This window comes from Mytilus galloprovincialis, chromosome 9 (assembly GCF_965363235.1).
Source record: "Mytilus galloprovincialis chromosome 9, xbMytGall1.hap1.1, whole genome shotgun sequence".
Classification (NCBI taxonomy): Eukaryota; Metazoa; Mollusca; class Bivalvia; order Mytilida; family Mytilidae; genus Mytilus; species Mytilus galloprovincialis.
The window spans coordinates 76,901,879-77,024,007 of NC_134846.1; the positions used below are offsets into that span (position 1 = coordinate 76,901,879).

Sequence of the window (122,129 nt, forward strand, 5' to 3'; positions counted from 1 at the left end):
TATTGTAAATATACATTCAATATTAATGTTTTGGAACGAGGTTTCTAATGTAAACATTTACAAGTTTCATTTTTTTTTTCTACTGACTTTAGTATAGTAACAATTTTATACACCGACAATGTTTTGAAACCTGAGCGTATTTTGTATTGTTCATTTCTCAGTTATGACAAATATAATATGTCTGTATTCATGGAAAATATATTTTACAGAACACATTATTGTTAAATAACTTAATAACGTTCTAATTCCTGATGACACATGGCTATTCTTTCTAGTGTCAATGTTCGATTTTCTAACGTACCATTAAGTATCATGTCGAATCGTATGAAAATCATTTGAAAAACAACTGGCCATCTATAAATGTAATAATCAACGAAATAAACTCCCAAATAACATAGTTTACAAATTCCAAAATCGTAAAGGTCAGAACCATTTACCGTAAATTACACTATTATATTGTTTAGCATATTTTCGCGCAATTTTCTTGTAAACGATGCGTAACTACGTGTCTGTTATAATTAGACATGGAACTACTGCATGTTGTACTATGCATTGTATACGGATGCATCTGATTACCAACTTGGCAGAGAGACACCCCCGGTAAAATTAAGTACACATTTTCCTGGATATTCATAATTATTGAGGCATTGATCAACATAGCGAAGCTCGAATGGAACTAGCTACTTCTGTTGAAGTATGATTTCTTAATTTAGGTAAGTAATTTAATTTGGTATTACAATCATTATTTCCTGAATATATACAAAAATAAGTAATTGATTGAACTTATTTAATTTGAAGTTATTATTTCATTTTTTTTTTCTTTATTTGCTTATAACTCAAATGTAAGAGATAAACCTAACATATACGTTATTTTTTTATTAGTAGACATTACCGATAAAATGCCTATACATCAATTGTGTTTCTTCGGACTATAGTAGCAACTAATATGTTTTCGATATTTTAATTGATCCTGTAGAATTAAAGGAAGTTATAACTTGAATTGTAATCTCTCGAAATACTCTAAAAAAAATAAAGAGATCACAAGTAAAAATTTGCTATTTTTTTAATTTTCGTTTTTATATTGAAATAATATTTTCAAATAAAAATTCCTAAACACACATAACATAGATTTTTTTTACAAATTATTTTATTATTAATATGTTGTGCAAAAGTTTCACACGCAATTTTAGGATAGGCATTTTTATTTGATAATTAACTGCATGTTTATGCCTTGGTTTATCTTAATTGGTTTTGATCATTGTATACAATGTAAATGATAAGAAAACGTTGCGCCAATAGAGACTGATAATTGACAGAAATAGTTTGCTTCCTAAGCTATTTGTCAGCACATAATGTTGCTTATGACTTGAAATAAGTATCAAACATAGTATTTATTCGATGATTGCGAACACTGTGTCTGTGCGGGGGAACTTAATACTTCACAAAACAGTTTCGACGATCCAACAGTATCACGTACATACAGCATCAAAAATGTATTTACATCATAAAAAAAGCATATAGCATTAAGGGGCGGAAGGATGCAGGAGTTAGGTTGAATTGCATAACGATACAGTAGACGACATAGTTAATTACAAGTGACACACATGATTAGATTTTCTGTCAGTTTATGTTGTGTTCACAACAGCTGACTATGCCGAACAGGTCATACCTGAATGAAAAAACAATGTCAGACAATCTATTTTGAAATCAGCTGATATATTGCTTAACCGTTTATATTTGATAGCATCATCATCATCATTCATCTTCCACCATTACAAATCTAATTACAACACTTTCGTTACGGACAATGCTATTAGTGTTTTCACATAAAAAAAAACCCGAACAAAATGATAATTAGCTAAAAAATATGTGCAGCGGTGAATAAAACTGCATTTCATCTCATTTGTTTAAAATAAAAACAAAAAGTAAAATACCCATTTATAAATAGTGACACGCAAGTACACTTAATTCTGGAAGAAGAAAAGCAACAATAATTCTTTCCATTTGATGTATACATTATACCCAGTTTTTAGCACATAGTTTGTTGTATTCTGTATTTATATATCACATCCCTTCTCTTATCTTATCATCCTTAAGAACGAATAAACAAAACATGTGACTCTTGCTGCTTTAAGTTGTTTTTGAATTGACTAAAAGTCGAACATAATTTATACCTGGAGAAATGTGAATCGTATATAGATAATGACGCTTTTGTCTTCTTAGAGCAAAGGAGACAAGATATATTTCACACTTTTATGGTTTTGGTTGCCTATGATTTGTGACATTTCTTCCTTAATTCCGTCTATATGGTATACTAAGATTTTGCTAGCTGCGTAGGGTAACCAGTACTTTGGAATTGCCTTGAATTAAATTGATATATACATTTTTAAATTATCATTTTGTAAAGTATGTAATTGCTTGCTTGATTTAATTGTCGAAATGTGTATCTGGTGCAGAAAAGTTGGTACCGTTTATTTCATTTCACCACACGAAAACAAATTGACCATAGAGGGTTTATGCGTTCCTTGTTGTGGTGCTCTTAGAGATTATAAATCATTGGCCAACTGTTTATTCGGGTATATATGCTTGTCTGATAAAGGAGATACCAGAAAAACGTATCAATCGTATGGAGTTTGGTACCACGCGCTTATATTTGATTTGATATCAATAACCATATTTTATTAACATGTAAGATTTGTTAAGTTAACAGTTTACATAAGATAAGAGTGTCAAAACCTTATTTTTTATTATTTTTGTTTAATGTATATATAATGATGGCTGGCGGTTAGTTTTGAATCTTTAAAAGATTTTTTTAGTTGAAAAAATATTAACCATAGCTATAGGTATGACTGCTGAAAAGTATACATAATCTTAGATAAGGTTAACCATGACTGTTACTAGTATCAAAAAACATCTTTGCTTATATTTATATAGAGAGATATAATAGCACTTGTTATCTATGTTAATTGCTGTTCCTTCAAAATTTGTTTTGTTTTAATTTCAAACGTTAATGAAATTCTTCATGTACAAATCAAAATTATAATGGATTTAATATACAAAACATTTATGCCTGCATGAAAAATGTAAAAAAAAAAGTATTGCAAATAACTATGTCAACACAATTTCCGGAGAATATGATACCTTCTACCAAGGATTTGTATAGTACTATACAAATCCTTGCTTCTACTAAGGTATTTGTGGTTTTTGTCCTATTGAAAATCGTAAAAGTATCGAATTAATGTTAACCTTTTTTCACTAAATGTGAAATTACCGGTGAACCAGACTGATTTTTCAATTTAATATTAACTTATTAACCTAGTTATATCATTCTCTTTACGCACATACAAGCTATGTATGAACTCTGTGGAAAAGTGCACTCGTCGAAATGAAATATTTTTACAGCATCAGATTTCGTTTTATAATCCCCTGCTCTGACACATAATTACGACTAGCAGTTAAATTATTTTTTGTTTGAAATACTGTACATTTCGCGATCGAAGCCATTTTAATGAATATCCATGTATTGTAATTTTAATTATTTTAATATTCACTGATTGAGTACATAAATCGTTTAAGGCAACCAATATCAATTTTGTTCAGATATCTTTTTTCTTGACTAACAAACATTTCATCATTTATCTATTAATTCAATAATATTTCACCATAGGATGTACGAAATTAAACACGCATGTTGATCATTTGTAATCTGGTTTGTATAATGTGCCTTGATGAGTTTATTATCCAAAATGATCGTACTAATTAGTGTAAACCATCTGCATTGAATAAATAAGAAAATGAAAACTCATAAACTCATAATAAGACATGCAGTATAACACATTACATATGCAGTATTCAATTTCAATGAACATCAGGATTAATACGATTTATACGTCTTTACCTTGTTTCGTTTTTAATTACAAAAGGATCTTTTCCTTTTTTCCATTTAATCATGGTACAAAAAGTTTATCATAATTTTTATTTTTATTATAAAAGGTTACAGATATATATCTACTGTGTATATCCTTTATCGTTGATTTTGTTTCATTATCTGTTGGGTTGCTGCCACATGACCTACTCCATGTTTCACATTTTAACCATCTCCTTGTTAAGATGTTAACACGCTTAGAATGAAATATTAAACTATTTAGTGGTGCTCAAAATGTTAAACAAACTTTTGGAGGCAAAGCGTCAACATCTTGTGGAATTACTAATACCTAATCAGTTTGTTTATGTATTATATTATATATATTTTCTGAGAATCGTTCACGCATAAATACAAATCTGTAAGAAATATTCTAAAATACGCTTGGTCAATTTTATGGAATTCATCAAATGTCCCAGCTGGGCATGCATACTTTTGGTAACCAAAAATCAACAATTAGGTCTTGCTGTAAAAACTTATAAATATTCTTTTGTTCACGCCTTAAAATTCTTGATGAAATGAGTGATAACTTCATTATTTATCTGTACAATTGTTTATGAACCATATGTATCACTTTTGTGTCTATCGGCTATGCAAGATCATGAAGATGGCCACCAACACCCAAACCCAATCGTCGATAATAAAATTGTTCTCGTTAACTTTAATAGAAGTCAAAATAATCCATTCAGACAGATATTATGGTTTTTTTTTCTATATTACGTTATTTTGTGGATCTTTTTTTCGTTGTTTATTTAATTTTGCCATGGCGTTGTCAGTTTATTGGTATCTCCGCCTCTCTTCTAGATTTTTCATTAGTAAACAGCTCATTACAATTTAGTTTATTTGAAACAAGATAATTTTTTAATAATTTTTACATAAAATTATTATAAGTTAAAGCAAATAACTTCACTTAAAATAGCATTCATTAAAATGTACATTGTAAACGACTTCCATACATTCTAATTAGGTCGAACTGTTTCACCTGTTGCAAATACCACTCCACTAATATATATATAAAGTGACTCTTTTATCTGAGGAGATGATATACCATGTTTAGTGCAATGTAATTATTGTATAGAACAACAGATCGAGGGAAACTTAATATAAGTATTAACCTTTACGGACGGTTTAGTGTAGGTATTGCAGAGATAATTTCAGGCTCTGTTGACGATCTGTGCGCCATCGAAACTTAAATAGAAACGGATGTTTATGAACAGATATACTTTTTTCTTGCTTAACTATAATTTTCAACCTCATACATTTAAAACCGCAACGTTTAAAGAAAACGGGAAACTACTTCGATAGCGTGTCTAATATATACAGCTTAATCCAAATAGAAATATCATACCTAACATGAAACTCGTATCCTTACGGTCTGAACTACTAGATATTATCCTATTGGTTTTCTGTCTCGTTGATACAGGCTTCACATTTCAATTTTTAATACTGAAATACTACTACACAGAGGCAAATGAAACTCTTTCCATTTTGTTTAATATTTCGGAGGTGCATATAAATAAGGTTATCTTTCCTTCCTTTTATAAAGCTCGAAAAAAACAGATTATTTATTTCACGACAATATACAATTATTATTTATATTAGTCCTTCAGGCTTAACTCATATTAACATTATTATGAGGGCATTGGTATACATATGAAATAACGCGAGGGAAGATTGATATTTTTTTATGTTAGAATAACGCAAAACTATACAAATGAAAATGGATCGGTTTGTTTATAGATCTTTATATACTTCAAACGATTTCCTATAACAAGAAACAAGATGTTACAGTAGTTTATATATTGACATTGCTTGCGTTTATCTGTTTGTCTCATCAAATCATACACTAGTTTTATTAATGCATGGATTTCTAAGGGGTTGGTCATTAGCGATATGAAATACTGTTTTAACCAATTATCTATTCAGTATGACCCAGCTTCTTAGAGAAAGTCAGAGTTAGTCGGATAATGTACTGGTACAATGTAAAGAATGATGTTTAAACTAACAGATCAGATAGCAATGTTAACTTATGATTGATAAATGAATTGACTTTTTCTTATCAAAGATTGTATAAAGGTATATCACTGAGATGGACAAACGGTATTTTTAGAAATGGAATTATCCTTCTTTTTTGTTTTCTTTATTTTTCTACTTATTTTTAGAACAATATGACAAAAGTGTTGTTCAAAGTAGCGTTCATAGACAAACTGTTTTCAACTAAGATGCTCATCTGAAAAGAAAAAACAAACAAATGTTGTATTATTCAATATTAACTACTGTTACAGGTTAATTGGGCAAGAAGCAATCTTTTATAAATTAATATTTCGGCAATATTCTGATTTTAAGGTACTGTATTTCTTTTATACATTCCATCTAACCCAAATGTATGAAAGTCTCGTATGTACAGTGCAGGAACTATTTTATTATAATATCCAACAACGAACACTACAAACCGTACCTAATTTGTTTACGTTTGCTGCTGTGGGTTCTTATTAACGTAAATATTTACAATCATGTTAAGATATGAATAAAAGAAGAACAAAAATAGTTCACATCAGTGAGCTACAACGCAACAACATAATAACACAACTATAAAGAACATGATGATTGTTTACAGCTTCACTTTCACGAATGAAAGGAAAACTAAAGGATAGATGTCAATGATGTATATAAGACATAAAAGAAACAATTTTACACATACTTATGTTTAGCGTACAGTAAAATACGAGATTAAACAGTTTAAAGTCTACAAGGATGTTCAGATAAATTAAGTATGTATAGCTGCTTTTCCTCATACGGCCGGATGTTCATGCAGGATGACATGAGTTGTGTGTGTATCGTCTCCAAAGAGAAACGACTAATTTCTTTCGTTTTATTTTTTTTTCTGATATATTTATTTTTTAGAAACAAATTTACTTTTGCCATCTCTTATCATAGAAATACATACAGTGTAACTTTATCTAGTAAAAAGCCTATCTGTTTTGTTTGTGTCAAACAGGATCCATATTGTAATCTTTAGGGTTTTTTTTTACAACATAGTTGTTTGCTGATATAGGTGAAAAGGTGTCCCATTGGCAATCATACTCCATCCCCTTACCTATACTTTCTAACTTATTGCTATATGTTTTTGTCGTCTGCAATATCTATATTATTGTCTTTGGACCTGCATCTTTTTTATTTTATCTGTTAATTGTTGTAAGACCGGCCTCATTAAGTTGCCATCTATGTTTTTTCAATGACTTTTTTTTTTTTTTTTTAACTAAGTAAGAAATTCGAATGGACAAAGAAGACGCGGATTCTCTGTTAACGTGTTAGATTTTGACCCTGAATATAGACTTATCTATATTCAATGTTCGTATGTTGTGTTGTCTTTTCGAATGTTTCTTCCATTGTTCAACGGTTTTTCTCCGACTTTTTTTATGTTTGACTGTCCTTATTTATATAATAAATGTGCGTCATTTTACCTTTCAATTCTTGTTCTATAGTGTGTTATGGTACCTAATTGATAAACGTATTTAACATCTACTTTTGTTCAGACTTTCAACTTGGGGTTTTCCAAATAGTTTTACCTAAATAAAATTGTTGTACAAATGTACTTCTTCCATGAAGTGGATTGTCCTAAATATGATATGAACGAACTATCTTCAACTTGATCTTAATCAACAAAAAATCTAACATCAAAACTGTGGACCCTTTGGGAATTCGCCTTTTATAACATTAAGTTATACATTCTAGTATCGATATTTCATGACATTTGATGTTACCCACAATTTACTCTACGTCTAAGGCTGTCTAAATAAATACTTCAAAAATCCAATCGAACATAGGAAATCTTATCGCCAAGGAAGGTCCCCTGGAAGAACACGCTTTGACAGTTCTCAAGTAATCGGTTTCATTTAATTTGCAAGACAGACAATACGATTTCATTTGTAAGTTCCACAGGAAATTAAACATGATTTCCCTTTTCGCATGACTTGTTTAAACCTCTAAACATAACCAAACAAATCCCTAACATGACAAGGCGAATTAGCAGTAAGGCTATAAAACACTTCTTGTTTTATATTGATATTTAAATCAAAGTCCTTCTAAACTTTTGTTTGGTAATAATAAGTTCAATAATGCAATCTATGCGGTTCTGCAGGACAAGTAGATTTTTTTAATTCTTGTTTTATCGTTTACATTGTTGAAAGGAAGTCTGCAAGATCTGTTATGTATATTTATTATTTTTCATTTTCATTGAGTATAATTTCTTAATCAGGATTCTTAGCATTATCCAATACATATAACTCATTTAGAGGGGTGAAATGGTAAACGGGTAATTGATGTTGTATTCTATTTTATCAGGTTATAAATTAAAACTTATTAAAAAAAAACTGCGATTTGCATATACATATTGTTGCAAAGAGCCTTATTTAAAACTTATTTTGACACAATATTTCATATACTACAGTTTGTGCGTTTTAGCAACTTAAACGTTGCTTAATTTCGTGAATAATGGTTGTTACAAAAAAGATATGCAAAATGCGTCATTTTTTATGTGACATTATTATATTCACTTGCAAATAACACCATAATGACATCGTATGTGACATTATGGACTAAAACGACATGATTATATGAAACTTACATTCACATTTTGTGAATCATAATGAAACGTTCTGTTTAACACATTTGGATGTGCAGTTTTGACCAAACGTAAATGTAAACGGTTCACGAATGTTCTTGCTAGACAATGTACACTATCAAAGTACAATAAAAGTAAACATCAGAATTATTACACAATCAAGAAAAAGGAAATGAAGTTTCAAGTAATGGTATGGAATATTCTCGTATTCAGTGAACCAATCTTTCTTAAAGCTATAAATGTCAATATACAAGTACTTATATTGGCCAGAACTATTTGGAAAACGTTGGTCGTAATTTATAACCATCCCAATGTTGAGATCTAAAGATCTAAAGTTGTAAAAACAAATAATATCACAAAAAAAAGTTGGTAATATAAAACAAGAAGATGTGGTATGATTGCCAATGAGAAAACTATCCACAAAAGACCAAAACCACTGAATTACAGGCTCCTGACTTGGGACAGGCACATACATAAATAATGTGGCGGGGTTAAACATGTAAGCGGGATCCTAACCCTCCCCCTAACCTGGGACAGTGGTATAACAGTACAACATAAGAACGAACTATAAAAATCAGTTGAAAAAGGCTTAACTCATCAGATGGACAAAAATAAGATTAGGCTTTTTTTACAAAACCAAAATCAATTCAAAATAATCAGAAGTTTAAGTTTGATACTTAAATAAATAAAAGAAGTAGTTGGGTAAACCAAGGAGGTTATTATATAACCTCCTTGGGTAAACGTTATTACGACAGTAACCCAGACCCCCTCCCCTTCCACTTGAAACACATTACATGTCTATATACAACCTTCAACATTAAACATTTTAAAGATGATAACAAATATATTCTTAATGTAGTAACCATAATCTCGTCCCCTTTTTCCGAAAGTGACCTACCGAATTAGAATTATTAACGGTTATGTACTAAAATGAGCAACACGACGGGTGCCACATGTGGAGCAGGTTCTGCTTACCCTTCCATTGCACATGAGAACCCTCCAAATTTTGGTGGGGTTCGTGTTGCTCAGTCTTATGTTTTCAATAGTGTGTTTTATGTAATATTGTTTGTCTGTTTGTCTTTTTCTGTTTTAGCCAAGGTGTTGTCAGTTTACTTCTGACTAATGAGTTTGAATGTTCCTCTGTCATCTTCCGCATTCTTTTGCCTAGATTTCAAAACAAGTTTTAAATAAAATTAACAGAGACTATTAATTATCTTTCATCATTACCAAATTACTAATGAGGACAAGAAAATATAGAGTTTCAACAACAGATAACCACTGACAATGTTTTTTTTTTTTATTGTGTGTAAAAATCTTGCTGTTCTTCAAGTTTTGATATTCGAAGAATTTTTATAGACCAATTTTGCAACTGATACTTAGTATCATGAATGAACCTCTTTGGTAGTTGTTGATTTTATTAAACCTTATATAATTAGCCATTAGTGTTACATAAAATAATTATGTTCGTTAGGTGATATTTTTAAGACTTTGATTGTCACAACACTTGTTTGTTTGTTTATTTCTGTATTTGTTTCTGGTTTTATTCCCGGATTTATATGGGAACTTTCTTCCAGGAGTGATATATTGGTTCGGCAATTTATTACTGATTTATATATATATATATTGATAAATGAATATTTCCCATGAGATGTGTAGTAAAATTCATTTCTCTATAACGATTCTTTTAAAATATATGGACTTCCTACAAAGCGTTTCCTCTAAAAATGTTGTTAGATCATTTAAAAAAAAAAACAACACATAATTTATAGTAGTTTTTGTCTTTGTTATAATAGCAATCACATAACAGAAATCAATGTAGAATTATAGAGAAATGCATAGTACTTTTGTTTCTTAATTCAAGTTGAAGAGTAAACGTCGCTTCCTAACAAATATTGTATTCAAAGGTATATTTGATGAAGCACAGCTCGAATAATTCAGTTAATCGGTTTCAATAAAATATCCTGCTATTAAGTGTTGATATACATTTTGTAGATTGTCATCATTTAAGAACAATAATATGCAACAATTACAAAATTGCTTTTAAAGTATATCCTCTATTTACTGAATACAGACTTTCTCAACAAGAGTCTCGAACAAAACTGAGCATGTTTGAACCATATCACAGAGAATCATCAAATAGCATGTTTAGGACTATTGTAAATTCCGCTTATAATATAATACTTTTGAACTACTTAATAATTATTGCATTTAAATTTGTTTTGTTTAAAAAACTATCCTTGTATCTGTTTTATTGAAGTAACATTATGATCTATTGTATTTTTGTAACAAGTACTAGTCTTCAAGTTAATTTTGACAGCTTAATAAGGAAATGAGTGTTTGGAGTATTCGTTAATAGATGGTTAACGGGGAGTTCAATAAGTTCCAGTACAGTGTTATTTAATTAGGATTAATCGTCCGTTTACTGCATCACCAGTTCTTGGTTGCTGTGTTAGTTAATATGCTGTCTATTTATATTACCTAAATGATTACCAGATAATCATTAAATAACAAATAGATATGAAGCTGAAGCTCGTACAAGCCGCTCAAATCATGCGTCAAAAAACAATATAACTATACTACATATCTCAATAGAAAAACCAATAGTAATTTAGTGTACAGGTCTTTAAGGGTCTAGCCCTTTCGTATAAATAAAAGTCTTACGATTTGTTCAACAATACTGATAAAAGAAAATCGTTTTGACAAATATTTCGGCACAGCAGATGACCTTTGTCAAGATGACATTCGTCAATGACAACTTTTTTTTTCAAAATTGTGAGACAGTCTTAATTTAAGTTTACCATTTTCACTAAGCTTGTTTATAAGCATGATTCATTTTAGTATTTTACATTGAAAAACAATAGTCATGTGTCAATATGTTTAATAAAAATAATCGTTTGAACGTTTTTCTTTAAAAAGTCAGAAATATTCTTAAAATTGTCGAGTTTGACAAAATTGCTAACATGGGCTGACTTTTCAGCCAATTATATAATCTTTCCAAAAATATTCCAAAACTATTCTTGATTAAGTAGTAGATCTTACTCATGCATGGCTCTGATTTCTTGTCCGTTTGATATAGTTTTGGCCCTTATGGTTTGTTTAAGGTCTTGGAATTTTAAAAATATTGGCCACGAGCATCACTGAAGTGGTCTCAATTATCGAAATAAGCATATGGCACAGGAAAATTAGCATACTGTTAATGTTATAATGAAGACATCTGTTTTACATTGAATTAGGTCTTTTGATAAGAATAAGTTAAAGAACCAATATATGGATTTGTTGCAATTATTTTATAAAGTTAAAATTTAAGGCCAAACTGAGGCAAATGAAACCGGATTCGTTTTCGAAATATGTATGGTTTGTTGTTTTCATATCACAAACAGCTTGATGGTAGATTGAACTTTGACTGTGCCAGTACATTAAATATTCTCTGACAAAGGTAATCTCGTAACTGCATTTATCTTATATTTAAAAGGTTTTTCTTGTTATTCAAATATGTATTTATTAGTTGACATTTGGGATAACATTCCATATAAATATCTTGATGCATATCTATCCTGAATTGTTAAATTTATAGAACTGAAAACTTGGGTGTTTTAATGAATATCTGGCAAATGACGTAAATTATCACTAATTGTCGACTTGTTACATTATTGCTTATTTCTATACCATTTAACTGTCTCCCAATATAAATAATAGTGTTACAAGGAATTCAAAAGCATACCTTTCTGCAAGTCCTTGGAATTTTAAGTGCTATTTTTGGCAAGAATTGTTCTAGTGAAACGAATTCAACATCGTCTTTTATTATCATAAAATAAAATAGTAAATGGAAACCTACAGCAAACATTGTATAATGGGAAAACCACATACGATGATTGATATTTTCTAAAAATAAAGATTTGAAAATACAACTTATTGTCGACAGTTAAATGAAATTTGACTTGCTTTTTATAATTGTGCGTACTTTTAGATGTGGAGTCTGTGGACTATGTCTGTTTTGATGTTTTGTTAAATATTGTTGTATTTGTACCGATTTTGATGAGTTAAATTAAACTTCTTATGGTTTATGACCCCCTTCCTTAAGTACGCACTTTTCAAACTGCAATAGTATTAAAACAACAAATACAATGCTGAAATAAAGGCAACAGTAGTATACCGATGTTTAAATAAAATTGAGAATGGAAATGGGGAATATGCCAAAGAGACAACAACCCGACCATAGAAAAAAAAACACAACAGCAGAAGGTCACCAACAGGTCTTCAATGTAGCGAGAAACTCCCGCACCCGGAGGCGTCCTTCAGCTGGCCCCTAAACAAATATATGCTAGTTCAGTGATAATGAACGCCATACTAATTTCCTAATTGTACACAAGAAACTAAAATTAAAAATAATACAAGACTAACAAAGGCCAGAGGCTCCTGACTTGGGACAGGCGCAAAAATGCGGCGGAGTTAAACATGTTTGTGAGATCTCAACCCTCCCCTATACCTCTAGCCAATGTAGAAAAGTAAACACATAACAATACGCACATTAAAATTCAGTTCAAGAGAAGTCCGAGTCTGATGTCAGAAGATGTAACCAAAGAAAATAAACAAAATGACAATAATACATAAATAACAACAGACTACTAGCAGTTAACTGACATGCCAGCTCCAGACTTCAATTAAACTGACTGAAAGATTATGATTTCATCATATGAACATCAGGCACAATCCTTGTCGTTAGGGGTTTAGTATCATACCATCATAACATATATGAGAAGATCATAACCCGTGTCATGCCAACAACTGGTTTTTGAATAAATGTGTTTAGTAAAACTCATAAATCGATAGAAAAAAAACAAAACAAAATCCGGGTCACAAACCAAAACCGAGGGAAACGCATTAAATATAAGAGAATGACGACACAGCATTAAAATGTAACACACACAGAAACGAAATAAGCATTAGACAAAATCCGATGAGAATAATAAATATAACATCAAAACAAAATACATGAATTTGGGATAGAAAAGTACCGTGACACGTCTTATAATAATATGAATTCACACTCAAATATAAGAGGAAACAAACGACACAAAAGAAACACAACATTAAAATGTAACAAACACAGAAACGAACTATAATATAACAATGACCATATTCCTGACTTGGTACAGGACATTTTTTAAAGAAAAAAATGGTGGGTTGAACCTGGTTTTGTGGCATGCCAAACCTCCTCTTTTATGGCCATGTTGAATATAACATTAAAATGACAACACAACATTACAGGACTACAATACAAAAAAATAGGAGAACACAATTGACAAAGAAACACACGAATTATAGTTAACAAAAGGCACCAGGTTCATAATAGAGATGGGCCAATTTGTACATATACCAAGAGGAAACTTCGTTCAAAGCACCATTATGTATTGTTTCATTTCGTTTAAGGTTCATGTGGACCCTATGACTAAAATGACTGCATTTTCAGCTCAAAATTTACTCTGAGTACAGACAAACCTGCGCATCTGGAAATTTTTTTATGTATGGCATGCCCCAAATAAATAAAATTCAGTGCATTGTATGTTTTAGAAAATTGAAAAGTTAACTGGATTTTGCAGTGCACTTTCTTTCGTTCCTGCAGAAAATAATAAAATAAACAAACAGTTGAGTTTCGTTTGGTATGATCCACTCAGGTACACAGTTTAAATCACCAATTATTGTCAGGTATCTATTGTCCATCTATTACCAATTATTACCTGTGGGGAAGTTCTCAAACCTCTTTCCCAACTTAGTTTATTTTGGCACCTTCTGGAGGAATAAAAAAAATGAACTGCAAAATCCTGTTAAGATTCTATTTTTCTAAATCATGAAACATATTTGAAATCTATTTATCTAAGGCATGTTAGGGACGACATCAAAAGTTGTCACATAGTTTTTTCACACCCCCCTTCTTAACTTAATTTGGGAAAAATTGATTTACCAATAGGGATATATATAAAAATCGATTTTAGATATACAAAACTTGCAGAATTTTACCCCCCCCCCCCAAACTATTTGATTTAAGTTTTTTTTATCCTACATCGATCTTTTGATGTCATCCCTTATGCATTTAAACTTTTCCAGATGTACATGTTTGTCTGTACTCTGAGTAAATTTTGAGGAGAAAATGCAGAGATTTTAGCCAAAGGGTCCACATGAACCTTAAATGTACATATTGTTCTAAGTTATTCTGTAGCAGCAATGTCCAAAATGATTTCTTAACTGAATATCTTCAAAAATGAACTGATTTTGTAATACATCAATTTTAAGACCAAATGTGACCCTTAAAGCATCCCCTCTTTTCTTCTAACGTGTTTTTTTTTTCTTCATTTGTTTAAATTCCAGAACATAAATATATAAGTATACACAGAATGGTGCATTTAAATAACCAAATCTAAGTTTTAAGTCTTATTCCTGGTTTGTTTATCAATAGGTCTAAAGATTCGATAATAGCATCACATAGCATCACACAAATGCAAATTGGCAAAATCGCATACTTAAATAGATGCAACTTTGTTGCTTACACGCGTTGTATAAAAATAGATACAATTGTTTAAAATTGAATGACATTTCTTAAATATCCTATTACTGAATTTTACGATCGCTTCCATGTAACCATGTTTAAGTTAATTGGGTATTTAATTAGACGCGTATATCATTTACCCCCCCCCCCCCCAAAAAAAAAAGCCGAACAGAAGAAAACATAAATAGTTTAATAGCTATTCTGAGACAGTTACAGACAATGATAATAAATAAAATATAGATGCATGTAGCAACAAGACATAAGTAAATTCTATGAACACCATTAAATTGTAAGTATATTTTATGCTCACCCTTACATTCTTAACTCAAATATTCATACACTTTTAAGTAACATTGCATTTGGTACTTGTAGTTGGAAATGCATGAAGATGACTCAAACAGCAATTTTGATTGATTAAAGTTAATCAAATTTGATCAACAAATAATTTATTAAGCAGAAATACATTTGTACATATCCAAACCTAAATAAAATAATAAATGGTAAAAACGTACATATCAAATACAAAGTACATCTTACTTTTTATTGATACCCGATGAACTCTAATAAAACATTTAATAAGGCACGGTATATTTGAAATAATGTGTCTTCAACAGAAATGTGTAGCTCGTGATAGCAGTTTGATTTTAATTAATAAATGGAAAATTGTAAAAAATATCTAAAAACATACAGAGAAAATTGGTTATACTACTTTACCTAATTCAATGTAAATATAAGCATATTTGTAAATGTCTCTGATCGTTTAAAACAGTTATGCTTTTAGACTCTTTTGTGAAATGTCTTGTATAGACATCGGTTATATCTAATTTAAGCAAATTCAGTTTAAAACGACTCACAAATAAATGGTAGGACCTGTCGTTTAATCTGACAACGCAAATGCCATTTTGAATGATGAATATAATGAAGTCTAGGGTTTGTCTGAATGTAGTCGTAGACAGCAGGGTTAGACATTTGTATAATGACTGGTTTAATGTATTATTTTTTTTAACTATATATACAAAACGTCAAACTGTCACGAAAGAAATGTAACAATAAAAAAGATATCTCAACCCTTCCTTCCTAATGGAATTGAAAATCATTCTCCGAATTTGAGTTTATACTTTGTTTATTGATTATGATGATGTGTCTATCAATCAAGACATGCATTATAGTTGTGCTATTATTCAATTATTTCGTTATTATTTTTTTATATTTGACAAATGTATTGATTTGAACTTGTCGTTGAAGATCTTTTATCCATTATGCAGATATTTATTGACATTAATTCACGATTTATTATCATGATATTACATGATAACACGTGCAAACAGAATGCCCAAAAACCAATGTATACTTAATATGCACTTATTTTAGTTACATTTAACACGATTACAACAGACTCCATAATGAGAGATGTACATGCATTAAAGCTCTGCATCATCATTTTATAGACAACGAATACTGGTACTGATGGTTTTAAAGAATCAATTTTAGGTCAAACACGTGATTAGAATTGTTGAATTTTATTTAGAAGAGTCACGAGAAGGATGAAAAAAAAAATAGATTTTAATTGAAATAAAGACGTTCTTGTAATGTATTTGAATATGCCTTTTCGAAAAAAAGAATTAAAAAAGAATTATACAGCTGCAACTAAAAACTAGACTGGTTTTATTAGATTAAATGTATTAAACTGCTAGTTATACTGCCATTTTAGATAAAATATAACGCGCGGAGAAAAATCTGACTATTAATAAAACTTTGAATATTATAGTAATTGCAACATTATTGTGAGACAGGCAAATCATTTTCAATTGATTTTATATAGTGTAGGCGGTTTTTCAAGGTTGAACAAATTGATCCCTTAAAGTTATGTTGTGTTTATGCCATGCTTTGTTATCAGAATGTTTCATGTCATCTTTCATTCATTAAATAAACCTAATGAAAAATACCAGGCTTATAACTTTGTTCACCTGACGCCCGTTTCGTCTATACTGAATCATCAGTGACGTTCGTAGAAAATACTTGGCTAAAGTGCTTTAAAAACGTAAAATTCGAAAAAAAAAATATATCAAGTAGGGCTAAGGGGTCTTGGTTTCAACATTCTATAAATAATAAAGTATGTCTTATGAAAAAAACGCAAGTTTATATATCCCAAAATCCGAAATGTTATGCAGCGATATTTATTGCTTTGCGTTGTTTTCAACGTGCTTCCAATTCATTACAGGAAAAAAAAACTTGAAAAAATTATAACATAATAACATAAATACCATACTCCCAGGTAAATTCAAAATAGCAAAAGCAAAAGCAAAACACATCAAGCGAACGGGAAAACAACTGTCAAATTCCTAACTCGGTAAAGGCATTTACTTATGTAGAACATGGTAGATTAAAGCTGTTTTATAGCTAGCTAAACCATAACTTTTATGACAGTCAAATTGCAACAATGACAAACCGGTCAGGCAACTATTCTTAATAATTTTCGCGCATCTGAAGCCCTTTTCTTGATTGAGTATTTGATTTCCCCAATTTTCAGAAGATCTAAATATATAGAAAATAAAACAACAAAAAATAAACAACATCAAAATGAATAAATCGAAATATATTAAAGTGAAAATTACGAATATATTGATTGGAAAGTGATATTCAAATTTGATTTTAGGGGAATTTAACCCAACATTTTAAAATATTAATGTAAAAATTTATATAGTTCAGCTTGACGCTTAAAACGAGCATTGAATTGTAGTGTACTACTTTGTAATTTGAATGATGAGATAGAAAAGTCGGAACAGTAAGTTACTCTTATTATTCCACTATTTTTCATCAAAATCTGACACTAAACATGCATATAAATTACAATTAACATTTTTTAAAGAGAACAAAAACTGAAAAGAAAATGTAGTGTTTTGTGGAAATTCTATTCGATATGAGTTTAAAACTCTGTTGTGTACAGTTTTGCTATAGTAAATTTAGTTTCACAACCATGTTACATAAGTTATTATAAATATCCTGAACAAATTGCAGGTTATATTGTTGATAATGCTCTTTATGATGATCTTAATGAATTATCAGTTAATAAAGTCTAAATATGATTTGACTGCTTGTTGATAGACTAACTATATAATAAAATGTTCATCGTTATGGGTCATGGATAATAGAGTGTTTTTTAACATATAAAGTTTTTTAAACTGTAAAATTATTATAATACCTGTATACTTTGTATTGAAAAAAGGGAAAGATACAAACATCCCGATGCATCGAAATGATTAATAACCTCATGTCTCAAAAGCCTTGCAAGTTTTGTTTTGTCATTTGGAGGATTGGGGTTTGATGACATATCTAAAATGCATTTTTTTTTATAGTTCATTTACAACTTTACTAGAGTTCAGTACGATTGTTAGATTTAAACATTGCAGAAACATATGCGTATTGATGAGGCATGAAAGTTGCTGTCTTGGTACCTTTCGGTTAGTTTTATCTGTTCCATTGAAGTATACTTGATAGTTTCTAGTATTTAAATGAAAACTTCTCACACAAGTTGCATAATTATTTAATAATAATGTAATAATAATAATATTTGAAAATTAATAGCGGAAGTTGTTCATTAGAAATTTTCAATTTTATCCCGGTATAAAATCGAGTTGGTACTATCAGGGGTGTACGCAACTTTACATCGGTGTTGAAGATTCATACATTCGTCGGTTGCTCCTCACGGTGTATGCATTTTCAACAACGGATTAAAATTCTGTAAACCCCTGATTTCACGAAAGGAAACTGATATTTGGACAGGTTTTGATAATGATAGTTTGCCTCAATGAAATGTAGAGATAAAATATATATATATTTGCAGACATTTGCTTTTCAATTGGTCGTCACATAAAATGAAACAGGTAAACACATGCTAAACAAAGCTGATTTATTTACTAAAGTAAAAATTCCAAATGTTTGAAGAGTAAGGTATATGACCATGGTTTTCCATTTGTTCGAGGCAGTTTGTACGGACTTCACCCATTTTGAATTGCATTGGGGCTCGAATTTTTTGTTAACTTTTTAACCATGTGCTCACCATAAATCGTTACCTTTGTTATTGCGGTTTCATAAATACCTTACTTAAAACCAATTAAAAGAGACGATGATCGTCGTTTAATAATTTGATCATCATGTAGAATGACAGTTTTGATCGAAAAAGCATTCTTCATTGATGAGTATCCATTACTCTATGTTTGGATTGTATTTCAATAGTTACAAAAGTTTTCAGTTTTTGATATTGAATGTGACGTATCATTCAATCATAATCAGCGTCAAGGATATGCGCAGATATAGAATTACAGATACAAGAAAAATGAGTAATTATTATATTTCACATGCTTGTGAATAATGAGCTTAAAAAAATTGTATTCTGAAATGAAAAGGACATTCTTCATAATTTCAGGCGAATCTAACTTACTGTATACGTAACAATGAAGTACCAGTATTGGCAGCTGTCATTTACACGATCTCCCTTTATTATCAGCTTTCTGACCATTGGTGATTTTATAATGACATTGTCGTTATGATTCCTTAAGAACAATAATGTCATTATCATATTTTTTTATTTATAGATAAAGATAGCTGTTGACGAGAGAGTTAATTGCAACCTTTTCGCATTCTATGCATCAATATGTTTATTCCAACAACGACTGTTTGGGGATTGATATGGACTTTTTGTTTACACTATACAGTACATGGACAACGGCCTAAAGTAACTATACCTATATTGGCGAAAAAACTAAGTAAATATGAAAGAACAATAACAACTGAAATTTCTACATTGACGAGAACCAGAACAACTTTTATGTTACTAAGACAATACGACATTAAAATAGTGTATTTGCCTTTGAATAATGAGTCACCATCTGATATTTTGCAACTGTTTAATAATACCCTTTTGCAAGGAGGTATCAATTCCGTAATATACCTTCAGATAGGCGGAGAAACCTCTGTATCGTCAACTGATTATGTTACAACTGTCTTGGAGGATTTAGGATTGCCAGTTTTATCATGGGACCCCAAATATTCGGGAGCGCTAGAGGTAATTATTTTTATTTATATTAGTAATAATTAATACACTATTGATTTGGGACTTTCCTTTTTGAATTTTCCTCGGAGTTCAGTATTTTTGTGATCCCCCTCCAAGATACTTTAAAGTTTACTTGTCCCTGCCTACTGCAATTGAGGATATATATATATATATTAGGTAATGTTCTGTGCACATCCTTCCACAAAAAATAGCTCATTATCATTAAATGTTATAATTTATGGCATATAACAGACATAAGTATATTGTATTCAGAAGATGTTTAAGCTAAAAGAAAGATTTTTTTTAATTGAAAATCCAATTGAAAAATTAGAAGCTTTGCTTACTGAACTTTTGTCAATTTTACCTTTTAAAAAATTAAAATTTAACAGTGGTTTGAGTATATCTAAAGGGAATTGTCACGAATATGTTTCAATTTCTTTAAAAAAAAAATCAGACTTGTGCTGAAAGGTCAAATAAAAGATACGTTAAGAACATTAACGTCATCAATCGTATTGATCAGAACCACATTTATACAATTAATGACGCGTCAGTGAAGCACGAGGCCAATTTTTTTGAAAATTTTTAAACCTATTTCAAACGTTAGTTCGAAAGAAGTATGCATTGTTTAAAGTTCCAACTTCATAAGTTGAAAGTTACATATCAAGGTTTCACAAAAATGAAAGGTTAATCTCTTACAACAAGCGCCAGGAACCACCACTTAGTGGCACATCTGATTCTACAGCAGCCAAAAAATAAGTGAAAAAGACTTAAATGTAATGTAAAAATTCAATTACAAAACTAAACAGTTTTCTTGGATATTATTAAGATTGTCAAACTATTTTTAATTTGTAGAATTTAATTAATGTAGTGTTGAACAATAATTGAGTATCTATGACAGTTTTGATTGATAATCATAAAGTTATCGAATCGAATCTACGATGTTATAGGTTAGATAAACAATGGTTGTTCAACGACAGAAACGTAATTAATTTGTTTTCGTCTGTAATTCATTTTGCAAAAAATAAAAATGCAATGCCTATATAAAGCCGAATATTCCTTTTAGCAGATTATTTGTACTCGATTGGATCTTACCATTAGATATAAAATAGTTTATGCAAACATTAAATGTACAAAAATATGTAAATGGGCATAGCACTGAAAATCGTAATATGTCACATAGTTGTAATATCCTCTATTGTATGGTAGAATAATAATTCAAAAGTTACTAGTCACCAATATTTTGCTGGTGTATGAATTGGAATGCTTACCATGTCGCAGACCATATTCTTGCATATTGAAGTTGATTTAACTCGCTCAATGTGTATATTTATTGGTAAACTACTTTTGCTCCGTAGATAATACTGCACAGATTTTTCTATTACTCAGAAATAAATTTTAACAAAAAACACCACAGAAAAAGATAGTATATAACGAAAAATATGTCATTCAATGAAATCATAAGCAGTGTTCTTAATCCCTATTATATTTGAATAAAATTATTACAGAAAATCAAAGATCAGAGAATTTTACAGTTTGCACCGACAGTGTATCACCAAGCAAAGGCTATGCTACAGTTGATGGAGTTTTTTAATTGGACGCACTTCACGGTTGTTTCCAGTACACATACAAATCACTTTGATTTTATAAGTGCCGTGAATGACTTGGTGACTGAGAAGAACGAACAGGCCAAAAAACACATACCCATTAAACCAGAGTACGTATATTGTTATGTGAATAGAAAGAGACGTGAAGTATAAGTCAATGAGAAGGTGCATTGTTATGGACACTTATAACATTATTATGATATTTTGATATTCAGCCAAACATCTTCAAATTTAATCATCTTTTGGTTAATACGAAAAGATGGTTTAGTTTTATATCCTTTGCAAATCAGGCCAAAAAAAAACCGCAATGATACTTACAAAAGCTGAGAAAACGAACAGTCATACTTTTAAATTATGTTTATTTGGAATATCAACTTAAAAACTTTTAAAAGGCATACTACAATTACATTAGTGTCCTCAGAAACAGCGAAATACTGCTTGGTCTGCCGAATAATTCAATAAAACTTCTTTGAAAATATCAAAAATAATTTTATCACGAAACAAAACCGAGTTACTTTATATCGTCTGCTCTAAGGGAGATTTTTCACGAATGTAGATATTATATGGATAGAACACGTGCAATTGATAACGTATTGTTTTCATTCTAGTGTAGAAAAGATGTAAGAGTACATGCAAACCTATTCTCCTTCGTCTTTCAAAAAGAGACGAAAAATACCAAAGGAACATTCAAACTCTACAGTCAAAAACAAACTGACAACATCATGGCTAAATAAGAAAAAAAAATACACAGACAAACCATAATACACAAAACACAACATAGAAAACTAAAGTTTGAGCAACACGAATCACACCAAAAGCTGGGTTGATCTCAGGTGCTCCGTAAGGGTAAGGAGATTGCTAGTCTAACATTGTATGATGTCTATATCCTTTACACCAGTATCCCAAACTCTAAACTTGTAATAATTAGTCAAACTTTATTTCATTAAAACAAAAGGCCAACGTAGATCCAAATACCTTGGTTTATAAAGGTATGAATCGTACTTTGCAAAATATATTTTGATTCTAACAAAAACAATCTCTGAAACTGACATTCTCAAGATGATTAATTTTTATTAACAACATATTTGTTACGTTAGGAGGCCGTGTTTTCAACAAACAATTGGTATTCCTACGGGAACTAGCTGTAGTACTAATTAGTCAACTTCCTATGAAGCAGCTAGCTGTAGTCGTCATAAGGAGAATCTAGGGTTTTTGTATCTACACGTTCCGCTATATAGACTAGGTCATCAAATTTACATCAACCATTGAACTTGAAATAATAGAAAGCACATATACAGTTAAGTATGCAGCATGGATAGAAATACATACTAAATAAACTCATCATAGATACCAGGACTAAATTTTGTATATACGCCAGACGCGAGTTTCGTCTACAAAAGACAACGAGATTCGATGTAAAACAAAACTTTACGACTAAAGAGATGACATTAGCTCCCGAATTTCTATTTGGAAACATTACGGACGCGCCTGCAAAAGTGAATATATCTCAATCGAATAAAAGGTTCCAACTGGTAAGAAGATATCTCTTTGAATGTTAAACAGGTGCTATCACGAGTAGGTTGACTGTCATTTTTGTGTTTTGCTATTGCGTTGTCTGCTATAACGAGTTTTGATTGGCCAATTTGTATCTTCAACTTCTGCAGTCAGGATGTTTTTCGACACCATTGTTCCACCAATTGTCTCTTTACCAATGTTTAATGAATAACTTATGGATATGATGTAACGATGAAAGGTAATTTTTTGAAAATCAAAAATATTTGGTAGGCTTGTGACTTTTTAAAGCTGTTAAGCATACAAGCAACAACAGTTTTGTCTATTTTCAGATTTAAACTTTTAGAGACTATTGTATGCGATATAGGAGAGGGAAAAGATTCAGATATATACCAGCCATTATTGAAAAGATGTTTGCAACAGAAAGTTCCAAGGGAAAACAGAATATTTTTAATGCACACAGAGTGAGTAAATTAAATGGTAAACACTTGCATGATTTTACCACCATAATTGATAGGCTCAACTCTTAATAACCATTAGATAAATATTTATTGTAATTATACGATATGACAAGAAAATTGTACAAACTGAGAAAAATACAATAGCAATAGATGAAAAATGTAAGACAAATCATTAACGAAAAGAAAATACATTCAAATTTTTATACAAAATGTTATAAAATGCAATGATATCATATATTTATCTGAAGAGTTGTAATGCATTTTTCATAATTTCCTTCCAAGCTCATTTTTTAGATGCTCCTATTTTAATTACTGGGTCATAGTAGCTGCAAACAATATTGCAGTTAAATAAAGAATTTATTTACCTTTTCATTTTTTTATATGTTTCACCAAGATAAATCTTAATTACGCTAACCCATCTTTAGTCATATTTCTTTTATGACATCCCCTGAAGTAGGATGATCAAATTCAGTATGTTTAACTGGGTAGATATTTATAGACACCATCACTAACAGTTATACTATAAGGTAAGCTAAAAAGCCATCTTCATTTTTCTGTCTACCTTTTAAAGTGTGCAAACGGACCCAACACAAGAACCGTCAACTGTGATAATTTTTATCTGTCAAAACATCTTTGCATCATTATTTTACATATTTTTATATTCAAATTAGGCTTTATTCTCAGATGAGTTTTTTTGTTGTTGTTGAAAATCATAAGACATTCAAATTCTTACATATAAATAACTCACAGTCTTTATATTAAATATTCAGTTAACTTTTTTTTATTTCTAATTTATCATATTTTATTGAAATCTGTACATTTGTTAGTTTAAAAACATCATGTACCAGTACCTTATACCGGCTTCGTTAACATTAGTAAATAACAGTTAACTTTTTAACTTTTTTAGTTTTTAACGTGGATATGCTTTGTACAAATACATAACTAAGATGGACTAAAATTCTAGGCTATTTTCTTCCAACATTTCTTACGGTTTTGTTATATTTCTAGAACTAAATATGCAAAAGCATTAATGGAAGCTGCAACCAGTATTGGTTTGACGACAAAAGACTACCAGTGGATTTTAACAACATCTGCGATGGGACTGGTGACATATTTGGCAGACAATGCTTATCCTTTAGGAGTACTTGGTAGGATATTTTTTTAACAAACAGTATGTACCCTATATGGTAGCGGAAATGTTGCGCACATAACACATCCAAAGGAACTAAAGTTTCGTTATCATTGGATATACGATTATAGATTTTCTTGAGATTAATAACATAACATTTGTAAAAGATTAATACCGTTAATGTTATTACTAACATTCGGCCAATACATATGGCTGGTGAACTGTTTGTCCCCTAAAGTATCACCAGCACAGAAACCAGTACATTTTCATAGTTCATAGTACTGGCATGAAAATACAAATATTGTGTTTATAGCATTATCTCTTAGAAACTTCTGGTTAATACTGTTACAATAAGACAATATTCAAGAAACCCTCGTGCAAATGTCTGATGCCTTTCCCGGTTTGGCGATACTTTTTGTCCTTTTGGTATATTGGCTCTTCATTTCTTTTAAAAGTTTTGGATTTTCAGATATTTTGGCTATGAGCATCATTTAAAAATGTGCATCTGGTGTAAATAATGGTACCGTTAATGTTATAACTAATAGTTTTGCTTTTCTTTTGAAGTAAAATTGTTTGTAGTAGTGTAATCCATCTGCATATTTATAATATCATTTACTACTTATTTAAGAGTTTGAGAATTTCTGCTTGATAAACGAAAACTGCGTAATATTTTATTGAAGTTTTTGGTCAAGAACCAATAACTGTCAGCAATTGGTTACCATTTAGCGACATGTTCAGCTAACTCGGTTAACTTCATATGAATATTTACCGTCAAACATGGGTTCGGTCAGTAAAAATGAGCTATCTTTTTAACACGTGTAACCTTTGAACTACTAGTATTTATAAAAGGGAGAAGAAAGATACCGAAGGGATATTCAAACTCATAAATAGAAAACTAACTGACAATACACAAAAAAGCAAAACTAAAATAAACAATAATACACAATATCATTCTCCAACTTCGTTAATCGTTATTTTGGTTTCAGAATTTTTTATTTTTTATTTTACTGCCACAGATGAGTCTTACGTAAAAAATAGTAACACAATAAATTGCAATCCCGGCATCTTGTATGAGTTTGATCAACAGCCACTCTTGATGCCACTGTTGATTTATACTTTGTTTGCAATGGTATTGCGAGACCAGTAGATAAATTCATCATAGATACCAGGATTAAACTTAGTATTTACACCAGACCCGTGTTTCGTCTTCAAAAGCCTCATCAGTGACGCTCGAATCCAAAAAAAAAAATAAAAAGGCCAAATAAAGTACGAAGTTTAAGAGCACTGAGGACCAAAATTCCTAAACGTTTTGCCAAATACAGCTAAGATTATCTATTCCTGAGGTAGAAAGAAGAGCAAAACCTTAATCTATAATGAGCAACACGCCAGGTGCACCATGTGGTGCTTACCTTTCCGGATCACCTGAGATCACCCCCAGGTTTAGGTTGGGTTCGTGTTGCTTAGTCTTTAGTTTTCTATGTTGTGTCTTGTGTACTATTTTTTGTCTGTTTGTCCTTTTCTTTTTTAGCCATGGCGTTGTCAGTTTATTTTCTATCTATGAGTTTAGCTGTCCCTTTGGTTATTTTCTGTTTTTAAGATTGTCACTTTGTGTATGTTGCATTGTCGCTTGTTTGTTGTTGCACTTCAGCAATTCTTTTATTTCGTTGATTCCCTCGTACAGTGGATGTGTTTCCCACAGTTTCATTTTGTGATCCGGATTTATTTTCTCTTAATCGATTTATGACTTTCTAAAAGCTGTATACTACTGTTGCCTTTAGATAATGTGTTATATACATACATATATATGTATGGCAGTACTATACAATTTGTCTCAATTTCAGGATTATCACATGAAGAGGAATATCCACCTCCTAGAGTAGTTAAAGTCATCAAAGATGCAATATATGATTCTGTAAGAGTGTGGACTATGGCAATGGCAAAGTTGTCTCGTCAAAATTCTTTGAACTTGTTTCCAGATTTAAATAATTCATCTAGTTGGCAGGATGGACAAGAAATTTATGAGTATTTATATTTCAAAAAATTGATTAGAAATTTTTAAAATATCTGAGAAACATAAAAAGTTATTCATCTAGAGCACAAAAAGTGCAATGGCGAATAATTATGTTTTTAACAACTATTTTGAATCCATGTAACTTTGAGTGCTAGCATATATGATACACAAGTGAGCACAAAGATGCTATCAAAACTAGAAAGTCTGTCTCATATCTCGATCTGTTGTTTCTAAATGGACTCTTAATTAGAATATATGACAATCGTGACGTAACGACTTTCTCAGCTATAGCATACTACTCTGACTTAACATATTGCGTTTTCATATCTCAATTAATTCGTTACGTGAGTGTATTGTCATAGTTTACATAAAAAGGTGTGTGTTGACATAAACAGCTCCAGTATTGTTATTAGTAAGAAACACTGAAACTGGCACTATAAGTTTTGCGGCCATCATCACAAATGAATTGATCGATAAGTATTCAAATGCAATTCGTTTGTAACGATAATTTTCATTGGACGTTGACAAATATTTTGAAGGGGTAAATTCAACGTTCTACCAGTACTTAACTAAGAAAGCCACCATTTAGAAACCCCATTTTTTTGTATGTAATGTCTCTCAAAATAAACATGAGAGTCACATTCTGAGCCTCAAATTTTTTTATGTTTATGTTTGACATCGTGAGTATACATATGACGTCACATTGTTTAAAAGCTGAGGACAATGCTACAGTTTCGCGGACTTTTTCATTTCTTTCATTTCAAGCCTGATATTTATTAAATGGTATTTATTTTAATATGCTGCATTAGACGCGTCACTAGGTAAACTGATTTTTACGACAGTAAAATCAAGTTTTACGAAAGTCAAGCTTAAAACACAATACATTTATGTCCTAAATTTATTATTGAGATATAAATGATAGATATTACTGCATTTCTTCATAATGACAGACTTTGTATTTGATCAACACGTCTAACAAATTCAGAAAGATACAAATATATATTGCTCTATTACTATTATTATTATTTCAGTGAAATGCTTAAAATAAGACTGAAGGATTTGCGTTCCTCTGTTGAGTTCACCGAAAATGGATTGAATCAATACACATCCTTAAATATACTCAACACACAGAAGAAAACGGAAAGAACGAGAGTAACAAAAAAATGGATAAAGGTAAGAAAACTGATAAATTCACTACTTTTAACTAGTTAAAATCACTACATGACCTTAAAATGTACAACAAAAATATATAGTAAACAGATCATCCCCTCTTCCAACTTTCTTTTTAATCGAAAAAAAACAAACCCAACGTGTATCTTCAACCACACATAAATAAATGAGAGTTATTTTCATTGTTTCTTTTATTTACTATCAAATATTATTAAAGGGATAGTCAGTCACTAAATTTTCTAGCATTTTGGCATTTCCACTAAAAAAAAATCAAAAACATTTGATTTGACATTTTAATGTTTTCAATTTGTGATTGATAATCATTAAACAACGTCCTTCGTTGATAATTTTAGGTCGGTGATTGGTTTCCGAAAAGAGTCGGATCAGAAATAAAGCCGTCAATAGAATTGAACAGTATCACATGGCCTGGAAATCAACCGTTTCCTCCACTCGGCCGACCAGCTCGCCGGTTTTTCAATATTGCAACTTTGAATGAAGCACCATATGTGATGTACAGACCAACAGATGCTCTTACGGGGAAATGTAATTATCCTGCTACAAAATGTAGAGTGGTTTACAACGCTACTGAACAGTGAGTTATAGGTGATTTCTATTCAGTATCATTTCGGATGATCCTATCTGACAGATATTTCAAATCAAATAACTGATCAGATAATTGTCATTATATAAGCCAGTTTGAACATTTAATATATGTGTCTTATTCAACAGTTGTTATTCCTGTAGAATTTGATCTGATTTTCGATATACTAATGTAAATATAACTTACTCAGATGATATCGGATATGTTCTACAATACCCTTCCGTTTTCACGAATGTGCTATACCGAATAAGACCATTTACCGGATTTGTAATAACATAAGCAACACAACGGGTGCCACATGTGGAGCAGGATCTGCTTTCCCTTCCGGGGCACCTGAGATCACCCCCAATTTTTGATATGGTTCGTGTTGCTTTGTCTTTAGTTTTCTATGTTGTGTCTTCTGTACTATTGTTTGTCTGTTTGTCATACCATACCGCATTGTCAGTTATAAATGTCTTCGAAATGATAAATGTAAAACAATTCAAACCAGACAACTTGCGGCCTAATTTATTTACAAAATAATGAACCAAAACCTTTAAACTTTGTTAACTTTTGCCTATCTCTCATGTACAAAACAACAAACATGCAAACATGCTCGACAGTGAAAAAAAAACTGAATCAAAGGGTCTCCTTCCTCAGTTTGCTACAAACATAATATGGTGAGTTAATTTATTCCAAATGGCTCAATTCACCACTATCCTGTAGTATAACATCAGAACACAGGCAAACACTGTTAAAATAAGTTGCAAAATGAAGGATTCGTCACACCGACACAAAGCACAAAACACAATTTTCAATATGACTAAAGACACAAAGAACATATCTAAGAGTACTCAATATTATTCATAGCTAGCTCATAGCCTATTGTAGCAAAGAACAAAATTATGTAATGCATAATAAAATAAAATCACCTGTTTTTTTATAGTACTGTCAAGTATGTGTGTTAACTGTTTTATCAAATAGTAAAGTTACTAAAACTAAAGTTACTAAAACTAAAATTGACAAAGTTTATCCCAGTCCAATTCTGAATGTTTTAAAATAGTACAATTAGTGTTAAGCTTCCAACGTTTCTTATTTTAAGGTTTCTGAACATATCAAGAAACACATGACTTATTTATGGAAATATTATTTCTTTTTCTTTAATATTTATCTACTTTTATGAATGTTCTTGAATGTTTTTTTTTAGTGGAAACGATACAACATACGAGAACGGGACAGTTGTAAACTGTTGCACAGGACTGAGCATAGATTTGTTACTGGTTCTGAGTGACAAAATGAAATTCGATTTTAACTTGTTTGAAGTTCCAGATAGGACGTTCGGAATTCAAGATATGGTATAATATATTAATACAATATTTGTATAAAGTTGAAAAAAAAACCAAACAAGACCCTTATCAAATGGCAAAATCAAATGCTAGAGCACATCAAAGGATGATTTGGTACAATAATTTTTCAGCTATAACTAGCTTAACTGCGCACTTGTATGACAGTCGCATCGAATTCAATTATTGACAACAATGTGTGAATATTTGTGTAAATGTTTTCAAGTAAGTAGTCAATTCAAAACATTAGAATTTAATAACCGCATCGTCCGTCTAGTACAAATTGGTATTCAATATCTTCTAGTAGACATTGCATATGAAGATTAATATTAGCGGGCATCCAAATGGTTTTAAGTTTTTAGCAGAATCCAAGATTTTATTTATACAGCAGTGAGTATGATTCTGAATTTTATTAGTTATTTTAATTTATTTTTATTATTTTTACTGATACAAAATGATAATACCGCACTTATGTTTAATTAGTGACGTTGTGATTGGTTGAACGCCGTCAAGATGTGACCCCTATGGATTAGCGGGGATAGGCAAAATTCATGTGTGTATCATGACTTCACGATTAATTATTAATAGTGACGTAGTCTATAAATATTATTGTATTTCATTGATTATTTTATTTACAAAACTTGGCAAGAAAATTCCCCTGTGGTATATACGGTTCACTACAGACCGTTCTATACTCACCCCTTATAAGTTTTACTAACCCTCTTTGCGTCCGTAGGGGGTAATCAACACACCTGTAACTTATGATATAATACCTCTTTCAATACTTTAATTTATTTTAAACAGGCACATCATTTTTCTGTTTGTTATCCATTGTTGGTCATTATTTACTGTCTACAATAATTGGGGTTGTTTTTTTTGTTAATTTCGCATTAAGCACATATTAAGCCGTTGATTTTCTCTTTGAATTATTTCAAATCTCATCTTCCATGGACCTTTAACAACTTACTAGTACGGGGGGTTGCTCTTTGCTATAGTGGACAGTTTTCTTATTGACAAGCATACCACATTACTTGTTTTTTTTTAATTCAACCCATGTGTTGTGCTTTAACCAAGTCAGCATATCTGCACAACTAGTATGTCTTTTAAGGAAGAGTGGGATGTTGGTGACTGCTGTGGTCTGATGTTTAGGCCAGTAATTGATGTTATCCTTTTCATGCATTATTCCTTGTTTTAGTAAAATATAATACTATGTCATGAACGAAGATAATTATTTCGACATATTTCAGGGCTTCAGTCCTTTCTATGCGAAACATTTATGAGTTTGACTGTTCCTCTGGTATCTTTCGTCCCTCTTTTATTAAAGTTTACGTACGTAATATTGTAGAAGCTTACGTTTTACCATCGCCTGTTGTTTTGGTAAGCTGACTTTGTTTACTATAGTCCAGGTGTCAATAGTTCATTATCTAATGACAAAAAAGTAACATTTGAAAATACCGAAGTTCAAGGTAAATCTAAAAAGGGGAAGTTCGTAAAATCTGACAAAATTGAACGAAAGAGGAAGGCTCCTTAATACTTTTATAAAGGTTTTCAGAAGTTTTATCTTTAAACCACCTTTTAAACTTACTCTCTGTGCACATTTGTTATACTGGTTCTCATTACTGACAAGAAGATCTCAATTGAAATGATTTGTGTTTTAATCTTAAAAAGTAAATACCAAACTTCAAGTAAAATTCAAAACGGTAAGTCAAAAATCAAATGGCAAAATCAAAATCTAAAACATATAAAAAAACAAAAAGCGTACCATACTTTTCTTGTTAAAACTGTTAATATTAGATAACAGTGCTAGCGCAGTAATGACATTCAAAATTCTAAAATGCTTTCACTTTCTGTTTCTTCAAGGTAACAGGAGAATGGAATGGTCTAATTGAACTATTGATGAACGGAGACGCAGATATGGTTGTCACTTCGATGCAAATTACACCAAGACGAAGTGAAGCCGCCATGTTTTCCATGCCTTTCCTGGAAACTGGAACCACAATTATTGTATCATTAACTAAAGGAGCGATATCTGCTACTGCTGTTTTAGGTACTTGTATTCATTTACATACATGATTATAAAATGAGAGTAAAATCCTCGCGATGATCACAAGTTTAACTTTCAAATACCAAAAGAAATTACAAGAGTAAAATAAAACACTTTTTGCAATAATATGAGGCCTATTATTATGGACTCGTATTATTCAACCTCTGTGATATAGGCATATTTATGCTCGTTATGTTATTGGTCATATTTTAGTCCATCATCAATTTCTGCATTGAACAACGATTTAGTGTTTTCATTGTAAGAAAATTGAAACCTTAAACGTCCCAGGTAACTTAGACAAGTATTTTGCTTTGAATAACAGTGGTAAATGCGCGAACAGATTTGTAAAATGAATTATAATAGTATTTCATAATTATATTGAGAAGTTTTTTATTATTAATTTCAGAGCCATACGATTATCCAGCTTGGTGTCTTATTTTAGTATTCAGTGTCCATTCTATTGGTGCTTCTATTTTCATATTTGAATGGTTAAGTCCAGCTGGTTTGGATCAAGGCAAAACACCAATGCGAGGTAACTACGAGGTAAATTTGAGGTTAAAGGTCAACTTTCAATAAATTCTTTAAATGACTTTTAACTGAAACCCTCATATAATGTCATGTATTTTGTGTGTGAATAAATATAGATGTATTAATACAAGCTACACAAAGATAAAGTAAACGACCACATTTTTTTCTTGTCAGTGTTAGGTCAGGGAATGAACCATTGAATGTCATTTGTCCTCGATTGACAATCCTTTATATCACACACCGCCGAAATCTTATGAAAGATGAATTATTATTATTATGATTGACCTGTTGTAACTATATCTGTTACATTAGTCATACTTTCAACACAATTGGCTCCATCATGGTGGCTTTATTTTTATTGGCAGCGGAAGCCGGAGAACACAGAGAGAATCGTCGAAACTTGGCAGGCAAACTGATATTCCTAGTTAATTAAGATCGGATTCTAATTCGCATTGCTGTGATTGGGGTTCGAACGTACAACATAAAGCATGACAGGCAAATTGTCGATGAACATGATAACATGAACCACTTTTACCACTCGATCTACGATGCACTTCAAAAAATAATGCACAAATAAGACATACAAACACATATTTAAATGGCAATATCCATACCAAAATTAATGTGTCTGTGACATTTCCTTTCCTATTGTTTATTTTCGTTACATCATGGTGTTGATCTGATTGTTTGATATGCGCGTATATGCATCAAAATCTGGTAATTCAATGAAAACATTATTTCAATTACTAAAATTATGTTACAACATGTACATAGCTGTCCTAGTTGGTCACATGTTATACTTTTATCAGAAATATCGAGATTTTCTTTAAAAGTGTGATTCCATATGCATTTAATTATTTATCAATTAAAAAGAGCTCATACACCACAAATACAAAAAAATATGGTTTACCAAATTAAGATTACAGTAAAATGTCATTTATATTCTATAAATTAATCTTTCTTTTTTTTTTTGTATAGAACACAAGTTTTCTCTTTTCCGTTCTTTCTGGTTAATTTGGGCTATGTTGTTTGGTGCAGCCGTTTCAGCTGATAACCCACGTGGTGTATCAAGCCGTTTTCTTGGAAATGTATGGGCATTGTTTGCATTGGTTTTCCTTGCCAGCTATACAGCTAACCTTGCAGCCTTCATGATAACAAAAGAAAGCTACTATGATTTATCAGGGATACAAGACTGGCGAGTAAGTGACTTTTATGATAGCTCTAATACTTATTTTAGGTCATGTTATCTCTTGTGTACTTTAGTCAGGTTTGAAATATAATATTTAATACAAGATTATTACTCAATTTATTTCACTTGACTGGGCGGAGTTTAACCGGTTCGCTCATAATAAACCAGTCCATCTATAGATAGGTGTTTTAGAATAAACTCATCAATGAAGTGTCCAGTCATTCTTTTGTAAATTCCTTTGATGACACTGATAGGTGATTAGAAATCAGTTATAATTATAACGGCAATCATCCTTATCACACACATCTTCAAATAGACTGTCCTTATGCAAATTAAAACATAAGCTCCGCCCGATCAGTTGAAATAACATTGGTAATATCATTAATTATAAAAAGAGAAGAGTTATCTATGAAGGTAGTAATAAAACTATTTTTTATTTTATTTCATTTTTTAACAGCTAACAAATCCGTATAAGCATAAACCTCGTCCATTTAAATTTGCCACTGTTCCAAATGGAAGCACAGAAGAAAATCTGCGTGAAACAAGACCAGGAATGTACAAATATATGTACCAATACATGCAGCCATCAGTTCCCGAGGCTATAGCAGCATTGAAAAGACAGTAAGTTGTTACAGTTATATAACTTGTTGCGTATATTACTTTTTTTGCATTTAGTATGCCATCGCTTTAGCAAAACTAAGATACAATCATATAAAATAGAATCGATTAAGTACTGTCAACTCAATATATGCACAGAAGTATATTGGCAAACAACCTCTTCCACATAGTCAAACCAAATAACATGGACAATACCGTATATCTTTATTTCATCGTGTACTAGAAGAAAATATTTGTTGATTTCGTTTAATGATTGACTTATTAATTGTCTCTGTAATTTCACAATCAAATAAATGTAAATACAAATACATAGAGTTTATGCTTTATTCTATTGTTCAGCTATATAGAACAATGTTTTATATTACATAAAAGAAAAAGAATGAAATTCTCTATCAGATACATGTCCATATTTGCTTGATTAACCTTTATCAAAGGCTGTTTTCACATTTAATAGGGACATCAACGCTTTTATTTATGATGCAACCCCATTGGAATATCAAGTAGGTATTGATCCGGATTGTGACTTAAGAACAGTAGGACAGTCCTACGCTATGACAGGTTACGGAATAGGATTTCCACTAGAGACTGACACTGATTTAGTAACAGAAGTTAACAACATTATACTTGATCTACAAGAAGACGGTAAGGGTCATATATAAGTCTTAGAAATATATAATTTCTTGTTCATTGTTTTAATTTCGTAGAGACACTTACATGTTCTACATCAAAATAACAGAAATATACATATATGCCAAAGCTATCTTTTTATTTAACAAATATAAAAAAGTAAATAGTTTGATAGCATTACATAACAGATGGGTTAAATGGGGTGATAATGTTTAGAAATTTACACATTTGTTTTCCATTCGTTCTGGCTTACTTTGATCAAACCTGTAACAAAATATACAACCAGAATACAAATAAGAAGTTATGACTATAGAAATATATCGTGCATAAAACTACTAGAATGACATATTAAATAAAGACAACAGTAGTATACCGCTGTTCGAAATTCATAAATCGATTAAGTTACGGATGTGCGTCTAAAAGGGCGAAAATGGACAATCATCACTTCTCCCCTTAAAGTCTTTTTTTTTAGTTTGAAATTCATTTTCGCTTCCCCACTCTAAATTTTTATACTTCATCATACTATAAATATATTGTGAATAATCATGTGCAAATTGTTCTAAAATTATCATATGAAGTCAAACAGGAGAATAAGTCGTAATGATAGATCGTTATCAAACTAAAACACTGGTCTATTAACTGCAAAACAATATTGTTAAGTACAATTACTTACAAAGGTAAGCAGGGGGAAATTACAGTGATCTGACCACAGTTTTAGGAAAAAATATGCCTCCTTTCAAAATTTTTAACATTTTCTTATTTTCTTAATTTGAATATCGATGTAGAATGTGTTACAAAAAGGGAGATAATTATTTTTTATTCCACTAAAGGTAATATTTAAAATCGGAGATACAGTTCAAAAATAATATTGTATTTTAAAAATTGTTCCAGTTTATATCTAAATAATAGATTTTCTATGGTTTTAAGAAATAGCTTCACTTTTTATTGTAATCGTGATGACGACATTTTTTGCGAACATATGTATAGTCTTTGGTCATTCAATCGCATTTTATATCATTGTTTCGTATCTTTTGTATATTCAGGAGAACTAGAAAGACTTCGGAAGTTTTGGCTTGCAGGAGCATGTCATTCCAAATTGAATCAGAAAAGGTCTAGTGATGAGTTAGGGATACTCAACTTTACAAGTGCTTTCATACTGTTAGCTGCTGGTATCGTTCTAGGAGGTTTGCTCCTAATATTAGAACACTTGTACTTCCGGTTTGGGCGTAAATGTTTGAAGGAGTATGACAAATGTGGATGCTGTGCCTTAGTGAGTCTGGTGAGCATTTCATTTATAAAGATAGCGCCATAAAAGGCTATTGTGAAATGTTTGGATTATGAGTCACATTGAAGTAGGAAATTCCGGCATTGATTTGAACAATGGTTGCCGGTTTGAACGGTTCTTTTTTTATATTTTATAAACAGGTAACAGATTTGTAATATCAACAAAACAAACTCTGGAGTAAGCAATTATACCACATCATCTTCTTCTTATACTTACCTTCTTCTTCTTGTAATAGTTTTGATTTCATTTTTGATTTGTTTAAAAAAAAGTGGAAGTTTAACCATTTTGGTCACATAAGTGATTTTATTTTTTTTTGAGAAAAGATATCACAAATTGATAAGAATATCGGGGGTGATTATTGTGAAAGTATAAGAATTCCATAGGCAGGAGTTCATAAAACAGGAAGTTTCAGAACCACTTTATATGAATATTTGATTTGAAATATCAAAAACGCCTTATTTTTCTTCAGAGTTTGGGCAAATCATTGACGTTCGAACAGACAATAATGGAAGCTATAGACTTACACAAGAAACATAAATGTAAAGATCCTCTGTGTGAGACACAGCTATGGAAAGCAAAGCACGAATTAGATCTTGCTTTATTAAAGATACAGAAATTAAGTAGAGAAATCGGGTGAGTAAACTGTACAGTTGTAGGTGATAATAATTTTCAATAGCTAAAAGACGGATTTTAAAAGTTTTAAGCTGTTTAATTATTCTAATATTTTTGGGAACAAAATATCGAGCTTTTGAATAAGGATGATGAAAGCATAATTCAAAAGCGCAAATGAGTTTTAGAAAAAAACTGAAAGTAATGTCAAACTAATTCGATATTGAAGCGATATATAAGATATAACAAATCTTGGTTACTGTCTTCGCTCGATTGAAATTTTCGTGAATAGAGAAACAAGTACACCTTGAAAAGAAAATTATAAAACGTACATTTTCTATTGACAGGCACATGTAAAATATTAATCTGACATAGTGTTTTTATTTTAATTTCATGAAGGGCAATCAAGCAAGCGCCAGCATTGAAATATAAACTTGAAAGTATTGGTCATCAGGATTCTAAAGTCGAAGACGAAACTATAGAAAACAAACCAAAGGTAGCGGAGACATCTAATGGCGACATGCGTCAAAGAAGACGGGATTCTACCTTAAGGCGATCACCTAGTTATAATAATGCAATAGGTGGTGACGACAGTAAGTTGACTCAGGAAAATCATAGTACAAAAACTAATGCATCTGAAGGAGATAATTTAACTAAAGAATCTCCATCGTCAAGGAATGGAGCATATACTTTTGGTGAAGGAGAAGTATAAGTATTTTGTGATATATGCAACAACGATGTATAAATTTCATTATGCAAATGTCTGTTTTGTTTATAATTTGATGTCACATGACTAAAGTTGAGGAAGCTGTGCCTTTATTTTATTGATCTGTGTTAATTGATGCAATATCATTTGTAAATAAGTGTATAAAACATATCATCTATTTTTTAACATTTTCACAAAAATAAAATAATGAAATGTCTTGCGTTCTTCTTATTCTCGATTTTTCTGAGAATCAATTTCATAGGCATTTGTGTTTAAAGTATTCAGAGGAACCATCAATAACTAAGTGAAAAGCGAACTCATAAAGTGTGAGTATATACAAAATATCAATTCAAATAGGTTTCGTTTAGTTTGATTAACATGTGATGAAAATGCTAATTACCAAATATACTAAACAGTACAACAGACCATACCAACAGCATACTACTAAATTCTCAGAGAAATTAAAAACAAGACAATTAAACATACAACAAACAAACATTGTACGTGTGCCAAAACCAGAAAAGAAAATTATATCATGCCCTGCATTCAACATTATCTACCGTAAATATATTTGAACATGTTTGCGAGCCTATCAGTAATATCATGATAAACAGTTCCTGTATCATGTATGTATGTATGCTGCTGTTTTTAAATTTAATCCTGAATTAATTTTACTGATGTGGACATGGGAACAATGTTCAGCTCTACATACGGTTTTATCGTTGAAGACTGGAAGACTGTATGTACCCTCTAGACATTTGATTTGATAAACATGATATATGTTGTTGTCCCCTTTCTCCTTTTATTCACTGTGTACATACCAGATTGCATCGTTGGTTTATATGATTGAAATGTAATTATCGCTGGTTTTTAGATAAAAGTGGAGATGAAATCGGAGATATTTCAATATGTTATAGGTAAATAAAAGTCTATAGAAATCATTAATAACGCAAGTGTAATAGGTAGGGGATCGTCAAGAATCACGGTACTACACACACAGATAGAATGATAAAAGACTAACGATTATTGCAATCATACTGATGAAAGATAATTGATATACAAATAAATTGAATAATGAAAGCAAAAAAAACAACAACATAAAAAAACAGTATACAAACACTACATAGAAAACAAGAAACTTAGGAACACGAACCCTACCAAAAACCGGGTTGATATCAGGATACCAGGTGCTCCGGAAGGCTGAGCAGATAATGCTTCATATGTGGCACACACCGTGTTGCTCGTGTAAAAAGTACAAACCGGTAGATAAATTCGGTTGGTCATGTTTCGGATTTAGGACGTGATCGTGGTTACGAAAATAAAAACATGTCGTCATCTTTAAAACGGATATCACATAACGATCAACAAACTCATGACGGCATCGGCAAAAAAATATAAGGGATGATTTCAACTTCATCACTTTGAACTATTGGGTTAACATCATCCGTGTAGGTAGCGACAACCTCTATAAAACATCATGATAGGAATCTCTGGAATCGTATCAACTGTGAAATACATACCTCATATACAGGCGCTGCTTGAATGTTGAGGCAAAAACATGGAAAGTAAACAATTAGGAAGCTGAACGTATTTACCCCTTCACCTCGTTTATCTTCATCGGAGGTCAAATGAAATCAAAACGAATAAAAGATATTCTTCAGATTGAATTTAGGCTGTCAAAGTTCAATAAAATACACAACTTAAAAGAGTATAATGAATATATCTATAGAATATTCTATAGAACTACAAATTGCTAATGATTCCTGTTTCTGAGTACATTAAACAAAACTTGAATAATGAATGACGAAACTATTAAAGAAAAAAAGATGAAATACGACCATATGAAGGTCGAAATTTAAAGCAAAATTATTTAGTTTTCCCAAATGGGAATTACATGTTTACTTTCTTAATTCACTTAATACTACACAGACTTTTAAGTTTAATGATTATAATTACATATTTGATTGGAAATTCAGCATGTTTGTTGGCAAACACTTCCTAATTGACTATTAAGAGCATATCTTTCTTAAAGCAAGCGTAAATGTAAATTCTAACGCGTTCCCTGACAGGCTGTATTTAAATAATTTCCCACAGGACTCTAAGAATAATTTTAGCTATGTATAATCCATTCCTTTAGGGAATACATGGCTACGTGGTTAACACAACTTTGCATTCAATTTAGACGTGAAAAATGCAATGGCTTTGCAAAACTACAGTTTAGCATATTACTGCACTTATTTTAGTACAGCCAGGTCAACTATTGTATTCCATGACGATCTGACATCAATTCGTCGTCGATATCACAAAGACCACAAGTATCTCCTCTCAAACAAGTAGTAGAAATAAGTTTGCTACACTGTTAAAAGAATTTGTTTTGATACATTCGTTTTCCACACAAAATATTACATTCATGTCTTGAAATTTATTCATTAATTGTGTAAGACTGTTACTTATACAAACTGTTTTGTTATTTCATTAATGTTGTGAACAAAGGTGATTAAATAAATCTGGAGGGTAAATGCAAGTGTTCGTAATGAAAGTATCAAAAATGATTCACAATAATGTCACTGAAATGGGGAGTAGCCATTAGCTTGTTAGTGTTTCCACGAAATGACTTGCACAAAACAGTATTTGAATTAATTTTGTCTAATAATAGTTATCAAAGGTACGAAGATGATAATTTAGTACGCTAGACGCTTGTTTCGTCTACATAAGACTCATCAGTGACGCTCTTATCAAAAAAGTTATAAAGCCAAACAAGTACAAAGTTGAAGAGCATTTAGTACCCGAAATTCCAAAACATTGTGCCAAATACGGCTATGGTAATACAAACCCGAAAGCTTTAATATACAATTTTAAAAAAATGTGAGTCACAAGGGGAAACATTAATGGCAATGCATGTTTAATTATCATTGTGACAAAACGAAGAAACGTATTCTATAAAAAGGTATGTGGTTGTAGGCAACTAAAATACATGTATGACAGAAACCTTCTGAACTTTGATGGTTAGTCATGCATGTAAAACTATTTTTTGTGTAATTCACTGTCGAGTTTTTAAGTTAATATATGTAGCACATGTATATTTGTTTATATCCCATAATCATACTTTACATTAAACACTAAATCAAACTTTAAATGTGATCACATCAGGCAAAACACATATTTGAGCCTGGACTGATATGAACTAATACAGAATGATAGAAATATTCAGTATAGCAAATAAAGGCAACAGTAGTATACCATTAGAGGTCATATGAAACAAAAACAAATCAGGTAACAAACTAAAATCGAGGGAAACACATCACTATGAGAGGAAAACAACGGACAACAGAAACACTGAACTACAAATTACTAATTACTAATGCAAGCATATATAGAAACGGATTGTCAATAAAAACTTCGTTTTACAAAGGAATTTTAGTAAGTAAAATGCAAATCCATGATGCAACCAAAGAAACTGTAATTTGTGTTAACAGTAAAAATGTTTTAGTGAGAACATACGTTTAGTCTGAACGAAAATATGGACACAGTCATTGTGGTCTCTTAAGGAAGTCGACTACAGTGGGCATGCGCTCTGGAGAAGCCACCCAATTGTAATGTATACAATTGTGTATACTAATCGTATCCGATGTGATAGTTTGCCTCTCAGAAAGAGAAAAAACTGAAGTTATCACATTTAGCAGTTTTATTTCAAATATACTTATATATATATATATATATATATATATATATATATATATATATATATCAATAATTGATTCTTTTAAAATGTTTGCATCAGTTAAAGTGGTGAAACTTTTTCTTCGATAAAATGGAATATACCTTTATATTGAAGAACATTTAAAATGGCAATTTGATTTATGGATATTGACTCACATGAACTATTCCCAACAGTATACTATGATGTAACTTCATTTGTTTGAATTATTTTATTCGTTCGTCGATAATTATTTTAACGACAAGCAAATCTTTTAATGGTGTACCGAATTAAGGTGCAAATGAGACCTTCAAACAAATTACAACGGATTTATTAATGTTGCATGCCTATTAATTTTATTTTTTTAAATCCTTAATCGAATTAGGAAATGAAGATTAATGCTATTTTGAACGATGAATTAGTAATCTTGAGTTTAGTCAAATCTCCTGTGAACGAGAATGTGTTTTGTGTCAAAAGTTCTTGCGTGATAGATAGTTCTTAATCAGACACAGGCGAACAGTGGCATGGCCAAAATTTAATCGCTTAATTCAAGAACGTGAAAAAGCTTACTTATTCATGTAGATATGGATTGTATTAAAACAATAACGATGTAACATTTATCATACCTTGTGAAGCATATTCCAGAGAAACTTGCCGTGCACATTGAAAACGTTATCTTGCATATAATCATACAAACTGTTCGATTCTGCTCACTTCCAGAGCACCTTGGACAACACAAACTGTTTGTCTCTTCGTCCTTTTATAGTCTATTGCCATTGACATTGTGATGTTCGAATAACATAAAGCCTCAAAGGCCAAAAAAAAGTACAAAGTTGAAGAGCATTGTTTGGTTTCCAAACCTGTTGCTCGTGAAATTGTTTTTTACGTATTTTTTACAACACTTTTTGAGAACAAATAAAATCATTGATAAGACATAAGAAATGGACAAAATAGATTAAAATCAATTAAAACTGAATAATAGAATATCTTTAAAATATATGATATGTTTTTATTTATGTAAGGAAAATAAAAAAAACAAGATATGTTTAGTCCAACGTAGTTTTATATGTGACTATTTTTCTTTTTAGCATGGAACATTTCACAATCAACAAAATGAAAGCGAATGCAGCAATTGTTTTAAAACTTTACAAGATTAAAGTAACATTCAGTTCATTGTTTGTTCTTTCTATAATTCTACTTTTCTATTTTGATTAGACAGAAATATCACATATACAAATTAATGGAACTTTACCGAGCACCTTAAAATTAAAACTGGAATTATGTTTAATTGCTCCAGTTCATATGTAACAGACAGTTTTCACATGTTTCGAAGTGAAAATAGACAAAATTTAACTCATATAGATTTTTAGTTTTAATTATAACTTATTATATGTACAATTTTCAAGTTATCTTGTATCTATAATTGGTTTATATAGGTAAAAATACAGCAACAAAGGACCACAATTACAAAAAAACAGTCATATAGAGTTCACAACACGGCCATCCAAATATCCGATTTTGTTTGGATCCCGAGCTCATATTTTTAGTGTAAATATCTTTTTCTTCAGGCATTGGTATTGTATCTGTCATCAAAGCAAAACAGTTCAATTATCAGTTAATAAATTGCGTGTATTTACTTTAGGACCAGGTGATTTCATAATGAAGAATTTTCGTATCGCCCATTGCTCTATCAATCCATCTATCACATATATAAGAGGGTTGTTAGGATGATACAGCACTTACTGCTTGTTGTTATTATTAAGTGCTACATCAAAAGATAAGAAATGTTACAAAACCATCATGTGTAATTATACCAGCGACTGTTTTATACAGAAAACACTCGTTATAAACGCTCAGATGAAAGATGGTATGTTTACTCTTTAATGAGTGGATCGTACCACTTATAAATTATCATCGGATAAATGAACAATATTGATGTCTTAGTATCATATTATACAAACAATATATGATACTTCATAAACATAATTCGCTTTACTCTACACCTTTAATGTCTTGTGAAGAGACAAACAGGTGCCAATGATCGAAACTGAAGCAGCTTGTTACGATATAATAAGATTGCAATTTAGTACATTCAAGTATTTTCTGTCAGAATTATCTCATATACACAATCGATTAGAACATCGTTTTTTTTTCAAGTTTAACTTGGGATAAACGAAAGATGACAAAGAAATATTCTAACTCATAAGTCAAAAACAAACTGTCAATGGCATGGCAAAGAAGAAACAGACAAAACGACCAACAACAATACACAAAAAAATAACATAGAAAACTAAAGACTGAGCAACACGATCCCGGTGTGATCTCATGTGCTCCAAAAGGTTCAGCAGCAAATGGATCAGATTTGGGCATATCTGTGAAAATTAAAGTTTACTTTTTCTTTCTTTTTCGTCGACAAGGTGTAAAATTATTTTATTTAGAAATAAAATTGAGAACCCAAAATCGACAAAAAGACAAAAACATTGCATCGGAAACAACATGTAAAAGTAAAAGACTGAGTACCACGAAATCCGCCACAAACTGTGGGTTCTCTAAACTTCTTTAAAATCACTTTAAAATAAATTGTTTATGTCCTGCCACAAAATAATCTCAGATATCCTACTGAATTTGATATTAAAGATACTAACAACAATAGAAGGTCTGCTTGATAGTTTGATCTTTAACTGGACATTTACGACTTCAAACTAGAATATAACGATGATTTCAAGATTCCAATTCTCAGTATTCTATTTATCAGCAGTAGCATACCATCTGCTTTTTTGTGTCGTTTATATATAATACATTACGCTGTACCTGTTGACGCTTACACTAGTTAAAAATGTTGTTAACTGAAATGGTAGTTTTGATATGAACAGCTCTTTTAAGACTTTGAACACTAAGAAACACATCTTGTTCAGTCAATCATTCCACGTTATAAGTTCCAGATTTTTCCGAAGAAAGTTAAATCAAAATGACCATTTAAGACTTACAATTCATTTACACATGACCTCATCTCCCTTTTTTGGGGTAGCACAGTAGTGATAGACAATAAAAAGAGTGTATTTGTAACGTTATTGTTATCTCGAATAAGTATGTGAAATTGAAGCGTCATCTGAGGATATATCAATTTGTCTAAAAAAAAAATGAAGTCAAATCTCAGTACTGTTTATCTTTTTGGCAAGAACGCCAAATTCTACCAGAATTAATTGTTTTCAAATTTGGTACAATGATGGTTTCCTGCCAAAATTGAGTTATTAGATCCTTGTCAGAGAACTTAGATGAACTTATAAATAAGTCATTTAAAAAAAACAATTATGATTAACAAATTAGTCTCAACGTTTTTCGGTTGTTCAGATGTTCTAAGAATTATCTTACATTTACAAGAAGTCCAAGATAGTCACAACGACTTAGTGTAGTAAAAAAGGTATACATGTGTCATTGTTAAAAAACCATAACAAACATACATACTAAGACATTGTTGTATGTAGATGATTTATATAAAAAAAAAAGTAAAATAACTGTAGCAGCAAGTAAAACAGTTAAACGCTTGATGGTCGCATATTTCTGTAAAACACTGCAAAAAGCAATGCAAATATGATAAACAGTAATTAAGGCAATAATTACGTTATTTTATGCTGTTGATCTGAAAATCAAAATTATTTACAAAAATTAAAAAGTCGTATGGAAGACATGAGAAATTAACAAAAAGACATGATCAATATAATGCATGAAAAAACGTAAACTTCTTTTCATGTACACACATTATTTCATATAGTTAACATTTGCTCTGATAACGTGAGTATGATTCTTCTTTTAACTTTAAAATCTTAAGCACATAGCAGTTTTGTAATATAATTATAAATACATATATCTGTGTCAGTCTGCCAGATGAAGTACATTACGAGTTGCATCATTGTCGACTTACAGCTTTTATAGATGTACACGTAACCACAGCCTTGCGTAATGCTTCAGTTCTATAATTGTTTATGTTGTTTTATGATTATGCTATATTGACATACAAATACAAAGAATGTTTTACGATTCTGTTTGTCCTTCTGCATTAACAATCTAACGCAGTTGCTTTTATTTATCAGTGGAAACTGTATATTTGTTTTGTGATAAAAATGTGGTACGTTTTGATGAAAATATAGAATAAAAAAAATCTGATCGTCACTAGTTTGTCTTGTGTGGACGAAACGCACGTCTGGCGTTAAATTTTAAACCTGGTACCTTTTGTTAGCTATTATTCGTGTGTTTCTCTGTCCTATATTTTCTTTTTCTCATTTATTTGTATTGTAGTCATGTCATGTAATGTTGTCATTTTAATGTTATATTTAACATTGTCATTAAAGCGGGAGGTTTGGCATGCCAAACAACCAGGCTCAACCCACCATTTTTTCTGAAATGTCCTGTACCAAGTCAGGAAAATGGCCATTGTTATATCATAGTTCATTTCTGTGTGTGTTACATTTTAATGTTGTGTTTCTGTTTTGTCGTAGTTCTCTTATATTTGATGCGTTTCCCTCAGTTTTAGTTTGTAACCCGGATTTGTTTTTTCTCAATCGATTTATGAATTTCGAAACCCGGTATACTACTGTTGCCTTTATTTAAAATCAATCAATAACAATTTTGACTTTAATTATTATCTTGGATATTTAATTCCGTCTGTATTTTTTTTTTTTGAATCTTTGAGTTCAATTACATGGGTATCTTTCGATCAACACGTCTTAAAAATCAAATATCAACAAACTGATATTCATTAATTAATGTAACTGTGAATCAAAGGAAACGAACAAATAAGATAATGACAGCTACACATATTCAAAATATAAAATTGGTGAACTTGCTTGGTCAGGTGCTGGCAATTGATGTAGTATGATGCGCTGTTCAATATTGTTGGTAGTTCCTAAAACTGTTTGTACGTATTATGTTATTTAAAAATAAAAAAAAAGTTAGCATTCATTAATGTTGCATTCGTTTCTTCTTATTATTTGGTCAATAACGTGTTAAATCAAAAGCTTAAACACATAGACTTGTCGAGTGATAAAAAATAAAGTACAAACTTGCAGAATTCATTAATTCAAATAGAGTAAATCGAGGAATGTGTTTCTAAAATTTACAAAATTGCTCCTTAGTTGTCACAGCACGAACACATAATGCATCGAACTATTTGTCTTGCAGACAGTTTTGTAATTAAGGTTTGGCACGTTAAACAATCAAACATCTTCAAGGTATTATGCACATTCTGCGCTGTCTCTTAACGTAAAACCGATATCCTCTAAATATCAATTATTCTTTGGAAAAAGAAACTATATTTGAAATTATTTATCAATGTTATGGGTTTGCCGTCTGACTTAACGTCATTATTTTGATGGTGAATTGTTACCTTTATCATTCCAGATAAATAGGTAGGAGGGTGACAATTATCTTGGAAACCCAACATGAACTCAACTGAAACTTACTTTAGAGTTGATCCTGAACAATCATATGTTTGGTCGTGTGTTTTGTTGATCGGGTTTTTCTGTTGTACTGGATACTCAGATTTTAAAATTGATTATAAATGTTCGTAAGAATCAACGTTACAATGCTGGGTCTTCTGCATAGTCAATGAAACTCTTTCAAAATTACAAACCTTTAACAAAGTTACTATGTACAATCTTTCCTATGGGTGCTCTTAATCAAAAGGGTTATTAAAATTGCAAGAAAACTTCGAGATAACATACAATCGAAGTTCTGTTCAATGTAAATACAACCATTTGAATCATCTGCTATTTACATTTATACTACATTTCGTAAATGAACGAATGATTGCAAGAATAAGAATGTTGAGATGCCCAGGAAAAACCTCTAGGGTTCTAAAAATGAATATTCAACTGCCATCATGATTTGGGTTGCCATTATGTTTTTTTTTTTTTTTTTTTTTGCCTCATAGGTAGCTTGGATATGTTATGTCTGTCGTAGTCACAATGCCGTTATCTTAACCTTTTCTATAAACTCACTGATCGCGATTTATTGGCTAAATAAGTACTTTACCAGAGCATCAGGGCGGTTGATACCAAAGTTATAACTGAACACCAAGTTTATTTCAAAAAGGAGGGAATCGATAGATCAGATAAACTCAAACGCTAGACTATCAAACAAAACATTTGTCATATTCCTGCCTTTGTATAAGCATTTTACGAAGAATTTGGTGCGTTAAACTTGGTTGTATAGCTATGTACCCTCCCTCAGGACTTTCTATATCTATAATAAAATCAGGAAAATATATGGGAAAACAATCTATACACATTGAACATATTGGAATCCAATATTTACAAGGAACTGTTTTTCCTTTTCGAAATTGATATTATCGTGATACATGCTTTTGTGCATTAGATATTACACAGTCGTTGAAGTGTGTGCCCCGGTTTTACAAACGTGACCATTATATAGTAAATCCGATCATAATACTGTTTTATTTTTGTAATTAATCAATTATAGCATTTAAAAATAGGTAATACCTCATATGTGTGTAGTCTCGTAAAAAACAATTAATGTATTCTTCGTGCAAGTATTTTCATTATTACATTTAGAGCATTGACCCAGAAAGAAAACAGTTATTATATATGGAATTTATTAACCTTACAATACAAAATTCGAGACTTGATGGCTTTTCTGCTTGACGATCATTATCCAAATATACTTTCTATGTTCCCAAAAGAATACTGGCATACAAAATATTGCTAAATTGTCAATAAGATATAGATACATTCTAAAGAAATATCAAAGAGTTCATAAGAAACGTCGTTATTTTACCCTTTTCCCTAAGGAGTTGAATGTTATTTCTATGATGATATATGTTTTGTAATAATCATACTTTCCATCTGATATTTTGAAGTAGCATCAATTTTAAGAAAGTAACCGAGTTTTATTGCTCTGTTACATTGTTCAATGAATCGTTTATCAATGTTAAGTCAATATTTGTACTATAAATTATGACGATCGTAAAAAATTCTAGAGAAATTCGAACACAACCCAACCTTCAAAGAACGAATCGTAGTTACTGAAAACAATTATCGTAGTACTTAGTTTATTGGTATTGAAATCACGTAGTCCTCTGCCAACTAATATTGGTGGGTGAACTCAGTCAGAGCACAGGGGCGGATCTAGGATTTGTCAGGGGTGGTCACCCTTTGAAATCTTAAATTAAGATTAATTTTTTTATTATTGATATCATGAAAATAGTTACAACTATAGAATACACAAGGTACACTTGTTACACACGATTTATAAAATTGATTCTTAATTCATTTTTCTTGGATGCCTACGTGCAAACATGTCAACGATCACTTCAAGCTCAGCATATTTCTACGTCACGAACAGTACAGAGAAGCGTGATCTTGTGTAAGGCCCAAGGTGATTTCGTGCAAAAATCGAAAAGAGAAAAAAAATCGATTTATTCTCTTTTTAAAAGAGGGACGAAAGATACCAAAGGGACAGTCAAACTCATAAATCTAAAACAAACTGACAACGCCATGGCTAAAAATGAAAAAGACAAACAAACAACAGCACACACGACACAACATAGAATAAACAACACGAACCCCACCAAAAAACTAGGGGTGATCTCAGGTGCTCCGGAAGGGTAAGCAGATCCTGCTCCACATGTGGCACCCGTCGTGTTGCTTATATGATAACAAATCCGGTAAATAGTCTAATTCGGTAGGTCACATTCATGAAAGGGAAGGGGGTTGTTATTACAACGTAAGGAACATATCCGATATCATTTGTGAAACGATTATTCCATAACGGTCAACCAAATCGTGATGGTGTCCGTAAAATGGAGGGGATGATTTCAACTTCACCATTTGGAACTCTTGGTTTAATAGCTTCCTTATGAGCAGCAACCCTCTATCAAGAAAATCATGATAGGAAATGCAAGCACGGGAATATCGTATCAATTGGAAGATATATACCCCGTATGCAGGTGCTGCTGGAATGTTGCTACTTAGAAATGGAAAGTTCACAATTGGAAAGCTGAAATCATCTCTTTTGTCATAAAGTTTTGTTTTCAACCGACCCTCATTGTCAATTTCTAGATGTAAATCAAGATATGAGGCCGACTTAACTGTATCTGTAGTATCCTTTATCTCTAGCTCGATTGGATAGATGCGTTCCACATAGTCATCACATTTTGAATTATTTAGTGAAAGAACATCATCTATATAGCGAAAAGTAGAGTTAAAGGATATTGCTAACTTCTTATCTTTGTTCCTAAGAAGTTTCTGCATGAAGTCAGCCTCATAATAATATAAAAACAAGTCGGCAAGTAGAGGGGCACAGTTTGTTCCCATTGGAATGCCGACAGTCTGTTGAAAAACACGTCCTCCGAACGTAACAAATATGTTGTCAATCAAGAAATCAAGCATCTTGATAATATCAGTTTCAGAGAATTTTTTGTTCGAATCAGAGTGATCCTTTACAAAGTAGGATTTATCCCTCCATAAGACAAGATACTTGTATCTACGTTGGCCATTCTTTTTTACGAAGCAAACAAAGCAATACCAACTCTTTCAATTTGTCTTTTAGTTTGGAATGTGGAATACTAGTTTAAACTAACAGTATGTGGTCTAAACATATTCAGATGCTAAGGTTCATGTCCATCTATTGAATTTTGTTCCAACTCAATGATATTAAGTGTAATGATAGATAATATTTGCTTTTATTCTTAGTAATGAAATGTGTCCAACATTTTTTACTAAATATATAATTAAACTTCAAGTCTATGGCCCAAAACGACACCATTCATAAGAAAATACCTGTACCAAGTCAGTTTCCATTCGTTTGATGTGTTTAAATTTTGATTTTGCCATTAGATTAAGGACCTTCCGTTTTGAATTTTCCGCGGATTTTTGTGATTTTACTTTTTCTTCTTCCCATAATAGATATGAACCGTTATGGTATAATTATTTTTGAACAGTCATGAATAAATCGACAAAAATTAACACACGACATACAAAATTCAATTTACAATTGATACAAGCTTAAAATAAAGTGTTTTGACACTGAATAGGTTAAGTAGAAGAATCTATGGTAAAATAAAGATACTCCTTTACATACACAAGTATTTATCCCAGTTGTTACTGTTAAATATCGTTCGAGTCTAGACAATTTGGGAATAAATTCAGCAGAGGTGATCAATGATCTACAATCAACTAATTCCCGAAAGGACATAATACATTACAAATGAATAAATGTAACTGATGGTGATCCCCTACTTACTTTATACCTGTACTTTTGAAGAAGCTGACTGGGTTGAAACTAGATATATGGGATTCAACCCCTCCCTGTTTTTTAAATTTCATCAGAGACAAAATCACAGGTGGAAATGAAACAATACATCTAAGAATTGTCGTAGTTAATGAAAAATTGGAAAGAGATTGATATAAGTTGCAATAACTTGTTTCCCCATTCACTATAAATAAATATGGATAAACTAGTAATGAAAAGTATAACAAAAATACTAAACTCCAAGGCATATTCAAAGAAAGGAAGTCTTAAAAGACAGACATAATCAAACGATATCAATCAAAAGAACATATGAAACACAACTACCATATGTCAGACTAGGTACAAGCAGTAAATTGTGGGTTAAACCTGGTTGTATAGCTAACTAAATCTGTATGAAATATTTTTATAATTCCGTTATATTGACAAAATTTAATCAGCAACAAAAACAGGTTAATGTGCAAATAATTGGGATCCAGCAGGCAAAACTGTGTAAACTTACAGATAGCTCGTCATACTTAATCTGATCCTTGGATCATAAGTTCGGCTAATGTTCTTCTCTGGTGTAATGTTAAAATTTAGAATGGAAATGGGAAATGTGTCAAAGAGACAACAACATGACCAAACAGCAGAAAACATCTTTTTGACTGCGACCAAGATTTCTATGCTACCTGTGTTTTACAACGCTAAATGTAGTTGCTATATGTTTTATATGTTTTTACACTCAGTCTTATTTGACAGAATTGAGTCTTGAACAAAAAGCACGATTCATAACTGTGCCATAAATAAAACAAAAACTATTGAACACAACTTGAGAAAACGGAGTTACATTACTTATAAATTAAAGTAATATGTTAGTGGACTTCTGTTCATATATATGTCATCAGAATAATAACAAGGGGAGACAATTTATTGACCTACAGTGCATATGTCACTTCCATTCAAGCTAAATACAATTAATCTAAAATAATCAGATTTATAAATGTGTAGTTTAAGACGAGTTTTGAGTTAAAGGTGGCACGGTAGTATTTCCTGGCCCATAGGGATAATGATAGCCTTTTTAGAATTTTCAACACTTTCTAACACTGCAAAAAATTCTACATTCACAGTTAACTGAAGTACTTTCATTTTACTATTCAGAAATGAATTTGAATATGTATCATGACCGTTTACTTTTTTTGCTATTTTTTTTTTGAAAACCTAAGGCCACTAGTACTTTTAGGTCTTTTATGGTGCAGTGAATAAAAAATTTTAAAAAATTCTCAAAAATTCACTTCATCTGTATGTTAAATTATTTCATATTTTTCTACACCTGATTCATCCCTCAGTTTGGGAAAGTATGTTCAGTTGATACTGTATATTTTGTCCAATCACACTGTTTAGATACATTAACCTAAGTAGGGTACACAAAAGAGCAACCTAAATTCTGGAATGCAAATACTACCGTGCCACCTAAAAATATACAATTCTATATTCTCTATAATAACATAAAGAATAGATCAATCAATCGGTTATATTTTCAGTTAATATCAAGTATTTAATTGTTTCTTATTCAGGCTGGGTTTTTTTTTCAACTTGCATAGTACAATTTGGTACTTGTAGGTTTACTAGAGACTTGGTCTACATGAGTATGAAACTATTCTGTATTGGATTTTACCATTTTTTCCTTGATTTTTTAACTTTAACTTTGCAATAAAAAAAGCTTTACATTCTATTGAATTTACAAGTCGGCAGACATTCGACGATCACCGATGTAATTTTTGTTATCATAAACGCCTTGTTTCAAATATAAAGTCCTTCTTATATATTCTTGGACAGGTACATACAGAATTTGTCGGGTTAAACGTGTAAGCTGGCACAAATCCCTCCCCTAACATGGAACAGTGTATGTGCATAATCTCAGACATTGCTTCTTAAAAAAAGGATACATATTTTATATATCTTGTGTATTTTTTGTTTTTCTTTGCATTGAAAATTGTTGGATCGTAGAAGATCTTTGTGATCTAATGGTCTAGTGAAAATAATATTGAGTTTGATTATTTGTTGTACTAGGTTTGTATTGTCTAAAGAGCAAATAACTTTTAAAAGTCCATGTTGGTATCTACCATTTTACAAAAAAAAACATATTTTAATTGTTGCATGTTGATATTTAATTTATCACAGTCGTAAAAAAACATTTGAAGGAATTTCCATTATATTGAACCGTACCATGCTAAAATTGCAATCGGAATGATAAACTTCAGAGTTATCGGCCTTTCACCAACATTTGTTCAACAGTATTATGAGTATATATGATAATGACATGAATCACAAGTTAACTTATTGTGACAAACACTAACGACTGATACAGATCTGAACAGTTTAAGTTGGGGTACGACACTTTTTATCACTGAATATGTTTCATTCGGTACGCTCAATATTAAAGTTTTAGTAGCAAAACACAGAGAAGAAATGTTTGGCGTATCAAAAGTCAAAAAGAGCTGGACAGTACCATTTATACCTTTCACGGTAAATTTTGCCTAAGAAAGTTGGCGGACGAACCCCAATCAGTATGTGGCCTTTATCAGGACGAAATCAACGCGTGAATCTCGGATCATCGAATTCAAAGGCTTTGGAGTACTTTGTTGTACAATAATGTACCATCTTTGTTATGTATTTCTATAAATTTACTGTTTAGTATGTATTGACTGTCTACTAAATTCATACTTTCTTGTTCTTTGCTTTTGTTCTTATATTTCGACGGTGTTATTAAGTATACGCCTCAAATATATTGCATACACTACCCCCTAGTTGGTTAAATTTAGTATTATGGCAGTTATGCATTCCCACCTGGCGAAGCAGCAGATGTCCGTTTCTCCTTCAATTGCGTAAAATTGTGACATCTAGAAGTTGCTGTTTATCTATATTTTGGGAGGCTAAAATAAACCCATCTTTGACAAATTTTCTATTTATTTCAGGTGACAAATTATATTAAATTTTCTATTGATATATTACATTCAAATGATCAGTCAGACACTTTACTCTTATACTTAAATTTCCGCCAGTTTAATCTGAACTGGTTTACGTTACATGTACATGTATGTTCTACTTGTAATGTTTTTTTTTTCATAACATATATCTATACTTTATAATCCGTTTGTTATTGTCCATTGTCTGAATTCTTTAACATTCAGCTATTTCTTATTTTAATCCTTATTTAAAGTAATTTTTTCGTTTAACGTTAGCTATGTACATGTAATAGTACACGCATTATGGAATACAAATAAGATCTTATTAAAAAAAATATTTAAAAATCCGGCGACCTGAGGTTAGGACATCGGATTTATGTGTGTACAGTGTATTTCAAGGCACGACTGATATCATCTTATTGACAATAATTGGTGACATAAATAAGTATTTAGAATTCTAATTCATGTTTTATTATATAAGACTGTGACCTTTTTCCCCAGAACATTTGTCGACACGAGTTCCTTATAGCACTTCATCATATTAAATACAAACAATAACATATTATTTTTTCAATGGGGGTAACACCAGGAACTCTAACCTCCAAATTATTTCATTTCAAGTACTATAAGTAATTTTTATTGCTGTAGTAGAATGATAAGATATTTTACTCATAATTCCAGACATTATCTGTTACCTCCGAAGACAAAATCAATGCTATGTCAGCATTTTTCTATTTTTGATTAATGCTATATATATTTAACATCTCAGCTACAATTCATTGTTATTTCAAAGAAACACGTGAAAAGGCTTCTCTTAAAACATATATTGTCTAGTAAGAACGTGTTAAAGGTGTATGAAATCCACCGATGTTCCGTTCACAATGTGTTTCTTGATTTCAGTATGATTTAAAGTTTAATCTAGTTGGGATTATCCGACAAAACTATATTTTGCAACTTTTTCAGAGCAGTTAATTAAAAAACTGATGGAAAGAAAGAAATAAAAATCAAATAGACGGATGAAATTGCAGTCAGAATACATGTGTGCAATAATGAAAGGGTATGTGGGTTCTATAGAAAAAACGAATAATATGTTTTGCCTGAATTAAATAGTATTCACATTTCATTTCTGTTGAAATAATATGAATACATGCAAAGTCTATTAAAATCGTGACAGATGTATAACGGTATAGTACGTCATCAATTGAATGTCCGGCACAATTCTTTACCTTATAATTTTTAACCTCACCCGTAATCTGATACATAAACAATTTGTACATTTTATAATGTTCTTCTCTGATGTACTGTTAAAATTGAGAATGAAAATGGAAATGTGTCAAAAAGACAACAACCTGACCAAAAAAGAGCCTTTTAACTTTATCCAGACCAAGATTTCTATGCTATCGAATTGAGTCTTGAACAATAAGCGCGATATGTAACCATGCCGTTAAAAAAATATTGAACACAACTTGAGAAAACGGAGTTACATTACTTATAAATTAAAGTAATATTTTAGCGGACTTTCGTTCATATATGTGTCATCAGAATAATAACAAGGAAACATTTTATTGATTTACAGTGCATATGTCACTGCCATTCAAGCTAAGTACAATGAATTTGGAATAAAAAGAATAAAAAATGTGTAGTTTAAGACGAGTTTTGAGTTAAAAAAAAATACAATACTAGCTGCTGTATAATAACACAAATAATAGGTTAATCAATCCGTTATATCTTGAGTTAATATCAAGTCTTTAATTGCTTCTTATTCAGGCTGTGATTATTTTTTTTTGAACTTGGATAGTATAATTTGGTACTTGCTGTCTTAATAGAGACTTGGTCTACATGAGTAAGAAACTAATCTGTGTTGGATTTTACCAATGGTCTTCATTGATTGTTTAACTTTCGCTATGTAAAAATAAACTTGATATTAAAGTGCATCTTTGAATCGGCAGTCATTCAAGAATCACTTATATATTTTTCTATTACCATGAATAAGTCCCCCTTGTTTATTTATATTTGTTTTATTTATTTTTTTTGTTTTGTTTTGAAAATTGTCTGACCTCCCACGGACTCCATGACCAAATGGCCTATTGGAAATTATATTTAGCGTACAATTGGTTGTTTGTATAACTCCATATGTTTGTATGGTATTGTTTAATGCACACACACCTTTTATAACTCCATGTCGGTATCTACTATATTACAAAAAACATATTTAATTTAATTGCTGTGAATTTATCTTTTATTTGTCAAAGACATAATCAAAATGTGGACGAATTCCCTCCATATAAAATACTAGTATGGCAAAATTACAGTTAAAATGATAAAGTTTAGAGTTATCGGCCATTCGCCGCGATTTGTTCAACATTAAAAGTATAATAATACTAAATCGGTAACTTTATTGATAGTCGGCTTCACCAGTCAGCCTATTGTCAAATGCATCAACGTGAGATAAGACTTATTTCAGTTTAAGTTTGCACGACACTTTTTATTCCTGAATATGCTTCATTATGTTCACTTTTAAGATTAAAGTTCAAGACGCAAAGTTTACAAAATAAATGTCTGGCGCATCAAAAACCAAACGGATCTAGACAGTACTAGATGGGCGAAAGATACCAGAGGGACAGTCAAACTCACAACAAATACCTTTTACGGTCATTTTTGCCTGAGATGTCCTATGATCGAGACAACTATCAACCAAAGATCAAAGGATAATGGCGTAATCAACTGCAGATCAACGGGCGTCCTTAACAAGTAGCCTTGTCGTAAAGTCAGTTATTCAAGTGTCGAGAGGGGTTTAATTACTAATATGAGACATCCAAATCATTGTAACACTGAGAAGTAGCTGTTAATTTATCTTTTCTGTAAAGCAAAAATGTATGCATCTATGACATATAACTGGTGTCAAATTATAGTAAATTTTCTATTAATTTATTTCATTTAAGTAATCAGTCAGTTCCCTGTTTCTTTAAATTCTTTAAATGCATGTATGTTCTGCTCAAACGTTTAAATGACATGACGTATACATTTGTAGTTTATAATCCGTTTGTTATTGTCTATTGTCTAAATTCTTTAACTGGTAGCAATTTCTTATTTTAATCCTTATAAGATATTTAGTAATTTGTTCGTTAAAAGTTGGTTGTATACATGTATTATTACACGTATTAGGCGGGAATTCCAATAATTATTTTAATTATTTAAAGATCCGGTGAGCTAAGGAAAGAACTCAGATTTATGTTTATACTGAACTGTTCGATTGAGATCATCCTTTTGACGATACCCGTTGACATAAATACAGTACGTGTATTTGGAATTCTTATTCGTGTTATATTACATAAGACTATGAGCTTATTCCAAGTACATTTGATGACATCATTATAGCGCCCAAACATACTAAATAATAACAGTAGCATTTTATTTTTTCAATGGGGGTAACACCAGGAACTCTTACCTCCAAATTATTTGATTTCAAACACTATTTTTTGCTTTAGAAGAATGATAAGATATATATATTTTACTCATAATTCAAGACATTACCTTTTACTTCCGAAGACAAAATTGATGCTATGTCAGCATTTTTTCTATTTTTGCTTAATGATATACATTCAACATCTCTGCTACAATTCATTGTTATTTCAAGGAAACACATGAAAATGCATCTCTGAAAACTAGATATAGTGTCTAGGAATGCCTTAAAAAGCAGAATTTGTATTAAATCCACCGATGTACTTTCACAATGTAGTTCTGGATACCAGTTTGATTTAAAGTTTGTCTAGTCAGAATTATCTGACAAAACTGTATTTGCAGCTTTTTTCGGAGCAATATAAGCAGATAGAGAGAAATACATTTTAAAAAAAACATGCGGGAGAAATTGTAGTGTCGGAGAATAAATATGTGCAATTATGCAAGGGTATGTGAATTCTAAAGAAAAATCAATTAATATGTTTTGTTGTAAAAGAATATTCACATTTCTATTAAAAAAAAAATATGAAGACATGCAAAGTCTATTGAAATCGTGACAAATGCATAACGGTATAGTACGTCATCAATTGAATGTCCACCTTATAATATTAAACCTCACTTGTAATCCGATACATAAACAATTTGTACATTTTATAATGAGAAGAAGTTATGTATGTATTCGTAATTTTAAATAGCCTGATGTTTGTTAAATGTCTGTATGGCTTTCTCTTATGGCAACAACAGAAAACTTCTGAAATTATACACGGTCCAATAACCACTGACCTATTAAGAATTAAGTAATACCCAAAAGTAAACTTTTATTTGCATTAAAGGTTTTTAATTCTGTGTTATTGGATGTACTTATATTTTTTTCGAAATTAGAAGGCAAAAAGTGTATAAATAATCTAAAAGTGAGTATCATTTTTGTATTTTAATCCCATTTTCTGCATGCAATTTCGATAAACTGTGACATATCTTATAACTATTTTACTTTCAATATAATGTTGTTGTTGATATTCTGGATGTCGATTAATTTTTGATGCATGCATTATTGCGCACAATATGCATATATTTAACATGATACTGATACGCTTAGATTACCACATGTTTTAAGAATATTAAAATAAAATTAATATTATCAGAAATTCAGAAATAGTAGGCAGGATATCCCATACATTTTCAGATCTAGTTACATATGTATATTTTTTTAAACAAATTCATTTTTTTTTTTTATTTATTGTGGTTATCATATAAGTGTATTGTGTTGTATGGAATATTTAGACATTTCGAGTTTAGTAATACCCAAACATAATGTGTTCTTGGCATAAAAGGTTTTAATTCTGTGTTTCTGGTTGCACTCATATTTTATCCAAATAAGAAGAAATAATCAAAAAGTGAGTATTATATGACATATGTATTGTATTTTACCTTCTATATAATGTGGTTGTTGTAATTTAAGATGTCGATTAATTTTGCTGCATGCATTATTGCACAGGATATACATGTTTTAAACATGATACTGATATGCTTTGATTAACTCGAACGAAATTTACATAAATATCAAATAAAATTGTTATAATCAGAAGGATAAATTTCGCATAGACCTACAAATCTAGATATTTTTAACTAAATTCAAAATATGCATTAATTGTTGTTGTTAGTGGATTCTGTCGTGTGGTATCTGTAGACATTTTTAAGACAGATTTTAAAAGTTTCGTTTGTATTTAGTCTTATGGAATATTGTTAAATCTTTTCAGTTTTTTCGACAGAAAACAAAACATTCACTAATTTTTGCATTCTTTTTAAATGAAAAATCGCTGTTTTAAGACGTCATAAATAACATAAATTTTGGTTTTCTACGAAATTCAATGTAAATCTGCCAATTTGACCAATAGTTGTTTTGCTTTGTTTTGTTGCTTTTGGGAGAGGTATAGGAAAAATAAAAAGCATGTGCCAACTACAAATTAACGCCTTCCACAAACCATATTTAGTTTGTCGGACTATACTATTGTTCATATAGAATTGAGAATGGAAATAGGGAATGTGTCAAAGAGGCATCGAACCAACAAAAAGGCAGAAAACAGTCGAAAAACACTAATGGGTCTACAACACAGTAAGAAAATCCCGCACCGGAGGCCGGCTTCTGCTTGTCCCTTATATGCCTTATTGTGTTTTGAATCCAGACGAGTTTATCTAATATTTTATGTATTCAATAATAAATGTCAAAACTTAACATGTAGAAATCGACAAAATATTTTATATTTAATTTTCGTGTACGTATATATGCATCAACACTTTTAATCTTGAAATAATTGACTTAATTACTATTTCGTGCCAAAAAGACCACTTACCTACTACTTTGTCTAGTAAGAAAACGATACAAATTTTAACTGTTCGTGGAAACTTTTTTTTTTCTAAACTTTCCAGTTCACAAAATAAAATTATTTAAATACTAAATAAATTCTTATCTATTCTTCTATAAACTTTAATCAAAATTGGATTTATACGCAACAATCATTTCACGTTCTTAAAACCAACCAATATTACTTTTAACTTTTTCATTTAAACCGTCTTTTTATTGTCATACACATAATGGCTTCATGCTTCTTTATGGCTTTTCGTTTGTTTGTTATTTTTTTTTTACTCTTCATGTCTTGACTTGCAATAAGTTTTTGTTTTTATTTTGAATTAAACGTCTGACATTATTTACATACATTTTCCTTTTTGTGACCTTGACATAGGTATATATGTACATTCTCAGTGGAGAGACACTTAAAAATAAATTGTCGATTTTACATTTAATTTAATACTTTTAAAAACTGTATCTCACCATAGATGAGGAAGATTGTTAGGAAATATGTACTGCACGTTTGGCTCAGTGTAATATACCATAAGATATCCAGATTAAATTTGATAACGCTATATCCAAGGCACGCAAAAAGAACATCTCTCAGGCGGAATTTATTTCTTTTATTCTGGGCAATTTATATATTGAAATTTTTGTATAGACAAACCAATTGCTGCAGGTCTTCTTTTGACCGCTAGTAGTTGTTGGAGTAGATGAGTGTCGCCGTTGGGTTGCTGTACACTGACAAATACGACGTATTTCTCTAACCTCATATACATTAGATGAATTTTATGCCCTACATGCGTGTTGAAGACAACACGTTTGGTCTCACTTTTATTGTGAAATAAATTTTTCTTCATGACAACAAAAGTAGAGTTCCTCTAAAAAAATGTTTAGAATATTTAAACGGTTCAAGTAATATACAAACATTACAATAACATATTGTACAAATAAAACCGTCCTTGCAAATATTACACAATAAAATCACGTTAGTGTATGGAATTAGATTTATTATACCCCATTTTATTGATATATATTTAAGTGTTTTGATAGAAATAAGATTTAAAATTTTATCATGGGGTTTCACTCACATAGATCGAAATTCATGCATATATTCAATATGAAATTCTGAAACTTTAAAGTTTTTCTTAAACTTTCCCATGCTTCAATCATGTGCATTGATTTTCATATGAGCCGTCTAATGGCCTATTTAAAACTGTGTATTCATACTTGATGAAAGCTGATCTGTACTGTTTTTATAATTAAGTAGAAAACTGAAACCTCGAATTATTCTATGTCAAATATGAATCAAGGAGAGGAAAATAATTTGTGACTAAATATTTACTTAACGTCATGGGGCAAATAAGTGATATCAAGGTTTTTTTTCATGGGTTGAATTCGAGTTTCACACTAAATATCCAAAAGATTAGCCTTCAATAATATTCTTATAAACGTAAAAAAGCTTGTTCGTGAGTCTGTCGACAAAAATGTGTTTTTCCCCCATTTCATTGCAGTTGTATGCAATTTCCAAGTTGGCAGAAAAAATATAAGATTGGTCCAATCTTTGTTTTAAAGCTTCGTGTATTCTCTATTACTTTTCATTTTCATATAATAAAAGATACTATAATTTATTAAACTAACTTCGCAACAATATACCATTGACAATGTTACACCAGACGACTTTTTACACTATTATTGAACCCTATTAATAATTAACGGTTTATTTACTGGAGTAGATTATCATAAAAAGAGTACTAAAATCATTGATGGCTGTATATTGATATTTATTCAAATAACTTCACGATTTTACTATTAGAATCACTGAAGGTTGACATTATTCAGATTCTTTTGTTAGTCTTAGTTATGGAAATTCCACTCATCTAAAAGTAGTCGTCGTGGAAGTCGAACGGAAATATATGTCAACGTAAGTTACGTTTTTCTTACAGTGTAAATTTATTTCTTTTTCATTATTATCCTAAAATCGCATATAGCATACAACTAATGTTGAGATGTGATACTACCTTTAAGGGAGCGGGCTGTTATTACATCGAAAAAGACATTTTCCACGAAACTTAGGTCAAGTTATTTACATTTCATTCAAAAGAACCGGATTCAGATTGGTGTAACATGCTTTTTTTGTTACTGTTTAAGATAAATATTTAGGGGTACAACTATCTATAAGCTAAAAAAAAAAAAGCCAGCTTCATTGCTTCGTGTTTTCCATTATTTTCAATTGCAGTAGTCGATATCAAAATGCCAGTAGGCACGATTTTATAATCCGGAACAGATAAGATGATATACGCTTGCCTCCAGAAACTACTAGAGACTTTTGATACGATATTGTCTGGTACTAAAAAATTAGTTTTTGCTGTCTGGGATTCCAGCTGTTTATCTTAACTCGTATACATTTTTAGGAATATGATTGGTCAAAAGCAACCGCGTAAAGACCATGTATATCCCATATTAGAACACATTTAAAGCTAACAAGATTTTTATTGTTGGCATTTCTTTTTTAAATGAACAATGGAAGTAGGTTCTTTAAATAAACGGTATGAAAGACTCGATCATTTTGATAGACCACTAGTCTAAATGCCACATGTTAAGGAAGTCGGTAAGATTAAAATGATATATACGGTAACTTATACTATGCCTTCTGAGGACATTAATACCTTACCGAATTAGACTTGTTATCGAGTTTGTACTAGCATGAGCAACGCGACGGTGATACATGTGCAACATGATCTGCTACCCCCGGCTTCCGGAGCACCTGATATCACCCCCAGTTTTTGGTGGGAATTGTGTTGTGTTTTTGTGTACTAAAATAAATGATTGTCTGTTTGTCTTTTTCTTTTTTATTCATGGAGTTGTCAGTTTATTTTATGATTAATGAGTGTATGTCCCTCTAGTATCTTTCGCCTTTCTTTACAATCATTTACAAATTTCGATAATGGTACTCAGATTCAGATCAAAATAATGTATTCGGCGTTTTGAGCTCAGAAACACCGTTAGTAGTTTATGTCTTATCTTAGTGTTGTTTGTTTACAAGAAAAAATCTTGAAATCTTGATTAAAATTTTAGGCCAAAAAGAGCTTTTACATACATCTTAACTACATGAATAAGAAAGTTAACATATGCATTCAATACATATATATATATTACTCGTAACGATCAAGCGCCCTCGTGGGGAAAATCGTTGACTACTATTCAGACGTTTTATATAAATATATATATAGGCGTAAAAAATAATTTTCACATGTGCAGATATATATATTCATAGTCATAAACCTCCTTAACGACGTAGCCTATAACGACACTACATCAGTTATCCTGAAGAGTCCCAATGGAAGGATGAAATCGATAGAATGGAACTGTAAATTTTTTACTTATCTTATTATTTCATTTAATAAATATATATATAACTCGTCTAAACATCAACCCAACAATGTAAAATCTGTGAAAGCAATTTTTTTTTCTTCCCTCGCCGGGATTCGAAACCATGCTACTGAGATATCGTGACACCAAATCGCATGCACTGTAACCGGCGCGCTAGACCACATGACCACCTGGGCTTCATAAAAATGAAGCTTTCGGTGGCCGGATGTTACCTTTCTACGTCAGTTTTAATCTAGCGTCGTGCTACAGTACATGATATATAAGGCATGAAGATGTTATTTTTACAGATCAGCTAAATTATCTATAGTAAGGCAGCAACCATTTGATTTTCGGGGGGGGGGGGGGGGGGGGGGGCTATGGTTTTTTTTTTCTGCACAAACTTTTTTTTTCGCCTGCGGCGAAAAACAATCTATTTTTTTCGCGACAAGTCGAAAACAATTTTTTTCTTTCAATTTTAGCATTACATATAGTGGCAGTTGGGGGTGAAACAAACAATTTTTTAATACAGTCATCTCCTAAATAGAGTAAAAAGAGAAGCTTCAGATTTAAAAACATGTATACATTGTTCTAATTGTATCAAGAATAGTTTACTATAGTGATTGGCAAAGATCATTTTTCAATTTCTGTTCCAAATCCAGTGAAATAGAATTGTAGAATGTAAAATATAAATATATTTTTGAGTTTCTTTTCATAATTGTCACGTAACAGTTCTTTCGGATTGAAAATACATTAAACGGTAAAGATTTTAGTGTAAAATTGACAAAGTCAATAAGCTTTGTTTATATTAGACTTATATACATCAATACTATAGAAGAATAAATGATACCTTTTCTGGAAAATGATATTTAGAAAGACAAAAGTATCAATGTATAATTGTTTATCTTTATAAATGCGTTGATAATCGATGAATTGCTTACTAAAATTTCATTAATAATTCATTGCCACGGAAGCTTAGAAACGTATAATTCTCAACGAATAAGGAACCACTCGTACGTTCAGTTTGGGCAACTGAATGTTTGACAATGTCTAGGCGCTTTTATAAAACAACTACATCAATTTTACCATGGATAGCACTTCTCAATGGTAAGTTTAGCTGTAGTTCATTGTTTTTCAAAGACAGATTAACCAGCTGAGGCCCATCTCAGGATGCAGGATTTTATCGCTGCATTGAGGACCCATTGTTGGCCCTTTATCTGGTATCTGCTCTTTGGTCGAGTTGTTGGCTCTTTGACATACCGGTATTTCTCATTTTCATTCTCAATTTTATCTAAAAAAAAAAAAAAAAAGGTATAATGTTAAGCCTTGTGTTTCTTATCGCTGATACATTTGTACTCAAATGTATCAGTATAGCCGCATAGATCGCAAATTGCTGTTATAACAGTTTGACACTCTGTAAACTACATTATAGTTTTTCAAATTGTCGAATCATCAGAATAATTTCTAAAATCTGATTTCAGTGACCTTTTTGTGCTATCATTTGTATGTTGTCGAATTTGATATTTCAATCTCCACTTGTTTTTATCATTTGCGGTATTTTTGCAGTATGTTCATGATCAGTTATTTAGGAGAACAGTTGAAATTCACATGGGTACCATAGAGCTCTCAAGTAGTTTTTTTTAATGCTAGGTCCTGTTATTTGATTGAAGTAATTTAAAATTACAGTTATGATTTGCTACAATGAGTAAGAGTTCTACGAATTATGATTTTAATCATATCAATGTTATATGTAATCTCATTGAATTTGCTATCCTTTGGATAAAAGATCAGTGACCATCAAGTAGACATTTTAAAAGTAGATATTAGTATTACATTGGTCTTGCAAAAAATGATCTCTCAGTCACATAAATTATGATTTTTGCTTAAACCTTAGCCTGAAATCATATTAAATAATTTATTGATAAACAATAGATTTGTGTAAACAATTGAAACTACAAAAAGAGAATTGTTGCAAGCACAAGAAAAAAAGAGTAGGCAATTTATATATCTCAACTTGTACGATTCGCTCGTGTATGTAACAACGTTTTAGATTTTAGCGAGAGAAATTTATGTATTACTGAAAAGTTATTACACCAGGGTTTTCGATATCACAAACTAGTCAAAACATTTACTAAATTTTATCATCGGTATAAGGAAATCATTCGTAAATATAACTCAACATGCAGACATCTTATACGTTCAGGTATTTCACATCCAATCTTTTATGGCAATATTCTTTACAAAGCACAAAAATGTCAGTATTCACCTCAAAAGCTTACAAAACCTTTAAACAGACTTATTAAGAAGGGATATAGTTACGATACTGTTGTAAGGTCATTAAAGATTGCATATTTTGGCTTTAATATTGATTCACTAATAGAGTCTTTGCATCGGAACTAAACACATTTATTTAAAAAAAAAACAGTTGTTGGCATGACACGGGTTATGTTCTTCTCATATATTTTATGATAGTATGATACTTAACCCCTAACGGGAGGGATTGTGCCTGATATTCATATAATGAAGACATAATCTTTCAATCAGTTTAATTGAGGTCTGGAGCTGGCATGTCAGTTAACTGCTAGTAGTCTGTTGTTATTTATGTATTATTGTCATTTTGTTTATTTTCTTTTGTTACATCTTCTGACATCGGACTCGGACTTCTCTTGAACTGAATTTTAATGTGCGTATTGTTATGCGTTTACTTTTCTACATTGGCTAGAGGTATAGGGGGATGGTTGAGATCTCATAAACATGTTTAACCCCGCCGCAATTTTGCGCCTGTCCTAAGTCAGGAGCCTCTGGCCTTTGTTATGATTACTTTGTAACGGTTTTATTCAGTATCTTTTACTGTGTAACGGTTTTATTCAGCATCTTTTACTTTGTAACGGTTTTCTTCTGTATCTTCTACTTGGACACGGTATAATTGTGAATCTTTGTTACGGTGTTCTCTGCATATCTGCTACTACTTTCAAAAGTTTGTTCTTTAGATCTTTTACTTTGAAAATGTTTTATTCTGTATTTTCTATTTTGTAAAGTTTCCCAGTCAGTCTCTAAATATGGGTAGTCAGTATTAAGTAATGACAGGGAGTCAATCATATTAAAACTTCAACTAAAGGTGGTAAACATTATATTATAATGTTTACCACCTTTAGTTGAAGTTTTTTTAAGTTTGGAAACCGAATATCCCAATTGTCCCACACTTCATGAGAATACTCAAATATAGTACGAATTTTGACCAGGTACATTAATTTTCCTAGTTCTGTCTGATCATTTTAAGTTATAATTATCTTAAAACTCCATTATAATAAGGTATATTTTAGCAATATTGTGTATTTTACTTCGTGTCCTGAAACTACACCTTAAGACTTGACCTGTTAGATATTGATCTTCTACTGAAAGGAAATAATTATTTGTTCTCAGTGTGTCAGCAAATCATTATTTCCGTTTAATCAGATATAAAACACATCCAATGGTTTTAGACCAAATACTAAGTTTAATCGTCAACTTTAAGTCTTCTCTTCTGGGTGTGAAATAGATCAGCTATGGCAAGCCGTTTCCGTCAAAACTATATTTCGGACATTTAAGGCTTAAACATGGTATTGACAAGAACGTCAAGAAGTGCAATACCAAACAATGTGTCATCAGCAAAATGTCCAGACACAAATATCATTAATATATAAGTAGTCATGATTGCTGCACTGCTGAAAGGTCGCAACTTGAAAACTGAAATAATCTCTCAGTTTGTCGTCAAGTTAAGTTCACAACCAAAAGGTATTACCCATGCAGATACAAGTCAATATGCGAGCTAATTTCATGCGGCTTCGTATTGAAACGTGCATGGGTCATGATTTCCCAAAGACATTTTTATTGAAACAAAATTTCAATGTCGAAAAAAACAATTTTAAACGCATTGTAGTATTGTTATGAAGTATTATATAAGTGAATTGATTTTGTTCCAAATATATACCAGACGCATTGATTGACGCTTATTCAATAAGTCTTTTATCAAACAAAAAAAGGTGATGTCAGGGTTTTTTAAGCTAACGTGCTTATATATTCTACTTATAAACCAAAGAAATTCAAAACTAGTAAGCATAAATGTGATGACTCTATCGTAATCTCTCATTTTGAATTGCATCAGTTTGGTCGTATCACCCCAAAATTATTTAAGTCTTTTATATTTTAGAATAATTACATTAGATGTGTGTTTCATTGTAATACGTTATTCTGATTGGCTATAAACTAGAAATCTCGTGATATTCCATAATCAATTGCATAACACAATGCAACTTTTCATTCATGATTACACGAGGTCCAACAATAAGTGCACAGGTAAATGAAATAAAAACTTGATAAAAGGCGTGTTTTCATGATCCTATAGGTAAAAATGTAATTATAAGTATTGAATGCTTTTTTCCGTAACTTTATAGGGTTGTAAAAGCGTTGACCGTGCGCACATTTTTAGTATGAAGCGCTTCTGCGCTTCATACAAAATGTACTTCGGGCAACGCTTTTACACCCCAATAAATTTACAAAAAAGAGCATTCAATTCTTAATGGAAAGTCTAAAATTGCGTATTTATTGGTATAACACAGATAAACCAGAAAATCGTATATATTTATAGTCTAAACGGCTCAAGATTTAATATTAACTTACGTCAGTTTTCAATTCAATTCTTTATTAACCAAATGTTTTACAACATATAGGTACATGTATAATTTTTAAATATGGCCACTTTTTAAAAGAGTCCTTAATTAATTAAAAAAAAAAACATTTTATCTATAGGCCTAGTTCAATAATCCTTTTAATTTACCATCTGATAATCAATCTTTCACCTTAAAACATGGGGCACGTTATTTATAGAGAATAAAAACAATCTTTAACCTTAAAACACGGGGCACGTTATTTATAGAGAATAAACCTAAAATGATTTATACCATATTTATGATGTAGAATATTTACAATTGTTAATAAGCAATCAAAATCCATTTAATCATCATTAAATGTATCTTCTAATCTTGTATTTATATCCAGAAGGAGAACAGTAGGTCAGTTGTTAGGCTATAAACCGAACTCAAAGAATTTTCTGAACGCAATGGCGTATTATTGCAGGATAACATGTATTTCTTTAATATGCGGAGGGGGGAATCTTTATTGTCAATTTCTTTCTGTAAATCTACAAATATTATTGGAGGAAAAAAACAGAGATAAAAAAAAAACACTATAGAAAGTGATATTCAATAATGTAATGAAAAGTGTTTGCTAAGCGTTCAGTGGCAAATAGTTTATGCATCCAAATTGAAAAGAGTAAAACGAAAACTCCCTTTCGCATTGGATAGATAGCACAATTAATTCAAAATGACCATATTTTCATATTTCAGTCAACTTTAGGGGTGTCCAACATAGTAATCTAGATACGTGTATTGTATCCCCACAACTTGAAAAAAAATATTCAAGCGGAATTAGTTGGGGGAAGCATCAAATCTTCACAACATAAAACACGTGTTTCTCACTTTTGATTTAGTATTCGCCTGGTGACTTTGGTTCCTTTATACGGGAAGTGGGTATACATGTACATACGCAAGTCCAGTTTAAAATACATCTACAATGTATGTACCCAACGCTAAAAACAAAACTTTCTTTAAAAGATCTCCTCTTTATATCTTGAATGATATTGACTTAAGTTGTCAAGACATAGGATTACATATGTCATGTAGATAGCTTAAAGATCTTTAAACTTTAGATGTGTATATCAATAACCTGTTATAATCGTACTATTTTAGCACAAGATGACAGTTTACGAATAGATAGGAAAGAATTGTCATCAATTTGAAAACCTATCATGTACTTATTTCCTCATATGAAGATAAAATCTTAGTCCGTTCGTTTAGTCATATCTTATTTGAGGTCTTGATATTTCACGGCTAATAAATAAATAATTTATAGGTATTGTAAATAAACAATATTTCATTAAATAAAATGTTCTATAAATAAAATTTTTAACCGAGAAACAACAATTTACTGTATGCGTATTATATAATTGGTTTTATAACTTAATCAATAATTTGTTAATGGCTTTGTCAATATTTATACATCCATCTTGATTAAATGATCAATGTTCACATGAACTAATATAATATTCAAAATCTATCTAAAAATATTTTCAATTCAAAGTGTATTTATAAAATATATTTTAGTTTACAACAACAACCAAATACAATTAAAAGTGACATCACTTTCAATACACACCTTTTTTTCTTTTTTATACGCACGTCAAAATCAGACGGCACCTAGTATGGTATACAAATGTCCGGCGTCCGCCTGTCTGTCCGTCCGTCTGTCTGTCCGGCGTAAACATGTCGCACCGTAACTTGAGAACGACTTATCCTTATTTCATGAAACTTTATATAGTTGTTTCATATGATAGTCAAACGATCTGCATACTTTTTGTTGAAAATAAGATTAAAACTTTTTGAGTTACGGGACTTTGTAACTAAAACAGGGGTGTGTTTTTTTCACATGTCGCGCCGTATCTCATAAACGATTTATGATTGTTGCTTAAAACTTTACACACTTCTTAGTTATATTAATGGAAAGCTTTGTATACTTTTGGTGATGATTCCAAATTTTAATTTATTTCAGAGTTCTTGAGCTTTTTGTAAAAAAAAAAAGGGGGGGTCACATGTCCCGCCGTATCTCAAAAACGATTTATGATTATTGCTTTAAAGTTTCCACACTTCTTAGTTGAATTAATCTAAAGAACTGTATAATTTTGGTGATGATTCAAAATGTTATTTTAGAGTTATTGGTTTTTTTGTATAAAAAAGGGGGTTGTTTTCACATGTTGCGCCGTATCTCAGAAACTCAATTTATTTTCAATCTATGAGTTTGAATGTTCTTCTGGTATCTTTCGCCCTCTTTTTTTATAAGTATATGAAAATTAATAAGTACATGTTAAAAAACAACTGAAAAGTTTAATCATTAACCATTTATTTCAAAGTTATATGCCGGTTCAGATTTTAAATTGAATACCAAAGTTGAGCAATGTTTTTTGAAAACATCTTTTTTTAATGAATTCGGATCCGGATCTGTATATAGCTGTTAACAAACACGATATCGTCATTCCTTTAGGAGTTCTATTTCTACCCTTAGACAAAAGAATTTCCATATTAGATCCTTTTATCTATTTACACTTACAATATACTTTTATTTACACTTCCTTCCTTTGCGGGTGGAAATCGATGGTCATACGAAATACTTTTATCTGTAAATCAATATAGTAGTTAACGAGTCACCTGTCCTGTACAGGATCTACATATCTATCAAGACAATAAAAGTGAAAAAAATGGCAGGATTTAAATTCACATCATGGCTTCTAGATCAAGTTCAGGGTAGGATATTTCATCTGAATGTGTCTTTGATCAAATTTTCTTTTTTTATTTAAAACTATTGTGTACTTAACAAGTAGGGTTATACCCTCTGTCAGTCTGGAGTAGTTTGTATGTTTAAACTATTCTTTTAATGACAATCACTAAACTGGATTTTATGGACAAACTGTTTGCTTTGACAAGGAAATCCCTTGTTTAAATTTACAAAGTAACATATATATAAGAATCTTAGAATGATAATCCACATATTTTGTTACTTTAAAGGCCGTAAATGTTTATGAGCATATTTTTATCCGACGTAAAACACATTTACTGAATAGCTAACCATATGGGAACGACTCGGATGATTATTTGTATGGCATTTAACAATCCCGATATACTACACTCGTAATACCTTTTTTGAGATAACAGATGTTCCTAATAGGTTTCACATCAACTCGCTCGGTTCAGGGTGGATCCTGGGGTGAGGGATTAAATGGCGTGCAGCCCCCTCCATCGCCTCTTTTTTATCGCCCAAAAAAAAATGTAAATAATTTTTAGTATGAAAACGTCCAAAAATGTCGACTCGCTACTTGGTACTACATTTTCTTGATCTCTGCGGTAATCGAAATTATATTTGAGATGACACCTGTTCTGAACAGGCCATGTCACTCATACCTAAGATGACACATGCTCCTAACAATTGACACCAAGAAGTTGTCACGTTACTCACACCCTTAATAACACGTGTTCTGAACAGTTATTCCAAATATACCGGGAAAAAATAAACAAACAACTGATGCTTATAACATGGTCATCAGTGAATTAATGAAAGTGATAACACACTTTAACAAATTATTGTTAAGTGTTAAATAAAAAAACAAGGTCGAAAATCGACTAATAAGCATAATGTTAAGTAAGTAATAAACAATAATTAAAGAGTAAAAGAAAAGACACGTACTCTTAACAGTTAAAGCATTCATATTATGCTTTCGTAGGTAGTTTTTTTTACCTCACTCCCAACCTAAATACAAACAAAATTACTCTTGTTATAACATCTAGAACTTGTTATTGTATTATTTCTGCGAACACGTGTCTCTTGAAGAACCTTTCTTAAAGTAGACTCGAGGCCAAAGTTCAACTTTTGATATACTAGTAGATCACGATTTTTAATATTTACATTTTGAGAGCCTGTTGTGAAAATTCAATAAAGTTTTATAATCCTGATAAAAATAAGCATTCTTTCTTTCCTGGGTTTTATAATAATTTATGAAAGTAACTGTTGTGCGAAATTAAACATGTTTTACATATATGAATTATAGATATGCATTGATGAATGTTGCACGTGAATGATCCTGCAGTTAAAATTGGTTTTATGATAAATTGATGATACATGATATACTCTTTTACACTTTGAATCATTCACAGTCATTATTACATATGGAGAAATCATGTAGAATGAAATTAATATGTATACATAAGAGACGTAAACCTTTACAATCGTGGTTTTGATTCATTGGTTAATTGATGTTGCTGCACGCAGTATCAACGAAAAAGGATGTATCGTAACTAGAAAGTTGAAATTACGGATCGGCATTGTCTACGAATATTTTTTCTTGTTAAATGCGAATGTAGATATAAGAAGAGGTAATGGACAAACGCAGATTCATGTCTACTCTAAACAATATTGCATGCATATTCCGAACGATCCCGAGCTCAGAAAAGTTATGAATAAGTTATAGAGACTATCGGCGATCTGCCCTGATGACAATTTTGCCTAAATTTACTAGTTGGCCTAGTCTAGTTAAAAATATAAACAAAAGTGTGAATCTTAGCTATTCTGACTCATACATTCAAAATATATATTTCTTAACAAAATGGTTGGATTCACGCCTGGATGTCTTCAATAAAACAAATCCTTCTTCGTTCATTTGTTGTTTACGAGTTTACTTGGAAATGTATCAAAGCAAAAAGAGAAATAAAAGAGCAAATTAAATCAAGGAATTGAAACAATAACATTCATACAAAGAAAGATACATCTATATACTTGAAAAAAAAAACTATTGGGGCTTCTTAGTTATATTTATTTGATGCTTTCATATGAAAAATAACACCCCATCTTATGTTCTTCATAATTAATATAAACAAATGTTTGTAACAAAACAATTAGGTCTATGCTATTATGATTATATATTAATCAGATTCATGTTATATTAATTTGTATAACTTTATGTTTTCAGTGGAGTCCAGAAACAGAAACAAGGACCAAGTTTCGGCAATAGTCAGTATGTTACCGAGCAAACAACATTTACATTCAAATCTTGGTTTGTCTAAATCTAGAAAAACAATAGCAAAGCGACGACAAAAAAACAGGGTTCATCCAGAGGAAAATCTTGACGAAGAACTTGGTGAATTCGGAATAAATCAGAAATACATTCAAAACGAAGAGGAACAATGGAAAGCATTAGTTACAATAAAATCTTTACCATGTTCAATGGCAACCAAGAGAACAATAAAGTAAGTTATGTGAAGTTTACCATGTTCAATGACAACACAGAACACAATAAAGTAAGTTATGTGAAGTTTACCATGTTCAATGGCAACCAAGAGAACAATAAAGTAAGTTATGTGAAGTTTACCATGTTCTATGGCAAAAAGGAGCACAGTAAAGTAAGTTATGTGAAGATGTTTGTTTTGGTGTACCTGTATGATGTATCTTAAATAAGCAGACTTATTGTGAATTATTCTACCTTTAAGTTTGTCAAAGGGGCTTTTATAGCTTGCTGTTCTATGTGAACCAAGGCTCCGTGTTGAAGATCATACATGTACTTTGACCTATCATGGTTTTCTTTTACAAATTGTGACATGGATTGAGAGTTGACTCGTTGACACTCATACAACAACTTCTAATATCTATTCATATGAACTACGATTTCTATAAATGCATAACGGCTTTCAAATGTTATTCAGTACAAAGAATCATAGATCACTTTCAGTGCCTTCTTACATTGGTTAACGAATTGTTTCTGACTTGCTTTACCATGATATCAATATCAAATATCATATACTGGGCTGTACAACAACTAAACAAAAAACAACGAATAGAAATGGGGTCGACCGAGAAAATATGCATTTTGTATTACGAAATCCTTTGAATTAGTGCATAACCGGTTTATAGGAGAGAAAAAAACAATTTGAATAGCAATAAGCTGGAAGCAAGTCTTGGGAAAAAGAATTAGCAACGGACATTAGAAAGAAAAATGTTTATATATGTTCTTTCGTTTTCCGATCAACATCAATCCATAGAAAATCTGCTTTATCATTTAGTATATTTAATATTATTTATTGATGTTTATTTATTGATCGGTCAACGTAACCGGATAGATTACAATCAATTGCCTTATGCCTTTGTTCTTAATAATTAATTGAAAACGTCGGCATTGTCTTTTACATAATAGACCTAGATAATATAGTTGAATAGATACACAATAATAGGATAATTGATCATTCGAACAGTGTGCTAATGGTTTCCTTAATATCTTTGGGTACAACAGCAAGATCTGCGTTGAGGTTTTTATTCGGTTTGGCTATGCGTGGTGTTACACTCACCATTGTGTTTGGTATGACTTAAGACCTGACATCCAAGGCATGTACTTGTAGAGTCTAGATTTCCGTATAGGTTAAAACTTGTCACGTAGGTCTTATGTTGACTTCTTCACGGCAATATCTCCTAGTGACCTTTGTGTTTTCAATTGACAATAGATACTATGAGTGTTCGCTTTTTGACCTCCTGTTCTTTCATTGCATTCTTTCCTCGACTTACCAGAACAATTCAATCATTATTATCCATAAAATTTACTCTTGTAGTCAACAATATATACTGCTGTATCAGTGAAATGTCAATCAATTTGTTTATTGTTTTCTTCATATTTGGAAATAGAAATGGGAATGTGTCAAAGAGTTAATCTATTTTTCATGTCACATTGTATGTTTTGAATACAGACTATTATATTGACGGCATAACAAGCTCTCTGTAACGTAATAGACTGACTTTGAAAATGCCATCCCTATCTCATGTAAACGAATAGATAGGAAGGGAGAGTGAAGCATAAGAACATAATGACACAAACAATCAAAAGACTTTTGGCGATTTGTAGTACATGTACATTATGATTAAAAGGAAATGAGGGTATAGAGACAGTTAGTTGCCTTACAACACCAGTTAAAAAAAATAAAGCAAACAAAAAAATACCTTGGGCATCTTGAATTACTGAAGTCAATAAAATCGGAGACTGTAGAAGAGGGTCAAAAGATACCGGAGGGACATTCAAACTAATAAATCAAAAATAAACCGACAACGCGCGCCATGGCTGAAAAAGAAATAGAAAACTATGGACAATGCAACACGAATCCCACCAAAATCCAGATTTTAGGTGTTCCTGCTCCAAATGTGACACCCGTCGTGATGCTCATATGATTATAAACCCTGTAGCAATTCTTATTCGGTATGTCACATTCGTGAAAAAAGGACGGGATGTATATGTTGTTTCGACATAAGGAACATATCCGCTATCATCTGTGAAACAGATATTCCATAACAGTCATCCAACTCGTGATGATGTCCGTAAAATTTACGAAGGGATGATTTCAACTTCACTATTAAGACTCTTGGTTTGATAGCTTCCTAGATTGTGAGCAGCAACCCTTTATCAAGGAAATCATGATAGGAAATACAAGCCAGGTATATCGTTTCATTTGGGTGATATGTACTCCGTTTGCAGGCGTTGCTGGAATGTAATCATCTCTTTTGTCGTTTGTCGTTAAATTTTGTTTTCAACCGACCATCATTGTCAATTCCTAGATGCAAGTCAAGATAGGAGGCAGACTTAAATGCGTCTACTGTCTCCTTTATTTGAAGTTCGATTGGATAGATGCGTTCAACATAGGCACAGCAATTTGAATTATTGAGTGAGGGAACATCATATATATAGCGGAAGGTCAATTACATGAATTCTTTAGACTCATAAAAATAAAGAAACAAGTTAGCAAGAAGAGGGACACAGTTGGTTCCCATGAAAATGACGATGATTTGTGGAAAAACACTTCCTCTAAATGTAACACAAATGTAAGATATATAATGCATCAGTTCCAGATTATAAACACATGGAACTATCTTTTCTATCTGCTAAATCTCCCATGCATTTGCAATTTAGACGTTGTCAGAGTTTATTTTAGACTAATGAGTTTGAATAACCCTTTTGTATTTTTAGTCTCCCCTTTAGATCCTCTATTTTTCCTTTATTAGCGATTCTATTGCATACCCGTTTACTTGTTCGTTAGTTCAATATATCTGTTTTAACAATCAATTGTCAAATTCATGTGAGCTAACACTGTACTCCGAATTTTATATGTGTCTATGCATATATGGAAACGAGCTTGAAATATCGTCACCAAAGTTCAGCCGGTTCCTGAGACACGTGTCATGCACACTGGCTTCTCATTAAGATTCAATAAATAAATCAACGCTGGAAGTCAAAAAGAAACATTGTACCTTTTTCTTGCTAATAACAAAGAATGTAATTTACAGTTCAAGCTGATACATATCCCTATAAATCAAATCAGTATTACTGTAGTATTTAAACTTTGAATCAGATCAAAAGATTTTTTGTATTTGTTAAAAAAAAACATATATCCACAAGGCGAAATTATAATCAATGATCGCATTTAAATGAAAAAGTCTTACCTGTTAAATTATATAAAAGTGTTAGTTCACTTTTATTCAAGATGACCGAATACCTTAATTTTATATATATATATTTAACTTAAGGTACATTGTAATAAAAACCCGATTCAAGCGTTTCTTACATGTCATTTTTTTTGTCTAATAAAAACATTTCAAACAGTGGAGTCTTTCAGTAATAGAAGCATCATTCAAACGATTTCTTTTAATTACGAGCATGTTATGGGGCGTCAAGAAATAGAAGTTCCTGTATAATATAAATTCCAAATTGAAGAATATTCTGTAATATTGTTTCCTCTGGAACACAAATTTCATTAATTGTTCCTTACGGAATAAAGTTTTTATAATACTTGTTCCAATAGGACCAGAATGGATGGATTGTTTATAACAAAGAGTCAAGCGGAACTTCTGTCCAGAACAAATATACGTTTACAGGGCTGGTAGAGGTGTGACGAATTTCTTAATTGCAACTATGTTTAGACTTCTCTATATACTTTAGATCCGTGGTTGAAAAACCAGGACGAATTTGATTTATACGTAGTTTTACACTGTAAAAATCGTGCTTAGAATTCATACACTTGTGATACATGTTTAGATCTAAACGTGTTTAGAATTGTGTTTAATTTCTAAACACATTTTTCAGTAAGCACATAATATTTAAACATGACGTGAATTTAAACACGTTTAGAAATGAAAGTGTATAGAAATTAAACACATTTTTCTAAGCTAAACACGATTCTAAACACAATCATAAACACATTGTACATAGACCTAAACATGTAAAAAAAAAGTGCACAAAAGATGTGCTTAGAATTGTGTTTAGAATCTAAACACCATTTTTACAGTGTACTTTAATATTTCTCCGCCTTGGAAATCAAGAGTATATGTGTTGCTGGATGGTAAGCAAGCATCAGGTTATCAATTAATATTATGATGCCGTTGTAATAGAATCATAATGAACAGAAATTAAAAGACTCGTTTTGATTCATTGCTAGATAGTGAGCTTAACGTCCAGCGGCATACATACATATTCAGGAATTTACATGTTCATGATCTAGCTTTGTATAAGGCTGACACAGAGAGTCGGACATTTAATGTGTTTTGCCTAGCTCGTTCGTAAGGGTATCTTCTCACTATTTTTTTATTTTAAATTTTATCTTTTGAAGTTGTCTGTGAACAACCATTCATCTATCCTTTTGTAAAATAGGAAACATCATATTGTTATACATTCTTTCTTTTCTTTGTTATCAAACAAACAATTTAATTGGTTTAAATATATTTTATTGTTCATAAATAAAACAAACGGTTGAGACATTAAGTTTTACTACTTAGTAATATCTACTCCAGTTTGGTTGGTAAATCTTTCATGAGTTTTAATATACCAGCTTTAATTGTAAATTATCAATAATTCGTTTGTGTGTCGGAAGTATTCTTTATACATTAAGAAGAGGATACTATGGTTTTAGTTTTTATGCGCATACTCTTAAGTATTAACTACCGAAAAGATTTAAATCAGTGTACACGAAATATTGTGCATTTTATATTTATTCTAATCTCCAAGGGGGAAACGTGATTTAGCACATAATAGTGCAATATAAAGAAACGTACTGTTTGTTTATAAATTTGTGATTTTGGCATATAATGTGATCAAATGAAATGTTACTATATGTTTTTATAGCAAATAGTGGTTTTAAATCCCCAAATTAAATTAAACTTCATTGTTGTCAATCAACGGACCATTCATTCGTATGGACTAATTGTCTTTATTTATTACGCATTCATTTGATTATTAAACGGTGAAAAAATTCAGGGTGACAGGTAGAACAATCAAATGTCGGATTAAGCAGTTTGTGGCAGGAGTTTTTATATTTTGTCTTTAAAAATGTGGTCACCAAACGGAGTTACAAGGAATCGTGTTTCACCAATTCTAAATGGACATACCCGTTATGATAGTGATGTTAAATCGGCAAAATCTTCAAGTGGTATACAAATTGACATTGAAAAAAATGGCCACATTCCGTCTTCTTCGTCAAATAAATTAACAAATCTTATACGACGAAGAAAATATGACAAGTTACACGTTGATAATGCTGGACATTTAATGTTGGATACTTCAGAAGGGCAGGGAAAGAGGACACCTCATATTTCGGAAAGACGAAGACAGTAAGTTGGCATTTGGGATTTATTTAAAATGTTGTAAAAGTCAACACTCAAACACAGAGTTTTTTAGTTGCATTTTTTAAAATCACCCCCAGTTTTTGGTGGGGTTCACGTTGCTCAGTCTAGTTTTCTATGCTGTTTCTTGTGTACTATTATTTGTCTGTTTGTCTTTTTCATTTTTAGCCATGGCGTTTATTTTCGATTTATGAGTTTGACTGTTACTCTTGTAATGTATCTTTCGCCCCTCTTTTAATAACAACTGCAAGCTAATAATAATAATATTAATTTAAAAAAATATTATAATCCCTCTGAAAACAGCACTTTTCAAGGGATAAAACTCGAAATCAATAAGGTATTCAGAAAAAAATATATATTTCCCTTGAAAATCCCCAAAACGCATTGTAAATGTATATCCCCTTCGGATGATTGTTCACAAACTGTTCAGTTTTATTAGCAATATTAATTTTCATCTGTCATAAACATCATAAAGATGTAAATAGACAATTTTACTGTCTGTTTTGCTTTTCTTGCAATCTAGTATTGGGATACCCAAACCTTTAAATGCTTTGCGTAGATATAAGTTTTTTAATTTCTATATATTATGACACATTTACAACATCAAGAACTTTCTCTGCTTTAAAACTGAGTCTCATTCGATATAATCATATTTATATATCTGTTTAAAAACAATTAACGTCATTATCTACCATTTGTATATTGTTTCGCCAGAGTTTCATAAAGAAAGAGGCAATTTCTGTTAACTGTTGGCCGCATATTATAAAGTGTAATAACTCGAGATTGAGATTATAAAGTGTCATAACTCGAGATTGCGATTATATATAAAGTTTCATAACTCAAGATTGAGATTATAGAGTGGCATAACTCGAGATTGAGATTATAAAGTGTCATAACTCGAGATTGAGATTATAAAGTGTCATAACTCGAGATTGAGATTATATATAAAGTTTCATAACTCGAGATTGAGATTATAGAGTGGCATAACTCGAGATTGAGATTATAAAGTGTCATAACTCGAGATTGAGATTATATATAAAGTTTCATAACTCGAGATTGAGATTATAGAGTGGCATAACTCGAGATTGAGATTATAAAGTGTCATAACTCGAGATTGAGATTATAAAGTGTCATAACTCGAGATTGAGATTATAAAGTGTCATAACTCAAGATTGAGATTATATATAAAGTTTCATAACTCGAGATTGAGATTATAGAGTGGCATAACTCGAGATTGAGATTATAAAGTGTCATAACTCGAGATTGAGATTATAAAGTGTCATAACTCGAGATTGAGATTATATAGTGTCATAACTCGAGATTGAGATTATATATAAAGTTTCATAACTCGAGATTGAGATTATAGAGTGGCATAACTCGAGATTGAGATTATAAAGTGTCATAACTCGAGATTGAGATTATATATAAAGTTTCATAACTCGAGATTGAGATTATAGAGTGTCATAACTCGAGATTGAGATTATATATAAAGTTTCATAACTCGAGATTGAGATTATAGAGTGGCATAACTCGAGATTGAGATTATAAAGTGTCATAACACGAGATTGAGATTATAAAGTGTCATAACTCGAGATTGAGATTATAAAGTGGCATAACTCGAGAATGAGATTATAAAGTGTCATAACTCGAGATTGAGATTATAAAGTGTCATAACTCGAGGTTGAGATTATAAAGTGTCATAACTCGAGATTGAGATTATAAAGTGTCATAACTCGAGATTAAGATTATAAAGTGTCATAACTCGAGATTGAGATTATATACAAAGTTTCATAACTCGAGATTGAGATTATAGAGTGGCATAACTCGAGATTGAGATTATAAAGTGTCATAACTCGAGATTGAGATTATAAAGTGTCATAACTCGAGATTGAGATTGTAAAGTGGCATAACTCGAGACTGAGATTATAAAGTATCATAACTCGAGATTGAGATTATAAAGTATCATAACTCGAGATTGAGATTGTATATAAAGTGTCATAACTCGAGATTGAGATTGTATATAAAGTGTCATAACTCGAGATTGAGATTATAAAGTGTCATAACTCGAGATTGAGATTATATATAAAGTTTCATAACTCGAGATTGGAATTATAAAGTGTCATAACTCGAGATTGAGCAACACAAATCTAAAAAAAAAACAAAGATGTGTTCCTAATTTACTTTGAATACAGAAACGACATTGTTGCTCTGCATATATAATTTCTAAAAAGTTAAACTATCTCAATTCAAAGCGAATTGATCTACCGGATACATTTTGTAATGGTTGCCTTATTCATTTTATTTTCGGTTTTTTTCAATAATTTTCATCCGTTTATATCAGTTACCAACACGTTTTAAGATGTTTAATCTGGATTAGCGATTTTAACTATGACATAATTGACAATAGTTTATAGTACAGATAAAATAAAACAGTTTTATACGAAAATCCTAGTTAGTTTATATAATCTCTTTACAATAAGCAAGTACATGTACAGATACACCTAACCAGTTTATTGTATTATGTTGATTCAAAAAAGGATCTGAAGACTTTTCCTGGAATGAAAATTTTATGTTCATGATGAAATTAAAATGTATATATCTAGTAACCAGTTAATTAAAAATATGAAAATTTTTAAGAAAAACTTTTGTACAATCCGATTAGTAAAATTGAAGTCATTAACTTGAACCGCCGAAATTTGAAACTTTAGAAATATTTCAACTTCCTATTCTCATTTCCGAGGATAAGAACTTCCTCTTGAGGGAAAGAGTTTCAACATACCAATTGAAGTGTTTTGGACGAAAAGTCTTTAAAATACAATAAACTAACCCTGGAAGATGAAACAAAGGACTGTACAAAAGTCAGTAATCCAATTAAAATTCGACAAACACCACGACCGAAAGGGAAATTTGATGAACAGACAAACAACAGTCCATAAAACACTACACATACAACTTAAGAGGGGTCATCACGAACCCCGGTAAAACCCGTGGTGAACTCAGGTGGTCCGGAAAGGTAAGCAGTTCCCGTTCTAATAGGTTCATAGTAAAAGCCAATGCGATAGTGTGGTGCGGGATAACTGTAGCAAAACAAAAGCTTAATTAGCTTTTAATCGAATAAGTTCAGTATAAAGACCAATGATATGAACTGGTGTGCAAAAAGGCACAAGTCAAAACTATTTAGAGGATTCTAGCAGAACTGGGGCAAAAACTGAAACTTTACAATACGTAGGTTACTCCCTATATACTTTTTAGAACTATTAAACCAAGTATTATTTTGATATTATTTATGCCCTATGGGGTTCCAAATTTTCAATCTTACTCAAAAAAAGGTTTTTTCCCCAATAACACTCAACCTGCGGAAAAGTGGAGACCAAAAATTCTAGCACATATCCAAAAATGTCATTAAAGCTAAATGATGATGTACCAATTCATATAAACAGCTTTTGATTGGATCTAGTCGGCATCAATAAAAAGTATTGGCAGTTTTCCATCACCCTAGTAAATTGTAAGCTTGATTTAATGATGTCCATATTGGTTCACTCGCCTTCCATATTGGTTCACTCGCCTTTGAAGAGAATGAAAATATAGAAATTGCAGAAGAATCTAAAACCTATATACGGTACACGAAGATTCTCATAAATTTTAATTTTAACTTTTGCAAATCCATTTAATTTGAATTTTGGTGGACAGTTGTCTCATTGACAGTTATACTTCATCTCCTATTTATAGATGTAAGGCCAGAAACAAGTCAACCATTGTCTCCATTTCCCTATACCACATCTCCTATTTATAGATGTAAGGCCAGAAACAAGTCAACCATTGTCTCCATTTCCCCTTTGTAAGCCTTTTTCTAAATATTTGTGTAGTTGTGTATACGTCATTACTTAACACATGTTTTTGTCTCTTTATCTGATATGTTATCTTGAGTATGCTCTTCTTTCATCCTTGTGCTGTGAATAAAGATTAAACAATCACATAAACAAGACGACATAATGATCTTTCATTCCACAAAGAAGTGTTTATTTATTTTAGATATTTTATGGTAAATTGAGACTTTTAATTATATTTTAATGATGTATGTATTATGGATTCAAAAGTGTTTAAGAATCGAGCTTGAGGAGAAAATTAATAGTAATCTATACAATTCCTACGAAAACGTTTCGTATTTAGCTCTTGTTTCCCTGAACAAAAGTGTTTGTTTGGAATATGAGATGCCTTTAAAACGATTCCATCGATTTTGGACCGCCAAGTTTCTTTAAATTTCCGTTTAAGACAAACAGTATATGCCATAATCGTTTTTCTCATCAACATCTTCAATTTTTCTATGAAAGTCTATCGATAGATGTAGTTTGTGATAGTGCTTTGGATTTCATGCAACTTTTACTGTTTCTATGGCGGTAATACAAGAAATCTAAATAGACGTTCAATGGATTTCTATAAACATTATTAACCGTCTATTCAACAAATGGAAGTTTTTAACGACCTTGTCTATTGAATTCACAGTAGCGTGCTTGCCTCGAGTGCAAGAGAAAATTGGTTTGAACCCCTGTCGGATCAAGCCAAAGACTTGAAATTTGACATTAGCTGGTTCTCCTCTAGTCATGAGACATGTCTTTCTGTGCCCTGTTAGATCTAAGTTTTGAACTAGTACGTTCATTGTATCTATCTAGTACAAAACAAGATCTATATTCACATTACATCAGCGTGTAAACGTTCTGGTATATCAATTCATCCATTCGTCTGATCAAGGTTTTCGGTTTTTTTCTTCGCTCAATGTCTGACAAAATTATCTTGTGAATGCAATTCCACGATCGTAATGATAAAATCTGCATCATCCCGACGAGAGTCTAATACTTTTCATATGGAAGCATTTCAAATGATTTCTATTGACCAAAAAGTCTGTGCCTTTCAAAAACATTAATACCAGCATAATTATGTTTTCTTACGTCCTCTCTGAGATTGTTTTGCCTTTCATATTAAATTACGGTTCTGAATTTTATTAAATGAAAACTAATATTTGAATGTTTATTCTATAGAAACAAACTGTTTGAAAAGCCTGTAAAACCAGTAAAAGGATGTGATGCATGGAAATATCACCAGAAACAGGTAGGGAAACACAGACATAAGATATAAGGAAATAATATACATCCAAGTATAATACATACAAACAATATACATCCAAGTATAATAAACAATATACATCCAAGTATAATAAACAATATACATCCAAGTATAATAAATACAAGTCAAACAATATACATCCAAGTATAATACATACAAGTCAAACAATATACATCCAAGTATAATAAACAATATACATCCAAGTATAATAAATACAAGTCAAACAATATACATCCAAGTATAATACATACAAGTCAAACAATATACATCCAAGTATAATAAATACAAGTCAAACAATATACATCCAAGTATAATACATACAAGTCAAACAATATACATCCAAGTATAATAAACAGTATACATCCAAGTATAATAAATACAAACAATAAACATTGACATAAAACAAAATTTAAAATAGTCATATCAGTTTTCACATATGATGATAACTATCGTTTAGTAAAATAACGAAAATGCCGAACTCCGAGAAAAAATATACACGGAAAGTCTATCAACAAATGGCAAATTCAAAAGCTCAAACATATCAATCGAGCGGATAACAACTGTCATATTCATGACTTGCTACAGGCATTTTCGTATGCAGAAAATGGTGGATTTTATAGCTAGATAAACCTCTCACTTGTAGTCGCATAAAATTCTAAACAATTCAGTATGTTTGCCATTTTTGTTTTCAAAATTTTAAGCGCAGTACTTACATTTACAATTTACATCTAAATGTATTTAATCTGAATAAATACATATTCCCTGCACGAAATGAAAACTGTATATGTAATGTTATCTATATTATTCAAGTGTTTATAATAATAATGATAAAAAAAGAACACATTCTAATATGGTTTAATATTGAATTATCACAGCAAGTGAGAAATACGGTAAATTATGTGTTATTTATTATGGTATTAGGTTATCAACACGTTCTTTTTCTATACTGTTCATCTGTGTCACCATTTAACTATACAATACACGATCACTTGCAGTTAGTATGGTATCTAGCTTTAGTCATTGTCTTTCTGGGAGTAAATGTTTAAAAATAAATGGGAAGACGTTTAAGAACTTAAACACACTTTTTTTGTAAGATCATAATTTCCTTAAAGAAAACATAATATGGAAGGAAAATATTTGATAAGAGGACAGCTCAATTTTCTTTTAATTCATGTTGGATTATTAATACTGTGATCACATTGAATACCCTTTCTTTTTACATCATATCAATTCAAAGTAATCAATTTGGGTATTGGGTCTTTAAGTTTTGTTTCCGCAAATATTTGACATGGCATGTATTTGCTCCCCTTTTTTTTTTTTTACTTTTTTCAAAATACCAGGACTTGACTTTCGTTTATTATTTTTTAAAAGACACTTTCTGTTATTTATTTTGTCATTTAATTTGTTTTCAGAACTGGAGAAAATTTAAAATTAGTTTAAAGGAAACTGGATATAAACTAGAACTATGGAGATCATGGTTCAAGAGAATAGAAGGTAATGTAACTACAATACAATTAGTCCTTCGTCCTTTATCAATAAACGTGACACGAGTAACAGTAGAACAGGAACTGCTTATCCTTTCGGAGCACCTGAGTTGTATTATAATTTTATGTTTGTGTTCGTGTTGCTCAGTCTTTAGTTCTCTGTATATTGTATTAGTGGACTGGGGATTTCTTTAGAATCCCTCTGGTATGTGCCTTTTTTGTTACCCCACCTTTTTCAACAAAAAAACTGATGTGTTTTTTTGAAATTCAAACGCAACAAAATCTTAATTCTATGAACCTTGAAAAAATTGTATGTTTGCTTCAGATTCTGCACAATTTGATATGCTGAGTCTGTACTTAACAAGTGGATAAATTATTTCTCATTATGATCTTATGACTATCACGATTCACTTAACCTTTGTATCGATATAATATACAAATAAGGATGTGGTGTGATTGCTGTAACGAGACAACTATCCAACACAGTTCAAATTAAGTGAATTTTAAGCAATTATAGTGACTGTTTTTATCACGATTCGCTGTAGCAGTCAATTTAACCTATACTGTTCGTACAAAAGACATCATTTGGTCATTTTATTATTGGTCATCAATAAGCTATAAAATTGACTTCCCAAATTTCCAAGAGACTCCAACATAATAAACCATAAAGACTCAAGACAAAACGCATTAAAGATACTAAGTGTATAATTTGCTACGTCAGGTGTCTTTTCTAAACCTCATCGATATATCAGGATTATACTCTGGGTGCGGGATTTTCTCGCTGTGTTGGAGATCCATTGGTGGCCTTCGGCTGTTGTCTTCTCTTTTGTCGGATTGTTGTATCTTTGGAACATTCCCCATTTCCATTTTCAGTTATATTTGGAATGCCGGTGGCGTGTTGCAAATAGACCCCGTTGATTTGGTTCCCCAGGCGCGCGTTGTAAGCATCTGATAATTATATCAACTAAGGCACTATATGTACGAGCTATACAATGTGGCAAATGTGATCGGTGCTTTAGTGGGTCATTTTCAATATCGTCATACCATGACGTGCTCTCTATGTTGTTTGACATACAATTAACATTGTACAGGATAGATATCAACAAAAGAAAGAAGTCAGCACTAACTGAAGGGTTTGAAATACGGATAATTGTAACACCGTGTACTGTTTGAAAAAATAGTATCCGTTGTGTAAGTTATTCACTTGAACTTATAACTATACATAAGGGGTTTTATTCATTTCGATTTGGGGATAACGAATGTGCTACTGTTATTTTGTTTATGCCTACTTCGACACATTAGATCACATTGACACCATTATTACCCTACTTTTTTTTTCTACAAAAAGACGTCAAATTTGAGAGTCTTCATATTAAAAATGTCTTTTCGTGATGAATTCATTTAATTTTCTTAAAATAAAATATAATGACCATTGACTCATAGCGGTTAAGCAAATAAAAAAGACAAGAAATTGTTATAGGAGAGTATACTTGAATAAAATGCAAATTTGTTTAAATCTATCTGTCCTTATTCTTGACCGATAAAAACACGCGATATATTCCGATCGTGACAAGATATTCGAGCACTTATATTCAATATAGGATATTTGTATTTGCTGTTACCTGGAACTGAGTCAATTCAATCATTCGTACGATCAAAATAAAATGTGAAACTTGAAAAGATTTTAAAAGAAAACAAAGAAAACTATTATTTGTTATACACCATACGTATTACGCATTCAAATGGTAGATTTAAACTTTTCTCCATATCAAAATGCAATCTGTGGGGTATTGTATCACCACAATATTACCATTCATGATTGAACAGATTTTCATCGAACGTACTGCTTTATAAAGTATATGTTTATTGTGTAAATTTAAAGGTCTAATAAATGACACAGAGGTTGTTTATGAATTCAATTATTGACTATATTGTATTTAATTTCGTACTGTTTCAATATTAAAATAAACGGTTGAACGGTTGTTTCCAATGTTTACGTTCATCCGTCCGCTGGGAAGAATTGTTCACACCAACTTAAAAATCATAACCCATTGTTCATTATGACGTATTATGTTTCTTTTCGCAGAATTGGCTCAATGAATATGAAGATGATAGTGCGAGTTCTATGGACAAATATTTTTGTTTCTTTTTGCCCCTTCCTGAAAGTTTAACATCAACGTTCTAAACCAATAATTTTGCACTGTAACCGAGCCATTATTGTCTTAAGATAAAACATACATCGTGCACATGGGTTACTTCGAAAACAACACCTGACACTAATTATACATTGTATTTTCCAGGTCATCAAGGAACAGGAGTGCTGTCATACTTTGTGTTTTTGAAATGGATGTTCTTTTTGAACCTTTACTTGTTTTTGATAATGTTTTGGTTTGTGGTGTTTCCTCCAATTGTATTCAACGCAGAAAGTACGTACACTACTGACGTAACAGGTACCAGTGTATCAGGGGTTTCCACTACTAATACTGCCACTTGTACCTCAGAGTATGATACCAGTTTAGTTTATTCAACAAGTGGAGCTAGAGTTGTCCAGGATTTCATTCAAGGAACTGTAAGATTTGTTTTATACTGTTTTCGTATGATTTATTGTCGGTTGCTCATCGAGAAACAGTCGGCATCGTTATAATTCCTGGACCCTCTAAGTTTTAACAATAATTTTCTGCTTAAAAACTTTTGAAAAAAAAACATCCTTCACTGCCATTGCAAGTGTTTTAACTTCCTGGCATATCATTAATTTGATAAAGATGTTTTATTTGATGACGGTAAAGGTAAACACATTTCAATTCTAAGGATATCCAACCGATCTACAATTCTATAAATCGGTTAAAGATGTTGGTGTGATATGAAGTTATTGCTGTTTAACGCTTGTTTAATGCCAATAGAGCATGTAATAGTATGGGTCATGAAATAAAACAGAATAAACCCTGGAAGAATTTGTTCAGGTTTATTAATTGGGTTTGTTAACGCGAAACATACATTAGCCGTCGTTTTTTTTTTAACAAATCGTAACAACACAAAAATGAATAAATTCAATTTGGTTTTGATCAGCAACATTTTAATCTATATATTTTAATGTAATCTACACATGTGAGGTGTTCACGGAGTATATTCAATTATTTTCTAAGTTTACCCAAGTTTTTTCAAGATCACATTAATTACTTAACACAAAAGTTGTGATAAATAATCACATTTTGTCAGTTACATAGCAACTATCTAGTGAATACTTCTGTAAAATACATCCTACAGTTACTTAATGAAATTTGCTCATATTTATTCAATAAATTTTTAACATTTTACATCTCGGTTTTAAATTATAGTTAATTTGATTTCATGAATAAGATAATACTATAACTATACTTAACATGTTGTCCCTTCTATCTGTATTATATATGCCCAATCCTACATAAAAACAAATTCACATCAATAAATAATTAATAAAAAAAAGTACAATCACAAAAATACTGAACTCCGATGGAAATTCAAAAAACAAAAGTCTCTAATCAACTGACAAAATCAAAAGCTCAAACACATCAAACGAATGGATAAAAACTGTCATATTCCTGACATAGTATATGCATTTTCTTATGTAGAAAATGGTGGATTGAACCTGGTTTTATAGCTAGCAAAAACTCTCACTTGTACGACAGTCGCATCAAATTCCATAATATTGACAACGATGCGTGAACAAAACAAACAGACACAATTGATAAAAATGTCAAAAATTGGTTAACAGCAGTGAACATAATGTTATCATCTTAATCACTTAAAAAACAAATTAATGTAACAAAGAAGCACAAAAAGGCATACATCAAATAACAATCTCATTTTGCTTCTTTACTATACGATTTACATGGTACTTATTAACAGTTCAATTTACACCATGGCATAAAAGGGTGATACCTGCTCCTCTGTCACTGTCTCTAGTAACAGCTATTTCTTTTATTGTTTTGCAGGGATGGATGGAGAAAACAGCTCTCTTTTATGGATGGTACCCTGCAAAAGAGATCAATATTACATCTTCTAATGAATACTTAATGCCTTTTGCCTATTTTATGGCAGTACTTGGTGTTTTATTCTTTAGTCTTGTACGAATGGCAAGATTGTAAGTTATTTAAGTACTACTTTTGCAACTATGTTTTAGTTAATTTAAAACTCACTCTAAGTGGTTGCAGCTTCTACATGTACTGTAGAGTAACTAACTTGTAAAAAATAACTTCTCTGAATAAAAAAAAATACCTAAAAATGTGAACAGGAACCACTACACATCAGACCAACTTGCCAATTGAGTGAAAGAACGTAAATAAATAAGAACTGTCAATTTTGAAACTTTCAAAAGTAGGAGATTACCGCATGGTGAAAAAATCTATAAGGAAATTTAAAAGTCGTAGATTTCTTGTCTCAAAATTTGCAGTTAAACTTTAAGTTCTAACTCTCTTTTTTGATATTGATAGTCAACATCCATAGTATCAGATTATTAACAGATTGCTGTTAAACAACTACACAACATACCAGGACACTTTATAGGCACTCTCTAAAATTATTGTACAAACTTACACGTTTTACGTATTTGTTGCTTTAAATCATTTTTGTTTTTCTTTCATTACCCACCATTTCTATAAAAGAAATGCGTGTAGCAAGTCAGGAATGTAACAGTTGTTTTCCGTTCTTTTGATGTGTTTGAGCTTTTGATTTTGCCATTTGTTAAGGAACTTTTCGTTTCGAAATTTTCTTGGAGATCGGTACTTTTTTATTTTACTTTGTTCATAAATCAGGTCGTCGCTTGTCTCGTCTTAATTGTTCTTAATTAGTTGTTTCGGGGCCTTTTATTGCTGATTATGCAGTATGAATTTGAGCTCATGGTTGAATGCTGCACGATGATCTATCTATTGTTGTAAACCTCTATGTCGTTTGGTCACTAATGGAGAGTTGTTTCATTGGCAATCATATCACATCTACTTATTTTTATAAATGACACTTTGTAAATTCTTATACAAAACAATATAGAAAATGAGTGTTTAATTCGTTGCTCTATGATCCTTTTTTACTTGAGAAGGTATTGTATTTATCAACATCTTTATACCAAGCGTTGTCTATAGTACACAAATATAATTTTAGCTCAAGCCAGATAGGAAACTTTGTAGGGAAATTTGTCATTATAATAATTGATAGAATTTTACAACAAACACGATGAATGTTTACCAATGAATGTTCACCAATTTTGCATTGATTGCTGATCGAGGAAATGTCAATATTAATAAAAACCTAAATCTTTTTTTTTTCTCAGCACAATTAGAAGTTTCAAGGAAAACTTAGCGCAAGATAATCAAAAGGATAAAGTAGACTATTGTAACAAGGTATTTGGAGGATGGGATTATGCTTTGGATGACGAAAATACCGGTCATGGCAAGAAAAACAGTATTTACAATGATATAATTGTAAGTAGTTGTAATGTTGCATTTCCTGAGAGTAACTTGTAATGATTATGTGAAAAGTGGTTCAAAGAAATACTTTTCAAAAGAGCTTTGGAAAACGAAAATATATTTCATATAAAACCAAGCAGCCGTATGTAAATATATATAAAAAGGATGAAATTTTTGCTGACCATGATGATGTGACAAATTTGTCGCTGGACACAGTGCAGGCGATGTTGCCACTATGTCTCAATACATCAATGATTCATTAGATCCCTTGATTTTAATAGAGAGACATCAATTACAAGGCTTTCCTGAAACTATTTTCCAATAAACGCAACATTATGACAGAACGTGCTCTCGATTACAAATGTGATGAACACTATGATGAACAGGAAAAACAAAAGAAAAACTTTAAATTGTTTTACTCTTTATTTCTTTGTTATATTATAAAATATAATTATAAAAATTGAAATTTCATTTTTTTAGTCTAATTCTTTTCGAAACTGTCGATCTTTCAAACATATTTAGTGTAAAGGTCGGAATACAAAAAAGTACACTACGCTAGTACCTCAAATAAAATTTAAAAAGAGGCATGTTATTAAATAATGCACACTATTAAAGGTTAAGGGCTAAACCCAAGGCGTGTCATTGATATGTTACTGATATTGGATATGAACATTTTAATCATTTTAATTTTATAATTACTAGGCTAACCTTGATCATCAGAAGTACTTGTTAACCAGATCAGAATGGACGACGGGTCAAAAATGTAAGACCTACACAATCAGGGTGGTGATAAACATCTTGATTCTGGCTATTCTTGGTGGAGCAGGATACTTGATCTATTATGTCAACACATGGGCAACTGATGTAAGTGAAATCATGCGAAAAACAGTGTTATGAATAATTGTTTTATAATTTCCTATCTACTGTTATAATAATGATTTAATAAAAGAACGAACGAAATCTATTTGTACCTGTCAGCTTGTCTGACTGTTTTAAAAATAGCACTATATATTGCCGTTTGAATAGGGACTTTCCGTTTTGAATTTTCCTCGGAGTTCAGTATTTTTGTGATTTTATATTTTAATGCAATTTACATTATCAAAAGAGTAAAAGTAACTTAGTGAGCCAAATTTACATGGATAATCATGCACTGTACGATAAAGAATATTGAACTAAGACAACTATTTTTAATTCATTTAAATTTTACAGTACCTTGCTACAGAAGCCTCAAGTGGGAGTGTGGTGATTCTTCTTGTAGAATTTTTGCCATCTCTGACAATTACTTTCCTGAATGTAATAATACCATTGTTGTTCGAAGTACTGGTCAAAGCTGAGGATTACACAGCGGAATTTGTCATCAAAATTACATTAGTCAGGTAAATACTACTTCCGTCACAAACCCTGTTGAATACAAGATATGTGATATCATTTATAAAATCATTTGATACCTTTTGTAAAGTGTACAGTTCAAAATAATTTATGAGATGTGAGTTTGGCTTAAAAAATTCAAGGCAATCGTACAATTATATCTAACAATGACGCCAACGAAAACATTTTAATAGCTCACAGTATAGTAAAACATAACATATGGTAAACATATGAAAAGTCACTAAAAGTTTGACTGTTTTGGAACCTTTCGTATAAAATTTTCGGTAATTTCGTTATTTTACTTTTTGTATTCGAAGAAAAAGCCACAATCAAATATCATATCCTGTGGATTCGTTAACTTTCGTTTGCATCAATTTTCGTTATGTAAAATAAAAACCGTTTTGAGAGTTGTGATTTCGTCATTTACGTCTCAAATTTACTAAACACATATTTTTTCGTCGAGTATGGTTAATTGATCATTCATTTACCTTCAAAATTACTGTTAATTGAGCTTTCATTTACCTTCAAAACTAATGAAAATTGATATTCTAACAATTAATATGAATGAATCCATGATATCTCAAACGATCTGCGAGGACATTGGTTTACATATGTGCCAGAAGCAGCAAGTTCTATTGCATTTCTGTATCTTCCTTCACAACCAGGGGATCATTTGTTAAAACCATCACATTCACAATATTAGTTTTTCTAAGGAAAAATCCACCCTTTTTGATGTTTATTGATTATAAGTTTTATATTTTTTTAATGCATTAAATTCTATTTTCATTCCTTTTGTTGACAGAACTGTGTTCCTTAAGTTGGCATCACTTACTGTATTGATGATTTCATTATATATCCAAATAAGCTGTTCAACGAAAACAGCTAACTGTAATGTTTGTTCAACAATTTATGTAAGTATATATTTACTTTTCATTCTTTCATGTCTAATTTGTAGATTAATGTGAATTAAAAATTAAAACATGGTGTATGTAGAAGCATGCTTCTAAAGCGCTTTTCTATATTAAACTCCACCAGGAACGCTCAAACATTAATATTTGAAAGCCAGTTATGTAAAAATATGTAGTCACAATAGTAGATATAAATGACCAAAAAGGGCCCAAAGGAATAGCAAATTACATCTAAGTCACATTTGCCTGAGATGTTTGAACCTAGGTTTCTTAATTCCTTCTTAATTTATCAACATGTAATTTTAATTTTTGAAAGGCATATTTTCAAATAATGTCAGTATCGCATATTAACTAATGAGCTGAAGATAACCTCGTGGAAAGGCAGTCCACGAGCATTAGCCTTTTAGAACTGAGGACCTTCATATTTACATAAAAGCACAAAATTAAAACAAAACCTTTAACTCAATCATAACAATAGTAAATTGCAATTAACTATATAGATTGTTTAACGACAACATTGGTGGTGTTGAGGATGAGTAGTAACTACTGTAACGTTGGACCATCTTCAATGATTAACTAAATATTGTATCATCATATATATGTCTTTTTTTTAGTGTTGGGAAACATATGTTGGCCAAACATTATATAAATTGGTAGTGTTGGATTTCTTGGTGCACATCATTGTAATATTCTGCTATGAATTACCACGCAAGTAAGTTTAGCACAACATGCAGATCAACTAAACTTTTAAAACAGTTTGATTAACGTTTTTATTTGTATTTTGTTTTTAAAATGTCATGAGCAAAACAAATGTCAAACCTTCAAATGGTTCGTTCTTTTCTTTTTTCATTTCTTAATGATCAAACAATCATCTCAATTAGACGGGATATGATTTCACGGGTCGCACGAGTCTCGTGTTTTCTAAATCTCAATTATGCTGTTTTTATATATTTTCAGGCTGTGTACTACTAAATGTTCATGCGGGGTTTGTGCTAAGATTGGACCTGCTGAATTCGATATTGCCAAAAGTGTACTTGACTTAGTATATACACAAGCACTCTGTTGGTAGGTTATTCTCAGATAAGTATGGATATATAAAGAAAGACAACAGTAGAATACCTCTGTTCAAAAGTCATAAATCGATTAAGAGAAAACAAATCAAGGTTACAAACAAAATACGCGGGAAACACATTATCTATAAGAGAAAGACTACGGAACAACAAAACACCGAAGTGCAAGAAAAACAAACGCCAACATACATACAAACAGACTATTTGATAATAACTGCAATATTCCTAAGTCTAATGAATTATTTCTATCTTGAATATTGATTTCAGGCATCATTTGTGACAGATAAATTGCCATTTTATCATAATTTTCTACCATCAAAACTCAAACTATTTGCTAATTTTAAATATTGGTTGGCTTTTTTTTGTAATTTTATTTGAAGTAATTCGTCATATGCATTCTTATCTAATCAATTTTTTATTTTGTTTTATTTTGACATTGTTGTTGTTTTTTTAGGATCGGATTCTTATATTGTCCACTACTGCCTGCATTAGCTATGATTTCAACTTTTACCCAATTTTATCTCAAATTGGTATGTACTTTTATATACATTACACTTATCACAGGTTTTGAAATATTTTATGGAACTAGTATGATAAAATAAAGCTGCATAGCTAAAAAGAGACAAGTTATCATAAAAACAAATTAAAAAGTTGCCATACTGAATAACACTGTGTCAATGAAAATAATAGTTTCCGTTTTTCGGGCAGCAGAAGCGCTCTTTTGTATAAGTAAGATAGGACATTAAAAGTATGGCCAAATTAACTTACGTCAAATTTGCCAGAGGGAGTTGGAACAAATTATACCAATAGTGTCACCAAATAATTTAAGAAAGGTTTGTTACAAATCGTTTCTGTCAAGTTATTTTCACAAATCTTGTAACATCTTTAAGCACTCATTCTTATTTAACAGCAAATACATCCTTGAATAAAGGACAGAATTTCAGGTTAAACAATTGCTGACAGGAATCTCACCTAAACTTTTGAACTTATATGTATTACTTTTTTTCTGTTTTCAGTTTTCTGCTTTATATACCACAGTACCACCAGAAAAGCCTTATAAGGCGTCAAAATCTAACAATTTCTTCATGATAGTGCTTATGATAACCTTTTTCTTGTGCTGTTTCCCAGTAGGTTATTCTATGGTCAAGTGAGTACATTTCTTTATTTGATGTTTCAATGTAATATCAATGTTAATCGTAAATTTCCTGTCACATTAGTTCTTATTTTCTTAAAGTGGCATTAGCTACGAGATATACAAAGCTATGAATTTTCTTGGTTCAATCGTTAATGAAAGTGAAATAGTGAAATGACAGTTCGTTCTTATCAGCCAGTATGGTTCATATTTGTCAAAATAAGCAAAGAAACATCGCTGTTGAATTATTCACTTATAAGTGAATATTTGAAACATCGCTGTTGAACAAGTGAATAATGCGTATTCATTTGAAATTCAATTGAACCCCTTAGCTAGAAACAGGTTACGTATGAACTAGGTGTGTTCAGCTATTAAAAGGAAAAGAATGTCAACGTCGAAAGTGAAACGAAGGTACGCCATTTGGTTGACTGCTAAGTTCTACAAAAACTCATTTTTATAGAAGTAAACTCGATTATAAACGTACTGTTCTAACTAATATAATAAATCAAACAAACATAGAAAAATAAAATGGAATCTATTTTTAACCGGATTTTTGTGACAAAAATGTTGGTTATTGATTTGGGGATGTACGGCGGTCGGTCGGTCGGTCGCGCGGGCGGCAACTAAATGTTGTCCGTGCATTTACTCATGAACTGTTTAACCAAAGCTTTTCAAATTTTAATATGTTGTTACTGATGATAAAATGGAGGTCAAGTTCAATAATGACGATTTTGGCTTTTACCGTTAAGGAGTTATGGTTCTTGAAAGATTGAAAAATGGCGTTTCCAGTCGTGTCCGTGCATTTACTCATGAACTGTCAACCAAAGCTTTTCAAATTTTAATATGTTGTTACTGATGACAAAATGGAGGTCAAGTTCAATAATGACGATTTTGACTTTAACCGTTCAGGAGTTATGGTTCTTGAAAGATTGAAAAATGGCGTTTCCAGTCGTGTCCGTTCATTTACTCATGAACTGTTCAACCAAAGCTTTTCAAATTTTAATATGTTGTTACTGAATGACAAAATGGAGGTCAAGTTCAATAATGTCGATTTTGACTTTTACCGTTCAGGAGTTATGGTTCTTGAAAGATAAAACAAAATGGCGTTTCCATTCATGTTGTTGCATTTACTCATTAACCATTCAACCTAAGCTTTTCAAATTTTAATATGTTGATACTGATGACAAAATGGAGGTCAAATTTGATATTGACGATTTTCACTTTCACCGTTCATCAGTTAATCTGGTTCTTGTGATATTTCCAGGACACAAATAAATGTTAATAAATCCGGTTGTGACAGACTCTTTTTATATCGGATAATGTGACCGTCGGCAGTCTTCGACAGGTAACCTCAATGGTTAAGTAGATGGTGTCTAGGCTAAAAAAAAATACACGAAATACTGATACACAATATCGAGTTCATGCATTATTAAGGCAACAGTATTATAAAGCTGATCGCAGTATATCATGCATTATTAAGGCAACAGTATTTATACAGCTGTTCGTAGTATATCATAAATGTTTATATTTAAACTTTAAAATTGATTTTGGATAAACGTTTAAGTAAGATATAAGTCGAATATGGGAATTTGAGTCATATCGGTGAACAGAAATTTGACAGCTTATGCTCATTTGAGAAGGGTAGCTAAGGTGGCTTAATAAAAGTAGACCAAACAGAAATAAAATTTCTTTATGTATGTCCCATGCTTCAACTGTATTCATGCATAACATAATGAAGTTATTTCAAAATGCTAATAAACCGAAGTTGTATGTATGGAGTCTTTTCTCCAATTTTCATTTTGGTCTGAAGAGGCGTAAGGCACTTTATTGCATTGAGTTTTAAAGACATTGATAAAGTTTTTGTTTTCATTGTTGGTCTTGTTGTTTACATTATTATAATTTTGATGAATTACAGGATCACACCATCAAAAGGATGTGGGCCTTTCAGAATCTACAGTGATATGAGTGTTTCTGTAGACACTACTATTAGTAACTTCCCAGATGGATTGAAGACTGCTATTGATATTCTTACTTCTACTTCAATGATCGTGTCCATATTGACAATCCTATGGTGAGTTCAACCAAAAAAAATATGTATCTCATTATCAATTGCGTGTAATTTACACTGATACTTAAAATTATCACTATAAATTATGTATCTCTAATAATATAACTGTTGGTATGTTAAGTCAATAATTATCCGTAGCTGATAATTTGCTGTAAACGTTTACTATTTAAATAATTGCCAATATTATTCATAGGAGAACAAAAATAGTTCACTTATAAGATTGCAAAATATAAATAATTAAAGGAAATCTAAAACAATAAGTTACTATTAATAATAGTTATAGAAATTTGTTCAATATTTTATAAGCCATACTATCTCCATTATGTAAATTTTCACTTTTATGACGAACAATCTATTTCAAGTGGGATATTGCTTTCATACTAATACACTATTTTTTGTTGAAGTTGTATAAATTTGCATCATGGAGTAGTAGAAATTGTAAAATATTTATCAAACAACATTATATATTTATATCATTGGATAATAATAAAATTGATACATATTTCTATCAATTATTTTTTTTTTTATTCGAATAGATAAAAATTTGATATTTTGTGTCACATAAGTTTTTGCATGAGGTGCACACACGATGTCAAAATTGGGTCACTATCATGAATCTTGGGTAATTTCTTACAAATATGTTGTTTTCTTATACGTTTATACCGGTAATTTAGATATAGGAAGATGTGGTGTGAGTGCTTATGAGACAACTCTCCATCCAAATAACAATTTAAAAAAAGTTAAACCAATATAGGTCGATGTACGGCCTTCAACACACACAGAGCCTTGGCTCACACCGAATAACAAGCTATAAAGGGCCCCAAAATTATTGTATACAAATTGATAACATTTGACGGAATCAATTAATGCATCTTTCATAAACGATTGATATGTTTTTATTAAGACCCTATGGTTTCTTTGATATCGTTCACTCTTATCTTTTTAAATATCTATATCATATGCAATATTTCACATACAGCGTATTGTATTATACAATTCATTTTTTTCTCAAACTTCGCAATCGTTAAATAGCTCATCGTGATGTTGATTCCTCACGTAAAGTATCGCATTTTGCACACACTATATTCTTCTTTGCATACAGAAAAAAGTCAATAAATTAAATTCAAATCAACTCAAATGGGTAAGATTAGTCAATTCCTAAAAATTTAAACATGTTCAATGTTACTGGATAGATACATTTTTGTTTACAAATTATATTTGAGTAACCCGATTTGAGTCATATTAGGATATCAAACCATATTCTCTATGATGATACATAATATGTTTTTACAGCTTTCAAATAGAGATAAATACCACTGATAAAAATCAGTGTCTCGAGAGTGTTATCGTCCGATCAAGCCACATTTTCTGTGAATATATATAATCTTGATGTTTTTTTTCTTCCTGCAGTTTGACGATATATTACCTATATGTGAGAGGTAAAGCCCATAATGAAAGAGCAGAAGTGATGAAAGAACAACTTGTAATGGCAAGTATCTTCCTATTTACTTAAATCGAACAGTAGATATCGATCTAATTTTCTAACTAGATAAGTATTGTTTTAATGGTCAAGTTGCAAATGACCTTAAAAATAAACAAAAAAATCAAATTGCTTTTTTGTCTAGTGATTCAGACTTTTGACTATGTGTTCAATCAGGTACACCTTGCTTTTGAACTAAACAGACAATCTATCACTGGCATTGTAAGAATTTTTCTAACACTGCATTGACTTTATTCTAACAAACTTTCAAAGAAAATGAGCCTAATCTTTTCACAAGTCACTAAGTAATCAGTTTGAAGACATGATTTAAACTTAAATTGTATTATGAAAGGCGTTTCGAATATGTAGAGTAATACAACGGAATTATTGCTTTGGTATGAATTATTCTATCACTCTTCAATAAAGAAACATGCTGTGTGATTCATCTTTCTCCTTATTCTAATTAACAATCGTTTGTTTTACATGAAACAGGAAGGTAAAGATAAACAGTTTTTGCTTGCTAAAATGCATGATATAACTGGTGAACCAAAACAGAAACCAAAAAAACATCAGCCTCCACCTCCACCAACGGTTAATACAGTCAATGAAGCAGAAGATGTAAGTATTATGTAAATAAAGGCAACAGTAGTATACCGCTGTTCAAAAGTCATAAACTTCACTTTATGTCATTGTTTTCAGTTCTCAGTGACTTAAACTCTATTTAAATGAAATCAATAAACAAAAGTCATGTTCCCTTAAAATAGTAATTCAGGTCAGGGAAGCCAATAATGTGAACCAAACTTTCATATTGTTTATGTAATAATGTTAAATAACTGACTAACGGTTCTGGTTTCTGGTTGCTCGTTTCTTATCTAATGATCAAATTGAAAACAAAAAATAATGCTTCATTTCGCTTAATATCTATTGCTCTTAATACCAGCATGCATCTAACGTATGTGAACCAATTAAAGCATGATGCACAAATCGTCGATCTTCATTTTAAGAATAGTACTAGAACATAAATTTTCCTTCGATCTGCCTTTTACTGAACACTTCTAAGTGAACAATTAAAAGTCATAAGTCTAAGAGAAACAAACTTCACGATCATCTACAAAAGATAGCTTAAAATATTAAAGTCTGAATAACACGATCGGCACATAAAAATCCGTGGGTCTATTGTGAATGAAATGGCACAGCTTTTCTGGATCACAAAAGTGTCTAATTGCAAAAAAGTACGAATTAAGAACATCACTTTATATTGAGATATCATATATGTTCAATGGTAAGACATAAAAAAATATGTCCCGATGATTTATTTTTAACATTTAACATATATATCGTGTTTTATTAGACTTGCATGCACTGATATTGTTAACTCTTTAATATCCTAACCGACACTTTGACATAAACAAAATATCGAAATTTTATCAGATACATGCAAATAGTGTTGCCATGAATGACGATGAAGAGCAAAATAAGAATACTCTTAAACTTAATGACCTTTATCGCCATCATGTTAATTTGAACGATGAAAACGAGTGTGAACAAGTGGAAAATAATGCAAATCAACACATAAGTCCAAATAGATCTAGAAATGATCTCAGATCGGCCTCTAATGTGCACATTGGGGAACCAGTATCTAAGAGTGGAACATCTTCATCTGCTGAATCACAATTACCCAAATCAACAATCGATAACTTAGATTGGTAGTTAGAATGGTATGCAATCATGTTGTTGTCATGGTATTGTATTTGTATTGCATGTTTCTCCAAGTTCTTTTGCATGTTGAATATAAGTGTATCAAGAGTTTTTATTGTTGTCGTCGATGTTGTGTAATATTAAAAAATTCTGCTTGAGATATGTTTTGGCTGTTGTGGTAAGGGTTTATTTTCAAATATAGCTAGCGCTTCATGGGTAATGATTTAGTTTTTAATTTCATTCAATTTTACTCTGAAAGTAATGCATTATATCAGTGATTTTGAAAACGGGAAATAAGATTTTTTGTATTTTTATGCTTTTGTTTGGCCAACACAAATTTCTTTTGTGTTCCTGTTTCCTATTTGTAGTTTTTAGGTGTTGTTAATACTCTAGGAATCAAAGTAAAATGCGTAGTATAAAATTAGATCTCTTGATTTGCGTCAAAAATTTCAAGCAAACAGATCTGATTGGTCGAGGCCTTTCCAACGGATTTTTAAAGTTTGTTCTTTTGTTATCCTGGGAGAAGGTTTTTGGGTCTTTGCAAACATGTTTAACATATCGCTGCAGTTTGTTTTAACTGAGTTTTGCATTTTTGACGTTGATAAAGACCTTCCGTGAACTATAGCTGCTCACATCTACGTCATATGATATCTGTTGAATAGTTGTCAAAGTGACACATATTATTATTTTATAAGGAAATTACTTGTAGAGGTCATCTAACATGTGTGATCCATATGTCTAGATAGATTAGAAAAGATTTTGAACGATACTGTCGTACAAATGTAGACCTGCCTTCAATACCAACCCTTACCGAAAAATAATCCCTGCGGCAAACATTTGCCGCAAAAACTTGCCGCAACCATTTTACCATGCAAATGAAGTTAGCGGCAAGCTTGCTGCAAACATAGTTATGCAAAAAACATTTGCCGCAAGCTTGCGGCAATTGATTGTTGCAAACATGCAGGAACTACACATATACAATGTCATGTGTGTAGACACATTCAATTCATCTCTTTCAAATTACACGGCAACAATTTTAAAAGGTCAATTCCTGTCTTTAAACAAACAGTCATTGAAAGAATTCTTAAAAACTCATAAGATTTAAGGAAATACATACATGCATTTGAGTTTTGAAAAAGGGGCAGGAGTCATTCTCAAATGACATAATATATCTGTATTAAAAAATGAAAAAGGTATAATCTCAAATGTGTATTGAGTATAAAGCTAGGTAATAATTGCATTACAGAATTTAACTTAATCTTAATAAACATGATCATGATGGTGCAGTACATCAGTTACAAATTCAAACTTATAATAGCTTCAGTTTTTCAATCACACATACATGTATATATAGATGCTTACTTATAATTTAGTATAATGATAACATTAATTATTTTATTAAAACATGCAGTTCTATGAATAATTTGTACTTACAAAATTACATACTGATTATCCCATATTATTGAACCAAAATGCCTCCTTGATCTCTTATATGTGAAATGCATTTCCAAACACAACCTACATGACCTAGCCACAATTTCAAATTGTAAGCACCCAGGAAGTGACAACTAGGCATGCCCAGTCAATATTGTGTAATTCCTGCAATGTTCTGACAAACATATAGAATGGTCAAAGTTTTCTGCAATCTTTCGGCAAACATTTAGATTGGTCAAAGTTTTCTGCAATCTTGCGGCAAACATTCTTTGTTATTTTAAACTTTCTGGCAGCTAGCGGCAAACATCTGCAAACACGATTTTCTGTGTTCCTGCAAACTTTTTGTTTGCCGCAAGCTTGCAGCAAATCTGCTGCAGGTTTGCGGCAAACAATTCAGTTTCATAAGGGAACTTCAACCAAACGAAAGTGGTCAAAATTAATACATTGCTAAAGACAACTACTGAAGAGAGTCAGAAAAGAAAAGTAACATGTTACATAATATTGTTATTCACTTTTTTTATTGAGCTCTCCCCTCCACATTTTTATCACGATTATTTAAATCAAGATATATCTACTATAAAACTTTAGACAACATACGTAACTCAGATTTTATACAAACAAGAAAAAAAACGGTAGTTCAATTTAAAAAAAAAACTACTTGATATTATTTTTTGTAACACAACGTTTGTGATAAAAGAAAGAAAACTGAGAAAATATAATATGCAACTAAGAAAAACATAATGCCTGTCTGTAAAAAAATATTAATGTTCAGTTGTTTCAATACAGTACTCAGCTATAACTCAATTTCAATGTTAAACAGTAAATTGTACACGTTATATTTTATTTTTTTATTTTCCTATTGGTATTTTTACCTCACCCTTTCCTTTTTTTAGTATAATGAAGAATATTTAGCTAAGGTAGGGTAGCTCAAAACTTGACGTAGTGATAACAACCCTGCACTTCATTCTATAACCTTGCATGTCCTTTTTTATATCATTAATATCAAAATGAATTATAAACTCGTACAAATTACGTCACAAGAGTCAAGTTTAATTCTATCAGTTAGAGCCATTATCATTTGTTGTTCCAGTGAAAGCTTTGAAGTCTTCTTAAACTCGAATATGCGAATTAGACCCATATATCATTCTTATTCAGAAATCTGTCCTATGATTTTTCTTTGGTGTCATATTTCTTCTTTTGAACTATTGCTGAAAATCCTTTCAATTTTAGAAAAGTGTTAAAGCTTCGACCTACTATTCCAATGTCCCTGTAAAAATAACATTTTACAGACTTTTCGAAACTACATATGCAAGGGAGTGAAAGTTTGGAAGTTTATACATGATAAAATAAAAACTATGCAACCAGAGAAATTCAATTTTATTTTGGTCACATAAAACCATAAATCTTTCTGTTATGTTTCTGAAATCTTAAAGGAAACTTTAATATTATCCATTCATGTATGATTCAATGATATTCATACTTAGCAGAGAGGTTAGGAGAAAAGTATAAAATGAACAAAATACATATTGTGTCATTATTATTCATAAGCTATACGTAAGCGACTCTTTCTGGTATATACATACTAATTTATCTAAACGTAACTCGACTTCATAACTATAAATAGACTAGTCTTGACTTTATATTATATTGGTAGGTTGAAACGCTTTGGAGTTGATTGAGGTTTGTTTAACGCTTTTTTGTGTTGTGCATTGTTTAAAAATGTACGGCTTTGCTTTCTTGGTCTGTAAATGTTACCTAAATATTAAGTCACACACATGGCATGGTTGTCACTCTATATACTTTTCTTATTTTCACTTGGATCACAGTAAATAAGCATCTTGATAAAAAAAATAATAAGAAATAATTACTAATATTTTGCACATGTGGTAACACATTAATATAATATTTGACATTAAAGTACATGAATAAATTCATTAATTGAGATTTGTTTAAATTCATTTTATATTTACTTTTACGATTATTTCAACAAGAATGTTAACCATGAACTCACTTGCAGATATTTTTACGGTTATACTGCACGGACATTTCGTCCACGAGGGTATCACCAGCCAAGTAGTCAGCACTTTGGTGTTGACATGAATATCAATTATATGGTCATTTTTATAAATTTCCTGTTCACAAAAGTATGAATTTTTCGAAAAACTAAGGATTTTCTTATCCCAGGCATAGATATGGTGGCCGGTTACAAAGATTACCATAGCCTCAATGCTTTTCAATTTTGTACTTGTTTGGCTTTTTAACTATTTTGATATGAGCGTCACTGATGGGACTTATGTAGACGAAACGCGCGGCTGGCATATTAAATTATAAGCCTGGTTCCTTTGATAACTATTATACATAAATTGTCTTCCTTTTATACTATTACACATTTACTTTTATGAGTGGCTAGAGTTATGTATACACCACCCAAAGATATTTTTAGAATAGAATTATATTATTTTTTTAGATAGATATCCATTAAATGTGTATTTAAGGCAAGTGTTTGGCTATACCTATATATATATAGCAATAGATCCTTGCAATTTAAAAAAAATCATTCTATATTATAAAAATGGTTATGTTTTGCTTTTTAGTTTTATAATTGATTAATTATGTTTTGCTATTTCGTTTAATTCATATTCGAACTGTAATTATTTCTATGATTTATATTAAATATTTTTCAGGATAACTTTTATTTGAATGTATGTCTGATTCAAACAGCATTGATAACTTATTAACAGATGTTTTGGGCGACCTTACAATCAGTTATAATTTATGGTTAAAACTCTAAATGTGTTGTTCAAACCGTAACCAGAGGAAATTATTAGTGATCCTTCGGAGATTGATACAATCTTTTAATATAACTTGTTTTATTTATTGATTTATTTTTCAAAAAACAACTGAATTTGATTTTCAATTTAATGATTATATTGTTATATAATGTTATTTTCTTTTTTCAGACAAAACATTTTATACAGGATGATGTACCCCCTCCGCCAGCATATGAAGAAAAAATTACTGAAGAGAAACAACCAACTCCTCCACCTCCTGAGGTAGAGGATGATTGGGATGAGGCCCCTATTATATTAGCAGTCACCTCACCCCAAACACAATCAACGCCTAATCGTCCTAAATCTTCGTCTCCAGAACATTTTGAACTGCAGAAAAGAAAATCTAAAAAATCAAAGGTTACTCCTAGAGTTGAAAAGAATGAACAACCTACAAATATGCCTTTTGACTTTTAATAATTGACTTTTTGACAATGAAAAGCATGTCTGTGATACATTTATTTTGATGACCCGTCCTGATGTGTATATAAAGATATTTTATATATTTCCGTCCTCATTTCTCTGTATGTGCATTTTATAAAACAGATATATGAAAGACATGTGATGTTCTTCAATTGTTAAATGATTTTTATTGAATATTCTATAAATGTGATTTTTACTGCAGTCTATTGTAATTATGCCCCACCTACGATAGTAGAGGGGCATTATGTTTTCTGGTCTGTGTGTCCTCCCGTCTGTCCCGCTTCAAGTTCAAGTTTTTTGGTTTTTTGTTTAAAGCCAAATTAGACTTTTGACCCCAATTTCACGGTCCACTGAACATAGAAAATGAAAGTGCACGTTTCAGGTTAAACTTTTTGGTCAAGGTAGTTTTTGATGAAGTTGAAGTCAAATCAACTTGAAACTTAGTACACATGTTCCTTATGGTATGATCTTTCTAATTTTAATGTCAAATTAGATTTTTTTTACCCAATTTCACAGTCTATTGAACAAGGAAAATGATAGTCTTTTGGAAGCGAGTAGGGCTTCCGTGTACTTTGGACACATTCTTGTTTATTCTTGATTGATGTTTTTTTTATGATTCCTCATTCTTTTTTTTTTCATCAGTTCTCTTAATTCATACATCAAGTAATATGAAAGCGTTGTTGACATGATATATTCCTTTTTAGCATTAGCAAAATCTATTATTGATATTTTTCATTTAATATTACAATCCTACAAGTTCTGTGGATAGTATTTTAGTGCTTTGGATCAGCTACCACGAGGCATTCTTTTAAAAGTTCAGTTTTCAAGTCAATAAGATATACCAAAACGAAGGCTAGTTATTCAAGATTTTTTTTATATATATCCCAATCCCAGTTATCTTATAATGGATTCGGCCCTTTTGAACATACCATGTCGTCTATAACATTCATTTGATAAAATTATCCTTTTTTTCAGTACGTGAACGAGGCAAACCTTGTTATTTCCTTTCGATTTATCTATTTGATTAAACTACTAAGTGTTTTAAACTTAGTTTTGTAAGATCGGAGAATAATTCTTCTCCAATATAAAAACTATTTGTCACTTTTTATCATGTTTATGGTGTTCACAGTGGATGGTTTTTTTTCACTGGATCAGCATTAAACATTTATTAAGATCATCATATTTATTCTTTTACATAATGATAGTAATGTCCAAGAAAATAGTAGAGCTTTATATTTCTATATTTCTCAACAGAGTCTATACGGCAGCATGTCTGATGGTATCATTTTAAATAAGATCATTAAACATCACTTTAGAAAAGACAATCGTTGTGAAAAAATCATCTTTTTTAGGACTCGTATAAATTTAACTGATTGCAGTTTCAGTAAGTTAAAACAAGGGACTGTGAAATGAAGTAAATTAAGAGTAAGCTTACATCATGTTATATTAATTTTAGTTTATGATCTAAATGCATAAAATATGATTTTGAAATTAGATATATGCATATGTATTTCAAAAGTTAATGCTTTTTTGTGCAATTCGTGTTTTTAAATTACTTCAAAACATTTTTGTAATCATATGAAACTTTACATTTCTAGGTTATCATGACATCGGTTTAATTTCGTTCATCGACAAGAGAATTTCTTACTACTTCACTCGCAATATTTTTATAAGAATGTTATAACTTTTGAATTTTATATATTATGTGGGTATACAAATGTCTTGAGACACAGGTGAAGGTGTATTGTTATCATTATAAGATAACATTCAAATCAGAACAGAAAATCTAGTAACACATAATGCTTACGAATTCTGGTTATTAATCAATTTAATCAATGAAATTTACTCAATTTTAGCAAGATGAGATGTAAACTGATTTACTTAATTTGTCTTTGTCATTAATAACATTGCTTAAACGAAATATTTACAAGTAGAACGGTGTTAGATTTTCTGTTTTGACTTTATCTTTTTCTCTTTATACTGCTGATTCTTTTCTTGAGTGTGTTGTAGTATGACACTTAGTATCTTCACAGAGTAATAATTAATGAGCTGGTCTCATGAGATGCAAATATTTATATATTTTATGGTCATATATGACATTACTTTTGGTTACAATCTTAATATTGTTGACAATAAATTTATCTGTTCATTTAGATGTTGTTGTCTTTTCTGCAACGAATGTTTCAATAAAGTACCCTTTGTGGTCGTAGACAAGCATAAAAGGATATCAAAATTAATGTATATGCACCATATCATGACTTATTTTCGTTTTACGTCAAAAGGTATCGAAAACAGAAAGGCAATACATTAGCAAAAAGTCACATCAATACCATCTTAAGAAAACATACACAACTTGAAAGTAATCCTTTAATATAAACTGCTTTGAAAATAAAAAAATGATTTAGTGTATATCATGCCTGTATGAAATGAGTTTTGATAAGGGTTAGTGATACATAATTACATGTTAATTTTGACGCATCTAATGTTTTTTTTCATCAATGGTTCTCAAAACTCAATTTCAGTTCGAACATTATTAACTCTTAACATAAAAAAACATACATTCTGCTGCATATTTGCGCCTGTCCCAAGTCAGTAGCCTCTGGCCTTTGTTAATCTTGTAAGATTTTAATTTAAGTTTCTCGTGTCTAATTTGGAGTTTAGTATGACGTCCATTATCACTGAACTAGTATATATATATATATATATTCAGTGATAATGGACGTCATACTAAACTCCAAATTAGACACGAGAAACTTAAATTAAAATCTTACAAGATTAACAAATATATATATATATATATTTGTTATGGGGCAAACTGAAGTTTCTTGCTGCAGTTAAGACCCATTGGTGGCTTTCTGCTGTTGTTCTATGGTCGAGCTGTTGTCTTTTTGACACATTCCCCATTTCCATTCTCAATTTTACTAAAACCATCTGAAAACACATCGTATAGACACCCTCTAATTATGACAAATAACCGGGTCACGTCAAATTGTCATTCGTTGGAGTTGAATTTTTATTCTTACTATCTCTTGTTAAAAAAGTGAAGATAATTTTGAAATATGGACATTAATATAATAAAAAAAAACCGAATGATTTGAAAAATTATAACTTCCTTGTAGCTTATATTGAAAAATAAAGGGTAATGAAATATTTGCAGATTGGAAAATTTAGTATAGTTAGCATAGTGTGAAATGTACTAGTTCTTAAAAATTGATTTTTACTACATAAATGTTTTAAAATCTAAACACAAACCTAATTAAAATAGTTGGTTTTTAATACGAAGTCAGATCCGAGACAAGTCTCCAAAAACTACAAACAATCGTATACATTATTTAGAACTAATGGAATAAATAAGTAATGTGTTTAACCTCCTTTAAACTACGATAAAGCGTATAAAGGGGTTGGCATTAAATACCACAAAAGAATATCACAGTGCACGTTCTTTAAGAGGGGAGGTAAAGGGACATTAAAACTAATAAGTCATAAACAAAACTGAGAGTGCAATTGCCGAAAAAGAAAAATCCAAACAGACAAACAACAGTTAACAAATCTCATCATAAAAAATTAAAGACTGAACAAAACGAACCCCACAAAAGTCTTTAGGTATTCGCAGGTGATCCGAACAGGACAGCAGATCATGCTGCTTATGTGGCATCATTCGTGTTGCGTGTTAATGTATTGAGTAGATAGTGTTTTTCATTCAACAAGTTTTAACTTAATCAGCACACCAACACAAAAGAAAAATAACAAAAATACTGAACTCCAAGGAAAATTTAAAAGGGAAAGTCCCTAATCAAATGACAAAATCAAATGATAAAACACATCAAATAAATGGTAAACAACTGTCATATTCCTGACTTGGTACAGTCATTCTAAAATGGTGAATTGAACCTGGTTTTATAGCGCTAAACTTCTCACTTGTATGACAGTCGCACCAAGTTCCATTTTATTTATAAAGAAGCGTAAAAAAACCCAGACATAATAGGTGAAATTGTCAAAATAGGGATACATCCATCAATACCGTGTCACAATCTCAATCAGAACAAAACAAACAAATATATAACATAGAAGCTCAATAAGAAAATATATAAATAAACAACCACGTCTATTACTATCTAACGACTAAGCAACACAAACACCACCAAAAATTGGTGTTTATTTCAGTTGCTCCGGAAGAGTAAGCAGATCCTGCTCTACATTTGGCACCTGTCGTATTGCTCATGCTATTACACATCCGGTAAATATTCTAATTTGGTAGATGACATTCATGAAAAGGGAGTGGGATTATAGTTATGACAAAAGGAACAAATCCGATATCATCTGTGAAACCGATATTTCATAACGGTCAACCAGCTCGTAATGGCATCCGTTAAATTTACGAAGGGATGATATTAATTTTACCATTTGGAACTCTTGGTTTAATATCTTAATTATGAGAAGCAACCCTCTATCAAGGAAATCATGATAGGAAGTGCAACCCCTGGAATATCGTTTTAATTGGGATATATATAAAATTGAGAATGGAAATGGGGAATGTGTCAAAGAAACAACAACCCGCCCAAATAAAAAACAACAGCAGAGGGTCACCAACAGGTCTTCAATGTAGCGAGAAATTACCGCACCGGAGGCGTCCTTCAGCTGGCCCCTAAACAAATATATACTAGTCCAGTGATAATGAACGCCATACTAATTTCCAAATTGTACACAAGAAACTAAAATTAAAATAATACAAGACTAACAAAGGCCAGAGGCTCCTGACTTGGGACAGGCGCAAAAATGCGGCGGGGTTAAACATGTTTGTGAGATCTCAACCCTCCCCCTATACCTCTAACCAATGTAGTAAAGTAAACGCATAACAATACGCACATTAAAATTCAGTTCAAGAGAAATCCGAGTCTGATGTCAGAAGATGTAACCAAAGAAAATAAACAAAATGACAATAATACATAAATAACAACAGACTACTAGCAGTTAACTGACATGCCAGCTCCAGACTTCAACTAAACTGACTGAAAGATTATGATTTCATCATATGAACATCAGGCACAATCCTTCCCGTTAGGGGTTTAGTATCATACCATCATAACATATATGAGAAGAACATAACCCGTGTCATGCCAACAACTGTTTTTAGAATAAATGTGTTTAGTTCCGATGCAAAGACCTTATCAGTGACTCAATATTAACGCCAAAATATGCAATCTTTAATGACTTGACAACAGTATCGTAATTATATCCCTTCTTAATAAGTCTATTCAAAGGTTTTGTAAGTTTCTGAGGTGAATACTGACACCTTTGTGCTTTATAAAGAATATTACCATAAAAAATTGGATGTGAAATACCTGAACGTATTAGAAGTCTGCATGTTGAGCTATATTTACGAATGATGTCTTTATACCGATGATAAAATTTAGTAAATGTTTTGACTAGTTTGTGATATCGAAAACCCTGGTGTAATAATTTTTCAGTAATACATAAATACTGTTTATGCAGGCGCTACTGGAGTGTTAAAATGGAATGCTTGCAATTGGGAAACTGAAATCTCTTTTGTCGAAAAGTTTTGTTTTCAATCGAACATCATTGTCAATTTCTATATGTAAGTCAAAATATGAGACAGACGCAACTGTTCCCATGTTACTTGCAAAAGACATCGTAACGTAACATGAGAAATATTCCCCACAGTAAATAAAACAGATCATGGCTGTCAACCAGATCATTTTTAATCATGTCATTAAGTCTGAAGATGGTGTTTTAAGACTGCTTGTTGATTGTAACATCACTACTCGCCTACCTAGCTCTCACATGGTTTCTAAAGAAAGCATGTGCAAAGATTTGGTTTAAGCATGGAACTTCAGAAGAGCCAAACTACTGTGTTAAGAAAGAAAGGAGAAAAAAAAAACTGTAACCGACTAAAACTGTATAAACAAAATATGTAATAGTATATGTGCCAACGGTCATCCTTCTGATACAACGTTACATTGAAGGAATTCATAAATGCAGTTGAGTTATAGTCATCCACTAGCTTCTTCTGTTTATTCGTATTTATAAAACCCTGACTTTCAAATGGTTAGGATTGAGCGTTACCAATGACAGAAGATCGAAGAAAAAGTTTGTGGCGCAAGGTATCATATACTTTTTTTGTATATACAGTGAAACCTGTTCTAAGAGTCCACTTATGGGAGAACAAACAAGTGGTCTCTTAAGACAGGTGGTCTTTAAATACAAGTTCAAACTATAAGAAATGTACTACAGAGGGATCTAAAATTAATGGTCTTATAATACAGGTTTTGCTTAATACAAGTGGCTCGTTTGACTGTAGTTTTATATGAATGAATGATTTTGCAAATTATTTTATATTGTACATTTTTTATTCCAAATAAATTGAAAGTAAGTAAACACAGAGAGTCATCCAAAAACAAAAAGAGCACGAACAAAACTTATCATCAGAAAGCTACCAATTTTAAATGAAAATTGCTGAGGTATACACTTTGGATTATGTAATGTTGAAAAAAAATTATAATTGTAATAGTAGTTATAAATTTGAACAATAGTCGTAAGAGCTAGAAGGAAAAGTTTTAACTTATTCTTCAAAGTAAATCAATAGCCTGGGCCATCTACAAACACCTAACACATACCACACCAAATCAAAGGGAACAAATGTAATGTTAGGAGCTTCAAATTGTTTGAGAGTTGGTAAATTTGAGGACAATCTAATCAATGCCTCTATAAATGGTGCCACTCTAGAAAAAATAGATCAGTGTTTGGGTGCGGCTTTTGAAAATCATCGTGTGAAAAGCAATGGCTCAAATGTAGGCAAGGTCATCATAAGCTTAGGTACTAATGACTTGAGTAAAAACAAGCACGACAGCGATCAGGTGAATGTGTACGCAACACAGGCTATTGTCAAAGTTAAACAAGCATTTCCGAATGCAGATATTGGTGTGTGTGGTATTATTCCGAGAAAAGGTAACAGTAACCACATTCACACAGTAAATGAAACAGCTACACATGTTAATAAATTCTTGGAAAAATTGTGTCTCAAAGATGAAGTGCTGACCTATATTGATGTAGACAATATCTTCATAAAAAATGGTAACGTGGTTAAGGCGTTTTACGAAAAAACAGATGCTAGTGGAGTTCACATCACAATTGAAGGAGCCCAAACAATTCGTGTCAAACTTCGTGAATTTCTTCACCCTAAGATGTCACCAATGCAGAACACTCCTCGTCCTTGTGACACCAAGCGCAAACTGAGTGACATATCGCTGACGCCAATGTCTGCAGAGAAAGACAGTAAACAAAGTAAATCAGGTTCCCCAGATGATTATGAGTAATAATACACAAACCGAAATTTGCTATTTGCTTCTTTTTATGTAAAACAATAAAAACAAATCAATCCAAAATGTTATATGTACATATGTTTTATTCTATTGATTTGCAGCTTTTGAATTATTATTTTAGATTATTTTTCTATCTATTGTACTTCAAACTGTATCGATGTATCTGTATTGTTATTATTTTAGGTGGACAATTTGAAATGTGTTCACCAAATGTGTATTGTTATAATTGGTTAACATGGTCAATGACTCGTAAAATTGCAAGTAAACTTAAAACGGTGGCTTTGACCGTGAACTTTCAATTAAATCAACGAGGCATAGCGGTGTTAAAATGTAAATCAAATCGTGAACTTAAAAAAAAAACTACTAAAGAATGTCGATCCAAATCATAACTTTGAATGTAAACGGCTTACGTGATAAAAAGAAACGTAATTTAGTTTTCAATTGGTTAGCCAACAAAAAATATGATTTAATTTGTCTACAAGAAACACATTGCACAGTGAATGATATAGCCCAATGGCAAAATGAATGGAAGTTAAATGGGGGCAATAAAAGTGTTTGGAATTGCGGAACCAGTGATTCTCGTGGTGTCTCTATTTTACAAACAAAAAATTGTCCTGGCGAAATTGTTTTTGATAATAGTAACCCGCAAAACGGTCGAATATTAAAATGTAGCATCAAAACGGAAAGTGCGATTTATCATATTTCAAATATATATGCCAACAATAGTGGCGTCGAGAGGAAACGGCTTTTTGAATCATTTCATAATTTTTTTGGTAATTTTACAGACGATAGTGTAGACCATTACAATATTTTGGTAGGGGATTTTAACTGTACTCTTGACAAAACAATTGATAGAAATCCCTCTCATAATCGTGATGACATTGGTACAAAGGAATTACTGTTTTTATTGTCACAATATGATCTAACAGATATTTGGAGGGACAGATATCCAAAAGATAAACGGTATACGTTTCAGAGAGGAAATTCAAAGTCTAGAATAGACTTTATCTTTTGTGATAAAAGTCTGTCAAATAAAGTTTACAATGTTGGTATCGCGCATTGTCCTTTTAGCGATCATGATCTTGTGTCATTCAAATTAAAACTTGATGAAATACAAAGAGGTCCGGGTATATGGATAATGAATATAAATACTATAAAAAGTGCAGAATTTAATAATGCATTTAAAATTTGGTGGGAAACCTGGAAAATTGAAAAAAGTAGGTTCGAAAAAATTCAAGATTGGTGGGATGTAACAAAATCACAAATAAAAAAGTTAACAATGGAAGTAAGTAAAATATTAAACAAAAATTCTCAAAAAAGTTATATTATCAACCTTGAAAAGAAATTAGAAAAGCTCAAATTAAATAGTACTACTTCTGGGGGGATTGAAAATAAGATATCAGAAATAGAATTACTAATTAAAAATTACTATGAGAACAAATCCGAGGCGTCTAAAATAAGGGCGCGTGTAAAATGGGCGGAAGAAGGGGAAAAATCGTCGAGCTACTTTTTCAATATCGAAAAGCAAAACGGAAAAAATAAATTATGGAGTCGAATTAAAACAGATAATGGACATTTTAAATACAATATAGACGAAATACTAAATGAACAAGTTAAATTCTACTCAAATTTATTTAGCTCCGAGGGATGGAATTTGGAAAGTGCTAAAGATTTAACAAGTCACATCGAAAATAAACTAAACGATGACGACAAAAAATTACTTGACCGTGATATTACAGCGGAGGAAATAATGAAAGTTCTAAAAATTATAAAAACAAATAAATCCCCAGGGGAGGACGGGATCATATCTGAATTTTATGTATTATTTTGGAATATCATACAAGAAGAATTTTGTACGTTATTGCAAGAAATATTTAATGACAAAACATTGTCGGACTCGCAATATAAAGGAGTTTTAACATTATTATTTAAGGGCGGGGAACGGGAAAATATACGAAACTGGCGCCCTCTTACTCTACTGAATTGCGATTATAAAATTATAGCTAAAATACTAGCAGAAAGATTAAAAATAGTCCTTCCTAAGCTTATACATCCCGACCAAAAAGGGTTTGTAAAAGGCAGACATATAACGGAAGCGAATAGAATGATACAGGATATCATAAAATATATTGATGATGAAGATGAAGAGGGTATAATTGTTTTTTTAGACCAACAAAAGGCCTTTGATAGGATGGAATGGGGATGGCTAGATTTCGTTATGAAGGAATTCAATTTTGGGGATAATTTTCGTGGTTGGGTTCAAATGCTATTAAAAAGTGCAAAGACGTGTATTAAAACAAATGGCTACGTCTCAAAATATTTTTCAATTTCTAGATCAGCCAGGCAGGGGTGTCCTATAGCCCCCTTTTTATATATATTACAGGCAGAGCCCTTGGCCTGTGCAATAAGGGCAGAAAAGGAAATTCAAGGCATTATATTGCCCGGGGAAGAAAATGGGGAGCGAATAGAAACCAAATTAAATATGTTTGCAGACGACACGCAATTATTTAATAAAAATGAAAGTTCTGTCAAAAAATCTTTTGAAATATTAGACAAATATGAAAAGGCATCGGGTTCTAAAATTAATTACGAAAAGACTAAGGGAATAAATATTGGCGCAAATAAACGCAGACGACCTACTTTTAAAAAGATAAGTTGGACAACAGATAACATAAAAACACTAGGTATTCACCATGGTTATAACATTGACAATGACAAAATTTGGAAATTAATATTAGAAAAAGTACAAAATTGTGTACACGTCTGGAAAAGTCGAAAATTGACTTACTCTGGAAAAGTCCTTATTATTAAAAATTTAATTATATCAGTGTGTGGATATGAGTTAGAAATAAGAGGTATACCCGAAAAATACAAAAAAGAATTGAATAAGATAATATGGAATTTTATTTGGGATGGGAAAGTGAATCAAGTAGACCGGAAGGTTTGTTGTTTAGATGTTAAAAAGGGGGGCATGGGGATGGTAAATTTAGATAGTTGGATAGAAAGTAAATATATCAAATCTTTATATTCGATATTACATAAGCCATTATCTAGTTGGAATGCAATAGGTAAATTTTGGTTAAAAAAATGTGATAAGAAATTTGAGGATGAACTTTTTCTGTGTAAATGTTCTGACCTTTCAGGTCTTGAGATAAAAAACCTACCATATTATTACAAAAGCGCTTTACAATCGTGGTCAAAATTGACAAAGATCACACAGGGTATATTTAACGAAATGGAAGTAAAGAAACAGCGATTATTTGGAAACTCAAATATTTTATTTCAGGGCAAATCTTTATTTTATTCTTCCTTTTCAAAAAGTCATATCAAAACTATTGGTGATATATGGGACGATAATACCAAAGATTTTAAATCGTGCAATGAAATATATAGACAATTAATAGATAAACGTAATTGTATTTCGGAATATTCACGAATTAAAAGTTCCATACCACAAACATTCATGCAGATTTTAAAAAATAACGATGATCAACCTGCTTTAAAAAGCAACAAAATAAAAATGTCTGAAAACCTTGAATTTTTAAATCCAGACAATAAAATTATTAAAATCAAGGATTTGACATTAAAATATGTTCAATTAAACATTAACATAACTGAGACCCCTAAGTGTCAAACAAAATGGGAAAATTTGTATAGGGAGTATATAAATTGGGAAAAAATTTGGCTAAATCTAAGTAAAATGGATATTAATAGAAAAGTTAAAGAATTTCAATGGAAATGTATACACAGGATTATATATACTGAAAACAGACTGAAAATAATGCACATGTCAAATGGAAAATGTCACTTATGTGATGAAATTAATAATATTGAAACTCTTGAGCATTTATTTTATCAATGTATCAATGTTAAACCATTAATAGAAACGGTTGTTAGAAATTTACAACTTTGTAACCTTATAAGCGACGAGGTTCTCGTTGAAAAAGATATTTTATTAGGAACTTGTACAGAGAATTCGAATAATTCCATTGTTAATGCAATAATACTTTATTTCAAATGGGCTATTTGGAAAATACGTAATAAATGCAAATTCGATAAAATTAAACTGAATGTACAGTCTATACAGGCTTTGCTAAAACTGCACATGAAAAACGAATTAAAATTTCTTCTGCTACGCTCGGATATAAAGTATATATGCAAAACGAAAATTAAACTCTTTATCGAAAATTTTTAGGAAGATGTACTTAGTTCTACTGCTCTAAACGAAAGGTGTGTTCGATTCCATATATATATATATACTTATCTTATTGTATCTTGTGTATAAAGTAGTGAACAATATGTTATTATAACAGAAAGAAAAAACAATATTTTGTATTGCAATTATTATTTAAATCTATGTCTGTGCATATTAGTTACATTAGTAAATTACCATATATATTATGCTTCGTAATACATTTGTACTCACCACATGTGCTTTATCCTTTTTTTATAATCCATAAATATATATTAAAGAATACTTTCAAATTCTGTTCAATCACATCAAAATTCTTCAAGTCAAACAATAACTTATTTTCGCAATCAAATTTTAAAGTTTTTCCAGTTTAAATCAACACATGTTTGTTCAGTGAACCGGATATACGATAGTGATTTTATACAGTGATGCTTATCAGGTGTGAAAATCAATTGTATTGGTTATTTAAATATAATTATGTATGTAAAACTATTGTATAAACTCATTTGATATTTTCCCTGGTCAAGTGAGGCTGTTAAAATACAGGGGCCCCTAAGTATGCGACCTGGGCTACTTAGGTATTTATATAGCAGGAAATGATTGAATAAAATATTTGTTATCGTTAAAAAAAAAAAAAAAAAAAAAAAATAGCCTGGGCCTATCGACAGGAGGTTGTCAGGCTTTACAATCAAGACAACAACATTGTGAGTTTCCAACGCACCTTGCGTCACTTCCGCTGCATCCGTTCCTGGTACATAAGCCAAAACATGTTGGACGACTAAATCCACAATCGTTTTGTGGGAAACACTTACGAGGAGCAGTACGTTTATCAGCATCAGACTTTGGCATATCTTTAAAAAATATATATATTATGCTGTAAAATGATAATGCAATAATAACACCTATCATCTTAACTTATAAACAAAATAATAAAAAAAGAAATCACAAAAATACTGAACTCCAAGGAAAATTCAAAAAATCAAAAATCAAAAGCTCAAACACTTCAAACGAATAGATATCAATTCAATGACCAGTCCCTGATGGTATCATCGACCAGTTAGGTAGTATTTCAGTACTGACATGATTTATAACAAACCTTTCTAAAATTGACCGTTAATACATTTTGTATAAGTAATTAAGGTTTCAACTCCATTAGGCAAAGTTGACCTAAGATGGATTTATTGTTCTTCTTCGTTTGTTGTTTTGGTTTTGGTTTTTTGGGTTTTTTTTCTGTGGCGCGGGGGTGGGGGGGTGCTTTTTGTTTATATCTCTTATAACCTTTTACGCTTCCAAACAATTATTGTTTGAAAGTTAAAACTTGACATGGAAAGTATTGTAATAATTGTAATACATCTTTTTTTGTAAGTTTATTTCGTTATATATACACAGTGTAGATACTATTCTGTACGATATCCGGAAGTCGCGATTTTCGAAGCGAGAACTTTTTTGATCACATTTTAAATTTGATGGGTATACTGATTAAACGGTAAGTTGATCATCTGTACATTGCTTAATAATTAATTCAGCCGACATCGATATTCTCAAATGGTTTAGAATTAAATTCCGCACATTCATTATTCGTATCTTTACCTTAATCAAGATATTTTCAAGTGCATCACTAAGAAAAATCAGTCGGCGAACCTAAAAACAATCTTTTTACCCTCTTAGTGTACAAATTAACGTAAAAACCTGACTTAATTAACTAAATAAAATATATTTCAAGTGGTGGTAAAAGTTTCAACCAGATCTTTGAAGCCAGAAATAAGAAAATTACACTTGTTTGAATTTCTCGCTGTACGATCAGTCTCGCTTGTATATTTTGAAACTGTATGATCAGTCTTTATGTCACTGTATTCTAGTGATGATTTCAAAGTTATTTACGATACATTAGAAGGTGGCATTTTTCTAAAAAACACAAATATATTTCAATACATTCACATCCTGAAAACTTATGAAACATGTTTTAGCTTGATGGGGTGTACTCGACTTACTACATTAAGTATAAGGATGTTTAAATGTTGCTAAAATAAGAGGAAGGTTTGATGTATACTAGTATATAAGTTTCAGAAATGTCCTCCGTTATACTTAAAATTGTACAAACACACAGATTTAGTTGTTATATAAAAATGCATGTATTTACACACATTCGAGGCCGTACTTTAGCCTTTAATTGATCACAGTTCCTGCGCTTGGTTTAAGATGTAGAGCTGTCTCTTTGACACTCAATTGTACACCACTTTGTCAAGCGGGGGTTATAGTGATAAAGAAGTCCGTCTTTCCGTTCGTCCGTTGGACCAGTACAATATGTTTCGCCGGTTTTGTAAGCGCATCTCACCATAAACCACTTAATATACATTGGGGGTTCCGGCCATTTTTAGATGGAGAGGGGGTCCAATCTAGGAGAAAAGGGGATCCCAAATATATGTTCCCATACAAATGCATTGATAGTTAAAAAAGGGTTTCAAACTGCCGGATCCCCTTTGTTTTTTAATCCGTCACTGATACAACTATTAATTAATCTTATTCGGTTTCCTTATCATAAATGATAATGACTGTATTGTGCACCGTCTACTTCGAATTTTAGTAAAAATCTTTGATGGGGTTACTTTATATAAGATACGGACTTAAACATTGCATTATGTGGGAGCACCCATCGGGTATTCCCATCACCTCGTAAACCAATCATTAAAGTTTTCTGAAATTGCTCCATTTTTACTCGATTAATGCTTTATGGACCTTCTATTTCTGTAAACTTACCAAAATTATATCACATGAATTATCCCCCTACGCAAAGCTGTCTTTACCCATTTTTTTGTTATTTTAAAAGAGACAAGCTTGATTTATGTTATATCATCAATTGGTCAACGCATGGCCGTAACTAGCCTCTTCAAATAGTGAGGCAATATATATATAAAAATGTTTGGCGAGGGGACTAGGGGCCGCTCAAGGTCCCCAGAAGCTCTGAGAAAAATAACGCAAAATCTTGCATTCTGAGCGTTTCCCGGACTCTTTCTGACATTGAAACGCAATTAATTTTTAGCTTTTTTTCGACAATATTATGGTCTGAAAGCAAAACATAGATTTATTGTAATTTAAGACTTGAAGGCTTTATGTGGACAACATTAAAATACTGATATGTAGGACAAAGCAAAATTCGTAATTCTCATAATCATTAATACCGGATTTATATTTTATTTTTATAACTATATTGAAATATAGGGACAGTGCAGTATTACATTATTGCTTTTTTTCAAATTATTTGATACCGGAAAATTGGTGACCTTACTTTAATTTAAACCATGTCAGCTATCTAGTTTTATCAACCAAAAGAAGCCAGTTGTGAATTCTTTGATATCAAATTCAATTCTCCATACATATTGTTACTTTTTAGGCATTTGATTTTAAATAAGACTGATGGAACAAAAATACAATTATTTTGCCGTCTAAAAAATGCATCAGAAATATATTTGTATTGTCTGATGAAAGTAATTACACGTTATAGTTCCCTGGATAGTTCATAATATCACATATACACGTATATACCTTCAAATTGCTTTTGTTTTTTCTTCAAAATCACGACTGGTCATACAGTCAAAAAATCTGAAATCGCTTCTAGAATACAGTCAGTTCTAGACTGATCGTACAGTAATTTATTTTGGGATCCTCAAGGAAAACATATTTTTTATGGGAAATACGAATATTCTACTTAAATACGAAAAGAATATTGAAACAGTATATATTTAACTGTAAACTGATGCAAATATTTGCAATAAAAGATTATTTGCTTTGTCCTACGAGAGCAAACTTGTCCATCGATTTCACTTTTTTCTACCAAGTTGATGTGATGCACACGTATATTTTATATTCTAATGCATCTTTTTGTTACAGTTACTCATATTTATGATGCTATATATACATTGAAGATGTTCAGAGCACTTTGTAGATATAGGAGTAAACAAATGATGAGAAAAGTTAACGTAGGCAAAACCGTCCTGTTAGCCAGTTGGAAATCATCGCTTCGAAAATCGCGACTTCCGGATAGCGTACAGAATAGTATCTACACTGTGATATATATTCGAACAAAAGAACGAGATTCATGAAGAGCGATCAGAAGGTAATCTATAGACCTCGACTGAATGTTGAATGATTAAGAGCATACAAACCGAAAGGGCTTAACTAACACAATTAAAACCAAAAAAGAAAAGATATTAATTTTTTTAAGATGAAGTTTTGGTTAAGAAAAGTTATCAAAGGTACCAGGATTATCATTTAATACGCCAGACGCGCGATTCGTCGACTCATTAGTGACGCTCAGATTAAAATAGATATAAAGCCGACAAGTACATGTTAGTTTTAGTTAAGGTTATCCTGACACAGAAACCTAAAGACAAGACAAAATCTCCCTTTTGAGTTCATGCAATTCCTTTATTTTTTGTTTTAGTGTAACTTGTATCTTACCTGATTTATGAGATTGGAAAATACTAGGTAAATAAACTCATCATAGATACCAGGGCTAAATTTTGTTTATACGCCATACGCGCGTTTCGTCTACAAAAGACTCATCAGTGACGCTCGAATCCAAAAAAGTTAAAAAGGCCAAATAAAGTACAAAGTTGAAGAGCATTGAGAACCAAAATTCATAAAAGTTTTGCCAAATACAGCTAAGGTAATCTATGCCTTGGGTAAAAAAGCCGTAGTATTTCAAAAATTTCAAAATTTTGTAAACAGTTAATTTATAAATATAACTATATCAATGACAATTCGTGTCAGCACAAAAAGTGCGGACTACTGGGCTTGTGATACCCTCGGTGGAAAAAATCTCCACCAGCAGTGGCATTGACCCAGTGGTTGTAAAAAATTCATCATAGATACCAGGACTAAATTTTGTTTATACGCCATACGCGCGTTTCGTTTACAAAAGACTCATCAGTGACGCTCGAATCCAAAAAAGTTAAAAAGGCCAAATAAAGTACGAAGTTGAAGAGCATTGAGAACCAAAATTCCTAAAAGTTTTGCCAAACACAGCTAAGGTAATCTATGCCTGGGGTAGAAAATACTGTTGCTATTTTGAAAAAGTTTTAAAACTCTTTCTTCTAAATATCAATAAAATATTGTGGATGTTATTTGATCCCTTGTAAACTGAAAGGTTCTACAATTATGATATGGAAAATACTTACAAACAAGACAAAATGCAAGAAGAAAAACAAATGTGAACGACCTCATTTTCCTCAAATGTTGATATCAAGTAATCTGTAAAAAAAAATTACAAAAGACAATATATCTGGACAATATACAATATAACAAAACGTATAGTATGTGAAGTCTTACGTAAAGTTTTAAAATTTGTTCAGGAATTAAACGTAGCGAACGATTAAGACCTTCGATATTGCTATTACAACACACATATGTGTAATTCGGCGTATGCTGAACACAAACTATGAAATATAATAATAGTCAACTAATCGATACAGACCGTGCCAAAGCTTTGTGTAACTTTTCACGTTTTCATGGCTATCACACTTAAATACTCTTTCCAAAATTAAAACAAATAATTCAATCAAACAAATAACAAATGAATGTGATTGAACCAGCAGCCTGGTACAAAAAAAAGTAAAATCACAAACATTCCGAGAAAAAGTCAAAACGTAAAGTCTCTAATCAAATAGTGCCTAAAGCTATTACTTTGACATTGTTCGCAATGATCTCATTTTAAAATAACAGACAATCAAAACTATTTTACAAAAAACAAAAAAAAATGACACACTTCTCTAAGTTGTGTTTGAGCTTTTGATTTTGCCATTTTAAAGATAACTTTTCGTTTTGAAATTCACTTGCAGTTCAGTAATTTTGTTATTAATCTTTTTATAGCTTAACTGCCCGTCTTCTATTGAGGACCGTTCTCTTCTCATTATAGTTATTTTTGTGTTGCTAAACATTTTGGAAATTCATACGTCGTTGTTCTGTTGATTTAGTGATCACAGCCATACTACGATATCAGTAATAGACAAAAGTTGTTGTCAACATTTTGAAGTAATAATGTCTTGCTTTGCAATAACTTTTCCAATTTACAATTTCGTTCCGTCTTACATTGGTAAATATTTTCAGATATAACAGGAAAAGACTTCGAAAATAGGAAAATGTATATTTCGAAGGCAACATTTCTAAAGCGGTTACTTGCATTCTTTTAAAATTGTATGGGTCAATTGATGTGAAGACA

The 122,129-nt window shown here is 31.2% G+C and overlaps 3 protein-coding genes and 1 long non-coding RNA gene across 10 annotated transcripts; 3 read left to right on the forward strand and 1 right to left on the reverse strand.

The window, feature by feature from the left end:
• Positions 1 to 556: 556 nt before the first annotated feature.
• LOC143045991 (glutamate receptor ionotropic, NMDA 2B-like) lies at positions 557 to 37,776 on the forward strand. Its single transcript, XM_076218901.1, has 17 exons — positions 557 to 713; positions 19,686 to 20,155; positions 21,649 to 21,857; positions 23,592 to 23,723; positions 24,729 to 24,868; positions 26,691 to 26,871; positions 27,892 to 28,033; positions 28,384 to 28,622; positions 29,818 to 29,965; positions 31,814 to 32,000; positions 32,404 to 32,529; positions 33,504 to 33,724; positions 34,172 to 34,335; positions 34,787 to 34,974; positions 36,003 to 36,238; positions 36,714 to 36,877; positions 37,253 to 37,776. The coding sequence occupies exons 2-17, from the start codon at positions 19,745 to 19,747 to the stop codon at positions 37,563 to 37,565; spliced, it is 3,201 nt and encodes a 1,066-aa protein (XP_076075016.1). The 5' UTR covers positions 557 to 713; positions 19,686 to 19,744; the 3' UTR covers positions 37,566 to 37,776.
• A 19,930-nt stretch (positions 37,777 to 57,706) lies between these two features.
• LOC143045992 (transmembrane channel-like protein 7) lies at positions 57,707 to 98,045 on the forward strand. 4 transcript variants are annotated; one of them, XM_076218904.1, is made up of 16 exons: positions 57,707 to 57,838; positions 72,254 to 72,530; positions 82,965 to 83,034; positions 84,462 to 84,543; positions 86,834 to 87,102; positions 88,505 to 88,653; positions 89,836 to 89,986; positions 90,674 to 90,835; positions 91,181 to 91,347; positions 92,142 to 92,250; positions 92,862 to 92,959; positions 93,205 to 93,312; positions 93,772 to 93,847; positions 94,334 to 94,464; positions 96,365 to 96,520; positions 97,928 to 98,045. In XM_076218904.1, coding segments are annotated over exons 1-16 (2,109 nt in total). In that variant the 5' UTR covers positions 57,707 to 57,837; the 3' UTR covers positions 98,031 to 98,045. The 4 variants fall into 4 exon arrangements, with proteins under 4 accessions (XP_076075019.1, XP_076075020.1, XP_076075017.1 ...); XM_076218905.1 differs by lacking the exon at positions 57,707 to 57,838 and adding an exon at positions 58,304 to 58,321; XM_076218902.1 differs by lacking the exon at positions 57,707 to 57,838 and adding an exon at positions 69,919 to 70,037.
• A 122-nt stretch (positions 98,046 to 98,167) lies between these two features.
• LOC143045994 (uncharacterized) lies at positions 98,168 to 106,533 on the forward strand. Of its 4 annotated transcripts, none has more exons than XM_076218909.1 (3): positions 98,168 to 98,615; positions 99,429 to 99,715; positions 104,090 to 104,192. In XM_076218909.1, exons 1-2 carry the CDS (start codon positions 98,481 to 98,483, stop codon positions 99,705 to 99,707), a joined length of 414 nt encoding a protein of 137 aa, XP_076075024.1. In that variant the 5' UTR covers positions 98,168 to 98,480; the 3' UTR covers positions 99,708 to 99,715; positions 104,090 to 104,192. The 4 variants fall into 4 exon arrangements, with proteins under 4 accessions (XP_076075024.1, XP_076075023.1, XP_076075021.1 ...); XM_076218908.1 differs by lacking the exon at positions 104,090 to 104,192 and adding an exon at positions 102,784 to 102,809; XM_076218906.1 differs by lacking the exon at positions 99,429 to 99,715 and adding an exon at positions 102,023 to 102,046 and having other exon boundaries at positions 98,463 to 98,615; positions 104,090 to 106,533.
• Positions 106,534 to 110,862: 4,329 nt separating this feature from the next.
• Positions 110,863 to 116,756, reverse strand: LOC143045995 (uncharacterized). Its single transcript, XR_012969052.1, has 2 exons — positions 116,565 to 116,756; positions 110,863 to 110,985 (listed from the first exon to the last, which is right to left on the reverse strand). It is a non-coding gene; the product is annotated as an uncharacterized LOC143045995 (long non-coding RNA).
• Positions 116,757 to 122,129: the final 5,373 nt, after the last annotated feature.

Bases quoted from the DNA above. Each gene is read 5' to 3' on its own strand.
- LOC143045994 (XM_076218906.1), top strand. From the start codon at position 98,481: ATGAAACAGGAAGGTAAAGATAAACAGTTTTTGCTTGCTAAAATGCAT. The intron at 98,616-102,022 runs GTAAGTATTATG...TCCTTTTTTTAG, and splicing joins CAGTCAATGAAGCAGAAGAT to TATAATGAAGAATATTTAGC. The intron at 102,047-104,089 runs GTAGGGTAGCTC...TTCTTTTTTCAG, and splicing joins ATGAAGAATATTTAGCTAAG to ACAAAACATTTTATACAGGA.
- LOC143045991 (XM_076218901.1), top strand. From the start codon at position 19,745: ATGTTTATTCCAACAACGACTGTTTGGGGATTGATATGGACTTTTTGT. The intron at 21,858-23,591 runs GTACGTATATTG...GTCTATTTTCAG, and splicing joins CACATACCCATTAAACCAGA to ATTTAAACTTTTAGAGACTA. The intron at 32,001-32,403 runs GTACTTGTATTC...TATTAATTTCAG, and splicing joins ATCTGCTACTGCTGTTTTAG to AGCCATACGATTATCCAGCT.
- LOC143045992 (XM_076218902.1), top strand. From the start codon at position 69,992: ATGGCAGGATTTAAATTCACATCATGGCTTCTAGATCAAGTTCAGG. The intron at 90,836-91,180 runs GTAAGTGAAATC...TAAATTTTACAG, and splicing joins TCAACACATGGGCAACTGAT to TACCTTGCTACAGAAGCCTC. The intron at 94,465-96,364 runs GTGAGTACATTT...GATGAATTACAG, and splicing joins GTAGGTTATTCTATGGTCAA to GATCACACCATCAAAAGGAT.